Below are 144,179 nucleotides of genomic sequence, written 5' to 3'. Positions count from 1 at the left end.
GGATTGAGTTGTCAGTTGGTTTGAGTTTGTGCCTCTTTTCCCATAGGATTTGCGTTTGTTCTATTGGATCATATAAACAACTCACGGTTGTGGTCTTCTGATATGCATCATGGTCTTCCTGCAACGCTGCTACGACAGCGAGAAGGGGTGAAAACCTTCACCGGAGGTACTAAACGGACGGACGGTCCAAACTCCGAGACGATGCTCGATTCACGAAGTACCAATGATCCAATGCAAACGTCCAGCTATTCCACAAAACACCGACGTCGCAATTCCTATGAAGGATTACCTCTACCTCAACGTCAACGATCTAGATCACCAATTAAACGAGATAAAGGAAATACAGCTCATGCAACCCAACTAAAATCCAAACAACAGGATAACAGCTTATACAACTTCCTGCTCACCAATTACGACACCAAATTCAATACAGCAAAACATGTGTTCCAACAAACATCTAAGTATGTACCAAGGGCACAAATTGCACAAATACTGTTCACCCGTAATGGCATCATATTGAAATCACCAGATCCAGACTTTGCAAAACTAATTAGAAACAAAGCTTCTTTTGAAATCTATGGAGCCAAAGCAAACATCCAAACACTAAATGCTTCCATTCAAAAACAACCACCACCACCACCACATAAATCCCCACTACTATCAGTTGTCATCAGGGGTGTAGAACCTAGTCTAACAGACGAAGAGATTTTTGAGGAACTGGAATGCGAAGGTGTACAAATCCGCAAATGTATCCGTATTCGCAATAACAACGGACCCACATACATGGTGCGGGTCCTAACAGACTCACAAAATGCTGTAGACACCCTACTACACAGTGGAGCATACATATACAGACGCAGGTACAAAGTTGAACCATCCCGTTCTCAACAACCTCTTCCATTGCGGTGCGAAAAATGCCAAAAGTATAACAAGCACACTACTGCTGCATGTCCAAACCGAGATAAATGCGGATACTGTTCAGGACCCCATTCAACCAGAGAATGTCAAAACCAAACTGCTGCACCAAAATGTGTCACATGTACGGAAAACCATCCTACATACAGTTACAAATGCAAAGCCAAGCCAGATGCAATACCTGAACACCCTGATCTAACAGTTCCCCTGCGCACCAATGACACTGCTACAGAACCTGACAATTCACTACGACATCCTGTAACAGTGGAAGATCTAATACGTTTCTTCACACTGACTCTCCAAAATGTGCACCCATTTTTAAGAACGCACATATTAACCCAAGTAACGGCATCTGCAAAAACCATTTTCAACTTGCAACTCCATGCAACATACTCTGGTCCTCATGTGCATTTCCACATATCCCACTTGGAAACTGCGGTTTAAGGTTTTGAATATGGCAGTACGGAATATGTATAATTTTCTATTTTTAAATATCCGATCCGTTTCTAAACGAAAAGCTTTATTGCAACACCTGCTCTTGGAAGAATCTGTTCACTGCTTTGCGCTAAACGAAACCTATCTGGCTCCAAAAATGATCTGTCATATTCCACCATACAACATCTTACGCCACGATGGTCCACCGGGCTTAAGAGTAAACGGCGGCACAGCAATTGGAGTAGATAGAAAATTACCATATCGAACAGTTACCTTCCCACCACACTTCCACTTGCCAGAACATACTGCTAGTACCATCTACTTTCCATCCCGGGTCGTTACATTTGCTACCATCTATGTAAGACCAGGGGAGACTATTCCATACCAATTCTTTCAACATATCCAAACCCTTAGCAAACATTATATCATAGCAGCGGACATCAATTACCATAGTCGTAGCATGCAAGACAAAACAAACTTTTTACAATTTCTGGACCAAAAGACTACAGCGGAATTCCATGTACTGCCCAGAGCCACACGTCCCATAAGTAACACTACCCCTGACGTCGTTATAACATCAACATCTCTTAGTACCTGTTTGAACATATCGGTGCTGGATTCCATCGGCAGTGACCATGACCCAGTGAAAATCACCTTAAATCTTGGTAACCGCAATACGGGCAGTACAATACAACCTCGAAAAATCTGGTGTTACAACAAAGCAAACTGGGAGGCATATAGTGCAAAGCTACAGCAGGCATTTTCTGACCCACTTCCACCACCAAACAATTCAGAGGAACTCGATACGGCGGTGGAACATCTTACGGCACAGATTACCAGTGCAGCAACCACTAACATACCTACGACCACTCTCAATAGTTACAAACCAAAGCTACCTCCGCAATATCTTCACCTAATCACAGCATCACGACGAGCATACAGGGACTACCTCCAGACCAGAAATCCTGAATCCCTTAACTTACACCGTCAATGGCTGCGTACAGTTCAAAACTATATAAAAGCTTATAAACAACGTCGATGGATTGAAACGTGCAACCAATTGAGTGACGAAAGCCATCCCACAAAATACTGGAAACGTTTCAAGGTGCTCACTGGACAATCCAGTAGTACTCCTTATCCGATAACAATCAAGGACGCAGCTCTAAACACAGACACTGAAAAAGCTTATGCCTTCGCAAATGTCTTGCAAGACACTTTCACTCCAACACCACAACTAGCTCCAAATCTCCGCCTCCAGACCAAAATTGACAGAGTCACCAACCCCAATAACAGGCAACTGCAACCCAGTAATACGCACACTATTGATCCTACAAATGCTCTAACTGTTCCTATCACAACAGATGATATTATCAATACTGTGCGTAGGAAGAGAAACACTGCTCCCGGATTGGACAATATCACATACGTATTGATTAAACAGGCCCCGCTTGCATTGCTGTCCTTTCTGGCCATTATCTACAATTTTATCCTCCGCACAGGACACTACCCGACAGACTGGAAGATTTCAAAGGTTCTAATGTTCCCAAAGCCAAACAAAGATAGTACCAACCCAACAAACTATCGACCTATTGACACGTTCTAAGCACAATTATTTAGACGCGTCGTATTATTATACTATTAATATTAACTTAATAATACTCAGCGGTGAACGATGAGACTCGGTGAAGTACACAGACTCCTCTCAGGTACAGGGGTAGTGTTAAGCAAAGACAATATTCACAGCACAGAGAAATAAAATCACATTATTGCAGTATATATAAACTGAAAGGTTTTATTCTTTATTCATTGCAATTATAATGCAAATATACTTGATATGAAAGCGAGGATTTCGCTTTGTCGATGAATTGACTCAACTAAAACGCATAAACTCAATGCGTGGCTATCGGCAAGCCTATGATTGCATAGACCTAGCTTGCGCCCCGAACTACCACACCAAGAGATATGCAATGATAACTGAGCCAATATTTGCTCTTTAGCCTTTTATTTCCAAATCAATCTTTAGGCTAGCTTTATTATTTAACGTAGAATGGTTGCAGTATTGTGCATATCATCAATGCATGGCTATCGGCGTACCTATGTTCACATAGGCCTAGCTTGCGCCCCGAACTACCATACCAGGATGTATGCACAACGCCGAGGAGTTCTTTTTAAGTTAAAAAGCTTCGACGATCCGTGGCGAAAGTGTGATGATTCTTACGCGATATCCTCGCTTTTATACTATTTTTGAGAACACAGATTAAAGTACAGATGAATCACTCACTATTTACAAAAGGATACTACAACAAAACTGACATCTATACATGTTTAGAAATAAAAATTAGTATAGTGAACTCTCGCAAACATGACGATACATTAAATTACCCATAATGTAGCATAAAATACAATAAACATTAAACAAAAGATATACATTACTAATAAGGCGCAATATTACGTAGAATAACAAGGAGGTTACGCTTTCTTTCACAAAATAAATATATTAGTGACACATTTTCTACTGATGACGTCACACAAAAATATGGATCATATCATCTGCCCCTTCCTTTCGAAAACTAAGTTTCAGGAAGGAAGTTATCTACCTGGAGGAAACTTAGTTTTAAAGTACAAACTCTTTCTTTTTATCCTCCGAAAAACGCACCAGTTTTAGGTTATCCAAGTTAACCTTACCATATAATTCTTTAGTCCTTGGAATTAGCAATGTCACAACATTATTTTCCACTTTGTCCACTAGATAAGGTCCTATCCACAACATAAATAACTTTTGAATGGTCCTATCTAGTGAGGAGCTTAAGGAATGGTTTTTAACCATCACGAAGTCTCCAACTGTCACTGTCTTGGCGTTTCCCTTCTGTTTTAAATCCTTCGACAGCTTCTTCTTCTCCCTGACTTGGGCTAAGAATAATTTGGACTTCCAATCCGGTTGGGCTTCTTCCCGTTCGGGCCAATTGAAATGGGTTAGGATCTCTCTGGGTATGGGATGGTTGAAAAATAGTTCAGCAGGTGAATATCCAGTAGTCTCAGAAATGGAATAATTAATCAGCAAAACGACTGCAGGCGTATGTTACCATCAGGCTTACCAACAATTAAGGTGCTCATACAAGATGAATATCAAGGCACAGTAACATCTCATCGTAGATCGAATCTGTTCTTTTAAGTTTAATGTATTCAATAAGGTTCAAGTTGCAACGAGGAATGATTCTAGTTTAGTCCTTATTAACAGAAATGAATCGTTCCCCTTATACAATTTTATTTGGTTTTGCTGCAACGTGGAAATTAGTTCAACTTTGATATTGAGATTGTGAATATAGACATTGATGAGTATTTAGTTTTTGGAAATGTCGCAAGTTGCGCTGTGCAAATTACGTAATGCTTAACAAGTGAGCATCGATTGGAAAGGTATATAAGTAAATGCGGAGCTTAGTTTGCACGCATTCCATCAGCGTCGGCTCTACGATATGAACATCTAATGACACTTGGGAATAAAGATACCTGTATTTCGCCAAGCACAATTTTTACTTCGAAATTTATAATGTTATGGGACGACAGGTTAGGATCGGCCGAAATCCTTTGAGGTTAATGACGCCTGCCTATTGGACATGTATTTGTCACTGTTGACCCATATACTCTCATTCTTACGGATAAATGATAGAATTTCAGATCTCCGAACTTTATTTTGGCCTTCTTCAAAATTTATTCAACGTAGACTTATTTGGGCAAGGAAGCAAAACTAGACATGTAATGCAATATGTCTCGTTTTTCAATGGAAATGTCATCATTGGCGTGTATCTTGTTGCAAGCTCTGCCTATTAACGTTTCTCGATCCCAAGTACTCAGTGGAGCCCGTAGATTCTAATCTGCTTAAAATCCTGCCCGTATTAACATCGACACTCGTGACACATTTTGGTCGCAATACTGTAGGAAGGGGCACGTACGAAAGTTTTTGTCTGCTACTGAATGGTAGGCCGTAAGCTTCGTCTACGGTTGCAAAAACGACAGGGTTCTCTTCCCTGGTACGGCTTCCTCCTAGCGACGCACATACACACGTAACTATTCCCTGCACATATACATATTTGGATGTTTCCCGTGGAGACATGCAGCAAATTAGAATCCTGGATTCATCGAATCGAATACTAACGAACAGGGGATTCTGTATTTCTTTTAAATTTAAGGATATTCATGGACTGTAAATTGTAACTTGAGTGTAATGTAAGCTTTCGTATGTATTGGAAATAAACCATCTCCTGGATAAAAATGAATGAAAAGAAAGGTCAAAGTAACCTCCCAGAAGATGCAGTTGCCAATCTTAAAATTTGAGAATAGTCGTTCATTTATTTCATGATTCACCAACAACACCCTTAAGTTCTCAATGCTTTATTCACCAAGCCCGTACCTGAGAGGGGTCAGAGTATCCCATTTAGCCGTCTGAGTTTTAGCCGAGGTGAAATTAGAACATAAGGTATTTGGAAGATTGAGGCAGGCTAGGATTACCATAACTTGCAGCTCTCTGTGTGTGTGTTACTGAAAGGTTATCTATAGTGGAGAGTGAAATAACACACAGTTATAGTTATATGAACATACATATATATATGTTACGCAGATGAATTGCGTCTTACATTAAGCTAAGGTCAACCCTCATGCGTGAATAAGCGCGCGTAACGGCCATAGTAAGTCTCGCAGGTAGGTAAGACGAGCAGAGCCGCGCTCGCTGTGAAAGAGGTTGAGTTGACAGTAGCGTCGTGACGTTCGTCGCGTCCAGTTTAGCAGCTGCCGTGCGACCGATCAGTGGTTGTACGTTTTTCTTCGCCTGTGCCTCATTTGTCCACAGTATATTTGGATATACAACTTTACGTCCGACTGGAAGTCACGTCGTCCTTTGGCAAGTAGTGGCACAGCTGCCATTGCGTGCGTCCGTGACAATTGGCGCCCAACGTGGGGCTAGATTGGGAAAAAGATTGGTGAAGGCTCGATTGAGAAAAAGATTGGTGAAGGCTCGATTGAGAAAAAGATTGGTGAAGGCTCGATTGAGAAAAAGATTGGTGAAAGCTAGATTGAGACGGAAGGAAGATAAACATTTTAATTGAATCCAGAGATGCAATCCTTTAAGGTAAAACACTCAACGTCCTTTGGATGTTCATCAGTTGTGTCAGAGGGGCAATTATATAACAAGGATCCACTAAAGCTAATGTCTTACGTCCGACCGGAAGTAATTCCAGAAGAAGGGAAGAAAAGGATGGAGTATCAGCGTAAGCTACATGAAATAAATTCAAGAAAATACGTCGAGTGGCAGAGAGAATTCGAAAAGACAGAACAAGATATGTACAGAGAAATACAAACAGAGAAACTAATTTCAGAAGTTGTGTCCGAGCAGATCCAACCTTTGGAGGATTCGCTGCGTGAACACGTGACAAAAGAAATTGCCGACTTGAAGAAATATCTGAAAGAAGAGATGTCTTTGCAGTTTTCCCTGTTGAGGAAGTCGTTAACCGCAGAACTCTCTGGGACAAACGTAAAAGAAGTTGAGGAAATTGCTGGCATTAAAGACTTCAAGAATCCTAGAGGAATTCAAGATGGTGGTCGAGATCCGTTGCTCTCTACGATGATGCAAGGCGCCGTGCATGTGCAGAGAGATGTAATGGATGTGGCGGTACAAACTGAAGAAGAAATCGAGATGTGTAACCTTTGCGGTTGTCGCAAAGAATCCCGAATGGACTTAATTATAAAGACTATGAAAATGCAAGTGCCTGTAGAAGAAAAACCGGAATGTTCCCGAACAATATGTGAAGATGATGGTTTAAGTGAGATTAGTCTGGACGATGAAATGTTGGTGGATCTAACCATATCGCCAAGACTTTATGTCGAACTTAGTGCCCTTGGTGAAGAGTCAGTTTGGAGTGAAATGGAAGAAATCAGTGAGGTAGACTCGAAAGGAAATTTTCCTTTAGTGTGTGAAATCGATCAAGGTTCTAATCAGAATCTTAAGGAGAAGATTTCCGAGCAAATCGCTGGAAAACAACTGAAGTTTGAAGAACTTGTTAGCCGTATGGTTGCAGAACTTAAGTATGTGGGCAGCCGTAGCAAATTAAAGAAAAGGCTGATGAAACATGTTTGTGTCAATAAGGGCATTGTTTGCATGAAAGTTCCTTGAAATTTAAAGGAAATATTATGACTAACACTCCAGGTGTTTGGTGTATATAATATGTTTGTAATACCCATAGATATTTAATGGTTTTAGTAGATGACTGTAAATGTAAATATTCCTTTGTATTATTATCGTATTATTTAGTATTTTTGTGATAAGAGGGTAATTCGTATAGTGCATATTCTCTGTAAATCGTTCTTCTCCTTCATTTATATATGTATATATGTATTTCGTCCAAGAAACGATTTTCAAAGTGGGGGCCATATGATATGAACCTCACGGCTCATATCCATGTGCCGTTAATTATTCTGGGTTATTTTATATTAGTTAGTTCTTATTATTTGATATTTAATATTTCATATTTCATAATTTTTGATAAATAGAAAGATTATTACTAGACTTATATAATCCACTAATATTTTCTTTATTGTAACAATAAGTGTAAACGCGGCCTAATGTAATAATCTATATGTTAATTTTCTGACCGAATCTTTAATATTGGATATGTAAATCTGTGTTCTTTCACGGCAGAAAAATGTTTATGATTTAGATTGACATAGATTTCGTTTAACAACAATGGGAAGATCGAATCTGTTCTTTTAAGTTTAATGTATTCAATAAGGTTCAAGTTGCAACGAGGAATGATTCTAGTTTAGTCCTTATTAACAGAGATGAATCGTTCCCCTTATACAATTTTATTTGGTTTTGCTGCAACGTGGAAATTAGTTCAACTTTGATATTGAGATTGTGAATATAGACATTGATGAGTATTTAGTTTTTGGAAATGTCGCAAGTTGCGCTGTGCAAATTACGTAATGCTTAACAAGTGAGCATCGATTGGAAAGGTATATAAGTAAATGCGGAGCTTAGTTTGCACGCATTCCATCAGCGTCGGCTCTACGATATGAACATCTAATGACACTTGGGAATAAAGATACCTGTATTTCGCCAAGCACAATTTTTACTTCGAAATTTATAATGTTATGGGACGACAGGTTAGGATCGGCCGAAATCCTTTGAGGTTAATGACGCCTGCCTATTGGACATGTATTTGTCACTGTTGACCCATATACTCTCATTCTTACGGATAAATGATAGAATTTCAGATCTCCGAACTTTATTTTGGCCTTCTTCAAAATTTATTCAACGTAGACTTATTTGGGCAAGGAAGCAAAACTAGACATGTAATGCAATATGTCTCGTTTTTCAATGGAAATGTCATCATTGGCGTGTATCTTGTTGCAAGCTCTGCCTATTAACGTTTCTCGATCCCAAGTACTCAGTGGAGCCCGTAGATTCTAATCTGCTTAAAATCCTGCCCGTATTAACATCGACACTCGTGACATTTCAGAAGTTGTGTCCGAGCAGATCCAACCTTTGGAGGATTCGCTGCGTGAACACGTGACAAAAGAAATTGCCGACTTGAAGAAATATCTGAAAGAAGAGATGTCTTTGCAGTTTTCCCTGTTGGGGAAGTCGTTAACCGCAGAACTCTCTGGGACAAACTTAAAAGAAGTTGAGGAAATTGCTGGCATTAAAGACTTCAAGAATCCTATAGGAATTCAAGATGGTGGTCGAGATCCGTTGCTCTCTACGATGATGCAAGGCGCCGTGCATGTGCAGAGAGATGTAATGGATGTGGCGGTACAAACTGAAGAAGAAATCGAGATGTGTAACCTTTGCGGTTGTCGCAAAGAATCCCGAATGAACTTAATTATAAAGGCTATGAAAATGCAAGTGCCTGTAGAAGAAAAACCGGAATGTTCCCGAACAATATGTGAAGATGATGGTTTAAGTGAGATTAGTCTGGACGATGAAATGTTGGTGGATCTAACCATATCGCCAAGACTTTATGACGAACTTAGTGCCCTTGGTGAAGAGTCAGTTTGGAGTGAAATGGAAGAAATCAGTGAGGTAGACTCGAAAGGAAATTTTCCTTTAGTGTGTGAAATCGATCAAGGTTCTAATCAGAATCTTAAGGAGAAGATTTCCGAGCAAATCGCTGGAAAACAACTGAAGTTTGAAGAATTTGTTAGCCGTATGGTTGCAGAACTTAAGTATGTGGGCAGCCGTAGCAAATTAAAGAAAAGGCTGATGAAACATGTTTGTGTCAATAAGGGCATTGTTTACATGAAATTTCCTTGAAATTTAAAGGGGATGTTATGACTAACACTCCAGGTATTTGGTGTATATAATATGTTTGTACTACCCATAGATATTTAATGGTTTTAGTGAATGACTGTACCTGTAAATATTAATTTGTATTATTATTACGTATTATTTAGTATTTTTGTGAAAAAAGGGTAATTCGTATAGTGCATATTCTCCGTAAATCGTTCTTCTCCTTCATTTATATATATATATATTTCGTCCAAGACACGATTTTCAAAGTGGGGGCCATATGATATGAACCTCACGGCTCATATCCATGTGCCGTTAATTACTCTTGGTTATTTTATATTAGTTGGTTCTTATTACTTGATTGTTAATATTCCGTATTTGTAATCTTTTATATTTCATATTTTTTGATAAATAGAAAGATTATTACTAGACTTATATAATCCACTAATATTTCCTTTATTGTAACAATAAGTGTAAACGCGGCCTAATGTAATAATCTATATGTTAATTTTCTGACCGAATCTTTCAGATTGGATATGTAAATCTGTGTTCTTTCACGGCAGAAAAATCTTTATGATTTAGATTGACATATATTTCGTTTAGCAACAATGGGAAGATCGAATCTGTTCTTTTAAGTTTAATGTATTCAATAAGGTTCAAGTTGCAACGGGGAATGATTAGAGTTTAGTCCTTATTAACAGAGATGAATCGTTCCCCTTATACAATTTTATTTGGTTTTGCTGCAACGTGGAAATTAGTTCAACTTTGATATTGAGATTGTGAATATAGACATTGATGAGTATTTAGTTTTTGGAAATGTCGCAAGTCGCGCTGTGCAAATTACGTAATGCTTAACAAGTAAGCATCGATTGGAAAGGTATATAAGTAAATGCGGAGCTTAGTTTGCACGCATTCCATCAGCGTCGGCTCTACGATATAAACATCTAATGACACTTGGGAATAAATATACCTGTATTTCGCCAAGCACAATTTATACTTCGAAATTTATAATGTTATGGGACGACAGGTTAGGATCGGCCGAAATCCTTTGAGGTTAATGACGCCTGCCTATTGGACATGTATTTGTCACTGTTGACCCATATATTCTCATTCTTACGGAAAAATGATAGAATTTCAGATCTCCGAACTTTATTTTGGCCTTCTTCAAAATTTATTCAACGTAGATTTATTTGGGTAAGGAAGCAAAACTAGACATGTAATGCAATATGTCTCGTTTTTCAATGGAAATGTCATCATTGGAGTGTATCTTGTTGCAAGCTCTGCCTATTAACGTTTCTCGATCCCAAGTACTCAGTGGAGCCCGTAGATTCTATTCTGTTTAAAAATCCTGCCCGTATTAACATCGACACTCGTGACACATTTTGGTCGCAATACCGTAGGAAGGGGCATGTACGAAAGTTTTTGTCTGCTACTGAATGGTAGGCCGTAAGCTTCGTCTACGGTTGCAAAAACGACAGGGTTCTCTTCCCTGGTACGGCTTCCTCCTAGCGACGCACATGCACACGTAACTATTCCCTGCACATACACATATTTGGATTTTTCCCGTGGAGACATGCAGCAAATTAGAATTCTGGATTCATCGAATCTAATATTAACGAACAGGGGATTCTGTATTTCTTTTAAATTTAAGGATATTCATGGACTGTAAATTGTAACTTGAGTGTAATGTAAGCTTTCGTATGTATTGGAAATAAACCATCTCCTGGATAAAAATGAATGAAAAGAAAGGTCAAAGTAACCTCCCAGAAGATGCAGTTGCCAATCTTAAAATTTGAGAATAGTCGTTCATTTATTTCATGATTCACCAACAACACCCTTAAGTTCTCAATGCTTTATTCACCAAGCCCGTACCTGAGAGGGGTCAGAGTATCCCATTTAGCCGTCTGAGTTTTAGCCGAGGTGAAATTAGAACATAAGGTATTTGGAAGATTGAGGCAGGCTAGGATTACCATAACTTGCAGCTCTGTGCCATGCATGCTGTATTTGGTCCTGAAACCGAAGAGTATCTAACTCAATATATGGATGACTTGCTGATTTTCGACAAAGAACTCTCCAAGCATCTCGAACATCTGGACGAAGTGTTGCAGCGACTCCAAGAAGTGGGGATGACTGTAAAGCTGCGAAAATGTGAATTTGTCAAAAAGGAAATTACCTACTTGGGTCACATTGTTTCTGGAGATGCTATCAAAATCCAACCAGACATAAATTCCGCCATTAAGTTATTTCCTAAACCTAAAACTAGAAAGGATGTTCGGAAATTTCTTGGCCTCGCCAACTGGAGGCGGAAGTTCATTGAAAATTTTGCAGCTAAATCTGAACCGCTCACCAAGCTGTTAGGTAAAAATCAACGTTGGATTTGGCGAGACGAGGAAGAACAAAGTTTCCAGCTACTGAAGAATGAACTTGTAAGAGATGCTGAATTAGCACAGCCTGATTTTGAACAGGAATTCTGTATCCAATGCGATGCTTCTGGGAAAGGATTGAGTAGTATTCTTTTCCAAATGGATGGTGAAGAGAGGAAGGTCATTCAGTATGCAAGCCGAAAACTGAAGGAGAACGAACGCCATTACTCCATCCATGAGTTAGAATGTTTGGCCATAATCTTTGGAGTTGAGAAGTATGCTGTTTATTTGAAAGGTAGGCCCTTCACTATCTACAGTGATCATAAAGGGTTGGTATGGTTACAAGACGCCCGTAACTGGAACAGTCGTTTGACTCGCTGGTCTCTAAAACTCCAACAGTACCAGTATAAAATAGTATACGTCTCTGGTCGCCAAAACGATCTGGCAGATATTTTATCTCGGTATCCTGCTGATGATATACCCCAGATTCAACCTGAACATAGCCAGCAGACATTCAGAATAAACTACCTGTGGGCCGAAAGAGGAGAAATAGATGACGTCGACAAGTGGAGAGAGGTACAATCTGAAGATGAATTCTGCAAAAATTTACTCAAATCAACTGAAGTCTGAGAACGAGGAAACTAGGGCTCGATTCTCTGAAGAAATCCGGCAGATTAACTCGAGATTCACTGGAGAGTGCAATAGGATTATTGAAAAACAGCTGACGATTCATCGTGCTGCTTACCGATATCATCCTTTAGCAAAGCACATTGTCTGATCGAGCCAACACGTTGAGCTGTAAATATTCCTTTGTATTATTATCGTATTATAGAGATCGGTCTCGGCCAACATCTGTTCTATTGTCAGCTGTCTTTCGATAATTATCACACTTTCGCCACGGATAGAGATTGGAGTAAATTTTTGCAGAATTCATCTTCAACGGGAACATTAAGTCCTGAACTCGAAGTGAGATTTTTATTTGCGCTACGCAAATGCTTCTTGTCCATATCGAAACAAAATAACTCTGTGCTTTTCAATAAATATGAAAGTTCAGTGCTCTTGCACAATTAATCTCAACTTTAAACAATTGTCTTGCCCTTGTACACTACAAAATCGAGCCAACACGTTGAGCTGCCACTTGACGTATTTTCTTGTATTTCTTTCATGTAGCTTACGCTGATACTCCTCCCTTTTCTTCCCTTCTTGTGGATTTACTTCCGGTCGGACGTAAGACATTCGATTTGATGGATCCTTGTTATATAATTGCGCCTCCGACACAACTGATGAACATCCAAAGGACGTTGAGTGTTTTATCTTAAAGGACTGCATCTCTGGATTCAATTGAAATGTTTATCTTCCTTCTGTCTCAATCTAGCTATCACCAATCTTTTCTCCATCGAGCCTTCACCAACCTTTTCTCAATAGGGAATCACCAATCTTTTCTCAATCGAGCCCCACGTTTAGGGTGCCACTTGACACGTTCTAATGCACAATTATTTAGACGCGTCGTATTATTTTACTATTAATATTAACTTAATAATACTCAGCGGTGAACGATGAGACTCGGTGAAGTACACAGACTCCTCTCAGGTACAGGGGTAGTGTTAAGCAAAGACAATATTCACAGCACAGAGAAATAAAATCACATTATTGCAGTATATATAAACTGAAAGGTTTTATTCTTTATTCATTGCAATTATAATGCAAATATACTTGATATGAAAGCGAGGATTTCGCTTTGTCGATGAATTGACTCAACTAAAACGCATAAACTCAATGCGTGGCTATCGGCAAGCCTATGATTGCATAGACCTAGCTTGCGCCCCGAACTACCACACCAAGAGATATGCAATGATAACTGAGCCAATATTTGCTCTTTAGCCTTTTATTTCCAAATCAATCTTTAGGCTAGCTTTATTATTTAACGTAGAATGGTTGCAGTATTGTGCATATCATCAATGCATGGCTATCGGCGTACCTATGTTCACATAGGCCTAGCTTGCGCCCCGAACTACCATACCAGGATGTATGCACAACACCGAGGAGTTCTTTTTAAGTTAAAAAGCTTCGACGATCCGTGGCGAAAGTGTGATGATTCTTACGCGATATCCTCGCTTTTATACTATTTTTGAGAACACAGATTAAAGTACAGATGAATCACTCACTATTTACAAAAGGATACTACAACAAAACTGACATCTATACATGTTTAGAAATAAAAATTAGTATAGTGAACTCTCGCAAACATGACGATACATTAAATTACCCATAATGTAGCATAAAATACAATAAACATTAAACAAAAGATATACATTACTAATAAGGCGCAATATTACGTAGAACAACAAGGAGGTTACGCTTTCTTTCACAAAATAAATATATTAGTGACACATTTTCTACTGATGACGTCACACAAAAATATGGATCATATCATCTGCCCCTTCCTTTCGAAAACTAAGTTTCAGGAAGGAAGTTATCTACCTGGAGGAAACTTAGTTTTAAAGTACAAACTCTTTCTTTTTATCCTCCGAAAAACGCACCAGTTTTAGGTTATCCAAGTTAACCTTATCATATAATTCTTTAGTTCTTGGAATTAGCAATGTCACAACATTATTTTCCACTTTGTCCACTAGATAAGGTCCTATCCACAACATAAATAACTTTTGAATGGTCCTATCTAGTGAGGAGCTTAAGGAATGGTTTTTAACCATCACGAAGTCTCCAACTGTCACTGTCTTGGCGTTTCCCTTCTGTTTTAAATCCTTCGACAGCTTCTTCTTCTCCCTGACTTGGGCTAAGAATAATTTGGACTTCCAATCCGGTTGGGCTTCTTCCCGTTCGGGCCAATTGAAATGGGTTAGGATCTCTCTGGGTATGGGATGGTTGAAAAATAGTTCAGCAGGTGAATATCCAGTAGTCTCAGAAATGGAATAATTAATCAGCAAAACGACTGCAGGCGTATGTTACCATCAGGCTTACCAACAATTAAGGTGCTCATACAAGATGAATATCAAGGCACAGTAACATCTCATCGTCTCCACTTTTTCAGTTCTTCTTTCAGAAGGTTTCTTTAGGCTATAGGTATGGGATATGGAGATCGATACACAGGTTCTGCGGTGGTGAGTTCAATCTCACACTGGAAGTTTTTAATAGTACCTGGTCTCTCGGAAAATACATCTCTATGCTTCAATAAGACTTCTTTCAATTGGCTTCTACCCCTTTCGCATAAAATCTCATTCGCATTGACCTTCTGCAGAATGTCGTCAGGACTGGCCGTCCACTGATCGACATGGGAATCTTCACGGACTTTTCTTACATACGTCCCTGTCGAAGATCCATTATTCACGAGGTCCTGCTCTACCGGAACTCCGTCTACGGTGAGGGATAACTTCTCGCGCTGTAGGTCAATTCCTGCTTCATATTTCCTGAGGAATGGGTAGCCCAAAATAAAGTCAGCTTCGAGACCTCTCAAGACAAACATGTCCTCCAATAAATTTCTTCCAGCAATCTCCAGATATACTTGTCTACATCCCACAACTCTAGTTTTGTTTCTCCCAGTGAAATCAGTCAGCCTAACATCTGGACATGTTTGTAACTGCAATGACGGCAGCTTCTCTTTAATCTTCTTCCAAATGGCGTAGCTCATGAGATTACATTCGCTGCCAGTGTCCAGAACACAAATAAACTCGACGCCTGTTACAGTTGCCTTAATTAATGGAGCCCTGGGTAAATTTTCCTTTCTAACTGCCTGTTGTAGTGCTCTATCAAAACTTTGTTCTCCTTCGTTGAGAGTCAGCACAACAAAAAGATGATTGTCTTCACTATTTATAACGCTGTCATCTGTTCCCAGAGAAGTTCAAGATTTTAGCCCAACTGTGATCGGGAACGAAGAATTCACGTTGGGCGACTGGCTAAATCCGACTGCATACCATTCGGATTAGCACTAGTCGATGGTGCCCAACAAAAGTCTCTTGTCATGTCGACGCTTTGACGTTGCTCGTTCGTCAAACGTGAAGCAGAAGGTTCAAACGGAGGCGCCGTCGCTCTGAAGTTACTGGGTTCAGAGGCGTTACGTGAAGAGTCACGGGAATGATCTTCTGGATCAGATCTGGAACGACGCGGCCCACGTGCGTAGTTGTTCCTGCCATCCCTTCTCGGAGGATTACGCCGCCTGTTGTAATTGGAATATCCATTCCTCTGGTTCTGCATAACTTGTCTGACTCTGGGTTGTTGGTTTCCAATTCTATTTTGTCTGGGAGCATTTCCCTGGCCTGCACCTTCCCTATTCCACACAGGTTTCCAACTGTCCTGTTCCTCAAGCACCTCGAACCTTTTCAGAAAGTCGGCTAGCTGCCGTACAGTTTGAGGAGAATTAGCTAGACTCAGACTGCGAACTCTATATGGAAGCTGGGAGATGATTAAATTCACAATCTCAGGTTCTATGTAATGGGCAGACAGATTGCGGTAGGCTGAGTAAATAGACCAGGCATATTCCTCCATGCTCATACCGGACTGCTTTAAGTATCGGCGAGATCTCACTGCTGTCAGCTGCCTCTCTTTGGCCTCTTCTGAAGCATATTGTTTGCGAAAACGACGGCAGAAATCAGAATAGGACTTGAACTCTAACTGGTTTGCTCGAAACCAATGCTCAGCCTGGCCCTTGAAAAGCCGAGGAATAATTTCCAATCGGTATTCGTATGGAATCTGCATTAAATCAAAATTGATATTAAGTTCTTTCAAGTATTGCTCAGCATTCTGGGCTTCCAGGTCTCCCTTGAACTTCGACAAGGAATTAAGGTCTGCCATCCTTGGAGTTCCAGTCATTGCTGATCGCTGAGTTGTTGGCGGCGACTCATCTGGCCCGCTCCTTGAATTTCCATGCCTTCGTGTTCGCTTCCTGATTTTTGCTTCATACTGAGAGTCAGAGGTGGTGCTGGAAGAGGAGGAACTGCGATCTTTCTTCCTTTCTAGACGTTTCCTCTTTGTCCTTTCTTCATAAAGACTGTGCCGGGCCCTGCGAGATTCACGCTCTCTGTAACTTCTGTCATCGCCCGAAAGACTAAAGGTAGGTGGAACAGCAGACGCCACTTCATTAGCTCTTGAATCAGCAGTAACTCGTGGGCGACAGACTTGTTTGTCTTCTCTAGTTCTCTCTCCACCGGCTCTGTCCATCGCTTCATTTAGTTCAATGTTCATGGTTGGCAACGCTGCACTCTCAGCAACTGCAGATGGATGACCAGCTGTTCGAGATCCAGTTTCTGTTTCCGTTTGGCGGGTAACGTGCATGGTCTCTAACTGATTCCTAAGTTGTTCTACTTGAGTTTTTATTTCCTCAACGTCCTTGCTTCTTTGAGACACAATTACTGAAATCTGACTAATATTTTCTTGGACCTCAGCCCGGAACTGTATTTTGTCAGTCTCGGCCTCGGCCAACATCTGTTCTATTGTCAGCTGTCTTTCGATAATCCTATTGCACTCTCCAGTGAATCTCGAGTTAATATCCTCCACATCTGTGCGAACATTTTCCGTGGCTTTATTTACATCGGCTGCCAAGCTGCGCCGGAAGTCATCAAAGTCTATCTCTCTAGCCTGCCGGATTTCTTCAGAGAATCGAGCCCTAGTTTCCTCGTTCTCAGACTTCAGTTGTTGAATCTCACAGGCCATCTCGCCTATTTCAGCTCTTAATACTTTTATAGATTCATCGTGCTGCTTACCGATATCATCCTTTAGCAACGCACATTGTCTGAGGATATCTTCCTTTAATATGTCAGATTGTCTACAGATATCAGCCTTCAGTGCTTCAGACTGTTTACACATATCAGCCTGCAATGTTTCAGACTGTTTGCAGATATCGGCTTTCAAGCTGGTAATGGAATCAGCTTGCTGTTTAATATCAGCTTTCAGTGCTTCAGACTGTTTGCAGATATCAGCTTTCAGTGCTTCAGACTGTTTACTCATATCAGCCTGCAATGTTTCAGACTGTTTACTAATATCATTGCTAATATCAGCCTGTAATTTTCCCATACTTTTGACTTGTTGTTTGCTAATTCCTTCAATCATTGCTTTTAATGCTTTGAACATATTTAATGGATCAGATGAACTATCCGTAGACAATAATTCACAATCTTTACAAACCAAATCGGTAGACTCGTGGCTTTCAGTTCGAATATCTAGGCCACAACATTCAAAATGTAGAAGCTTTGTACATTTCTTGCACACAAATGTGGTTTTATCTTTATCAATGTCCCGACAACAATCGGGAACATTAAGTCCTGAACTCGAAGTGAGATTTTTATTTGCGCTACGCAAATGCTTCTTGTCCATATCGAAACAAAATAACTGTGCTTTTCAATAAATATGAAAGTTCAGTGCTCTTGCACAATTAATCTCAACTTTAAACAATTGTCTTGCCCTTGTACACTACAAAATCGAGCCCCACGTTGGGCGCTACTTGATACGGACGACGTGACAATCCCAAAGATCGCAATTACAGGATCGCCAATGACAGTGCCAATTGCCAAGGACGACGTGACTTCCGGTCGGACGTAAAGTTTGTATATCCAAATATACTGTAGACAAATGAGGCACAGGCGAAGAAAAACGTACAACCACTGATCGGTCGCACGGCAGCTGCTAAACTGGACGCGACGAACGTTTCGACGCTACTGTCAACTCAACCTCTTTCACAGCGAGCGCGGCTCTGCTCGTCTTACCTACCTGCGAGACTTACTACGGCCGTTACGCGCGCTTATTCACGCATGAGGGTTGACCTTAGCTTAGTTTGCACGCATTCCATCAGCGTCGGCTCTACGATATAAACATCTAATGACACTTGGGAATAAATATACCTGTATTTCGCCAAGCACAATTTATACTTCGAAATTTATAATGTTATGGGACGACAGGTTAGGATCGGCCGAAATCCTTCGAGGTTAATGACGCCTGCCTATTGGACATGTATGTGTCACTGATGACCCATATATTCTCATTCTTACGGATAAATGATAGAATTTCAGATCTTCGAACTTTATTTTGGCTTTCTTCAAAATTTATTCAACGTAGATGTATTTGGGCAAGGAAGCAAGACTAGACATGTAATGCAATATGTCTCGTTTTTCAATGGAAATGTCATCATTGGCGTGTATCTTGATGCAAGCTCTGCCTATTAACGTTTCTCGATCCCAAGTACTCAGTGGAGCCCGTAGATTCTATTCTGCTTAAAATCCTGCCCGTATTAACATCGATACTCGTGACACATTTTGGTCGCAATACTGTAGGAAGGGGCACGTACGAAAGTTTTTGTCTGCTACTGAATGGTAGGCCGTAAGCTTCGTCTACGGTTGCAAAAACGACAGGGTTCTCTTCCCTGGTACGGCTTCCTCCTAGCGACGCACATACACACGTAACTATTCCCTATACACATACATATTTGGATTTTCCCCGTGGAGACATGCAACAAATTAGAATTCTGGATTCATCGAATCGAATATTAACGAACAGGGGATTCTGTATTTCTTTTAAATCTAAGGATATTCATGGACTGTAAATTGTAACTTGAGTGTAATGTAAGCTTTCGTATGTATTGGAAATAAACCATCTCCTGGATAAAAATGAATGAAAAGAAAGGTCAAAGTAACCTCCCAGAAGATGCAGTTGCCAATCTTAAAATTTGAGAATAGTCGTTCATTTATTTCATGATTCACCAACAACACCCTTAAGTTCTCAATGCTTTACTCACCAAGCCCGTACCTGAGAGGGGTCAGAGTATCCCATTTAGCCGTCTGAGTTTTAGCCGAGGTGAAATTAGAACATAAGGTATTTGGAAGATTGAGGCAGGCTAGGATTACCATAACTTGCAGCTCTCTGTGTGTGTGTTACTGAAAGGTTATCTATAGTGGAGAGTGAAATAACACACAATTATAGTTATATGAACATACATATATATATATATGTTACGCAGATGAATTGCGTCTTACATTAAGCTAAGGTCAACCCTCATGCGTGAATAAGCGCGCGTAACGGCCATAGTAAGTCTCGCAGGTAGGTAAGACGAGCAGAGCCGCGCTCGCTGTGAAAGAGGTTGAGTTGACAGTAGCGTCGAGACGTTCGTCGCGTCCAGTTTAGCAGCTGCCGTGCGAACCGATCAGTGGTTGTACGTTTTTCTTCGCCTGTGCCTCATTTGTCCACAGTATATTTGGATATACAACTTTACGTCCGACTGGAAGTCACGTCGTCCCTTGGCAAGTAGTGGCACAGCTGCCATTGCGTGCGTCCGTGTCACTATTCAGCTCACATCAACCTTTAGCAAAATATTCGAACGCATCATTGTTCGACACATACACATGCACTTACAAGCACACAGTTTACTTCCGTCGCACCAAGCAGGCTTTAGACCTCAACACAGTGTCCTTGATAATTTATTAAAACTAACGACTCGCATCACAAATCACTTCAACACATCCAAACCATCCTGTCTAGTACTATTCGACCTGGAGAAAGCTTTTGACAAAGTATGGCATACTGGGCTCATCTACAAGCTCCATAAATTCCACCTACCGCTTTCCTATGTCAGATTAGTACACAGCTTCCTAACAAATAGGGTCGCTTATGTCACTGTAAATGGAGCAATGTCATACCCCATTTTCCCTTACTCTAGCGTTCCACAGGGTGCTGCTTTATCACCATTACTCTACATATTATACGTTGCCGATATGCCAAAACCCCCACAAGTTTCTACCTACCAATTCGCTGACGACACCGCATTTCTCGCCTGTTGTTCAACCATCCACGCTATAAACAAAATTCTCCAACCAGCTATAAACTCCTTCCAAAGATGGTGTGACACATGGCGTCTCACAATTAATGCTCTCAAAACACAAGCATTGGTGTTTCTACAGACAGGCTGTCGCTCGAAGATCCTAAGGAACCCAACATTATTAAACATCAAAATACGGGGAACTCCAATTCTGCCTGCCACCACTGCAAAATACCTGGGAGTCATATTTGACTCCAAGCTAACCTGGAAACCTCAATTGCTCAACATCGTCCAAAAAGCTACAAATCGTCTGAGCTTGCTCAAACGGCTAATTGGAACATCCTGGGGACTCAACTCCCAGGTTGTCCTACATACCTACAAGGCTTTCCTTCGACCAGCAATTATTTACGGCCACACTGCATGGATATCAGCCCCAGACTCGTTCTATCACAAACTACAAGTTCTGGAAAGACATGCTCTTCGTTTGGCCTTCAGAGTAGTCCTACCAAGTCCTACACGACTACTGTACGAGCGAATAACCTTTCCCGAAATCACAACCCACATCGAAGCCATCCGTCACAAATATATAACTGGTCGAATGAACTCGCACCATCCACAACTTCTTAGCACAATGTACGAAGATGCTCTACACGACTGCCTTCCCACATACCACTGCACACCATTACAGCATCTCTTAACCATGTACACCTTCCTGATAGATCCACAGCATCCTGACTACCAGCTGTATAATATCCATCATCCTCCGGAACTACGGCACGTGATATATCCAACACATGCCGCACCATAGCAAATTATTACTTTCCTAACTGAAGTAATTTTCCCACTACTGAATAAATAAGATCTAATTGAACTACCCTCAGAATAAGTAAATATGTACCACTTCATTACTGAAAACACTTAGACCATCACCTTGCAAGGGAAAACATTTATGGAAACAATTCACTTACCAAAGAGAAGGTGTACCCTTCTAAATGGAAAACGAGGACAAAAAAAAAACAAAAAAAAAAAAAAAACTGCAAACACATCTCTCTCTCTGGATTGGTTGGTCCCCCTTGACGCATTCACTGTGGGTTTGGTTTCAGCACGTTTGGAACAGACGGCTGTAGGAAATCAAATCCTATACAGTGGTTTGGTGCGCTCGAGGTGCCTTTGGCAGTACGCCTTGCTGCGAAGGGACAGACAACCGTTACTGCTAGCTTTGGAACAAACTGTGTTCACAAATCACGTTTGCAATCACTGGTGGGAACTTTGCTTATTTTGAAGCAAACTGTGCTCAATTCTCGTTTGCAGCACTTTGTACTTTGCTTATTTTTTAAGCAAACTGTGCTACAATCCTCGTTTGCAGCACTTTACTTACTTTGTTCTTTACTTATTTTGCACTCTGTTTATTTTGAAGCAAATTGTTTACAATTCTCGTTTGCAGCACTTTGTTCTTTACTTATTTTGCACTTAGTTTATTTTGAAGCAAACTGTGCTACAATCCTCGTTTGCAGCACATTATAATCAGCTTATTTTGAAGCAAACAGTGTTTGCAATTCCCGTTTGCAACACTTGTAACTCTGTTTCTCATTGTTGTTTCCACCTTGTTGATTTTAAGATAAGTATTGGTAGGTCTCCTCCCTTTGTTCACCATGCATAAAGGGCTCCCCCAACAAGTTGGGGGTGCACACGCTCGAGACAGGAACATACAAAAACAAGACCGAGGAAATCCAAGAAGCACCTCAGCTGATTCAAAGACAGCTAGGGATCGCTCTCGATCCCCTCTCCAACAACAAAAGAAGCAAAAATACCACGAACAAACATGCAATCCAAAGTTAAATCCCAGAGATACCACACAAATTGATGGCCGAACTGAAGAAAATTCCACTGTCTACAACTTCCTACTACAAAATTATGACCCCCAAGTACAGAACTCCTAAGTTGCTCCTTCAACAGTTACAAAAATACCTCCCCCGAGCACAAGTAGAACAAATTATATTCACCAGAAATGGCATCATTATAAAATCCAGAGATCCGCAATTTCTATCCACCTTGAGAAACAAAGTTTCGTTCGAAATTTTTGGACCACAGGCTGCTCTATCCCAACTGACACCCAAAACTGCCAAACAATCACCACCCCCAAACAAACCACCTCACATGTCAGTCGTTATTAAAGGCGTAGATACAGAACTCGCTGACCAAGAAGTATTAGAAGAACTACGTTTGGAAGGGCATGAAGTTATAAAATGCGTTCGAATCCAAAACAACAACGGACCAACTTACCTGATGCGAGTAATAACAGATTGTTCCAGCACAATCGATCGCTTACTTCATGAAGGGGCTTATATATATCGCCAACGACACAGGGTTGAACCATCGCATTCAAGGGCACCTCTTCCGTTACGATGTGAACGCTGCCAGAAATACAACGTCCACACTACGGCAAATTGCCCCGAAACACCTATCTGTGGCTATTGTTCTGGCCAACACACGACTAAAGAGTGCACAAATCTGAATGCACCACCCAAATGTAACACGTGCAAACAGGCTCATCCCTCATATAGTTACCGTTGTGCTGCACGCCCAAACCCCGAAGCCTCACGCCCTGACCTAACTGTACCATTAAGAACTATGGACTCTACAACTCCACCACAGAACTCTCTGAAACAACCAGTGACTGTTGAAGATCTACTTAGATTTCAAACATTAACCCTACAAAATATCCACCCATTTCTACGCCAACATATATTACAACAGATAGTACAAACAGCTAAGACTCTTTTTCGTGTCCACCTGTTCGCTACATATTCTGGTCCACATGTACATTTTCAAATTGTACCACTGGAAACTGAAGTTTAGAAACCTAACTGTTATTTATATAATTATGGCGGGCTATATACAATATAATTTCCTATTTATGAACATCCGTTCTCTACCGAAACATAAAGCTATATTCCAGGAACTTCTCCTGGAAGAAGACATTCATTTCTTTGCACTGAATGAAACCCGTATCCCCAAAGCCACACCCCTTTACATACCCAGGTATTCCTTGCTACATACACCTGGTCCTACAACGGCGCAACGATTATGTGGTGGAGTAGCCCTAGGGATCAAGCCAAAATTTCCCTATAGAACAAATATATTACCACCTCAATTTCCATACCAAGAATATTCTATTGCCACACTTTATCTCAAAAGTATAAATGTGACATTGGCTACTGTATATATACGACCCACTAGCCCTCTACCTACGGACTTCTTTCTTTATATCGCTTCTACATACCGTCACTACTTCCTACTAGCTGATATTAATATACATAGTCGAACAAATGCAGAACGAACAGCTTTCCACACTACCATCGATAACAATACTACAGGTATATTTCAAGATTTACCATCTGCAACTCGTCCAGAGAGTAACACAACCCCCGACGTAGTTTTTGTGTCACCTTCCTTAGCTGACAAAATTAACATAGAAGTCCTTGCACCGATAGGAAGTGATCATACACCAATTAAAATAACTCTACCAGTGCACCACTATACTCAACACAAACAGGTTCCTCCAAAGCGGATCTACGATTATAACAGAGCAAATTGGGAAGGTTATCGAGAAGATCTCTCCACTGTCTTTCAAAATCTCACCCCTCCAACGAACTCTGACGAATTAGATAAGGCTGTAGAAAACATCACGTCAGAAGTCAAACAAGCAGCAAGCACACATATACCACAGATAACTGTGAACAGTTTTAAACCTAAACTACCACCTAAATACCTTCATCTAGTAACTGCATCACGTCTTGCCTATCGGGAATACGTACAAACAAGGAATCCTGAATGTCTGCGAGTTCACCGTCAATGGATAAGAACTGTCCATAACTACATAAAGGCACACAAACAACGTCAGTGGATCGACACTTGCAATCACCTTGATGCTGAAAGCCATCCTAGCACATTCTGGAAACGATTTCATATGCTTACAGGAAAACATACAAGTACTACGTATCCTCTTCTCTCACAACAACAAGCTCTTACAAATGATTACGAAAAGGCAAATGAATTTGCACAGATTCTCCAAGACACATTTACTCCTCCGCTTCCGCTTGCTCCTAATAGCAGATTAGAATCTCAAATAACAAGGAAGGTACATCCTGAAAATAGACAACTGCAACCCAGTTCTCATCATACTATCAACGCAAATCACCCTCTTACTACTTTAATTACCACAGATGATATAACAAACGCAGTCCGCAACAAAAGAAACACTGCCCCAGGGTTTGATTCCATCACATATGTCTTGATAAAGAAAGCTCCACTAGCAATGTTGTCATTTCTCGCCTTGATATACAACTTAATCCTTCGCACTGGATATTACCCTGTCGAATGGAAAGTGTCGAAGGTACTCATGTTTCCGAAACCTGATAAAGATCGTACAGACCCAAAATGCTATAGACCTATACAACTAACATCAAAGTAAAGTAAAGTTCTCCCCTGTGCATAGCACCACGCCATGAAGGCGTATAGGGGGTGTGGGGGTAACGCCCCACACTTTCTTGATCCGGTCGTGAGTGGGGGTGATGTGATCAGCATCACGCCCCTGACCGCCTTTACCCCCCAGGGTTTCCCCCAGGTACCCATGTTATTCGACGCTGGGTGGGCGCCGGGGCCGCTTCCATCGTTAGATTAGTCCGCCGATTACACTCTCACTTATTGTCAAATAATTTTCTCCCGATACACCAAGCCGGATTTAGGCCACACTTTAGCGTCTTGGATAACCTACTAAGACTCTCAAATCGAATCTACAACCAGTACAATACATCTAAACCCTCTTGTTTAATACTATTCGATCTTGAAAAGGCATTCGATAAAGTGTGGCACACCGGCCTCATATATAAACTGCATAAGTTTCGCCTTCCTTTCTGTTACATTCGATTAATTTTCAACTTTCTTACCAACCGAATGGCATATGTTACAATAAATAACAATCTGTCTCACCCTATCTTCTTGAACGCCGGAGTACCGCAAGGATCGGTATTATCTCCATTGCTCTACTTACTTTATGTCGCAGATATGCCAACATTCTCTCAGGTGTCAACATACCAATACGCTGATGATACAGCTCTACTGGCTTGTGGTTCTACAATTCAAGCAATAAATCGCATTATGCAACCAGCTATTAATGTATTTCAACGATGGTGCGACACTTGGAGACTCACCATCAATAGCGCAAAAACTCAAGCCATAATATTTCTTCCTACCGGATGTCGTTCACGGGTACAAAGAAATCCAAGTATGTTAGATCTTAAGATCCGTGGCACACGCATAATTCCTACCAACAGCGTCAAATATCTGGTGAAATTTGAGCGACATGTCGTTGTATGCTAGCTTTCAGATCAGGCAGAGACCGGACATGTCCCTGATAGACACGATCTTTTAAATATCCCCACAGCCAGAAGTCACATGGATTAAGGTCGGGGGATCTGGAAGGCCAATCATCTGGAAACTGCCTAGAGATGATGCGGTCATTAGTGAAGGTTTCTCGCAGCAAATCTTTCACATGGCGAGCGACATGTGGTGTTGCCCCATCTTGCATGAAAATGGTGGTGTGTTCACAGTTCCGTTCTTGCAAAGCTGGAATCACGTGTTGCACAAGGAGGTCCCTATAACGTGCAGATGTCACTGTACACCTACCTAACAGGCCCTCGAGGTGTCATCTCCTCAAAGAAAAACGGACCAAGAATGAAGGAACTAGTGAACCCACACCAAGCAGTCACGTAAACTGAGTGCAATGGTTGTTCCTGCACAACATGTGGACGAGTGGAATCCCATATGCGACAGTTCTGAGTATTCACTGTACCGACCAGAGTAAAATGCGCCTCGTCAGTCCACAGAATATTCCCCGGCCACATGTCATCCACTTCCATGCGTGCCAAAAACCGATGGGCAAACTCACGGCGTTGTGGAATATCTTGGGGTTTCAATTGGTGCACAATTTGAATCTTGTAGGGATACCAGTGTAAAATGCACCGCAATACCTTGCGAACTGTTGACCAGGGGAGTGACAATTCACGTGCCACAGCTCTAGCACTGGTTGCAGAAGTTGAGGCATGTGCTGCACGGTCAGCTACAGCTACAGCAACTTCGTCCACAACTTCCACGGGGATGGGCCGCCTTCCTCTCCCTGGTGCAACACCCAATTCACCTGTTTCCTCGAATTTCTTCATCATCTTCTTCAGCCCATTAATTGACATGGGCCCTCTTCTCAGCCCTTTCTGTTGGCGATATTTCCGCAGTGCAGCGTTACTATTGCTCCCATTCTGGTAAAACAACTTCACTAGCAGTGCACGGTCTTTCTTCGCAATAGCCATTGCTTTTTACACGGGAAAAATCAAACTTTTAATGTTCGGCGAACATTCACATCACTAAAGGAAAAAAAAAAGCAACAAGCGTCACCAACAACAACCAGGGAGCTCACACAATGGTTAGGCAATGTCAACGACTTTGACGTCAGAGTTACGGAAAATTCCACGTTTTGACTGCTTACAGCGCCATTTTTTACCCTGGTGGCGAGAATTGGAACTTTTTTTTTTTTTTTTGCATAATTCGCGAGCGCAGATGTCCGATTCACCGATTTAGTCAGGACAGTGCATTACTTTCAATCCCTGTCCCGACTTTTTCGAACTGCAATCGTGATGCAAAAATGTCTCTTTATTATTTTTTTTTTTTTTTGTTAACTCACAATTAGACATGTTCTTTATTGTATGAATAATTCTAAGTACGCAACATAGAATTATCATGACTTTTTAATGGCGCTCCCACTATTTGAACTATTTTGTAATATCTGTCTGTCTGTCTCTCTCTCTGGTCTACGTCAATGACAGAAATGCAAGCAATATTCTTATTTATTTTTAACCCAATTAAAGGAAAGTGTAAGCATTTAAAAGAAATAAGAAAGAGCATAACTGTTGCTCTTCCTTAGAAATTGTTGTTCTTCGAGGAAGAAAAATTAGTAGGATTTAGTCCAGCACCTTAACACAGTGTCCAACGAGTCTCTCTTGACTAACACTGTCAAATGTGAAGTGATTTTATGAATAAAATTTTCCGCCTGTTTACGTACAGGAACGTTGCACAGATTTGGTAGTTCGCACACGGTGTAATTATTTCGTGTTATCTTACGCAACAGCAAATACATTTCATAAGACTGTTCTGGACACAAGACTTGCATCAGTAAACAAGCATTTTGTCTGTTACAGTATCACAAGAAAAGAACATCGTCCTGTAATGTTCAAGCCTCTAGATATTTTCCATTAATAATGTTTAATCACAATAATAAGTTAGAAGAAATAACTCGCATTTTCACAACTACCAATATTCTCATTTTTAATCACTTCGAAAATTATTTCTCGAAGATATCGGTTATACTACAAGAAAGCAAATCAAAATTAAAGTAAAAGTTCAACTACACGTATACTAAACGACATTTACAATATTGGAGGGACAGAATGCTTAAAGAAAATTGTTGTTTAATTCGAAGGTAAAGGCGTGGAGTAATGGTTCTTCTACCTGGTTTAAGGAGCTAAAGCTTGTAGGGTAGTGGCTACCGTTCAGGATTGTCAATCTGATGGTCGTAGGTTCAAACCCTTCCGGTGGCAGAAAATTTTCGTAAGTTTTAGACATATCCCATTGTGTTCATTGTCCACGCCGTGTGAAACGGAATGATTCAGTTTGGAATTAACGATGGGGGAGGGGAAATATTGAATTACAAAATCTCCATTTCAACGAACCGAGAAGTGGAGAAAAATTGAATAATTCTTATAAATATTAAAAATTACATTCATTTTTTTAGTGGTGTAATCGCAGGTAAAATCAAAGATCTTACATGGAAGATTTTAATTTGCTCTGAACTCAGCCAAAAGGCATTTCGCACCGATCTAATATATTCTCCAGTACATTTCAAAATATTATTGAATGTTTCATGTCGATAATTTGACCAATGCATCCATTCTTGACGCTCAGACGATATTTTCTGCAACTACCTCTTCTCTCCAGTTCCTTCTTCTTCTTCTATCCCCTCTTTCCGTTCTGCTTTTATCTCATATCGCCTTCCCTACTTTTCTCGCATCTTATCTCCATCCCACTCTTCTCCACTCCTCTTGTCTCCTTTCCTGTCGTAGATTTCCGACTCCACTGCACTATTCTTTCTTTTTTCGTTCTTCTCTTTTTCTCTCCTTTACTCTACTCTCCACTTAAGTCTTCTCGTCTCCTCCTCTCCTCTTCGTTCTTTTTCCTCATCTCTCCTCGAATCTTTTTCCATTCTCCTCACTACATCTCCTCTCCTCGTCTATCCTATCTTTCTTCTCTCCTCTACTTTTCCTCTTCTCCTTTCGCTTTCTCTTCTCTTTTGTAACCTTTTGTTTCCTCTCACCTCTTTTCCTTACTGTAGACTCATCAGCGATGAAATACTAGAAAACCTATTTTTTTCTTTCAGAAAGAATTTTGTCATTTGCGATATAATAGTGATATTTTTAATAATTTTATACAATAATACTTGTTTATATTTCTTTCGCGTATTTTATAAATATCTATTGTGCATGTGGCAACCCTGAAATGGAGCCTAACTCTGCACGCAACCCACCAACGGCTTGTGTAAATTGGGTTGCCTAGTTTAAAATGTCGTTGTCCTAAAACTTTTGAGACACACTGTACGTAGTTTTTACAATAAAATGAGGAAACTGACGTGCAAACCCGAGTGTTCTAAACGTATTGAAATTTTAAGATCTGTGAACAAATATTATGATGAAAATAACTAACTCAAGAAAGTGTATGTCTATCGTTCTTGTAACAATAATATATTGATGGCGAGACCCTTATACACTGACAATTATCAATGTTGTTAACGTACTGAGCCATTGATTGCTGGCACTATTGCTTTGTCATTGTAGTGGAAAATGGATCGCTCGTCTTTGCACTGCAAGTTGTGTTTTAGACAGTAAATAATGACATTTTGATATCCACAGGATTTGTTCCAGGGGTGACGCAAATGAGACATTTTGTTTTCCAGCGGTGCAACAGACGAGGCATGTTTCTCCCCAAAATAGCGATGCAACTTAAAGAAACATATCTGTTAGCAGGAATATATTCATATGTGTCAGTTATTTATCTGCATATTTGAATTATTTAGATACTAATGAAATATATTACGCAGATATCTATAATCTACAATATAAAGATATTTATAATCTAGATTATCCGAATTTCCATGTAATAGACTGTCTTTGTGAACCTCCTGCAAAAGTAAGCATTATTGTCTATTTTTTTTACGCTGTTGCCACTTTCAAAATTTACCTCAAAATGCTGAAAAAAAATGTAGATGTAGCGAAACTTTTGCTACAACCACAGGAATTTTGTAGCTTCGCTACAGCTACAAATTTTGTAGCTAGCTACTTCTGACCACTGGCTGTTCATCATTTAAACTCAACATTACTAGTAGAGAAAAATTGTGAGCTATCACCCCTCCACTTTGGTTCACCACGAGCCGCCACTGTATAGCATCGTGCCATGAATGCACATTTAGGGGATGTGAGGGTAGGGGCCCATACATTCTAGATTTATGCTATTTTGCAGATACTAGACCAGCGACTAAAAAAGCTTCTCGTTCTACACTAAACTAAGGAACAATATGCTTAGGTTTAAAATGGAATAATCTTGTTTCAGTTCAATGAACTGTCAACAGTGCCTCAGTCGAACTGAAATTACTTCAATTCCACTCCAAATTAAAATTTAACCGAAACACTCATGATAATTTCCCAAGAAACTTGCCTCTTCAGATTCAGAACTGAAATGACCAGTACATCAATCACTTTTTTTCAGTACCAGTTTCAATCCCTACAGCCACACCTCTAGAATGTCTACAAAGGCACTGTTGAAAAATGTTTTTTGTAAACCACTATGGATGGTATTTCAAATTGTGAAGAATTATATAAAATATATATTTAGAATTCCTAGAACATTCCTTGCTTTTCTTGATTAGATAGGTTAGGTTTTCACAAAATTATTACAGGTATTTTCCATTACAAATATTGAGTCAAAAGCAAAACATTCAAAGATTCACTTCAGTGTTCTACAATTCTAAAGATGTGCAATTTTTAATGAATTTGGAATATCAAATGTTTTTCTCACCTGCTTCAGTTGAATTTTTCAACCCTCTTTGCTGAGGTGGCCAAAGTTTCAATGGTGGACTCTCCAATAAGCCTTCCAACTACTTTTGCTCTTTCCATTTGTCGCCCTCTACTTCCTTTTTACCTTATTGTTAATTTTAGATTTCTCTTTGGAGAATTAAAAAAGAAAAAAAGAGGAAGTGACAATTATTACCTTTGTAACGACTCAAGATCTATACCGCATTGGTCTGAATATGAGCCCCACATTTTATCCAAATTTCAATTGCGAAAAATTAGGATGAGTCATACTAGAGACCTTATGACATTTCCTCAAATCATATGCTGATCTCTCATTTGAAATAACAATAATGCAACAATAGCATTGTAGAAAATGGCTGCATTGTAGATACCATGTTATCCAACAATAGCATTGTTGTTTCTAACTGGGCATTGTAAAAACTGTCTGCATTCTTGATAACGTACTCTTTGATTTTATTAAGATTGTGTTCGGTCTTCTCTAAGCTTATAAAGGTATTCATTTCTACTGAAGTGTATCTACAGGTTTGTCGCCAATATGAACGATCGTGTGGAGAAGAAAGCATTATCAAGCCTGGGAATAAGGCGTAGTTATGATGCAAATTTCAAACGTGCAGTTGTTCATTATACTAAAGCCACAAGCAAAAGAGGGGCCGGAAGGAAATATGGACTTTTACGAATCTAATGTGCGACGTTGGGTTGCTGCTGAGCGGAAACTGAAAAATGCACTTTCAACGAGATCTTCTTTCAGGAGACCAATTTTCTTTTCTTCCCTCTGCTTATATTCGGGCCAATACGGTATTTATTGTTAGTTTTACTAATTTGCTGATCTGAGCATAAAGCTCCACAAAGTCTACACTTTCCACAATTTGGAATATCAACATGCATAAATTGAGGGAAAGAACAATTATCCAAAAACCATTAAAAAAATCCAAATTCTTAAGAATTACACCAGTCTTGTTGAGGATGGGATTAAAAATGGAAGAAACTCCCTTGCTAGCATGAGGGCAAGAAAGTGCTCATGATCATTATGTAAGGAAGCTGGAGATGTATCCTGAATTCAGGACTCTGGTAATTAGCATGCGAGATTGCCCAAAACGATGCATTCAACCTTCAATTCATAATTGAACTGAATAATATTACTCAATTGATTGTTAAATCTTAAAGATTAAACAATTTTTCCACACTTCACGCATGGAAGAAAAAAATAAAAACTCAATATTACCTTATCTAATTTTATTGATAGTACTATAGTAACATTCTACTGGCCAATAACATTCAAAACCTTTTTTTGTCTTATGATACAAAATGAATACAAAATTTTCTTTCTGCATCTAACAGGCTCTCATACAACTTAAGACCAGAAAAGCTCATATCAGCTAATCTTCGGCTATCTTAAGCAATGCTGAACTCTCAGATAACTACACAATCATACCCTCAGCATCAGTAAACGACAGACTAAGAGAGGGTGCTACCCCTACAAGTGAAATAGTTTTCAATAGAGAAAAATCTCAGAGAATTAAACCTACTTTACTTTGAACATCAATGCTACTATTTTTTTTCATTAAAAACTTTCATACACTCATATGTACATGCATGCACACCATATTCTCTTCACCAATACAACTGGCATTTTGCTTCTTTACAAATCTCAGTTGGATAACCATTCCTTGCGCTACGAATCAAGTACTTAAATATATGGCAAATTTCATTCTGCTTAATAAGTCTTTACATGCGTAACAAATTGCAAGAAGCACCAGACGTCAAAAAATTCATTGATAAATCTTTTCCTAGGGTCGACTTCTGCTAGCTACATTCCTATCCTTGCCTAACTGATTCATATGACTAGTTACTGGAACTGTATCATGAAAAAAAAGCAACAGATCTATAAAGGTTTAAATCACAGTAACTGTCCACACTATCTTCACAATCACACAATAACTACACTACATTTTTTTTTGTCCATACACTAATCAGGGCGAGATTGTTTTCGTTGCATTCAGGGCTAAAACTGTATTTTTTTCCTATTTTCAGTTAAAAACACTAATTTGAGTAATTGTGAAAATTTCATTCCCTGATTTATTTTCACATTGAGCTGCCAGTACACTTTTCCAAGGAAGAAAAATGTCATGACAATTACAGCATACACAACCATTAAATGCCTTAAGCACATATCGCACCCACCACATTCAAAAAAAATTGCGATCATCTTATTAAACATGGCAATTGGGTGATCGTATAAATTCAGCACATAGTAATTGAAACTACAAAATAATACATTTTCCATTATCAATTATACAGTTTTAAGTTCTTCCAAATTATTTTTTTTTTGTTGATGCGAAAGAGTGAATATCAAATATGTATATGAATATATAAATGTACAATGATCCAAAAAAAGGTCACTATAAACAAAGCATAAACTTATTTAACAATATTAAAACCCTACAAGTACATTTTTAGGAAAATATTTTGTGAAAAAAACTTATCCAAAATTCTTTATCTAACATATCACTACCTATAAGTTTATAGAAAAAGTTTGGGTCCCATATCGTACTAAATTCTAAATTACTTTCATTTTACAAAAAATTCGATTTTTCACTAACAATAGGTTACCAGATATATCAATAAAAAACTTATGAAAACATGGATGGTAACCTTAAAATCAGGAATATTAAACTCTCCCCCCATTCTTTCACAAATACTGGAATGAGTATTTTTTCACATCAAGGTCTGTGCCATTTCTGCTGTTTTTATAACTGATTCTTCTTAAACAGTAAGCACATTTAGAGATCCCACAATAGGTAAATTTTCAGAAAACAGTTACTTCACTGTCTTCAAAAACTGCACTAGCAGTGGTGCAAAAACTTTTTTCCTTTAAATGGTAGTGAACATACTGTTTCCGGCAGTTCTTCACTCAACACAATTAAATTTCCCTCTTCTATGCTGCTATGTCACCTACTCTTCAACAACTTCTTTCTTTTCCGGTTCATTTGATGATTCTTCTTTTGGCTGGAAAGAAAAACATTTATTGTTTTGAATAAAGTTGGAGTTGGGTTTATTACCAGTAGATAAATGCAACTTGTTCCATGGGTACCATTCAGAACATTGTCATATTTCCCTACTTGTTCCAATTTTTAAAAAAAAACTGCTAATAACTTCTAATAAGTATAATTTATATAATAATAGTTTTATTTGGTTTTAATTACAAGGCTAATCTAACTAATGTTTGGGTACAATTACTATCTTACTATCCAAGATCTTATATTACTATTCTGAAATGAAGTACTCCTTTACCCACAAAACTGATTACAGCAAGTTCTTGAGATGATGGTGGCAGTGGCCATCAAATTTAACCTTTTGGAGCCCAAGGCCATTTTCACATATGACCCCCTTGAGCCAGAGCCGATTTTAAGCAAAATGCAGAGTTTCAATTAAATGAGTATTGATCTGAGGCTAATTGCCCTAGAGAAATTAGTGATATACCATTGTACACGGAATGAACCAGAGATTCAGACTATATAAAATTTATGCAAATTCGGTGTATATGTGGTGGGGGGAGGGGAGAACACTCAAAATTCCGAAATTTCGGAAAAAATGGGGATTTCATTACTGAGACTTTTTTCCACAATATTGAAAATAAAATGTTCATGCCACTTTCAAAACTTAATATGTTCCTAAAATTCTGTATGCACAGAGTGAAAATTGCCAATGAAGAGTTGGACAATGGGTGAATGATGAATGAAAAACGAAATATATATTAACTTAGTGAAAAATTACTACTTGCAAATGTGTGTATTAAGGAGTAAACATCTACAATCAAGTTCAAAGATACGTGTACTCAAATTCTCCAACACATGCATCCTATATTTAGTGCACTGTGAGGTTCTAAAATCTAATGAAACCTCTCTAAACACCCATTTCTAAGACCACCCAGAATTTCTCCAGTGAGCATGACTGCTCCAGTCAGTAAGCTGCTGGTCACAAGGAACAGGAAACATCGTAGGACTATATGAGATACGCAAGACCTTGGGAGGTGGCCACACCTGTCTTCAAGATTTTTTTAAAAAAAATTAGTGCTCCAACAAAAATACGAACTTAGAACTGTTGACAAAAATAATTTATTCCTTATAATATCCGATAAGGAAAATAAATTTGTATTAATGGATAAAAGAACATACAGGGAGAAGTTGGAAGAATGCTTTACTAATAGTGACTTTGAAGTAATTGAACGAAACCACATTAGTAAAATAAGAAACTAAACTAGGAAAGGGATTGAAACAAGTCTAATCCTATCAAGATCAGATAAGAAGAAATTTATCGAAGAATGTAAAAAGGGTGAAATTCCTATCGCTTTTGGTATCCCAAAAATGCATAAGGAAGGGACCCCAATGAGACCCATTATACCCATGTACACACACACACCTAGGGTATAGATTAACAAAAACTTTAGTATTGAGATTAAGGGAAATCTGAGGGAAGACTGAATACAGTGTTGAGAACTCTTGGGAAGTGAGGAAAGGATTAGACGAAATAAATATAAATGAGCAGGATGAAATTCGTAGCTTTCATGTCATTAACTTATACCCCAGTGTTCCCCAAGATAAAGCTGCGGACTCTTCAACATTGGGTTATGGATAATGGGATTGATGTTGTTACGGCCTAGTAGTTCATTAGATGGTTCAACTTGTTTGGGGATACAATTGTTTTAGTTTCAAAGGGGAAATATAAAGACAGAAAGAAGGATTAGCTATGAATAACCCTGCATCAGGAATAGTTTCCAGTATATTCTTACATTTCATAGAGGGGGATGCAGTCATGCATGGAATCCCTGCCTTCCCGAAACACTTTCACCCATCATGCCACTGTACGATACGGCAACGCTGTATCACCACACACTTCACGCAGTCAGTCCCTGCCAACATTCCTTTGCACTTCGACCACATGACAATTCAATTTTGATGTAAGCACATTGTTCTTCTTGCCTAAACATATTGTTAGGGTGCTTTCACTCATCCTCTGCTTCAGAGCACTGCTGCTTTTGACTGAATAACATACAACCATTCTCACTCACTACACTTCCTCGTCTGACATTCCCCTTATCAGCCACGAAACGCTTGTGGTGCTGTGACTCACTCCCTTCACGTGACAGCAGTGTTGGCACTACTTTGTATCCATCCTTTGTACATACTCTATGTGATCAAAAGTATCCGGACACATCATGAAACAGGCCCGTACCCAAGGGGGGGCACAGGGGCCATAGCCCCCCTCGAGCTATGAAATTTTTTAATTTGAACGTATAGAAACCTATGAAAATAATGATTATTTTTCAAATTTTGCAAGAATTTCGATTTTGTTCTTGCACAAATGAATGGGCTCCAGAATTCTGCAGTCTGCAATATTTGGCAATTTTAGTTTTATAACCATTGATGCAAGGCTATCAGATATCTTAATTTAGTCAGGAAACTCCATTCCTTTCAATCCATGTCCAGACTTTTTTCGTCTTGGCTCCGACACTACGTGCTATAAAGGAACCTCTTGCGCCACTGCAGACATTGTACTGGTTATGTAGGACTTTCTGTAGAATACCGTGCAAATTTTAAAAATTGTCTGAATTTTTTTATGAGTCAAAAAGAGTTGTTCGACACTAGAAATAGGAACCCCTTGATTATTGAATTGTTTCTTCTATTACAGTGTCACAAATTTTTCACATTAATTTGCATAAATGGGAATTTTGTATGCTTTTTACATTATGGAACAAAGGTTCCTCAATGACTGCAACCAACCATATAAGGGGGGGGGGGGGGGGGGCACATTTAGCTCTCCACCAGTACCGCAAGATCTGATCCCTTTTCACCGCCACTGAGCAGAAGCATAAAACCAATCATTCTTCAGCATCAGGGTTTTTCTGCAACTGATATCGATTCTGCCAACAATGGAATGGCTTACGATGGCTCATATGTAAATAGGAGAATCCACTTCGCAGCAGAATCTTTGCTAGATTTTGGGAGCAACAGATTGCTTGAAGTACTTTCAACAGATATTGTTATTTTCCCAAAATACTCAAGAAAATAAGTACAATATTATTTAAGAGATTCAGTCAATCTGAATTTATTTTACTACATATTTTAATAATAAACAACTTTCACAGTGTATAGAGGACATCAAGATGAAAAAATTCGATGTTGCAAGAGCTGCAAATTGCATTTTCTATCCCACATGTATGCAACTCCATTTCATAGCTTCTTTGTTACCACTGGCATTTATTTTTATTGTCAAATAAGATTCCAAAAGTGAAACAATATTTTGCCAGCAGAGACGCTGCTAGGGTGAAGTCAATTATCTTAGTCGTTCCCTTCAGATAATTAATTTACAGGGTTTGCACTGACCTGAAAGGCCTGGACAACTGAAGGAGTCAGGAAAACCAGGTTGGAGTGAGAAAGTAATTGGAAACAAAGGAATTTTTTTAAAAGCGTTCAAAACGTGGAAACCTCAGGTGAATTACATGATTTTTGCTTGCTTACCAGAATTTGTAAGAAAACACATTTCATTTTTAACTTCCCCACAATGTTCCTTTTTTGTTAATATTCCATCTTTTTATTTTCCATTTATTTTTCAAAAATGTTCAACCATTTGATTAACTTGCAAAGTTGAAGTAAAACTAATTTATTAGCATGTTAAATCATTATACAATAGTCTGAAAAGTTATGTAAAATGTCTGGAAAAATCAGGAACTTTGATTTTGCAAAATGGTGGACACTCATCTATCACCGCAGACATATGTTGCTTCTCGTAGGCTATTTTTATTATTTAATATTTAAAAAAATCACAAGTTAGAAAATGCCATTCCTCAAGGAATCCTTAGCTTTGAAATGAGCAAATTTCTCTACACACCCTCTCCCATATATATGTTTACAACATTAATACACATGCTGTGTCCCAGAGAAAATTTATAAAATCTGCCTTTGGGTCTTGCACCCCCTGAAAAAAATCCTGGGTACCGGCCTGTCACAAAATGTGTGTTTATCATAGAGGGTGACACGGTACTGTCATCTACCGCATGGACCACATGGTCAGCGATCTCAGTCTGCAGACAGTGAGAGACAACAGTATGAGACGGTTGAGGAATTCTCGGACTTTCAAGGTGGTCAGGTGGCTGGGTGCCACTTGTGTACGAAGTCTGTGCACGAGATTTCCACCCTCCTAAACATCCCTAGGTCCATTGTTTTCAATGTTATAGTGAAGTGGAAATTTGAAGCGACTTGAAGAACCCGAAAGTGTGCAGGCCGACCTCCAGAGAGTGTCTAGTGTTGAAGAGGGTCATACAGCGTAATTGTCAATCATCGGCACTGTTCGGCAACTTTGTTTCCATGGCCAAGCAGCTGCCCATAAGCCAAACATCAGACAGGCAAATGCCAAACTGCACCTCTCGTGGTGCAAGGAGCATCGAAACTGAACCACAGAACAGTGGAAAACCGTTGTGTGGAGTGATGAATCATGGTACACAATGTAGCGATCCAATGGTAGGGTGTGGCGAATGCCTGTGTAATGACACCTACCAGCATGTATAGTGCCGACAATGAAATTCAGGAGTGGCGGTCATATTTCTCCTGGAGCAGGCTGGGCCCTCTTGTTGCTTTATGAGGCAATGTCACGGCACAAGCTTATGTTGACATTTTAACCGCTTTCATGCTGTCTACAGTCGAAGACCAGTTCGGGGATGACCATTGTGTCTTTCAATATGCACCCGTCCATACTCCATGGCTTGTGGGGAAGTGGTTTGACTACAACATCCCACTAATCGAAGTTCTGATTTGAATCCCATAGAATATCTCTGCAATGTTTTGGAACGCCAACTTCGTGATAGACCACACAGACTCACATACCGATACTCTTCTCATTTCGGCACTCCACGAGGAATGGGCATTTCCCATGAAACTTTCCACCACCTGATTGAAAGTATGCCTGCGAGAGTGAAAGCTGTCATAGGCTAAGGGTGGGCCAACACCGTATTAACTGCCAGTGTTCCGTATAGAGGGCGGCCCAAACTTGTACTTCATTTTCAGGTGGGTGTCTGGATACTCTGATCACTGAGTACATGACCTATTTCAATAAACACTTTGGAAACACAGTAACTCCAAGCAAGGCAGTCTAAGACTGAAATGAATTCTCAGAAATAGATTAAATATAATACTAGTGTAAAGTATTGTTAAAATACATTTATGCACAATAAAAGTTTGAAGCCAGGAAATCAGACTTCCTGTCAAATCACTTTTCACATAAAATTAATGTCTTTAGAGGCATTAAATAATATTTATTCACTAGTTCGATGCCTTTCCTTCTCCTTGAAATGCACTTTGGTTGTGAATGTGAATTCCTTGCATGTATTTTCCCAGCGAAGTTCTTCAGTTTTATTGCATTTTACTGCTCTCGATACTTTCTTCAAAACTGATGCACTGCTTTTCAGAGTGCATAGAATAGAAGAAAAAGCAACCTCATTCTCTTCAATCGAACTGAAATTATTTTAAAAGCAATTTATCTTCTAATCGACGACAATTTTCTCAACGCTAATCATCTTAAAACAATCTTCAAAGATATTGTCACTACTTATGGAATCTAACATGAATGAAACAAATGTTTAATTTTATCATTCCTATCTTCACCAGATTTTTCACGAACGTTGTTTTGTGAACATTCATAACAAACCACTGTTAACCAGTAAGAATGAAGGTATGGTAAAAATTATCTAGGTGATTTTGAAATATATATTTTTAAATCTTTTCCAATGAGTGCCTGAGGCCACACTTCTCAGTACCTTTCCAGTAAACCCATTCAAATATCGGGACCTTAAATCAGCTGTGAGGCTTTGTTAGTTCCGCTCACATGGCCATAGAAATACACTGAAGAAATGTCACCAAACGTGCGCTCCTACATTTAATTTTGGTATTTAAAATGATTTTTTTTTTTTTTTGATTATATAAACTGTGTAATACAAAATAAAGATGTTCAAAATTGATAAAATGAGTTTAATCAATAGCAGCATTGTTATTCAATTCCTTATAATTATAATTCGAACTTATGAAGTAATTTTGCTTCTCTAATATTTACCCAGCATGCGTACTTGCACCCTAGCGGAGAGTGAGCATCCTGCCAGGTTAATTACTCTCGCACCAGAACTTTAGTTGCATTAAACTGAGGGGGTGTCTAAGTTCATATTTTGGAGGTTGTAAGGGTCCATTCAGAGCAGAAATGACTATAAATTGGGTTTTTGGGGAAAATTTTAGGGTGTTGATGAAATTTGGGAGGAGGTTTTTTGGGTGAGTGCATAAATCACTGTTATACTGCACTGCTGCTATATGTATTGAACATTACCTGATAGCAAAATCACAGTGCCCACACACATGTTCACATTTGGTGCAGGGCTGCCAGATGACCTATTAACAGTGGAGCACGCAATCTCAAAGTAGCTAAATTAGCTAAAAGTAGCAAACCTTTTCTTCAGTGTCGGTTTCACAATACTTTATAGTTTTCCTTGCTTTAGAAATTGTTGCGGAAATAGTGGCAAAAGCTATGTTAACTCAAGTTAACTTTTGAATATTCAAGTCAAACATAAAAGCATTATATTTTATTTTAATTCAAGTGTGTGCTTTTTCTGTGCATGAGTGAGAAGGTGAGAGAGTACCTAACAAAATTATATTGTCCGGTCAGTGAAAACAAAATTGCTACAACAACAAGTTTTAAAAATAACTACGAAATATAAAAAACTATAAATATAATATAAAATTCAATTTTTATCAAACACCATTTTTGGGGACCAAAAGAAAAAGAAAACAATCTATTTAGAGAAATTTCTCTGGCAGTCCATTTAGTTCTTTAGAGGCATGCTCATGTTTTATCCCCTTATCGAAAAGTAAAAAATTATATTTTTGTTGACTTTTTTGGCATTCTAAATCACTGTGCAATGGCGTGAAAACTAAATCCAGGACAGAATCAACAGCTCCAGAGCCAGAGATCCTGGTTGAGATTCATTCTTTAAAATTTCTACTCTAAGATCATACATTTATAGTTTCTTAAAATGGACTTACCTGCTTTGTTCTCTCATCTTCAGCTCCACACTCTTCCTTCACCTGGAAGAAGAAATTCTAATGAGATTACATCTAGTAAAGAACACAATATTCCACACAAATTACCTATCCTGTAAACGTTGAATTTTAGCCAAGAATTTATAACAAGTATAACCTTTCCTCCCTTAGTTCTACAAAACCATTATATAGTGAATTCTCACATCGCTCATAGTTCATTTGTTCCACAATGTAGTTAATTTTACACCTTTCTTGTAGCTGGGGTGGAAACTAGTCAAAAGGATCTAATTCCAATTTACATTACCCAGGCTAGACTCCAGGAGCCCATATCCAGCTTTGATGCATTTTTGTATAGAACACAAAACTATAGTTTTTAAGATTAAAATGTTTACGTTTTTTAAAATATTTAATGTCAAAATAAAAATTTAGAAAATATAATAACTGGAGGTTAAACTTGTCTTTATTGTACTTTGTTTTTGTGGATAAAATTAATTATTTTCACTCCATTTCTCAAGTTTTCCATTGCTTCTGTGTGCATTTTTCTTAATCTCTTCTTGCATTGCTCTTTCAACTCCTAGAAGAAGTTTTACCATGTTGACTCCCATTATGTTATGGCTTGGTCCAAGTTCACTTGCGTTGCCTTATCATTTCCGATGTTGACAGCACCAAGTATGTCCAAGACATAGTTCACTTTATTATTGTTTGAAATGTGCAAGTTTGCTAGCATTTATTATCTTTCATGCAATTGCTTTGGATATGCAGTCTTACACTAAAATTATCTTCTATCCAAGGGAACCAGGTGATATGTATCCAAAAATAAAAACACATTGAACTATCTTAAATTCATCCAGTTTCCCACATTATCAAGGCAAACTCTAGTTTCTCCCACCCCATCAAAGTGGCTACACACAATGAAATTGGCAAGTGTGGAAAGCTTAGGGACAATCTCTTCTGCAAGGTGATTTTCATGCCAAAGTTATACACTAGCTATGCTCTGCCTGCAAGCAAGTAAATTTTCTATTTCAGTTATTTTCCAACGCTTTTCTACCATTTGGGTCAATCACAATGATAGGGATTCATGATGAGCAGATAAAATTGATGATGGGGCAAACAATGAAACAGTCTATGCCTTGCTAGTGTCTTGAACCTGAGACTACCTGCTTCGAAGTGCATTACACTTACCATTTCATCACAAAGTCCAGCAAGGTACACACAGTCTCCTTTGAAAAATTAGAGAGATCTACACAGCCTGGAGTGTGACAAAAGCAAGAATTTTTCCAATACCTTGCTTGAAAATTGAGAGTATTTTTATTCTCCGCAAGAAATACACGAATCAAAACAAATTATGACATTTTCAACAACAATGTAGGTTAATAATCTGCTTTGAGATACTCTGATGTGAATACAAATCCATAACTTAGAACTCATGATTGCCCCCCACCCAAAAAAAAAACTCATGCATTTCAACAATTAAAACAAATTTGCACCTCACTCTCTTAATATTTCTACCTGCCTAAAAAGGTTTGTAGCTTGCAACTTCCATGCAAATGTGAAAGTTGTTCTGGAGAAGAATGTCAGGTTTAACCATATTGGAATGTTTTCTTTTGGGGCTACATCAAAACACCCTACATTGTAGTGTTGCTATAATCGCACTAACTACACCGTGATTCCTTTGAGGGCCAAGGTTTGCTAATTGTTCTTATGATGCTGGGCTAATAAAAAAAATTGAGAACTGGTGGGGAATCAGATAGGACTGCTTGGTCTAAAGGCAAGAACTAACCATTCAACTAAGCTAATTTTGATTATCATATCATAAAAGGTTTACTTACGCTTGATTCAGCAGCCTGTGAAGATGCCACTTCGGTAGCGTCGTTCTGTTCAGGTTTTTCAACTGTATTCTCTTCTGCAACTTCTGAAGATTCTCCATTTTGTGCGACAGGCTCAACCTCCTGGACTTTGACAACTGGCACTTCCACCTCGCTCTTACTCACTTCCTCCTTCTCTACAGACGGCTCCTGGGGCTCTGGGACCACTTCTCCGTTCACCTGGTGCTCTATGGTGCTATCGGCCGGTGCACTCTGTTCCTTAACCTGCTCTGAAGCCTCTGGTGGTGGACTTGATGGCAAAGGTGGAGGCAGGGAAGTTTCTGCAGCAGCACTCGTCTCTTCCATCATCTGTTCCTCTGGGGGAGAGCTTGGAGAGGAGTTGATTTCGGCCGTGGTCTCTGCTTGTTCTGGGAGAGGACTTGGGGACTTTGTCTCGTCTGTCTGCTCCCCTGATGGTTCCGCTTCTTCTATGGACTTCTCTACGACCGGAGACACTTCGGGCTCTACTTTTGCTTCTACTGGGATGGAGGAAGAGGGGGATGGCACCTTTTCTTCTACTGCACCGTTGACTCCAGGTTCAGTCTTTTCTGAAGATTCTTCTGTTTTTTCTTCAGACTGAAATAAAGTAGTTTAAAAAAACAATATAAGCCTAACTTGCAAATACAGACACTTTATTTACACATGCATAAGCTGTAACCCCATTTTTAAATATTTTTTTTTGCCACCCAGAAAAAAAATAATCTTGGAATTTCAATCCACGACAAAAGCAGAAACAGACGTATCGAGAAGTATGGCACTGTTGCAAATTTCTATGTCCCCACTCACCAAGATAATGGTGTAGTGTGGCACAAACGGTTTGAAGCAGTGGTTAGAATTTCTTTCTCAGTCATTGATTTGACTTGTTTCTGGTGAGTGATAGATTGCTCTGTAATTGAGAGTTACACCTTGAAATGCTGTGGTGAATTATGCACAATAAAATGACATCAAAAAGTGTCATTAGTATGCACATGAAGACATTGCTTACACTGTTACAATATTCAAAACATGTAGTGTTCTTGAATAATATATTGCTTTAAAATTAAGTTAGTTTATCTGCAGTATAAGGTAGGTATACACCACTGTTTCATTGAATCTCTGATAAAAAAAAAGAAGCATTACAGCAAATTTTGTTTTATTACTTTATAACTTTATATATAAAACAATAATTATTGTAAATTATAATGAAAAATAAATGGTCATTATTAAAAAAAAAATTATCTTGCAATCCATGCAACATGCTCCGAGTAATAGTTCATCTGCAATAATTTAAAGAAGAGTTGCAAAAAAAGCTGGCTTTTTTGAATGGACTTTTTTTTCTGATAAAAAGCTGACTTTTTTTTAAAAAAAAAAAATACTGGAAATTTTGCCTTTTTACCAATTACAGCTAACCTATTTCACTTGAAGTTACTGTTATGAGTTTACAGGTTTATAGTTGTAGTGACATTTTACAACTAGCTAAAAAAATGTACATGATGTAGTAGCCAAAAGACAGATATTGGCCAATGCCAGTGGACACATATTGCATAGTGGTTAAGATACAATTTAAACCCTAGCTAACCGGGGAGGGATATCTATTTTTTAGATCTTTCAACAGTTTTAAAATAATAAATTACATAGTTTCATAGGATGTTCCCAATATTTATTACTTATGTTCATAAAAACAAATGTAATGTAATTAGGAGACATAATGCACTTGGTGGGCATATCAGGTAGCATTCTTGAATGTGTCTTATTTGAGACACTCATGCCAGTGACAGTGTACAATTGGTTGGTAATGATAGTAATTATTATATTTAATGAACAATACACTTCTACAACTAAAAACCATCAATAAAAAATTATTAAGGATTTTGTGAGTTTTAGTGAATGATAAAATATTTGTGAGATACATGCAATAATTTGTCATGATGTTTATTAATTATAATAATTACAAAAATTACTAACTGCTTATGTAATCAGCAAAGGAAGCAGTGATACAATATTAAAATGGTTTCTTGAATCTTAGTGATAAAAAAAAGAGGGTGGGCCTGCGAGCCTTAACACTATTTCTTATAGTTTAGTTGTTTTTTTTTGCTTCATTTGTGGTCAGTCTTATTTACTTCTGCTTCAGTTTTAGTGCCAGTTTTTCAATCGCCGGGCCACAAATGGTCCATTGCACCCAAGTGATGACTACTAATTTAAATCTGATTTTATATTTGACAGCAAGTCTATACATAATTGAACTATGATTATGCCATACTTGATATATTAATATTAATTGAGGATGCATATTAATTTCCATATAAACTTTAAAGATGAGAAATGTATTTATGAGTGAAATCTTTGGATTCAGGGCATAGACTTGTAAGAAATAAATTTACTGGGCTGTAGTCTCACAAAGGTTGAGAACCACTGCAACAAGCAGCCACAATACATCACTAGTTGGTCCTTGACCAGGTTAAGCGGTCATTTAACCAAATTTTAATTTAGAGAGATTTGATACTAGATTTTCAAAAGGTAGAGCAGTATTTTCTTTTTTGCTTCATGTAAGTGTTCGAATAACAAATTCAAACATTGGAAATCATATACTATTAGGTTCCATAAAAAACACATACAAAACAACTCTAGTTATGTACATACTACAAAGACATATTTAATAAGCCTACGGAATTTGAAGATAACACTCTGAAAGAACCACCCATTCAAAACAAGCCAGCTTTCTTGAAAACACTGTTTATGTCAAGCTCCAATTTCATATTGTAAATTGTATTTTATATTTACAAATGAGTATTTTATAATAGGGAGATAAACAAAAACCATGGAACAGGAAAAATACTGCCAACTCTTGTATTTTCATTGATTTGAGGCTTTTTGTGAAAAAAAGCCCAACCAAAAAAAAATACAGAAAAACACACCGGTTTTTTCCAAGAAATCCAGTTTTTTTTCCTACCACTTGCAACTCTATGTAAAAGTAAAAACATTTTCAGCCAAGTAACTAACTCTTATAATTAGTCTTCTGTAGAGACAAAACTAGGCAAGGTCAAAGGTGGTCCTGCAACTTAATGGCAGAGTAATGGCATGGTCTACAGAGATCTAGATTTGAATTCTGGTCAAGCATGCATTTTTGCCTAATTTCTAGATTTCAAACTACAATGCAACGCACCTCAGCTTTCTTAGATGCATCTCCTGATTCCTCGCATGCTTCGCTACTGCTCTTTGCCTCTTCTGCATTTTCCTGCTGCTCTTCCTGCAAACAGATATATAAGTTACACTGCTGCAGTATACCCTAATTAAAACATATACAAAACTTTTTTTTGAATCCAAGACACCAACGATAAACCATCAAGGACAGAACATTATTAATGAAACTGGCAAATACTCCATTCTATATTACACTAATGTCGTGGTATATTTATACATATATACTAAAAATTTAAGATGCCGGTGCACCTAAATTTTCAACATCCAAACACCCCTCCCCCCAAAAAATGTACACCTTAGGTTCTAAGAAATACAGTATATACAAACAGTAGCAACCTCTTGTGTGCCAGGGGTAGGCTGTGTCTGCAACAGACCACAGAAAATGGGGAATAGCAAAACTCCAACTGGCGTTACAGCATAAGTAGATTTCTACAGTTAACCAATATCCCAACAGATGTCAGTCTTTGGCATATTTTCCTCACAAATGGAATGTATCTACACATGCAATTTAACTTTTGTAACTTGGAAAGCTTTAGGACCACTTTAGACGAAAGCATTTTCCTTAACATTTATGCCATGACCAAAATGCTACAGTGTTAAAAGTGAAAAATGTTATGACATTTCAGATGCCATGGAATATATCATGGCATTTCTCAAGGATAGAATCTGTTCTATTTCCGTAGCATTAGCAATCAGAAGTGACCTCTAGGCCACAAGTGTAGATGTAATTGTGTCCGAGTGAGATTTAAACAACGTATCACTTCACATTTCTAAAAGCTAATAACTATTCAACCAAGAGGAATAATTAGGGACATTGAATTTTCGCGATGCGCGAAATCGCGAAATGTGAAAAAAAGATTCAATTTTGAACATTCTGGACGTAACTACACCCCCAATGATGAAATATGCATGAGTTTTATTCGCGAAGTAATGCGAAGTGTGTGCTTTTCCTCGAAATGAACGCTTTTTCGCGAAATAACCGTGAAATATCGTCAAATTAAGTAGAAAACACGCAAAAACCGGCAATCGAAGTTGCGCGTGCAAACTGTCGATTTGTAACGATACGTTTGCCTAAAGTTTCCTACCACTTGCAGCTGAAGAACGTTTTATCTTCGATCACATCAGGAAGACGCTGCAAATTGGGATTTCCCATGCACATAATCTCAGTTCGAAAACTTCGTTCCCTGTCAAGCTGCATTCCTTTCTTCCCCGAATGTCTACTCAACTTCCAGTTTCATTGAACTTGCTAGCTGTAGCAGCGATAAGATTAATCTGTTCCCGCGCATCAAGAGAAACAATGGTGTCATTTGAGTTCAGTCATGAATGAATTTTGTTTATCATCATGTGATTTTCAACATGTGTTTGTGTATGTGCAGTAGTGATTATTTTATTTGTTGGGCAGCAAGGATATCCTTTAAATACATACAATGAATAAATCACTTGAGATATGCAATTTAGAAATGAAGTGATTTTGTGTTGAGGTTTTCTTTTTGGTTGGGCAGCTAAGTACTTGTGCATGTGTACAGTATATAAAAATGAAGTAGTTTATCAATTTATAGCTCTTTTGTATGTTGTTTCCTCTCATAATGAAAAAGTGTGTCCAATTTTTTTTTTTTCACCGCTGGTATATACCGCTGATCTAACATTTTATTTACCACTCTCCTCAGTTTTTATTTACCATAAATTTGTGTCCCTAGGAATAATGTTTCCTATTAAAATGTATTCTGTACAAACAGCGCTTACTGTACATGTATGGAAGAATATTCTAGTTGTTTCAATTGTAAACCCTGAACTCACCATAGATTGTGTAACTTCATATGCCTTTTGTGCTGTATACAGGGTGTATCATAAGTAATAGTGCAAACTGACAGTTGAAAGTACACAATAATAGAAGCAAAAAGTCTCAGTAAACATGGGTCTGAAAACTAGCAGTTTTAGAGATAATTGCGAATGTGTGGCTACAAGCCACCACTGACGTCATTGTTTGCAAATTAGTCCTTTTGGTCTTTTAGGGAATGAGGATATATGGGGCATCAAGTCTTACTTTCCCAACAGCCTTTGGCAAAGAGGGCCATGAAGCAGTGGAAAATATACATGCTAATAGGTGAGCAATGTACTATTAATACAAGGTACGGTAAAGTTTCCCGTGCCATGAACGTACATTTAGGAGATGTGGGGGGAAGGGGCCCACACATTCTCGAGTTCTGCCATTTTGGAGGTGATATGATCAGCACCATGCTCCAGCTGCCTTTACCCCCCCCTCCCAGGTACCAATTGATTTGAGGCTGGGTGAAACCCACCCTGGGAATCGAACCAAGGTCTTCCGCATGGCAGTCGGATGCCCTACCAAATAGACCACAGCGGCTCTACAGATTAGATAATCCAATAACCTTTAGCATTGCATGGTGAATTTGCTTCCTTACCAAGACACATGTAAAAAAAGGTAAAGTGCTCCCCTGTGCTTAGCACCATGCCATGAAGGCATATAGGGGGTGTGGGGGTAACGCCCCACACTTTCTTGATCCGGTCGTGAGTGGGGGTGATGTGATCAGCATCATGCCCCTGACCACCTTTACCCCCATGTTTCCCCCAGGTAACCATATCAATCGACGCTGGGTGGGCGCCAGGGCCGCTTCCAATGTTAGAAAAGTTCCCGGATTTGAACCGGCCGGGGATCGAACCCGGGACCTTGAGCATGGTAGTGAGACGCGTTACCGACTGAGCCACCGCAGCCACACCAAGAGACATGTACAAATTCATTTTCAATTAGTAGGGACGTGAAGTTCATTTTTAACGATAACATTGGAAACCAAAATAAAGCTTTTAAAATTTATTTGGGTAGGTTAAGGAGGCAAGTTTTCAGTGTTTCGGAATCCCGAATTAACGCGAATATGTAATTTTTCAGAATAACACCAAATTTTGAACTTCAATGCCAAAACTTTGCAAAATATGCAATATCAACGACAAATAACACTTCTTATGTTCAAAAAGAACTACCTGAAGCTCTATGTCATTTCTAATCAAGTTGGTGAAAGTTCGATTCAAGAGTTTTGTCATGCTTCATTTATTGCAGTTTAGCATAGAAATGACAGTGTTTTGACCTCGTTCTGAAATCGAATTTGCTACTGGATAGGAAAATTTTCACCTATTGTGTTGCCAGCAAGGTGGTTTGGGGTGTAGGTGCATGTATGTACACAATTTGAAGTGTAAGAGGGATTTTTTGGCATTGTTAGGGAAATTTCAGTCAGTGAGAACCCCTGAGGCTGCATGGTTTGTGCATAGTCTTGCATTTACTTTTCCTCCTGTGGTGTACTTAGTAGCAAAATCCAGCAGTAAATGCATTTGTTTGCTTCTGAAAGACCTTATGCTTCAGATAGAACTGCATTATTTCGTAATCACTGAATTGCAAAATAACACTCAACATGGTAGCAGAAGGATTTCTTGATTAAGCGCAATGGAAGTGAGAAGCACATTGAGAAGAAAAGTTCATTTGTTTCAATTGTTGTTTTACGTTCACTTTATGCACAAAGGCTAATTGGGAATAGACTACATTTTAAAGTGGGATTCGAACCACTGTGGTGCTTCCACCAGATATCGAACCTGGGACCACTAGATTTCAAGGCAGTGATGTTACCACTATGCCATCGGGGTGACCCAAGAAAACTAAATCGAGTGAAACAACCTGACAACTTTGTTGTTGAAGGCTTCGAGAAGCCTAAAAGAAGGAAACAAGACAATGCACTTTTGAACTGTGGAAGCCTTCATTTGAGTGCATCATTTCATTGGAGTGAATGGAGAAAACTGCTATCTTTCTATTAGTTCATTCAAATGAAAAGGTCCATTTTATTTTTTATGAAAAAACGTTTTATGTGAGACAGTAATTTCATGTGTTTTGTATACCCACAGGTATATGTGACGTTTTAGTAATGAGGCATCTGCGCATGCGCAAGTGTGTCCAGGTAGCACGTGTCTGTTATCTAATCACCTTCACTTTCTTCCCCCCAGTTGGAAGACTGTGCTGAACAATGGAGCTGCCATTAAGGGACGTGTCCAAGGAAGAACAGCGGGGTGTCATTCGGTTTCTTCATGCCGAATGAGTACATTCAGCGGACATTCATAGGAGATTGAAAGTTGTGTATGAATACTGTGTATCAAACAAAACAGTGAGAAAATGGTGTAGGCATTTGTGTGATGAACGAAACACATTGAAGGACGATGCTCGGCCGGGACAGTTGAAAAATCACATTCCTGATTGGACAGTGGCTGATATTGACAACCTTATTTAAGAAGACAGACGAATATCCCTAGCAGCCATTAGCGAACAAGTGAACGTGTCATTGGGTAGTGTGCATGACATTGTGAGGCACAGACTGGGTTACAGGAAAGTGTGCGCACAATGGGTGCCAAAGTGTTTGTCAGAGGAACAAAAAATGTGCAGAATGGGAATGTCATTGGCTCATTTGATGCGATACAGGAATGAAGGTGAGGATTTTATCAGCAAAATCATTGCTAGAGATGAATCCATCTGCCCATATTACCAGCCAGAATCAAGGAGGGACAGTATGGAATGGAAGCATACAGGATCACCAAAACCAAAGAAAAGCAAGTCACAACCTATAAGTCGGCAAACTTATGAAGACCGTATTTTTCGATGACCAAGGGCTACTGCTAGTGAATATCCTTCCAGAGGGACACACAATTAACGCAAAAACGTACTGTGAAAAACTGCATCGTCTACGAACATCAATCAAGAATAAGCATCTAGGAAAACTCAGCAAAGACATAATTTTACTCCAGGACAATGCTCGTCCCCATACAGCCAGACAGACACAGGATCTGTTGCAATCATTCCATTGGGAAGTGCTAGACCACCTTGCATACAGTCCTGACTTGAGTCCATGTGATTTTCACATTTTCGGACCTATGAAGAAACACCTCAGAGGACGATGCTTTGCCTCTAGTCCTGAGCTGCAGGAAGCTGTCAGAGAATGGTTTCATTCCCAGAACAAGGACTTCTTCTACCAAGGAATTCATAACCTTGTTTCAAAGTGGGACCAGTGTCTTACCTCATACGATGAATATGTGTAGCCAACTACTGTAATAAAGTTTCTGCAAAGAAATAGACCTTTTCATTTGAATGCACCTAATATTTATAAGTGCATTTTGTACAGAAAGTGTTGTGAGTGAATACTGTGAACATTTACTACACACATCTGTGCATGGAAAATCACCAATGTCATTGAAAACTTAAAAGTGAATTCAAGAAAATTTTTGAAAATGTTATTCTGTGAGAGTGAAAAGTTTGAAATATGATTGTGTTCAAAGATTTGGGTAATATACTTCAATAAACATCTCATTTTGTGGCCGATGAGATTAAATATTTTTCCAAATGCACAGAATTTGGTCATTTCTCACAAAGGTAAGCTTTTAAGTTTATTCTATTGTCTTTAGAACTAAAATTTGCATCGATTTTCCATAACTAAAGGAATGTGCAAATATTATGCATAGAAGAAACAGTAAAAATGCATCAGTAACACTGATTTTCAATTAATTACACCGAATTTTGCTTTAACCCACGAAAAAAAAAAAGAAATGCAGTAAAACAATAACACTGAAATTTAGGGGAAAATAAAACAAACTTCACGTCCCTACCAATTAGTAATTTTAATCCTTCAGAATAATAATGGAAAAATTACAAGTAATACTGAATGTAATCATGTATGTAACATGTACCGTGAAACAAAGTCCCTTAAGGATAGTAATGAGCAGGGAACAGATTTATATGTACTAAAAATGTGCCAAATATGTAAATATATATTTATTTATTTTTACAAAAATATTGAGTTAAATATGGACTTAAATTATAAAAAAATATCTTTATAATAATATAAGACACTACATGAGCTACATAAAATACAATACACTTACACTGACTTAAAACAATATTTGTTTTCATTTTCAGTTTCCAAAACAATAACAAAATTTTGTTGTAAGTGTTTGAATGTGAATTTCCTTCTGTTTTCTCTTAAGATGGATTATATTGACTAACACTGTGTTCAAGATCATAAGTAGTAATGGGAGTGTATATCAAATTTATCAGTTATTTGCAAGAAATTCACCAAACTCTTTCGGTCACACGGGGACATGTAGTTATTGCGCGAATATGAAGTATACAGGGTGCTCCAAAATTCCCCTTACAAACTCCTAGGGCTAGTAGAGGGGACTGAGTAGACAATTTGGAATAGGAACCCATGTCTGGAAATGTACCGTTTCTGTGCTACAAGCATGACAATGTGTCTGATGCGCCTGTGTTGGTATGCAACCAGAAGATCACCTGATTTCACGTGACTTCTACCCTACTGCAGTATCCTGCCTGGAGCCCCATGACTCCATCACATACTCTTTTTGCCAGCATTACATGCCTCCGAGAACTAGGTACCTTCACCGCCAACAGGAAGGACTGGTGCTCCACAGAGACACCGCATGCCCGAATTGGAAGAGGTTGTACTGCACCACGTTGAACAGGACCCCTCAACAAGTACGCGAACAATTGCACGTGCAATGTGAGTTTCTCGCAGCATCGTGTGGGAGGTTCTGCATGAGCAGCAACTACATCCTTACCACCACCAAAGGGTACAGGCTTTGAGACCAGCCTATTTTCTACCACGTGTTAACTTCTGCACGTAGTTTCTGCGCCGCTTCATCGACGAGCCCCAGTTTCCACGTAGAGTTCTGTTCACAGATGAATGTAAATTCACTATGGAGTGTGCTATCAATTCTTGAAACAGCCATGTCTGGGCAGACGAAAAACCCTCATGCGACGCATGTCCCAGGATTCCAGCACAGATTGCTATCAATGTGTGGGCAGGTATTCTGGATGGTCATGTGATCGGGCCGTACCTTCTTGCAGCCATGCTAACTGGTGCCACGTACTTGATCTTCCTACAGTAAGTATTGGCCCTGTTCTTGGATGCTGTGCCATTGAACGCCCATCAGGAACTGTGGTTTCAGCACAATGGCGCACCGCCTCACTTTACACATGATGTTCGGAGACATGTTAACTGAAGATTCGGGCAAAGAAGGATAAGTCGAGGTGGTCCAACCACGTGGCCCCACGATTGCTGGATTTAACACCATTGGACTATTTCTTGTGGGGTCGTATGAAGAGTATGGTGTGAGAGACTCCTGTAGAGATAGAGAAAAAACTACTGGCACGAGTTATGGTCACTGCACAAGAAGGGACACCAGGTTTGATGGAGCAAGTGTACCGGAACACGATTCGTCGGTACGATGTGTGCAATGACGTTGATGGTAGTCACATCGTGCTACTGTTGTAGCTGAGCAGTGCCGTATGAGACACATCCAGTGCAGAAGACCCAAACAAATGTTGCGTTCCACTGTTGACACAAGTGTTATTGTGATCAATGAATAGTAAGTTTCTTTTTCGTTCCCTTGGCATTGTTACCAAATAAATTTGTATTATGTACTGAGTCACACGTCGTTCAATTCTGTACCTTACGTAACACCTCATTTGACATGGTTGTAATAAATGATTACACTTTAGGTCATCACGTGTGATCTTCTGACATCATGTACTGCCTACCCGGTTGCATACCAACACAGGCACCTCCGACACATTGTCATGGTTGTAGCACAGAAACATATGGGTTCCTATTCCAAATATTGTCTACTCGGTCCCCTCTACTAGCCCTAGGAGTTTGTAATGAAAAAAAGGGGGGAACCCCCAAAGCAGCCTTCCTCCACCCGCATACATTCGAGGGTATGTGCTTAGGTCCTGGTACCTTAAATATAAACCAGGACGTGTTTTGCTCCAAATTTACCGGTTCCCCTTTTTTCTTTTATGTGTACTTTATTTATGATATTACATGTATCATAAGGGGAATTTCCGAGCAGCCTGTACGTTGAGAACTGTTCAGAAATATGGAAATATGTAAAATATGAGCCAAAACCTAATATATGTAAAAATATGGAAATAAAAACTTAATTTTTCGAGTCTACATACCATGATGCACAAAGATAATACAAAATATAACCGATTTCAGCTTCATACATAAATATGTATTTACATATAAATCAGTTCCCCGATAATGACTATAAAAGCAGGGGGGGATAATTCCGAGAAAAAGCTGGGGGAAAAAATACATTGTTAGTGAAGGATTTCCAACTCACCTCTTTGATTTCATCCTTTGCAACTTCAACTTGGTCACCTTGCTCCTGCAAAACAAGAAAATGCACTTCAGTACATTTACAAACAGTCTTAACATAGCACCAAATTCATAAATACTATCAGCACAGAGTCCAGCAATCATTGTACACAACCCTGTCCCTCGATATTTTGGTGCCCTAAGTAGGATTGTGGTTTGTCGCTTCCCTCACCAATCCAGCACTACCAAGCATATTTTGTATGTTTTTCTTCGATATTTTCTTATGCCATAGTTTATGATATTTACAACCTACAAATTTTGACATGAGGAAACAAAGGAAAAAACATTAAAAAATAATATAGGTTATATTTAAAGATGTGTAAAAGTCTGCAAATGGCAACAATTTCATGAAACTTAATAACAGCAGCACGGCGGCGTACCCAGGATTTTATTTTTTTAGAAAGATATCACACAAAAAAACATTTCGGGGCAAGTTGAGAATGTCAGAAAGCAAGCTAAGCAAGCATCTGGCAAAATATAACTAATTTCGTATCAACCTCCTAGATCGATAAGGATTATGATGGAGATATTTTCATGACATGGATGAACAGGGAACATCATGTGCAGAGTTGAATGGTAACATTTTCATGTGGGGAACTCCCAAAGGAAGTTTCTAAAGCATTGTTTCTCAAAAGCTAGGCCGAAGTCTGGTACCATACCGAGAGGTTCTCCTGAAGTTTGACTTTCAGCCCAAGCTGGCAACCACCTGGAAAGATGATTACCTTCCCTTCAGGGTTCAGCAGCAATAAGAGGAAATGTTTCTCACCAGTCAGCAATAAGAGGAAATGTTTCTCACCAGTGCTGGTGAGAAATCAAAGCCGCTGAGAGGGGACTGTCACCCGTGCATCCTTCAAATTTTAATTTTAATGGTTGCGTCTTTCTCGAGTTGGAAGTTCCTTTGAGTTGATATATCAAACTGGGGGAGGGGGATGTTAGACATTTGGACATTGACCAACAGGCACCTTGGGCAATTTTTGCACGGTAATTTTCATTAACAAATATATTGAAGTGGAAATATTCTGATTAATTGGATTTTTTTTGGTGTCTGAAATTAAATATGCCAATGAAAATAAGCACTTGCCAAATAAATTTAATTATATTTGCCAGAAGAAACAAAGATTCCATTAGATCCGGTTGTTCCCAACTATTTTAAAACAAAATTTAATTTTTGTAAAGCTTAGACATAATCGAAGACATACTCTTAGGATTATGCCATTATTTATTAATACCGGTATTAAATTTCAAGGATACATATTATAACGTATTTACGAGTAAAATTGTTGGAATCGAGACAAACGTTTAGAAAACAAATTTGCCAGTCCACAGGCTCACAAAGATTGAGAACCACTGATCTAAATCAACAATGGGAACAAACCTTGTGTGTTTTCCATTTCTCCTTACCTCTACCAAATGCAAATTTCTTCTCGCCCATTCTTACTTAAAAAAAAAAAAAAAAAAGTGAAACCTTTGAATGGCGCGCTCTATGCATGGCACCGTAAGCTTCAGCCGTCCTATGGGCTTAATTGTACACATTCCCTCGAATCCCACAAGATTATCAGAAACTTGAAAGAAGGGAATCTAAATATACTAGCTTTCTGCAAGTAGAATAGTTGCACTGGGTTTGGCATAGAATGCTACGAACCAGGAATCCTAGATTCGAATCCTGGGTGAATAATAGAACTGAAGTTCCTCTTTATGTTTTGGCACTCGACCTACAGTTTAAAGTGGAATCCAAACAACTATACTCTGTCCAGGCTACCTCTGGAGGAAGGCCGCACATAGCGGCAGTCGCTTCCCCTCCACGCAATCCCATTCCCTCTCACGTGTTCATTGGTAGAGCAGTCTCGCGTCACTACTTGCGCAAAGACTTGTTTTCGTTCGCTTGCTCCACAGATAGCCGGGACAAAGTATACGTAATGTCACCCTCCGGGAACCGAATCCGAAAGAAGATTCATTGTGTTAGTTTCTTCATCTATTTAATCAAATTACCATTTGTCTTCATCGTTGCGAACGGAAGTCCGGACTTGCATCGCTGATATTTTTAATCTCAGCCGCTAGATTGTGTGCCTTTTCAGATTTCGCTGCGCTGTTCCTTTTGAAGTATTTCCGGTCCCTGTGGGTGTTCAATTGTGCTGAATGGAAATTTTCATTGGTTTGGTGTAGATCAGTCAGGGATCGTCAAACCGTCGATCCCGAACTAATGGTAGGTCGCGGAGAGATTTGCAGTAGCTCGTGATTGGTTTGCTACACACTGCAGGTGCTGTTAGCGACCTTGGGGCGAACTTCAACAACGTCGCATCTTCATGCTGATTGCAACAGCACCACATGGTGGAGTCAATACTTCGAGAAGCAAAAACAAACTTCTAATACCCTAGAATCATTCTGTCCCTCGCGCAACTAAACCTTGACATTGACGGTAACTCGTGTACCAGTAAGTAACGAACTTAAGTGTACTTGTCAGCAAAACTGAAAAAGTAGCAAAACTTAAAGTTTTATAAACACTTTGCAAACAGAAGTTTAACGTGACAATTTTTATTCTTATGTCTTAAGTGTCTTGTGAACCAAGGAAACATACAATTATTCAATCCACCTGGCCACCCCTGGTTATCAGCACCCGCCTTTTCAACATTGTGATCTGAGAGTTTTAATCAGGCATTCCTCCGTCCCGAGAATCTTTTTCAGTCTTGTTTACTTCGTGTCAATGACTAACATTTCCCAAGCTCTTATCAGCTCAACCGTTGGCTCCCCTGCATCCGGCAAAACACACAAGACAAGGCAACCAACTGCACCATTTAATTCTTGTTTGAGATAGAGACAAAGAAATTGGCTGACCTTTGCTCCTTGCATTTGCATTTCCAACAAGAAGCAAAATCAACCACAATTGAAAAATAGAAAGGGCGGGACTGAAAATCCACTCGTTTTCATTCTCACAATTATCCTGAATATGTAATTACACGATTGCTCGGCTCTACCGTCAAACTAGTTCTACACGGAGATTTAGACTTATTTATACTTGACCACGATGTACTGTACAATACACGAATATTGTTCGGCAAATAGTCGTTTAACTATATTAATTTATTTCCTCTTGCATCCTAGACGTTTTCAAGGAATATATCTTTGTGTGCTGGTGCAGAGGTTCTGTTTCAATTCTTCAGGCTCTCACTGTAGGTGTAAGTCTCGAAAAGGGGGCGGGCTGCATTTTATTATATAGTGGAACCTTGATAACTCGAACCTAGACATTTCGAATTCCTTGATAAGTCGATTTTTTTTGTGATCCCCTTGAATTGTCCATAACAATCAATACTAATTTTACAACAACTCTAATAAAATTTTCCCCCGCTTTTTTTTTTTTTGATAAGACGAATTTTTATACAGTTTATGGGATGCCATTCGAGCTCAATAACTCGAAGTTTTAGTCACACGGACCTCAATAAGTCGAAGTGTAGGGTGCCTACGTACAATGTCAGGTGATCAACAATCTTGTCGGCATACGTAGTACCGACGTTCAGAAGGGTCAGTAAACTTTAGACCTCTATAACTCGAAGTCTGCGATTTTGGCCCTCAATAACTAAATCCTTGATACATCGATTTTTTTTTCTTTTTATCCCGAAGTTCGAGTTATCAAGGTTACCACTGTACTTTACTATTTTACTTGTTCTCTTTCTTTCATAGTAATGTCCGGAGTGGGTTTTATTATTGTATTTTATATTTAGTAAACAAAATACTACCGTGGAAAATGTGTATATACAGGGTGTCCAAATATGTATGCATCCGTAAGCACTAAGTAATTGTTTCGAATTAATTGAATTGAAATAATGGCCGAGACTAGTAAATTTTTGAGGACAGGACATTTCTCCTAAAGTGATAGTGAAAGTGCAAAAATGTAAGAAGTACAAAATCAGCTTAGAATAACTATCACAGCAATGAATTAGATAAGTTTGAAGTAGGTGGGCCCGTCTAAGATGTTCAGATACGGTGTTCCAGGAAACCCAACGACGTTCACAACAGAAATTAAGCAACGGAAAAATTACGCAGTCCAAAATAAACTCTTCGATGAGCGACTCATGCGAGAGAAATTGAGAATTCATCGACTTTTGAATCAATCATACCATGTGTGAAAAATTTGGGGATTAGGAGTTTCTATCCATAAGGAAACCTCCCCGTGATGAGCCTGTCTTGATGAATATCTCCTGACCAGAAAGAAGGATTGAGTGAAGGTATTAAAAACAGATTGTCTTATGTGACACCAAAAGTAGGCATAGTGTGTAGTTTTGGAGGAAACCCTACATATATAGAATGTTGGGTATAAATTACTTAGAAACATACATATACAGCGTTATTTAAAAAGAATGGCACAAAGTAAGGTTAATTTATTTTTAAGTGAAAAGAGACAAAAGCAATTCTGGTGGGAAAGAAGAAAGGAAGGTTGTAAATTTATAGCCTGTTGTTGTAGTTTACGTAAAATCCGCTAGAGGCGCTACTTGTTAATAGATAAAATGGCAACAACGTAGGTAGAGCATGCATACCTGGCCTACATGATCCCCAGATTTTACTCCATGCTTGTTTTTATGAGTTATGGGAGTTTGTGAAAGACACTGTACGTTCCTCCATTACCACAGGACCTGGATAATTTATAGCAGCGCATCTCTCGTGCAGTGGAGCTGATAACCGAGGATATGTTGGAACGCGTCTGGCAAGAATTGGATTATCGTTTTGACATCTGCCGTGTTACCCAGGGTGCTCATATCCAACATTTGTAAATTTACAACCTTCCTTTCTTCTTTCCCACCAGAATTGCTTTTGTATCTCTTCACTTAAAAATAAATTAACTTTACTTTTGTACCATTCCTTTTGAATAACCCTATATAAAAATGAATTTTGTCTTTATGCATTGCATCAGGATAAACTTTCGACTATGAGTGGAGGGAGACACCTCGAAAGAGGATTATACTGGCTGCGGGTCCAGACGCCAGGTAATTTGTATTTTCCTTTAACGTCGTTTTTCTCCCAATTTTGGTTAATCGCAAAGATGAGGATGAACGATCATTATATGAAATTGATGCAAGGACATTCAAAACAATTATGCACAGCCCGGAACTAGAACCTGGAAAATTTCGTGGCCAGACCGAAGTTTACCACTTGGCACGCTCGCCCACCGAGCCGACTGAAAAATTACTTTAAAAAGGGCCAACAAATATACAGGGCTAGCATAAATCATTCATTCGTTTTGAAAAGGCTATATTTTCAAAAGTATTACACGTACACTTGAAAGATATATAAAAAGAACCACAAACTCACCAAGTTTGTATTTTGTATTCCAGGTGGCAGCACGAGGTTAGGACCTGTCGAAAATTGAGGGAAAGCAAGAAAAGAATTTTTGTGTGCTTGAATATGACAGATGTTAGTCTGTTATAGCTGTGCAACGCGCTTTCAGAAGAGAGTATGGAAAAGAACCGCCATGTAAACAAAGCATTTTGCGGTGGTATCGGCAATTCAAGGACACGGGTTGCTTGTGTAAAGGGAAAAGGACCGGTCGACCAAAAGTGCCAGAAGAAACAGTGGAGAGAGGGAGGGATAGTTTCGTGCGTAGTCCAAAAAAATCAACGGCCCGAGCAAGCCGTGAACTTGGAATACCACAAAAAACTGTGTGGAAGATTTTGCATCAACGGTTGCATTTCAAACCGTACCGTGTGCAGCTCCTGCAACAATTAAAGCCGGAGGATTACGCCCGTCGACTAGAATTTTGCGTCAACATGCAGGAAGCATTGGAGGACGAGGATTTCGCCGCCAAGTTGATATTCAGCGATGAAACACCGTTCCACTTATCCGGGAACGTGAATCGTCATAATGTGCGATTCTGGGGCACGGAAAATCCACGTGCAGTCGTGACAGTTGAAAGATTCGCCAAAGGTGAAGGTTTTCTGTGCAGTGTCACAAACAAAGATGTATGGGCCGTTTTTCTTCGCTGAGCAAACTGTGACCGGTAAATGTTACCTGGATATGTTGCAGTTGTGGTTGTTCCCGCAACTCAGTGCTGACTTCAGGGATTTTGTCTTCCAAGACGGGGCAACCCCTCATTGGAACATACCAGTTCGTGACTACCTAAACGAACTTCCGCATCGCTGGATTGGGCGTATTTGTGAGGATGACCTAGCTTTGTTCCCCTGGCCGCCCAGATCTCCTGATTTAACGCCCTGCGACTTCTTCCTGTGGTGGTACGTTAAGGACCTTGTTTACGTACCCCCCCTACCGCAATCCTTAGTCGAGCTCAAAGAGCGCATCAGTGCTGCATTGCAGACCATTGACAGACTATGCTACAAAATGTATGGAATGAGCTCGGAATATCGTCTGGACGTGTGTCGTGTAACCAAAGGGACACATATCGAAAATTTGTAGAGGGTGTATAAACTTGGTGAGTTTGTGGTTCTTTTCATATATCTTTCATGTGTACGTGTAATACTTTTGAAAATATAGCCTTTTCAAAACTAATGAATCATTTATGCTAGCCCTGTATATTTGAAATTTAACGAACTCTTAAGTGCATGCCCGGTCCACGAGTAAATATTTTTTTAACGTTTTAGTTCGTCACACACGGTTGTTTAGAAATATCGGCATGAGTAATCTAAGCCTTGCTGAAACAGTAATCCCAAGGAGGCCAGAGCTTGTGCCTGCTAATGAACTTCGACCACGCATCACGACCTCCAGCAACAGACCAAAAATTAGGAACTTCGTTTAGGCCATCTAGATGCTTCGGGTCGTGCACTCTGCAGGATAATAAATTCGTCTTGGGGAGAAAAAAAAAAGCTTCACACAAGGCCGCTCTGTGGAATAAAGCATTTTTCGTGGACGTCATATAGCATCAGGGGACCGCGTCTCTGCCACCAAGGTCACCCGACAACAGCTGCATATTCAAATCACATGTGCAGAAAATTCCAAGAGACGCGGCCGGGAGGAACAAAGGCTGACAGCATCACGTGGTTTCTGAACCAGTCCAGGAAAACAATGAAAGAAATAACCTGATTATACTTTCGAGTGTAATTTTATACTCATGTTGCATTGTTTATAACTAGGACATAAAAATCAAAACATGCAAAATTGAAATTGCACTTTATTGTGTATTGAAATTTCCATACATATGCTTAGCAAATAATACACCGCAACAATATATATTCCTAATCAATAAATTGTCTTCTCGTGCAGGTTACTTCGTGGAGTCCACTGTTTAGATAGACGTAAATAGACGAGAAAAAAAAAGTGGTACTTGAAATTATATCCACATAATTCAAAATATCAGTGGGATGTTTCCACATACTTCTGGTTGGCTCACTATGAGACCTGGGCAATGTGCAGTGGCTACTTTCTGCAAATATTCTGCACCTCTTGTCAGGCAACAAGCTTTGAATATTGAATTGTCATTTCAGGAGCATATTCTTACCAAAAAAGTAAAGAAATAAATGAAAAAAAAAAGGTCCTGAAAATCTTACCTCGATTTTCAACTAAGAAACTATCGAACTTTTAAGCGATTGTGACAACATCAAGGAGAAATTTATGTAAAAATTCCCGTCGAAACAAATACTTTCATCCCTTCAATAATCTGAAAGTAACTTTCTCAGTCAGACCCATCCTAAATAACATTGAATGCTTACACATATGATACTATACAGGGTGAGGCAAAGTCCGGCACCACCCTTTTAATTTGAAAACTACTTGACGGAGGGCGATGAAATTTCGGATATGGGTAATTGGGGTGCAATTGCTCTCGCGGTTGCCTAGATATTCTCAATAGTTTTGTGGCTACGTAAGTTTACTATCTGTACGTAGTTGTGTGTATATATAACAGTCCACTTAAACATGAAGCCTTGTATTACAAAATTTATGCAAGATAATGGTGAGGGAATAAAATTAATCAATATTCTTGGGAGAGCTTTGTATTTCCAGAACACCTCTCTGGGGAGAGAGGGGTGGGGGTGGAAGTGCAGGTATAGAGGGGAAGGAATTCCACAAACAGTCCACGACAAGGAAACATTCGAACCTAGCATCCACGGCGTTACATCCATCAGCTTCGTTGAGCAATTGTACTTACGGCATGTTATTTAGTCTAACGTATGCTTTTATTTGAACTCCTCAATACACACATCCGTACTGCGACTAACACGGAGTGTCCTTGTAGAGCAAGGAAGCTGCCGTGCGAGGGTTAGTTTAGCGCCTTATCAAACGAAAACTCCTGCCGATAGCAAACGACCTTGAAAAGGTGTTGGACACCTGGTGTTTGAACTTTCTAGTTGATGGAAAATTTCCAAATGGCGGTAATGTAACCAGGAACTGACACACGCATGCCACTATCCATTCGCCCAACAGAACGGCAGAGGCACAACCTTGAAAATATCATGTTGGCCGAGTTCAAGAGGGAGGGGGGAGTCCCAGGATTTCCACATTTTGAATGTGTGTTGTGTTATGATTAAAGGCCGGATGTGTATGTAACCAAAACATGCGAAGTATGAACATAAATACGTACTTTTTTTACTGGAACGTAAAAATCAAGCACATTACAAATTTAGTGGTATTTATTGTTTTCTTCGATAGTTTCCTTCATCGCAATCTTTTTTTACGTCCGAGTGAATTTCTGGAAAACTTCATCAGCGCCATTGCCTGAACTGTTGTTGACTTTGTCACTATTCTCAGATTCGGCAGGGATTATTTGCGAAATATGGTAGTAGAGAAGAACAAGTACATATGAAGCCTGATTTTTTGCAGTGCGATTTTCATGGCTTGAAGATTAAGTGAAAGTAAGCCGACGGGCCTGCCATAATCAGATGAAAGTTGCTGCTGTTTTTTTTTTTTTTTACCATACTTTGAATGTTTGTCCCACAAACTAGATAAAAAACAGAAAATCTGCAATTTTTTTGGTACAAAATGTTTTGTAAACTGATAATATCTCCAAATAGGTAAAAAATGTGTTAACATGAAATTCATGCATATCATTCCTAACGCCACAATTTGCCGACGTTTGTCATTTTTGCCTGGCTACAAAGGAGGATGGGGGAAATTTGTAAAGTACAGGTAAAAGTTTCCTATGCATATAGCATCATGCTATTAAGGCACATTTAGGGGATGTGGGGGTAGGTCCCCCACACATTCTCGATCTCGGCCATTTTGGAGGTGATGTGATCAGCAGCACGCTCCGGCTGACTTTACACCCTCCCCCCAGGGTTGCCCACAAATTTGAGGCTGGGCGAGTCCTGGAGCCACTTTATGCGGGGTCAAGGCCGACCTTACATCACTCACTCCGGGAATCGGACCCGGGTCTCAGACGCCCTACCGACTAGACCACCGCGACTCCGGGAAATATGTAATTACATATATCAAAATCCAGGCCCTGGTAATATAAAAATCCTGGAACCAAATTGTTAGTTTTCCTGTTCATACTCCCACAAAAAAACTTTTACACTGGAACATTGGCCACGTCTTGTACGCTCGCATGCGTGATCTTCGGCCACGTTGTGGGCGTAATCATGTTATAGATAGGGTAAAATGTCTGCATGTTTTATTGGATGAAGCCAAACAAGTGTATAAGTTCGCTAATTTGAAAAGTTTAGAAAGTAACGTTTTATCTGTATGGGCTCTAATAAGGTACAAATATTCAAAATATTATTGTCTATTTTCCTAATAATAAACTGAGTAAGTAATAACAGTTAAGATAATTATTTGGATGTTTTGCATAAACGAATTCAACAGCGACACTAAATTGGAAATGCAATCTTTCTGTCATTCTCCTCAAATTCTTACCTTGCCTCTGTAATAAATTCTGACGCTCGTATTTTGAAATACGAAATGTCTAGTATAATTCACTTACAGTAGTTTTTGGGGTGAAAAACTTTCTTTAAGTTCCCTAGAAACGTCCGTTTCCATGGTGAACAAGCACGGCAAACTCTCTAAATAAGTGTTTGCTATTATACCTCTAAACATTTAGTTAAAACAACCACGATGTAGATAATTTCGCATTGAGGTGTTGTAGATCTGTGAGAAATATAATGTATTTCGATAATTAAGAATTGAAGGAAACAATGTGTACTGAAAAAAATGCCCGTGGCAACGGTTGCTAAGGACGTGAAAAGGGCATTTTCACCCTTAAGGAAGGGCAAAGTGAGCGATTTCTTAATTTTCTCGGCCTTTTGGGACGATTTCATGGGGGGTCGTAATCGGGCATTTTTCGCCTCCGGGGCTTCTTCCTTCATGGAGAACATTTATGTCAGTGAGTCAGTGGTGGGATTGGGGCTTTATATATATATTGGATGAAACATGACATTGATTAATCGAGACTGGACCTACAGTTTAAGTGGAATCCACACCACTTACCTCCACCAGGGATAAAACCCTGATGGCAAGGCGACAACGTTATCACTATTATGTGGCCACTATTGTCGCGAATACACAGTTCTTAGAAACACGATAGTAAACTTACACGCTTTCCTGGATCTTTTTTTATGTGAGAACGTCAGATGTTGATTTCAAGTAATTGTCATTTCCTGGTCAAAGCAATTGATATTACACTATTGTATTTTGGGTGTTTTGCTACGAATAGGGCGGAATTTATTCAGTCAAATGCTGGCAAGTGAAAAAATATCTCACCCGGCTTTTCAAGCTTTTAGGTGTATTTTCAAAATACCCTGACTTATCGCTCAAGGGCTGATTTACATGATTTTCATAGGATTTTCAGGTCAATGGGAACCCTGTCTGTGGTAGTTCCCTCTTGATTAGTGATTAAACCTAAAAACTGATTCAAATTACTTTAATATTGTTGCTACTGAATCAAGCTTCAAATTTAGCACTACTAAATATTCTACTTTGGTCGACAAATGCTACTAGAAATTCACTTTCTAACCCTGCTACAAACTCCACACTTCGCAGAAACAAATTAAAATTTCAAATACCATCTATTTACACACCACTGCGCAGAGAAACTTAGTATTGCCGAGGATTACAAGTACATGTGCGAGTCCCCCTTACACGCATTATTGACAATTAACGGGGAGAAATCGCCCCCAGGAATTAAAAAACCCGGAGAGCGCCCAACTACCCTTATTTCATTGCTGTACTCCGTATGCCTAATGCATTATCCAGGAAATCAATGCTCTCTCTCTCCCCCACCAGAGAATCGATACCTGTCCAGACGGTTGCCACGGCAACGGACTCCAGCATCCCGGCGCATCGCGGCCGGGAAATTACTTCCATTTCTCCCGGTTTCATTCACAACTCCCGATCGCGGATTCGATGGAATTGCGGAAGGAAGGACGGACACACGTGGCTTTGAAGGGTGGGTCTCATGATTATATAATGTGAATTATTCCAGATGACTGGCACTAGGTCTATGACCTAATTTCTTTATCTTGTAATCCCCTTTAGAATTACTTTAGATACTAAAATTAAGCTTCAATGTTTCATGGCAATACAGGGTTCACTACTCATTTCGCAAAACCAAATCCCGACTTTTCCAGATATTTAATTTTCTAGTTTATTTAATAAAAATATATTTACACGATACATCTACAATCAAGAAACTTGTTACAGAAAAATGTGAAATTTGTATCAATGCGATCCTGGCAAGCACAAAAATCATCGAATTTACCCAACTTTTCCAACAGGTACTGTCCTCCCCGCAGCGTTTTCTTACTTTTCACGCAAGCGGCTCCACCACTTCAGTCCCGTTGCATACTGGCCATGAGGTTCAGTTGTGCATGAGGGAAGCGCCCACCACGCGGAGAGCTTGTTGCTTTTGCTCATGTCTGGATGGTCGTCTTAAAAGGCCCTCAAATTTAAAACTCCACGTGGTACATCCTAGGAAGTAGATTCTTGCACGGAAACGAGACTGCGGCTAGAGAGACAGTCTGTATAATCCTGTAGGGTTGTATTGTGTATTGTCTTGTTCACCCACGTACGTACTGAATGCCCCTTTGCAGCTTTCGCTTTTATCAATGGTTTTAGATCTGCGATAGGCTTCACTTTATTCAGAATTACGTCATCTCCAAATATTTAATTTAATCCACAGTGTTAAATTCCGTTTTTGTTAAGAACCTTAGATTCCCATATTAGGAGTAGGGTGCAAATAGCTCAGTGCTGACTGACGCATACAATCTTCAATGTATCAACGCCATTAATACATTTCCCCTTCTTGGGAACCGCCCTTACTTGAGACTTATAAAAACTAACTACTGAATGGCATAGTAGTACTGATTTAGTGCTGAACGGAAAAAATCAGGAAGTAACTGAAACCAAGGGAAAACATAACGGATCAAAATTATTGCAAACCATCAGTTTTCTGCGATGATTCAGCAAAAGGGCTTCCGCGTAGCGAAGTGGTTAGTGCACTAACGATTGGTGCGAACGGTCCCGGATTCGATTTCCGGTGGTCAGGGAGCCTTTCGAGCCTGCTACTTCTTTTCAAGTAGTTCCCAACTGTTCTCACGATGTTGGGCAACATCGAAATTCTGGAGCTCCCACTTTTGACTGGACTCAGGATCGCTCACACACGCTCTACCCATTCGACCAAGAAGTAGGTAGCTCTCCGCGTTATGCTCAAGTCAAGCTAATCAGCACTGGACCCTCAATTCAAACTGGGGTCCGGACCTATACGCAGTGGAATCGAACCCGGGGCCCCTTGATAATGCCGACAGCGTTACGCATTACGGTTATTGGGGAAGCCAAGGCAAGATTCATGGAAAACTCCTCGAACCACGCACAGTAAACCTAAACTGGAAGAGGAAGACTACAAACTTCCGTAAATGATAACATGAGGCGGAAACTAATTCCGGTGACGGCATTGAACTTTCATCCTTTTGGGCAGCAGCGGGGAGGAAGTATGTTGGGGTCGGTCTCCCGGAAGAAACGTCACGAGAACGCCTAGTTCACATCACACACAAAAAATAACTACACCGTGAACAAAAAGTCTGTACATCTCTGACAAATACACGTTTTTTAGTACGTAGTATGCAATGTATTTTAGTGTATTGTAAAAACGTAGGTTAACTGCATTGGGTAAATAAAGTTTAAAAAAACACCAAGAACCATGCAAGTTACTTTAAAATTTCCCAACAAAAACGGACGAAAAATTATATCTACCGGAGTTCCCGTACTGAGCCGTAGCTAAGGGGGCATTCGCCCTAGGCTCTAAGGAAACGAGGGCGCCGAAAACGGAAAAAGGTATGCAAGTGTAAACGTTGCGGATCCCTATTAAATTAATGTCATTGCCAGTTTGCAAAGACATGTTTTCTTGATCGCTTCCCTCTCATTCTGGTACAGTACAGAGGCGTGGCAATATCTACGCACACTCGCTCGCGAAAAACCAGTTTCTGCAAATTAACGGTAAAATATAAATTCTTACGACAAAACAGCATAGCCACAGCTCTGCCCACGAATGGTTCTTTTAATTGTTATCAGTAGAGCCCGGATTTTAGGCAAAATGCCTATTCATTTCCGACGCTGGTAGATAAAAATTGAACACAAAAGTACACCTATCCGAAGGTTCTTAACATTCTGAACAATACTTTAGGTTCCCTTTTTTGCCTATTTCACCTTACGCTGCCTTTTTCACATTTTTGTCATTCCGACAAGGCATTTTTGAAAATTCTATTTCTCTTCTATTTGATTTCGTTCTTCAATAACCCTTGTTATTCAAATTATTATTTTTAAATACATTTTTAAAGATTTAAGAAGAATTTAAGTCCGTCTCTTCAATTTTCACTGCCTCTTTCTGAAACTTGACTGCCTTTCTCTTAATTTTTTGTTGCCTTTTTGTCTGCCATTTAATACTTTTCAGTGCCTGAACATACGGGCTCTTTATCAGACATCATGTAGCCCCCCTCTTCAAGCTAATAGCAACAAGGGTGCAGTTGCAACAAAACACCCAAACCCAGCCCAGCTTTATAACCTACGGTTTCGAAATGAGCAAGCATCACAAAACGCGCTCTGTCCCTGAGACACCAAACCTCACATTTTTCGTCGTTTCGGCTTCTTCCAACAATGAAATTGTTTAGTTAATATTTCTAGGAGCGACCCCTCATAAATAGTGCTCATTGTAACCAAGTATTGCGCAACAAGCCGGCACAGGAAGTCAACTGAAGGATCTTACTGCGTCTCCTCCTATGCTCGAACCATGTTTACGTTTATCTCGTGTTTCAGAGCATACCAGAGCGTACGCGCCGAAGGAGGGGAGCATGGATTTTACTGCGTCACTAAGGCCACATGCAGGTAGGAAGCCAACACGTGCAGATTTAGGAATGCTGATATGTCGAAATCGCTACAGGACAGGGCATTCCAATTCGATGAACAGAAATTGCCTCGAACATTGTTGTGTTGACTCACTCAGAGTTCTTAGCCCTACTATTTGTATTTTTCTTACCAGCAACGCAGTGGTACATAGTAACACAATGCAGAAGTGGAAAACTAATCAAGGGCCATAATTACTGACTTAATTTTCTATTTTGGCACTAACAGAGCAGGAAAAAAAACATTAAAAATTTGTAAAGCATGAGCAAGCAAGAACTTAATAATGTAATGAAAAATCAAACTCAAAATCTCTCATTCAAAATTTATTACATCATTATTCATTACTATCGTTGCGCTACTACGCCAGAGGTTCCGAGTTCGAATCCCGCCTGGGAATGGGTGTTCTTTATGAATGTCCATCAATTTCATATCACTCATCCTCGCGATTAGCTAAAATGGAAGAAAAGCGACGTAAAATAAACACATTACAATCGGCAAAGTAATTTCGTAATGTAGTGTACAGAATTGTATTATATAATCTCACATTGGTTTTTCAAAAGGAAAAAAAATGATAAGTAAGACTGTAGAACAGATAATTTAAGTGTATACCAAAAAATTGCTCCAAGATACTTTACCATCATACTTCTCTATATTTAAAGAAAAAACAACTTTACGAGAAGCCATAAGGACAAAAGACCTGTAGGGTTAGCCCAATTGAAAAAAACTATGCTGCGTTCAACACTTTCACCGTCCGGGGAAAAACCTACGGTGTCCATGTCAAAACAGGCACTAACAGTCCAAGAATATATGCAAGTGTTCGTAACTTTGTTACATGGAGGAAGATAACTAAAATGGCAAGCTACAAATTATGGAAACCGATTGAAATTGTGTTTCAGAAATAAAGACCACGGTACGTCAAGATGTAGGAAGGCTACCGGTAACTATGGTCAAGAAAAATTGATCTTGCACAGCCTACGTTCTCACTTTCTTTGGAGAAGGACAAAAAACCTATTCCGAACATTTTTAAAGGATCTTTCGCAGGAACTTCTCAAACCATCTATAACGATTTAACATACAAATAAAAAAAAGTGTGCCTGCATGTTTATCAAATGATTCGATATAGTGAACACTTAAAAAATTAGGAAAACCATTTTCATACAAAATATGAATGACCAAAGATAAAATGTGTTACGAAACTAATTCTGGAAGAAAACAATTCCCAACTTTCAGATTTTACAAGATTTCACGACCTTTTCACTCCTAGGTTCATTTCTCTACTTTTCCTGATTTTTCCACTTCCAGGTCAGTATATGAAAGGTTTGTGTCGCCACCGTATTAAACCTCCTAATCTATATAATAGCGCCAGAGATTTGACTCTTGGAGAAGAAACTCCATTCTACACAAATTATCCACGGAAATCTACCTTCGGATCCCTCGACTAAACGACGGTGAACTATAACAGGAAGAACTTCCTCCTACTCAAATTCCTCACCAGCCGATAAGAAATTTCATAACTCAGTTTCAGGAATGCGCCCTGTGACAAAGGGGGAAATATATTTCAAAGCTGAGTTATCGTAATCCTTGAGAAATCAGTTACAAGTGGCGAAAGAACGCTGGCGTTTCCTGTTATTAAATGTTAAACCGGCAGTGTATCGTTAACATGCGACTATTTCCCAGCGGTGATTAAGGTCATGATTTTAAAAAATCCGGAAGGGTAATGTGACCAAGTAATTACGTAACAGAGGCCACATTCTTCATACACCTTTTCTCCTCGTAAGGTGTCTGCTCCTTGCAAAAGGACAGTGTGCTATATATTATTTATTCGAGATTATTAGAGCTCTTATTATGACCTACATGCGTTTTGTTCCCTGAACAGATTCGCGCGGTTTCATGATCCTAGATCACTGAACACTCATTAAGAGAAGAATTCCCGGACTTTTCCAGGCAATTTGAAACAAATCTCCGAACCATTCTGTGGTGCTTTTACCATGTAGGAGATTCAAAATTTAGTCAAACATTGTTCAAAATTAATGAACAAAACTGACACTTTTGTACAAAATATCTTCCATTAAGCTGGTTCAAGTATTAAATATATATATATATATATATATATATATATATATATATATATATATATATATATATATATATATATATATATGAATCTTCAAAATTCTGGTTCTGCAAGCTATCCAGGTCTGTTAGTACCCTGGCCCAGATACGCCTTCTGAAAATAAGTGAGATGTTTTCTGTAGGGGGCAGTACGATTAATATACCCCTAAATACCACTCAAAAATAAATATTCGAAGTAATAGAGCATTTCATTGTGTAATTTTTCTTTTCTGGGGGTGCAGTATATGACGACCCGAGAGCGTCCATTCTTGCACCCCCCCTCCCCGGCGCAGTCACTGCACTGGCATGCAAATAACATACCCGCACATATTTTATGTAGTGAAATCGCTGAGGTTGTCCTTTTCTTCAAATTATGCATTTTTCACAAACACTGCGCGCTGCTTGTCGTATTTGAAGCATTTGCATTAAAAATAAGATTTGCGAGTATCGTTAAGTGATTTCCACGTTCCAGAAGTGGTGCCTGCCTATATTGGTAACAGCTTGTCCCTAGCGTTCTAAATAAGTTATCTTTTCCAACAGGAAAGAAATGTCAGTGGAATAATGGAAACCATGATTCTGTAAAACGCGGTAGCATAGACAGGATAAAAATTACAGTTTTCGAGGGCTTATAATCATGGGTGTTGTGAAAAAAAAAAGTTATTTTGATAGAGGAAGTAAAATGCAGTTAGTATTCCAGCAGAATAAACAAAGGAAGAAATAAGTTGGCTCTAAGGGAGAATTCACACCGAAGAAACACGCAACACGCGACATGCAACACGAAACACGTGTCGCTTGGAAGCCAACACTCGGTAATCAATGCAACCTTTCGAACCGAAGAGACACGGCAAGATGCACGTGTCGCGTGTCGCTTACGTGACTCTCAGACTGTGCAGTTTTCTCAATCCGTGCATCGTGTTGCTTCAGTTTGTTCGCGGATGCGCAGCGAATGCTTCATTCCAACGAGCTGTATTTAGAATCTAGAAGAGAGCCCAACCGGCATTATGTTTGAACCCTTAATTTGTTGATATAATAAAGTATCGATATATACAATGTTTTAAGATTTAAACACAACGTTCATTTCGCTTTATCAAGTTTTTTGATGTAGTTATCTATCGGCTGTAATTTGCCTTCAACATCGTGAAAAGGTGTCGTGTTTTGGCCATTTAACTGACTGCTTTTATTTGAAAGTCAGCTTATGGAGGCACTTTAGTCCAAAATATATTTGTCAACATGGTAAAGTACTCTAGTGCATTGTTTTTCAACCACCGGGCCTCGACCCGATACCGTGCCCTCGTGTCAACTATACTGAGCTGTGAAATGTTCTGCTGAAACTGGTTGACAACTATCATAATCCCAATATCATATTTGAGTTGCGAGTTTTCGTTTTTTAAGTCCATTTCATGCACAAATAGACTAATCAGAACTGGATCTGCCCGGTGCCTCCCCGGTTATCGAACCCGGGATCACGTAATTACAAGGAGACGACGTTACCACTTTGTCTTCCATATTTTTATATTTGTCAACAATCCTACATAAAATCTTCAATACTGTAAAGATTTACGAGGAAAATTCTTCGGCTAAGGGCATCGACTTAAAAAAAATACCGTAACATGGTTTCACGAAGGTTGAGAACCATTTCTCTAGTGTTTAGGTATTCGCTTTATTCAGGCTGAAAAGTCTAGCGCATTCAGTTTGAGGTCAGTGCATGTTATTTCTCAGTTTTCTCGTGCACAACATGCATCTCCCAAGTTTCAATAACTTGCACAAATTTTACAACGCAGTTTAGATGTAAAAATTATATCGCTACTATCATGCAAACTGAGCAAAGAAACCAGTGTCGCTTGCCGCGTGCATCTTGTCTCTTCGGTGTGAAACACTCGTGTCGCGTGTTTCTTCGGTGTGAATTCTCCCTAACACTTGAGTGCAAAAATGCAGGCACAAGGGCACGAGTTTTCAAATTTCGAAGTCGGAAAAGGCAAATACTCAGTAGCTTTTCCAACAATACTCTGTCAGCCTTTTTCAGTTTGTAACAATATTGTGATTCCTCCCATCTGATCAGTTACATGAAAATGCTGCCCGAGTTGGTAACACTGGCAACACTGAGTGGTAGTGCATCAAGGAGGATAAGGTAAGTGTCACGAGTTGTTGATTCTTAGGGGGTGGGAAGCGAGAGAATTTAGCCATCGCCCGCCTATTTAAAGTAACAGCTGAGTAGAGCGGCGATGAAGGACACACATTTCCTCTCTAACCCTGGTCGAATCAGTTTCGTCGTAAAAAGGGAACTATTTAAGCTTGAGAAATGTGGTAAGACAGTCTCGTGTGCATCACTTTTGCATTAATTTTAAGCAGGCCTGAGCATGGGAAAGCGAGGAAACTTGACATGAGCTCCCGTTGCACACACACACTCTCCCAAACCACCGACGCGTGGAATTTTCGTGAGAATACAAACGCAGCGGCGGAGGCCAAGGCCACACGGGGAGAGGCTAGATCAAGGGCATTCGGTGAAGATTCGAGGCGTCCGACCTTCAGGGCGCGACCTTGGGTGGGGAGCTGATCGGAGTGCAGGAAGGCTTCTGGAACACTGGTATTGCACGTCAATGAGTGGCCTGCTTCTCGCCAGGCGGGATCAGATTACAGTGCGGCACGCATCTACTATGCTTGATTACACGCAACAGACTGGCTCTACCACATTTTCAGGCTCATGGTGCCTGCCTTGAGAAATGGCTATTTTTTTCTTTAAGAATTTACGCAGTTGTAGTAACTTCGGTCAAAAGTAACTGCTTTAGTTACTAATTTTCAAAAGTAATCACAGTAGTGTTAACTATAGTTCTTGAGGGCGACTACAAACCAAAACAAACTCGCAAACCACGTCATTCATTAGGGCAATTCGTGCACATGAACCCGTCTAAAAGGGCAACTGTATTCACCTAATGTTACACTTAGAATTCCAAATATAGGACTACCCCAGTTTAAAAAGGTTCACACATAGCATTAAGTGGGAATACAACAACGCATGCACTAAGGCTCGCAAGGTGAGAACCTAGAAATTCACAAAATGTCCTAAAAATATGAAAATGACCTAACAACTGACATAACATTACTTTAGATATTCATATGCAACATTGATTTTTTTCTTAAATCAAGCCTGAATCCCAGTTGCCTCACACGATACTTGTTACACAGTACTTGTCTACAGTGGCGTAGCGTTATAGTACGCCCGAACGCCCGGCGTTCCCAGATTTAAAATTTGAAAAATGCGTAAATGCTGTGAATATAAAGTAAAACTTGACTAATTCCATATATGTTTGACCTTCATGGCATTATAATAGCTATTTTTCGCGATCCGCTTGCAATGCTCCACTCTCAACACTCGTTCTAGCATCTTTTTTCAATGCCTTTCCTGGCCGGACGCCGAGCAGGTTCGGCGTAAAAGACTATATTCCTTGCTGCCTTTCTGGAGGGAAAGCTTCGATGTCTACAGCACGCGCGTAAATTCTCTCTCATACGCCAGCGTACGGAGCAGCAGAGGTCTACCGTGATTGGTTCATGTGACCCTTCCTGCCTTCTGAAACCGACACAGCGGTAGAATTCCTACCTGGTTCTTCGAGCTCATGCAACTCGTGCTATGTGATGCTACAATACGCAATATTGAGTGACGTAACTTGACCTATCTCAAATATACCGCTTCTTAATGAGCACTGTATTGTATAATTTATCACAAGAACAGCGATGTGCATTAGAAACTAAAAGATCAACACAGTTTTTGTCAAATAAGTTGGTAAAGTCCTCGTGGTAGAAATTCAGCCTGTGGCTGCTCTACCGCTTAACCCGCAAAACTATTTTTTTTTATTGTTATTATTTTTTCGTTATTATCTAACTGCTTAATATTCTGTCAATGGAAATGTTTACCATTCATTTGAAAACTCTTAACATCGAATTGTCTCTGGACAAAATTATTTTAAAATGTTTATCAGCATTCTCAAGATGTAATAAACAGTGGTCTGAATTACTAATCGGCACTGTTACGTCAGTAGAGTGTATTTAGATCATACACCCACCTCCGTATCAGAGTGCTTTGCACAGTGCGCGAAGACGACAGAGGTCCCTGGTACGAATCCCGGCGTGAGCACGGGTGTTCTTTGTCAGTGTCCCTTCATCAATATTATCACTCATATTCATATTCGCAATTAACCAAAAGTGGTAGAAAAGCGAAGTAAAATAAACCAAATCAATCAGTAGTTGGATCATCCACAACAATGACGTCTACTGTTGTGCAGAGGAGTTTGTGATTCAAGCAGGTTAATGACTTGTGTCATGCAGAAAGGTATAAAAAAAATATAAAAACACCAGAGTTCAAAACATTTGTGGCATAGTGAGGCATCTCATTTTCTAGCTAAAACATGCATGGATGATGTTTTATTGAAAACCCAGCTGACTTGAGGCAAATAAACAATACCTGTGGCGACTAATACCATAAGCAAGAAAGGGTCGACCCTTCCTTCGGACTTGGCGTTCCCACCCGAAATGTCCAGTCTACGCCACTACTTGTCTATAGTCTTTTATTCCCATAATGGCGGCCGCGTGAGATGTAAACAACGTATCACTTCACACTTTTTAGCTTTTCCAATTGTAAACACCGTGCACTCACCACAGACTGTAACTAGACGTGCCTTTCGTGATGTATTATACATTGTAATTGGAACAGCTAACCGAAATGATCCATGAAATGCTTTGGTGTAAAACCGTAAAGTACCATCTGTTAGAAGATTTCTGGAAGCATTTACGTAGCATTTATGCTAGGGAAAATGTTAATGGAAATGCTTTCGTCTAAAGCCGGCTGGCTTAAAGGTGGACGGAGCAATTTGAAGAATGTTGTAGGAGAATTACTGCTTTGTGCTTAAAGTATGAACTAGAGATTGGGTCGGAAAAAAAAAAGTGTATTCAATACGTACCGAACAAGCTTTTTAACTCTGGTTTGCATTATTCATACACGAGATTCGCAGGATTCATTCACAAAAAAAAGTCAAACATTTATTAATACACTTGTAATAATAAGGATTTTCATTTTCAGCTAATCATATTTGTCACGTACACATCTCATCGATTTGCATAAATATCTAAACATTAATGAACTTAACACGAATGCACTGCACGTCATCTCTTTATACTTTTTTTTTTTATCGAGAAACTATAACCTAAACTAAACAGCCAGCACTCTGAAACCAGACAAAAAAAAACGCTCCTTTGTAAACCCGCAGATTATCTTCACATGGCCAAACCGCCAAACTTGGCTCTGATTGGCTGTACCACAGAATCCAGTCGAGGAAAGCTATTAGCAATTAGAACATGTCCTATTCCTCCAAACCAGTCAAGCAGTCACCCATCACATCCGGGCAGGTAGCCAGTTCAGCGCCAACTAACTGGATATCTAGTTCAGTGTGATTCGGCCTTAACGTGAGAGTCGCGTACTTGTCAAGATTTAGGGAGAAGCTACAGCCACGAGCCTATATGCGAAGTCGCGGGAGGAAATAGCTTTGAAAACTGTCACAAAAAATTGAAAGGAGATAATTGAAACGCGACAAATATATAACAACCGTCGCACATAACTTGGCATAACAGTTATAACAAATTATCGGTTAGCCACGGACACCCACATAGCTAGCTACACATGGTGATTCATCAGTGATAAGATTGATTTTGTTTATTTTACCTCACTTTCCTGCCACTTTTGGCAAATTGCGAAGATGAGGAAAGGTGATATGATGAAGGGACACCCACAAGGAACACCCATGCCGGGACTCGAACCCGGGACCCCTGACGTGGTAGCGCTACGAAGGCCGGTCCAGAAGTAATTGTACGGACTAAGAAGCAAAAATAGTCTCGGTCGACATGGGTCCGCACATGAGTCACTTGCCAGACAATGGTACTTGTTGATACCCAGTGTTGCCAAGTTGGCCCTTTTGGGGCCAGAACTGGCCCTTTTGAGTACGTACCCAGCCCCAAAATTCAGCAAAAGCCCCAAGGGGCTTTTTAGCCCTACAGAGAGAAATCTTGCTACAAATCTAGCCCTTTCAGTAATGAAATGTTTTTTGGTATTTTGAGTAAAGTAAACTGCAAAGAATAATTCACTTAACCGACCCTACTCTGCACCTGCAAGCTCGTCCTGCGAACCCTCTTCTGGAGCAGGTAGCAAGTTCACATTGTCACTTTATCCCCTTGTTTCTGGTTTTGGTATGCTGTGTAGCCCGAGGCGAATTACGGATAGCGTCGATTCCAGAAAATGCGAATCTTTGTTGAGTTGTATTGCATCTGGTCCTTGAAAGTTTACAGAAATGCGGTGCGGAATCGACGAATTGTTCGTAACAGTGAGGCTCGACCAGAGACTAGTTCGTGTGTGCGACCTTTGTGTGTGTGTGTATGCGTGTGCATATATATGAAGGAGGAATATGCCGAAAATGTGTAATGCTTTTGTGTAATCTATTGCACCACAATTTACGGGGGAAATAAATTATTTAAGATAAGAAAATTTAATTTAGTTGAGCGTATGCCCCTCATCTTGACAGTTGATTAGTTGTGGTTCTTGAGTTTCAGAAATTTTGTACCAAAACACCCAAGATTTGTAAATCTAGCCCCTTGGATGTGAATTTTAGCTCCATTTTGGGTGCGATTTAGCCCGTTTTTCTCTCGTGCTGTTGGCAACACTGTTGATACCCATACCGAAAGTGCGCGGTTTTGCTTGCACACTTGTCCTCCAGGTGCAGAGTTTTGGATCTTTTATAACACGTAACATTGGCGAGAGTTTTTGGAATACTCTGGACATATGAGTTATGTTTTAATAACCACCAAAGAAAAATACAATCAAATGGAGGGTGTACAACAAGAGAAACTTCTTTCAAGTGAAAGCTGCACTGACACGAAATCAATGAGGAAAACTGCGCATGCCACGGACGATAGTTACTTGTTTCTTCGCTAGCACTAGTACTGCAGCACCTAGTGGGAAAGCGTGCGAGGAGAACAGCACATTGGTATAGCAAACTCGTCAGTGGCGGAATATGCACTTTCACGAAATTTTCTCGAAAACTTCATTTGCGCACCCATGTTGACAGGACTTACTTTTGCAGTATGGTTCACCCATACAGTTTGTACCATTGCTTCTGAATCACTGTATGAATCCAGCCATGCTCAAGCCGAACTGAAAGAAATCCGCTCCAGAATTTTGGGGAAACAACAAAACTACTAGGCAACATGGCCGTCACGGAGCAAAAAATGCAATTGAAAAAGGCTTTTAACACAAGAGTGCTAATCACGTATATCTAGTGTGCGGATCACGTATATATACGGAGTTGAATTCAAAATTTATTTCAATGGTCATTTGCCGTACATTTACGGAGTTAGCAATCCTGAGTAATGTTTGGACATCGTACTTCCTCATACTGGCACTAGATGGTGGGCAAAACTGTTCCGTTCGCGTCGTTGTCTGATAGAGATATGTTTGCTTCCCTTTTTTTTTACAGTGCCGGCGATTAGGGGGGGCAGTTGCCCCTCAATTTTCGCCACTTTTGCCCCGCACTACGCTCAATCTTATCTACAAAGGGATAAGCTTTGCCTCTTTGCCCCCCCCCCCCAAATCGCCGCCACTGCATGTCATATCTTGTCAACTTTTTATTTTTAGTACATTTCATATCATTTATGATTAAACGTCCAAAGTAGCCATTTGGTTATAATGTAACATATCATATCAAAATAAAGAGGAAGAATCAAACTTTTGAACAGGGTATGATACACAATTTACATTTTTAGTTTTTGAGATATGATTTTTTAAAAAGTAGTGAAAATGGTCAGCATTCTTGGAACGGAAAGCGACTTAAGAGGTCCGCACTAACAAAAAATGACAATAGGCGAAAAAGGAAGAAAATGCAAAAAAACCACTTCAGTTTCCACCTGAAGGGAAACTGACTACTAGCATGTATATCATCGTCCTTCAGGTCATTGAAGAAAAACTGATTTTCGCTTTCGTTAACTCCCGATCGCTTACAAGAAAGTAGCATACGTGACGCTGACAACAAAGTCGTCTTGCACTGCGCATACCAAGAACAATTTGTTTACTCGAACCATGTCCTTATATCACAATACGTGCACGTGACATCAAGATTAGCATAGGCATGCGCCCTACTTAAATAAGACGCAAGCATGCAGTCTATTTTGCGGCAACTGAATGCTATTATCTGGTCATATTTAAAGAGGGTTCAACACCCCACCCCCGAAACTGCTTGCGAGATGAATTAATGCAAGCTCAGAAGCCAAAATCAACAACTCATTTTGAAATACTTATTCAAAGCTTTACAAACATACAATTCTGTGAACACACTTCGGGACAATAAAGCCAGAATTTTAAAACGTTTGGATTTCCTTAAACTTGTGCGAAACAGAATTTCAACCATGCAATCACAATCCTCCAGCGACCACTCCACTTACAGTTCTGGCCTTCTTTCTGGTTCAGACTGATATTCCCTTATGACTGGCCCAAAATTTCCTGGTTCTATTTTTTTTATGCGGCAGGCCACAATGTTTTTTTTTCCCCTAGAATCTAAAGAATCAGCCTAACTGCAGAGGAACCTTGGCAAATAATTAAGATGTCCTCGTCACCATGAACAATGAAAGTGCTTCAAGCTTGAAGCATACGGCTTAAATGCATCTTGTTGAAAACGAACCACCAGGCAGCACTAATGGCAAGTGTTCTCATGCTCGACAAAGCAGGAAAACATGGTCAGTTATTAATAAACGCTAAACCAGCATGTAATGCATGTTTTGGAATTACGTTGGCAGTTAGTGCGCGCTGCGACAGAATTATCTCACCGTAATGTCGGCAGCTTTGCAGGTCTTGTTTTCTTTCATGCTTCGATGAAAATCCTTGTATGTCACGCCAGTGACTTTAATTTTCAATTACTTACTTCTTAATAAACAGGTGAAAGTGTCAAAACACTGAATGAAGCAGGGTGAAACCAGTGGCGCAACCAACCTTGGAAAGAAATGATTTCTGGGGGGGGGGGGGCAATTACCGCCCACAACTTCAAATTTTATGCAAATAAAAATACTTTTCAAAAAAATGTCTTGCTCGCAATGGCTACTTCTCTTAGTTTTATCAAGTTCAGAACCGTAGATAGGTAGCAGCGGGAGTCGGCCCTGGGCGCCGAATGATCTAAATGAAAATAAGTTGTAAGATTGATTGATTTGTGGTTGTAAGTCCACTTTACGCACAGAAACGCTAATCGGGACTGGACCTACGATTTAAATTTGGATCCGAACCACTGTGCCTCCACCGGGTTTAGAATCCGTGACCCCTTGATCACACGGCGACGATGTTACCACTACACCATCGGGAAGGCACAAAAGTTGTAAGAGAGAATACATTGGCGTCCCGTGAAATTATTTGCGCCGTATTAAATCAATATTGATCTCAGCCTGTAAAAAAATTGGATCCAAAAAATGTTTTGCTCGCTTCGCTTGCATTTTCTCATTGTTCTCTGTAATGCATTCTAAATTACCATACAGAGAAATAAGACTTGTCTTCATTGATTTTGTTTTAAATGCATTAACAATTGTTTCGAGGAAAGGGAGCGTGCACATGAGACAATTTATGTATTGATAGATTGATTTCCTTTATTATAGTTCGCGTCTTGTGCAACGTTTGGCTAATTTGCAAAGATGGGGATGAGTGATTAAATTGATTAATGGACAATGAAACATCCATGCTCAGGCCAGGATCCGAACCCGGGACCCCTAGCGTCGTAGCGCGATGTGCTAACTACTCCACCATGAGGGCCGGCTGACAATATATGTAATTTTTGGTGTTGGACGTTGAGATGGATGAATAGGTTGTGTAGTATATTTAAATAATATATGTTGTATATAATTGTATATAATATGTATCAAAGAAACTTTGAATAAGTACACAATTTAGTGTCCACGTCGCTCCATGTTGCACATATGTGAAACACATCGTGCATGAAAGTTATACAGATGGGGGACAAAATAATACGAACACCTGTGAAATTAGAGAAAATCTTTATTAATATGGGGTTGGACCACCCTGTGACTGAAGTACACTTTGTATGCAATGTGGGATGGATGCATAGAGGTCATGCCCAATATTTAAGGGAATATGGAGCCATTCTTCCTCCAGAGCAGTCTCCAATTCCGAAAGTGTGGCTGGAGGCGGACTTCGAGCACGCAGTTTGGACTCCGAATATCGCCACAAATGTTTTATAATGTTCAAGTCAGGAGACTGTGGGGCCATTCAAGATGTCCTACGTCATCGTCATGTTCTTCGAACCATGTTTGGACAGACCCAGTAGTGTGGATAGGAGCGTTGTCGTCTTGAAAAAGCGGCCGCTCCCCAGGAAATAAAATCTGGACAAAAGGATGGAGATGATCCCCCATAATGCTCCGATAATGATTGGCATTGATCTTCCCATGCAGAAAAACAAGTGGGCCCACACCGTGCCAAGATATCGCACCCCATACCATAATGGACCCACCTCCATGCTTCACAGTCGGCAAGAAGAGGTCAGGATGAAACGCATCTCGTGGCGTTCTCCACACATAAACGCGGCCGGAGGTCTGAAATAACGTGAATGTTGATTCATCAGACCAGATGACTGGTTGCCACTACCGTGGGGACCAAATTCTGTGAGCTCTGCACCATTGGCGTCGCTTGACAGCATTACGTGATGTCACCAACGGCTTACGAATTGCCACTCTGCCATGAATGTTTGCAGCATGGAGTTCCCTTTTGACAGTTTTGGTTGAAATGGGGTCCTGGAGATGCTTGTTCATTTCAGATGTTATCTCAGATAACGATTGCTTGTGCTTTCGGGCCACTATGCGCTTCAACACCCTCCTATCTCGAGCAGCAAGCTTTGTCTTTCGTCCACTGTTGTGCTTTGAAGACACCATCTCACCTGGTGTTGTGTACGCTGTCATAACGGCTGATACAGTGTTCCTTGCACAATCCACAGGGTTTGCGGTTTCCATCACCGTGGCTCCAGCTGAACGTGCTCCAACAATCATGCCTCTTTGTAGCTCTGTCAGGTCTGACATTGCAGCGTCTCTTGAGAGCGTACGATAGACGCATGCACCACCAATGACTGCAGTTGACAAACTAATACCTTCCCCTTCACGGCCACTAGGTGGCAGACATCAGTGCCAGGTGGTGCTGCTGTACTGCCGGTGTGAAATGTGGCATACTTTTTCACAGGTGTTCGTATTATTTTGTCCCCCATCTGTACATGTTAATGTAAAAAAGAATTATATTTGGAATGCATTTATCAAGCACTTTGTCTCTCAAAAATAGTTTGCGTGCTTGTCTTCCATTAGTAATGTGAAATTGAATGTGTTGAAAAAATAATTCAAATAGTTTGTTCGAACACAAATGCTTTAGCACCAACTTCTACCCCCTTTCTGCATAATTTACGAGGGTAATAACGTCTTTGATACTACTACTAATAATAATGTTGGTCCCGGGTTCGAATCCCAACTTTGGCATGGATGTTTGCGAGAGTTCATTCATCAATTTGATCATATCATCACTCATCCCCATATTCGCAAATTAACTAAAAGTGGCACAAAAAGCGAAGTAAAATAAATCAATAATAACAATGTTATAATAACTTATTAGCTTTATGATTATTAATATAATAAATATTATTACCATTATTATTATTAAAATAATAAATATTAGCATTATTATTGTTGTTGGTACATTTATCCTGGTACTTGCCCCCCCCCAGATAAAAATTCGTGGTTGCGGCTCTCTGTGAAACCACTCCAATGTAACAAACATGCATATATATATTAGGCTATATACACATATATACACACAGACTTGGTTACGAGTTTCAACAGTAATTGAACAAAATGATTACTTGCTAAAGATAAAAAGTTAATCTTCATACAACATTTATTCTGAGCAAATGTTTCGTGTGATGCAATTTTCAGTTCGAATTTTCTTATCTCGACATGAAAATGTCTAGATGGTCGTCAGTAAAACAAAGAACAACCTGTGTTAAGTTAAAACTAATTTGATTTTGCTATTCAAGTCACGTGTCCTCGCACATTTTAAACTTTAGCAAGCTACTGCGAGGACCACGAATTCGTCAATTTTCTATCCATACCTCTGATATTTCTTGAGTATCCGTTTGTGGAAAATTTTGCGAAAATTACAATCAAGTCACGTACTATAGAAAAAAGTATTTTCTTCGTTCATTCGACATATTCCAATACATCAGCACGGTTAAGTTTCAGAAAAAAACGAACACCGATACAATTCCCAACTACACACACAGAGGGCTTTTATTTCAGAGGATGAAAGTTACGGTATTCTCCATAGAAATGTTAATGTTTTAAGTCCACTATAAGCACAAAAGGCTAATCGGGACTATACCTACAGTCTAAGTGGGATCTGAACCACCGTGTAATGTGCCTCCAACGGGTACCGAACCAGAGACATCTTTATTACAAGGGAACGACGTTACCATTTGGCCGTCGGTTACGCCACTCTTCATAAGTGTAACAAACCATATTGGTGAAATGTTGATCACATGAGCTATTAAAAATTACTGCGGAATATTCATCAATGATCGAACGGTCAATTTCACAAATTGCCCACAACCAGATTTTGTTTTGAGGAAATGTGGGGGTTTAAAATAATTGGTATATCTGAGGGTACCCACCAGAACAGCCTCAGTACAAAACCATCTTGCGTAAGGTTATAGGATGTATAACGACAGCGAAGGAAAACTTTGCATGCACGGACCTTTGAATTTGTACGTTCCTACATATTTATGTAGATTTCTAACATTAGCGCGAACTATTACTGGTTCTTATTCGCACTTAAGGAAAGAGGTGCCTGTACGATGTGGGATTGAGAATGCTAGAAAAGATTCGTACACACAATTATATATGACAGTTACAAGCCTGTTGAAACACCCGACATTTTCTCCTCTGTACACCCCTGGAGAATGGATGTTCCTAACTATAGAAGTTATTTCTAGGAACTTAAATTCTGTCGAAAAGGCCTAATAACGTGACCGATAAGTCGAAATTCAAATATCTCTCAAACAAAATTTGATACTCCCATAACGTTAACAATCTTACTGCCAAAGTATTGCTGGAATGCGAAGATTGAAAGTATGCGACACACCAGCATAGTTTCGTTATGATACGAGTTGGCCAGATGGAAGAATGCGAGTGAAAGCTCCTGGACGCCAGCCAGACATCTGCTAAGTAATCTGACCTGTGACGTCCAAAGTATTGAAGCACAGCACAATAACATGTTTCGGGGATTCGCAAAATTGAATGCGAGCAGCAGTGCCTGTCACTGATCACGTGACGAGTCATGCCACGCTGGGCTAAGTGCTGCCCATTGTCTATTTCTGGACCCCTCGTTCCGAGCATTAGTGTCGAATTCTAATACATCGTCATGACATTTCGCAGTGTTGTGACCAGAACCTCCGATTTGGTCTAAATTCCTTTTCAAAATAGAGAGAGACGTGAAATAATGGTAAAATGCTGTCTACTAAAGAAGCAGAAACGCGTATTACGATTTTAAAGTAGAATAATTGTAACACTACTTACGAAAATAATAGATTGAGTAATCAGATTAAATTCAACGACTTAGTGTCAGGAAGTTATTTATTTACACCCAGGCCATGATCTATCTTTTCTTTGCGATTTTCACTCTTGTACAGTGGGATCCATGAGTATTACCGTGCAAATTGTCCATCATGTTCGTGCACTTTATTTGACCCAAATAACAGCTTCAAGAATTAAAAGAAAATTCAAAACAAGTTGTTGACAACTTCTGCACCTGCATACATAAAAATCCATCGCTTAAAACCACACAGGATGTAGCAGAAAAAATAAATAGTCGTGGACAATTTGCACGGTAATACTCATGGATCCCACTGTACAGTGTGTCTACAGTTTTCGGCTACACCAGGCAAATTGTCCACCGCCACATGGTATTCACTATTTCACACCAAAGCAGGTTCGTGGGTACAGTGGGATCCATGAGTATTATCGTGCAAATTGTCCATCACCATGTTCGTGCACTTAGACCCAACAAGAGCTTCAAGAATTAAAAGAAAACTCAAAACAAGATGTTGATAACTTCTGCACCAGCATACATACAAATCCATCGCGTAAAAACACAGGATGTAAGAAAAATATTAATGAAAGTAGTCATGGGCAATTTCCACAATGAAAGTAGTCATGGGCAATTTGCACGGTAATACTCATGGATCCCACTGTACAAATGGGTATTACATAGATGAACGCATAAATGTTGATAGGCATATTGTCCATCCCAAATTCCCTTAGTTTTTCTTACAACTTGCTTGCTTTTAAGGAATGAAATTTTCCTCAAGCTGGTGTATAGGTTGTCAAATGCTACTTTGTGGTTTTGTTTCAATCCTTAAACCTCGAATCTCGTAAAAAGCACAATGAATGAACACTGTCATTGACAATTTGCGTGGTAATCCCACTACCTAGTGGCGCCAACAACGAACTAAAAGCAATCACTTCGTGAAGTTAGCAAGGTAAGACACTAAAACCAAACACAAAAAAACCTTCGTGATGGTGACAGCGGGTTTAAGAGATTAGTCTGAATATAAAAGTGTTATTTACTACGATAAAACGAATGAATGCTTAAAATTTCGATGGTAGTATATGAGTAATACGCAAACAGCGCAAGAATTAAAGCTCTTGCTTTTAGGTATGCTCACATTTGCTGCTGGATCCTCGTGTACAGGCAAAAAGTAGGCAAGTTTGCATTCTTTTGAGGGGAGAAATGCACGTTACTATTACTATTATTAACAATAACTTCAATAACACCTTAATAATATTCTTGATAATAGGATTCACAACAGCGACGTGTTGATGAATGATGGTTGATCACTGAAATTACGAAATTCGCTTATGAACAAGTGTACATTTGAAAATCTAATTGAAATATTTCCATTATAAATGTGATTATTATATTATGAATGGGAATAAAATCATTCGTTGCCAAGGATACTTGCTTCTTAGTTTGTGAAGTGGGAAAATAAAGTAATTCTGTTTCTGAAGAAAACAAGCTTGCTTGGTATGCACACGTTCATGTGGCACCTTCGCGCTTTAAAAATACTTTGTTGCTCTATCTGGAATGCACTTCACGCTTAGCTAATCTGCAATGCAACGTAGTAAATGAATCAACCGACCTTGGGAAATCCTGTCATTGTTATAGGAAATCGTAAAATCTGGATTCCTTAGGAACAGTGAATCACGCCACGGCTTACGTTAGTTCCAGGCTGCTTTTCAGCAGTGTTGCCAACCAACTAGTACCCACAGACTCGTCGAATGTTTTATACATCGTGAACCATTCTCTTGTTGGACGAGGTTCGACGAAAAATTGTTTCAGTTATTGCTTCTATCGGACGTAAATGCTTGAACACTGATGCACTACTAGGGATTGTAAAGACTGGCGAAGTTTAAAGTCCACTTTATGCAGATAGACTAATCGGAACTTCCCAGTTTAAAGCGGGATCCACATGGTATTGAACCCCGGACACCTTGATTACAAGGCGACCACGTTACAAACACGCTATCAGGGAGAGACTAAGTGTGATCGAGAATGATACGGTCTAAAATCTTTACGAGTCTTGTCACAGCAAGTTAACTTTAGGTAGGCCGTGTCGTGTAAGGTCCAAACATCTATTTTAAATTTGTTTTAGTATCTTCTTCGTTTTGTGTCTCGTTTCGTCGAGGCTCAAGACTTCCTTGTTCAGAAGAGTCTGGCGTAGTAGCTAACACTGTCGTCCCGTGTTACATTTCCACTTTAAACTGTAGGTTAAATTTATGGGAATATAAATATGAAGAAAACCTGTGTCAGCATTTACATTTGAAGAAAGAGAAAAACCTACCGTTCGTTCGAAGCACTATGACAATTTACGAAGTCTGGTCGCCTGAAAAATTAAATTTGTGAAATCTTTAAAATGGGATTTTATAAAATAAGTTTTCATTTACTTCTAAAAGTCCCAACGTAAAAACAGATCAAAATCTATCCCAAAGTCAATACGTTGTGTCAGTATGGTGACCAATACCCATTTTTAGGATAATATCGCTACGGCTGGAAACACTACTTTGAAATTTAATGTAAGTGCCAACTCAGTACATAACTCTCCGATTCTTCTTGCTGACGCGTACTTACGTGTCACAACGACTAATCAGCTCAAAATGGTACGTTGGGACATTTTACCGCACTTGGCATCCATCGAGTCATAGCTATTACTAGAAAGTTGCAAATCACGCTTTGGCACCTGCCTCCAAATTTCTAGTGCAGAAATAAATAAATTGTTCAATCTTCATGTTTGTAACAACTATCGATGGTACAGACACCACACCTAGAGGAAGGGCACAACTTTTCATGCTATAGCATATGAGCACACTTGCTGGTCCACATCCCCAAATTTCTCTAACAAGGCCTATATTATGTCTAAAATATCATCTTACCAAACGTCCTGGTTTATAACCCAGACGGGAAATTTGAAACCTCTTGAGCACAATTTGATTTTATCATTGTCACGATCTGATGAGAAATCGTACGGTCATAGTTTTATGTGTAACAATAAGACTAGAATACTTCCGTTATATTTAACATTGAATGAAGTAATATTGTAATGCATAATTATATTTTATTCTCGCAATATAAATTTAAAATTGTTTAGTGTTTATATCCTGTATTGCTTTGATATTTTGCCCCCCGATGTAGATTTTCCCTTTATACTATTAACGTCTAGGCCTACTGATATATGTGCGTAAGTTGTGGTTTTGCAGCTACAGCGTTAAAAAGATTGAATGGTAAACACCAAAGCAAAGTGTTAATGAAGTGTCTTGGTTTTCCATCTGGAGAATCTGGTCAGTTTAACTAACGTAGTATAGTAAGCCTAAGAACCACGAAGGCGGTTCGAAGAATGATTGTGTATCTTAGTACAATAGTCAAACAACGTTCGTCAGTTTTTGGCCCGGTCCCCTTTTGTGAATTCTCAGACAAATGCTATTAGCCACTGCTATCCAACCGCTTTCATAAATAGTGGGAACCGAAGTTTAGGATACTCGATTGACATTGCGGAAGGGTAGTCTAAGTATCATCCCTAGTATAAAAATAGTAGTCAGAATTTCGGGGTGTTCAAAGATGACAGGAATACGTCGTATATGCGGTAAGTTCACTTATACCCCAATCGCTGCTAACTGCACAAGGCCCTGAAAAATTCCAATTTGTTGATACTTCGTGAACGTCAAAGTGATCCAAACTAAAGCTTCCGAATACAGCTAGAAAAGCAACACGTTCGCACGTTTCAGTACATCACAAACTATAGCAATTGATATTTAACAATACGGATATTCGGCACCATGCGTTGGGGAAACTACGTTCTCCTCGCACAGTGTGATGGGATTCCGAGTAGTTGGGGGGGGGGGCGAGGGGGGTGGTATGCTTACAACCACAATTATAGGTGCCAAATCACAAATACTCTGAGAAATTTAGTTTGTTTATGGGTAAAATACGAGAGGGGGGACGAAGTGTCAATCATCTAAAGTAACATTTTTTTAATTACCATAAAGAGTAAATGACCATTCACAAATTCGGCATCTAAAATTACGCTATCAAACCCTACAGCCGTTTACAACTAACGAACTATCATAAGAGCAGATGAATACAACTCGACGTTGCGGTAAAAAAGGCAACCCTCGTCATTCCAATGTAATGTTCATGTGATCACCCGAAGAAAATAAACCACAACTTTCAACGAACTTAATCTCCATTCACTGTTAAGTTCATGTAAACAATCACAATATAATTAAGCCTTGTTTCCATATTGAAACCAATCAGTTGCTGACCAAGGCAGTTTATTAAGGTAAAAACACTTAACACGTAACGTTTCGACCCTGTATCAGGGTCTTCCTCAGACGAAGAACTAAACTAAAATGATGAAATAAACTACACACAGAAAGATTTAAACAATCACGTGAAATCTGAGAATAGTTCCTTTCCTGTTAGTTCTGGTGTTACTGTACTCATGAGCTGTAGCTGTTCAGCTCATAATATAATGTCCGACAATCGGTTACAGCCGGATTTCGCAGACTTTTCCGGTTTTATCAGTGGTATCTGATGATAAGCTGTTGACAAGCTGTGGCAATGTACAGGATTGCGCACAAAAATGAGGCTATGTTGTCCGATGTAAAATGTTCTCAAGCAGTTCTCACTTCTGTTGTGTTTGTGTGTGGACTTACACGTGTTTCTGCTGGAAGGGTAGCATTAGATAGGCATAGGGGATGAACATTATTGGTGACCTAGAATGTAATGGTCGGTGTATCTCCGTATTTATACCAAAGGTAACGAGCTTCGATTGACATAAGTGTTTGTTGTGCAGCCATTAACCTAACCTAACTTTTGAGTAAATTAGTATGAAAATTGTATCTTGTCTTGCTACATTTGAGTCTTGCGCACAGACTTTAGAGCTATCAATTTGGCAACGTTGGAACAAAATCTGTGCGCAATTAAGTTGCGGCGCGACAATCTAGCAGCTAGTGCGTTGAGTGGTATGGTTTTACTACATGCCCTATATTCCTATGCTCAAGATTCCTATATAACTGCTACTGGAATAACCAATAGGAATTCTCAATACACGCGTTTTTGCGATGACTTACTCTGCGGCTAAAGAAAATTGTGCCAGCGGGACAAAGCTTCCACCGTTTTTTGTTTTTTTTTTAATTTTCTTGCATATTTAAAGAAATTAACATTGTGCTGTCTTGTGGATGTATAATCATTCCTAAGGAATCTGAGGCCTGCAAATCGCTCAAACAAGTACGACAACTGATTGAAAGGACTTTCCAACAGCGTAGTGTATTCAAGTGGTCCCAGGTCAATCCCTGATGTCATCCTATTTTATGTAGCCAACACTATATTAAACCATCTTTCCCATCACTAATAGTTCATATTCTTATACGGAAATTAGGCCAAAAGGGTGGAGATTTGTGAAGGCAATTAAAAGACGACATTTTACCACTTGTTCCCTTTAAGTGTTTCCCGAACATTAAAGCTGCCTGACGATATTGTTTGTGGGGGCTCAAATTCCTAAATGCGTACAAAAAAATTCAATATAGGTCGGGAAAATTAAAGAGTGCGACGTACGCTTAAGAACTTTGCTGCTTCCAGTTTGGTCAACACAGTTTCCAGGAAATGAAATCCCGCATTCCAGTTTAATTGCAGCACTAAGTCATCGACCGCCGTGTTTTGGAAAAGCTAGAGACACGGCTCTTCCATTTGGCTTCCCTACTGTGTTCCCGTACACGCCGACAGCCGGGCCCTCCAAAATGTCCCGATACCGAGTGCCCGGCGAGATTTTACCGTTAATGCACTCTTGCATCAGTGCACCGCCTAACGGACTCCCCTTAACATCTTCTAAAAGCTTTCTTCAAGACCCGTTCGTTCTGATCTGTGCATTCCCGTTTTGCCTAATCTAATCTGGAAAGGAAATATTTCAAAGACCATTTCTTATCTCACGGCCTCTTCTGTTGCGCAGCCTAGTCCGGCAATAAATTAAGGGAGAGCTCTCAATATTGGTTACGACATGAAGAAAATTGCGATACGACGCCAGGTTTCCGGGTTTGAATCCCGGCAAATATTCCTTCGTACGGAGCAATTCGGGTAAAATTTCATGCGACGGAAAAAAATAGTGTGAAATGTTACAATTTTTGGGAAATGTGAAGACAAGAATCTCAATTCTTTTGGCACGCTATTCAGGCTCACGAAAGTCATGTACAGACGGGATCAAATGAAATGTACTTCCCTTTTCCTACCAACTCAGAAGCGAGTTGGAAACTCTTCATTGCTCCTGTGTAGATAAGAAAGTGGGGGAGGGCAATAGCAGACAAGGCCAGCACGCAAACTTGTTTCCAGCAAGCTTTCTGTTGGAATCTTGGCAGTTTATGGAAGGATTTTGTGTTCCTACCCCCCCCCCCTCTCCTTGTGTTTGTGTGTGTATGCGTGTGTGTGTGCTCGCGCCAACACCTGTTTCATTTTAAGTTTGACGTATTTTATTGCATTGACTAATTGCTGTTGTGACTGGGTATGAACCAGGTTAGCAATGGAGACATAATGAAGGATCAAAAATACAAAAAAATCATGGCATGAGTAGTTAGTAGTAGTAAAGGTAAGGTAAAGTTCGTCGTCCGTATAGAACCGTGCCATGAAGGCACATTTAGGGGATGATGTGGCAGTAGGGCGCCGCATATTCTCGAGTTCGGCCATTTTGGAGGTCAATGATCAGCATCACGCTCCAGCCGTTTTTACTCACCAGGGATGTAGTTGAAACGAGAAAATAAAAATGTTTTACATTTCGCGTATGTGACAGTATTCTTTGGATATTGTCTTGGAAGTGTCTGTTAACATCCTAACCCGCAATTTTGTTTAAGGATAAAACTGGCTGAAGGCCGCGAGTGTTCCTGAGAAGTAATGAGCATATCACATAATGCGCAATAGTTTGGCTCGCATTTTTCGAAAATAATAATAATAATAATAATAAAAACAAAATATACAAATCAATTCTATGAATGCTTATGTCATTGTGACCATGGAGTGCATTTTGCACACTAACGAGGTTCTGGCGTCTAGACATAAGGTCAGTATAATGGTCTGTGGGGGTTTGGACTGTGTCCTATACATCTACGTTTGTAGTTGTCCTTTCACAACTTTCATCTTTAGATACCTTTCATTGCCCAAAAGTGGAAGAAAAGCGAAATAAAATAAATAAATAAATCTGTTATTGTGTCCCTGCGGTTTTCAATTTATCACCATGACCGAAAATTAATGTTTCACTGATGTAATGCATCACTATAATCATGTGAATTATTTTCCGTCATCATCGTGTGCTTAATCGTTCCTTAAAGCATATACTCTAACGCTCTTGTCCTTAGTGTAATTGATCTTATTGTGTTGAAGTTTTGATGTAGGCAAAAGAATGGTTCAGAATAAATCTCAATTGATTGTTCGAAATTTAAAATATAATAATTCCCAGGTGACGCATATTAACTGTTCTTAGTTCGATGTCAAAGAACGATTTTTCCTATACATTAAAAAGGATTCCGGCCTCCGTGGTAGAGTGGTTAGCACAGCTTGCTTAATGACCGGCCTTGGCATTGTGTTCATTCGGTGTCTCATTGTGAGTGTCGCTTCATTAATTTCATCATTTCATCTACCACCCTCATCGTCGCGTTTAGCCAAAAGTGGCACCAGAAGCGAATTAAAATAAAGCAAATCAATCAATCAATAGAACATAGGGTCTCCGGTTTCATAGAGCAGTATACAAAGCACTCTGTCATGGAGGCCCTCAAAATTGAAATAATAATTGCAACAGAAAACCTGATATTAGAGTATTTTAAGAGTTTAGGCATATTAAAGATTCACGTCAACCAACAACAATTTCACCTGTATTGTGTGATATATGGTTCTGCCCTAACAATTGACTGATTGATTTGCTTTAATTTCACTTCGCTTTTTGTGCCACTTTTGGCTAATTTGCGAAGATGGGGAAGTGATGATATAATGAAATTGATGAATGGACACTCGGAAACATCCATGCTCAGGCCGGGATTCAAACCCGGGACACCTGGTCTTGTGTATTGGACCGGTGGCCATCCACCGTCGTGAGGAAATTGGGGAGCTACAAATGAGTAGCGTGACGCGGTCACGGAAACCTACAACGACTGAAGGCTTGTCTTGCTGACCACACGTCACCCCATAATTCCCACCTCGGCAGGTGGAAGTGAGGTCGGCAGTCGGTAGGTAGGACCTGGTCCTCACAGACTGTTGCGCCACGGGTTGTTTTTATTATTATAATCTTCAAATAAAGCTTTATCGTTATATATTACCGTATTTCATCCCATAATCGTCGCACCCTGTTTTTCAATCCAAAAAGAGAGAGAGGCGGGGGGGGGGGGGTGGTAGGAACACAAAATCCTTCCACAAACTGCCAAGACTCCAACAGAAAGCTTGCTGGAAAGAAGTTTGCGTGCTGGCCTTGTCTGCTACTGCCCTCCCCCACTTTCTTATCTATACAGGAGCAATGAAGAGTTTCCAACTCGCTTCTGAGTTGGTAGGAAAAGGGAAGTACATTTCATTTGATCCCGTCTGTACGTACCAATATAGAACACGCAGCTTCGCAGAACTTGCCAACTGGGCGGCCAAAGGTTCGGACCATGGGTGCCCACAGGATTATGGTGCAGGAGCAGGTTGCGCCATCGAGATTTTGGGGACGGGGATTTTTTTCCCTTCAATTAATATAAAATTCGACATTTATATCTTTTTCCAAAATATATGTAAAGATTTTTTTTACACCTTAAATGCACCATATTTAATCCATTAGATGAAGAAAAGAAAGTGTTTAAGGGTATTATCGAAGGTGGTGGTGGTGGTGGGGAGATATCCAACTTTTACATATTAGACCTTAACTGACATGTGGGTTCTGGGGGCGGATTCTGAATTAAATTTTGGGGGACAGTATCCAACTCTAGGTCTTAAATTATGGTGGGTAATTTAGTTAGAGGGGGATGAGCATTAAATTGAGGTGATTCCAAATCTTGTGTATTGCTATTGTCTTAAGACTGTTGCGGAAATTCTGGTGTGGAGACTGAGAATTAATTTTTTGGCGGAGGCAATATCCACTCTTCAATATCAACAGTAAGTCTAACATTGATTATTAATTTTAAAGGGAGAGATAGGAAGCTCTTCAAAAATGGTAAAATGTTAGATTGTCAAGGGATTTCTGTGATGGAGACCGAGTTCTCGAACATTAAATTTTGGAGACTGTATTTAGCGATATGGTATCCACGCGTTTTCGATCCCGAACATGCCCAAGGAGAAGTTGGAAAAGATGAAGAATGTATTGACATCCTATTAAATTAATATTCTTGAAAGTCTGCAAAGAAAGTGATGCAAAAATTTTCTTGTTTGCTTCGCTCGCAATGGTGTGTTGCTAGGATGCGTGTTTGGTGAATGAAGTTTTTATATTATAGCTGCATTACAAGATAAGCTATATTCTTGATTATGATTAACGATTTTAGGGGTGGTCTTGAGCGATGGGGCCCCCTTGTTTAGGGAGGGGAAGATCAAGTATAGTGTTCAGTAAAGCTAAGAAAAAGTTATTTTCTTTAGACACATTGTCCTAATTAAATACTTTGTGCGGAGTACGATATGGTTTGAGGGCGCGAATGATATGATTTGGGGGAGGGGGTACGCATGACATGAATTTGGATGCGCCATTGGCCTTGGATGGATGGGCACCCCTGGTTCGGACAGTCATTAAACATGATTGAACACTGGCGGATTTAGCGGGGGGGTGCGCGGTGGCACGTGCCCATTCCAAAATGAGTAAACAGCATGAAATCCAATATTGTTATATTGCATTGAGCCAAGAATATCGGTAGCATTAAACAATCATTCCACAACTCCATTCCTGAAATCATTTCCAGTGAAAAAATTAAACCAACACAAATAAGATTGGACATTGAAATGTGGAGCCAGAAACGCTTCTTGATTACAGGACAACGCTAATATTTATTGATCATATGAAAAATGCGCTCAGTGAAAATTTCGCTCAAATGAAATGTTGTGAAATCTGCGCTCAGCTTCCTGGAGGAAAGAAGCGCACCTGCGTATGACTCACCGCTAAAAGCAATGCACCTCTTTGCCACCAACTATTTATTTCATTTCAGGTGTGACTTTTGTGTGGTGCACTATGGGAATTTTTACAACTACTAAAGGCAATACTTCAGGTGAAAGAATTACTATTCTGAGCGCAGAAAAAGGAAGAGAGCTTCCAGATTTATGACAACTTTATCATGGATGGAACATTTAAAAGTTCAAGCAAACAGTTCTGCCAAATTTACACAATCCACGCTGATTTTGGGAGCAGCAAGAGAGTAAACATACATCCGATCGTGTTTGCATTGTTGTCATACAAAAAGAAGGATACTTATAATCGATACATTAGATGGTGTCTCAGAGATATCATTCTTACAAAATGCTGCAGTAAACTCTATACACCGATGATATATGACAAAGATTTCTAGCAAGAAAATAATGACCAAATTTTTATAAACCGATTTTAAACATGCCTAAATAGTTGAAAGATATTTCAATTATTTAGCCAGTCCACAGGCTGGAAAAAGTGGGAATCAAATATTAAATAAATATAATACATGAATATTTGATTTCTTTTAGAGTGGGGGAGGGTCATTAATGGTTCTTGGAAGTGTGAGCGTATATTTCGCTGAGCGGAACTTTCACGACATCCTAATATTGCAATCGGGTGAGCCCTTGAGGAACAAAGCTGAGATTGCAAGTACTTTACATTGATGGAGATTTGATTTTCGACAATAAGGGACCTGCATATTTTGTTAAGCCTGGTCCATACGTTTTATTGCCAAGTCTTGAATGAGGAGGTAAATTTGACAAAACACGCAGCTATACTGTTCATGCTTTCTCTCTGTCTTTCCAAAAACACCATGGAGTCATTCCATGCGAAATCAACACAGCCTTGACCTGACCATCTCCGATTTTCCTGAAATTTGGGGAATTTAAACTATGCATGGAACTTAGTAACTATGAAAATTTTTAGTTTCGTGCGTCTTGTAATTGTTAAATTATTCAAGGTCAAAGTTAGCATAAATTGCCCTTTTTGAGCCCGCCTAGCTATACTAAATGTGCTGTAACTCCGCCCCTATTTCGCCTAGGAAGCTCAAATAAAGCTTATGGTACAGGGAATTGAACAAGCTTTCCAGTGATATATAACAAGCCTACCTTTGGATAAAAATATAATTTTGTCACGTGACCTTGACTTTTGACCTTGAATATCTCAAAACATGTCATCACCAAAAATTGTGAAAAAAATATATTTGGTCCCTCATTCCATACTATAAAACATATCAAAAAATCATTCTGGGACTGCAATGGGATCAGAAGATACAAAATAATATGTGTAACTATGTGACTGATAAAAGCCCGATTACATGAACTATGAAGAGTCAAATGTCCCTTAACACCCACTACAAAATGTGAAGGAGTTATCCTGGGTATAATTGGTCAAGACGGAAATAGGTTAGGCACAGGGAGATCCCTAGCCGTGTGTGTCAAGCGCAGGTAAGGCATATTGTTGACCGCCATATTGAATTCAACGCAAGAATTTCAAAGGAAAGGTGGTGATGTGATATATCAAATGAGGCTAGAATTTCACGAGAAATGAGGTGACGAAGGTTTATCCAACATATATTTAACCAGCAAAAAGTTATACACATATCTTTCACTTACGATATATGCACATTATAATGTTGTCAATGTTCCTGTGAGCACACTCGTTGACGTCTCTCACACTCGCATAGAACATTTGGTAATGTAGCAGGTGCAACAACATCGCAAGCAGCAACTATGCCTTCTCTCAGATGGTCAATATCAGGGACTTTTAGTGCATGCACCATTCTCTTCAAATGTTTCTGAAGGTAAAAGTCCTCCTAAGATGTCAGATCTGGGGAATGTGCAGGCCTTTTAATAGATCCCCGTCTGCCCATCAATCTACCTTGAAATTTACCATGAAGAAATTGCGAAAATGTCTACGTAGTGTGGTCACACACTGTCCTGTTTCAAAACTCTGGAAAAGTGCCATATCCTGTAAGCAAGGGTGAAAAAACCTGTTCACTTAACAAATCCAAGAAGCCCTCACCATTTAAGGTTCCGTTGTTGAATATGGACCAACCATTTCCGTTCGCCATACATTATACCACATAATTAGCTTACCAGCAACAACCATTCGACTGAGCAAATCACAGGTATTGCATATTATTTTTATTAACTTCATCGTGAACATAAAAATTTGCCTCGTCACTGAAGAATTTTTCATTCCAAAGGAAGTGTCACGTAATTGTTTGAGATACTTTTCCCAATATTCTTCACTATTCAACTATTTGGTGAATGCAGCTGATTAAAATCTTATGCAATGGTGCGTATACTTCTTTCTCTCCCAAGATGTCAGCGTGATCTCGATGAGTTCCTAACACGTTAAAAGCATTCCAATGCTTTGTTTTTAACACCTCGAAAAGGAGAAAATGGTTACAAGCATGCAGTAATAAATTTTTGCTGGTTAAATATATGTTGGATAAACCTTCGTCACTTAATTTCTCGTGAAATTCTAGCCTCATTTGATATATCACATCACCCCCTTTTCTTTGAAATTTTTGCGTTGAATTCAATATGGCGGTCAACAATATGCCTTACCTGCGCTTGACACACACGGCTAGGGATCTCCCTGTGCCTAACCTATTTCCTTCATGACCAATTATACCCAGGATAACTCCTTCACATTTTGTAGGGGGTGTTAAGGGACATTTGACTCTTCATAGTTCATGTAATCGGGCTTTTATCAGTCACATAGTTACACATATTATTTTGTATCTTCTGATCCCATTGTAGTCCCAGAATGATTTTTTGGTATGTTTTAGAGTATGGTATGAGGGACCAAATATATTTTTCTCACGATTTTTGGTGATGACATGTTTTGAGATATTCAAGGTCAAAAGTCAAGGTCACGTGACAAAATTATATTTTTATCCAAAGGTAGGCTTGTTATATACCACTGGAAAGCTTGTTCAATTCCCTGTACCATAAGCTTTATTTGAGCTTCCTAGGCGAAATAGGGGCGGAGTTACAGCACATTTAGTATAGCTAAGCGGGCTCAAAAAAGGCAATTTCTGCAAACTTTGACCTTGAATAATTTAACAATTACAAGACGCACGAGACTAAAAATTTTCATAGTTACTAAGTTCTATGCATAGTTTCAACTCCCAAAATTTCATGAAAATCGGAGATGGTCAGGTTAAAAATTGCACATATCTGTGTTGATTTGGCATGGAATGACTCCATGGATAAGTATAATTTCAGTGTAAGCGATGAAAAAAAAATGCACATGAATTACGGGATCTCGACAGTGGTTACTTGGGGTAAATTCTTACATGCCAAACTTGCTCCATGAATTACGACAGATGCATGAAGATTGGCAAAATTATTTATGGATATGGACACCTACACCAAATTGATGCTAGTAACCCCCAAAATATCGAAAAAACAAGATATTTCTCATCCTACATCAAGACCCGGCAAAATTACAGTTCCGCTGACCTTCCATCCGGCACGATAACCACCTTTATGGCAGTGACCCTCTGTTGACCCGCTTCCCTACGAAGGAACTCATGGTCAAACAACCATTACGCCCACTGCTTGGGCAAGATGTGACATTAAAATTCCCTCTCTCCAAAGCAGCCAGTAGGGTAACTGGATTTTGTCAAAATAACCGTTCTGAGCTGTGATTGCACACCGGTTCCTACGCAGTCTCAAGGATAAGCGAGGTTTGACCAATTGGATGTGTGTCTACATGCAACGACTTGTCTTTAGTTTTGCTTGACAAAGCTCCAGCTCAATAGTCTTTTGAGGGGTCGTCAATTCTCATTCAGTCAGTTCATGCAAGACTGACGACAGAACATTACGTGTGGAGTGCACCAGACTTTAGTTTTAGGCATCTCTGTGGGGATGATCACTAATTTTAGTTGCCATGGGGTAGAGAGGGGGATATCAACGAAATGAGGTGACCGCCATTTGCTTTTCATATAACTGGTTCATTGTTTTAGCGGTCTCAGGAAGAGGTGCTCATATTCGATATCAAGGGAGAACGACATTTTTCTTTTTTAAAAGCAGTGTCAAGGGAGGATTATGTCCAGCTTATAAAGACCAGGGGAAAATTAAGGAGAGATTTGAATTGATGGATCAATGACAACATAATTAACGAATGACCTGGAAACAGCACAAACATAGTCAGTCTGCAGACTTCTAAAGCACGCAGATTTTGGACACCAAAATTGGAGAAAAATTCTGTGAAAAAATATGTCTCGAACATGTAGACTCAAAATAAACAAGTTACATTCGAACAATGCTAGTGTAGTATTCCTGTTAACCAGGAAAAACAGTTACTTTGCCGAATGCTACAGCCTCCAACCACGTGCAAAAAAGACTTAAGAAAAACACTGAATGCACGCAACCTTGACCTCAGAATCTAGATGACTGCAGATAAGTTGCTGCTCCTGGCATCGCTTCCCACCGCTAATCACCCCATTCACAAGACAGTTTTAACTTGGAAGCTCTGAAGCGTAGAAACTTTCAGATAAACGCAAAACTGGAGGCACAATTCCTCCTGTACTTCATGGAGTGTCCTGGAGCGTTGGGCACACAAGAATCCCAGAACAGTAGTACAGTGAGCCTCAGGTGCACACTTCCAAATTTTTCAATATTGCCGTATATGTATATAACTATGTATTAGATTACATAAATGCAAGGATGTACCTACAATCGAATAGTAGTACTGAAAACAAAGCATGTAAAATTAACCTCATTTCTCCACTTCTATTGCAATACTTACATATCGGGGGGGGGGGGGGGGGGGAGTAGGCACTACGCTGTATTGAAAAATGTTCTTAAATTTGAAAACCACTAACATAAAATTAGTTTATTATTTATTATTAATTCATTGTTATTAATTTATTATTAATTCTAGATAATTAGAATGTGTGGCCACGGTGGCTCAGTGAGTAACGCATCTGACTACCATGCTCAAGGTCCCAGGTTCGATCCCTGGCCGCTTCAAATCCGGGAAATTTTCTAATGTTGAAAGCGGCCCCGGCGCCCACCCAGCGTCAAATGACATGGGTACCTGGGGGAAACCCTGGGGGGTAAAGGCAGTCAAGGGCATGATACTTATCACATCACACCTACTCATGACCAGATCAAGAAATCAAGAAAGTGTGGGGCGTTACCCCCACACCCCCTATATGCCTTCATGGCATTGTGCTAAGCACAGGGGAACACTATTTTTTTTTTTTAAATATACTTTGAAAAGTATACTAGCTCTCAAGAAAACAGAGTGCTAATTTGATTTTGCACTGGGAAATTTTTAATGGTTCTATTTTTTTCCTGTACCCTTGTGAAAGGACTACAATCGCTTAGCACCCTTAATAGAAAAATTCCTTTTAAATATATAATTGGGAAAACAAAGCATCTAGTTTAGGGGCAGTGCAATTTCATTCCATAAAAAAAAATGAATGTAGGAGAAATTGAAATGAAAGATGGACAATTTGCATACAATTATACAATAATGGCTTTAAAAATCAGTGAACTACTGCACTAGACAACCAAGGAAGGCAAATCATACCATTAATATGATTATTGGTCATCCGTCTGAAAATATAATATATTAATGTGCGACTTTCGGAGCTACAGTGACAAGACACCTGGATCAGAATGCCGGGTTGGGTGATACAAGTATGGATTTTTTCTTGCCTTGTCCCTCCATAAAGTGGCTCTGAGGTTGACCCAGACTCAAATGTGTACCTGGGGGGTAAAGGTGGTTGGAGCATGGTGCTGATCCTACCACCTTCAAAGATGGCACAGACTGAAAATGTGTGGGGTCCTTCCTCTACATCTTCCTATTTGTGCCTTCATGAGACATGGCAATGGGAACTTTATTTTAATGTGTGACTAGATTAATGTACAGAGCACACAAGTTAGACATCTGCCTTAACAGCTGTCATTAGAAAATGCATACATATCATCTTCAACACTTAGTCTAGTTTGCCTTGGGTTTTACTGTTTTTAAGTTGAGAAGCGTTGCTCACACAAATAGTAGACATAGTGTGGCTGGATGTATGTCATGCATAGACTTTATATAATAATATCAGTAACGAAGAAAACAAGAATATGACAACTGATTGCTTTCCTGTATTTTAATTTTTGAACCAACTGTTCTTGTATATTTCAATACATGTAGTTATTTATCTTGTTCCACTGAAAATTTAACTTTTACATAAAACCCAGCATATAAAATTAATATTTATGTGTGAGTACTAATACTATAGTAGACGTTTTCTGTCTATTTACTTTCTTTTTTGTTTCAAATCAGAGCCCTCACTTTATGCAAACCAGAGTTAATGATTATATGGTGACTTTGTAATTATATAATACTAATAATACCTTTGCCACGTAGTTATTTTATTTACTTAAACGATAAAAAAATTTCCTCATTATATAAAAACACATTCTTCTATTAAGGATGCTGAAGGATTGCAGCACACTTCACAAGGGTACAGTAAGTTTAGAAAGACTGATAGACTGAAAATATGAAGGCAGTCGTCAGTCACTACATTTGTAAGATGCGATTTTTTACCATGTATTATCTAGATTTAGTCTAAACATATGAAAGGAAGGTTAGCATGAACGAAGGAATGCCCTGTCATAAAAGGTTGCAGGCAAAGCATTATGAATGCCAAAAAATGGTATCCTGATAGGTTACATTAGTTGAGAAAATAAACATAAAAGTTTTGGAACAAACACATGTAAGTTCTTTGTTTAATTTTCTTGTTGAATGATGGTTATGTGAACATTCAAGGCAGTCTAAAGAAATTTTAGACTAATTTTCCATGATAAAAGTGATATTGTTTGAAGTATTTTTCACTTTGAAAATTACCAAAAATATTATTTTCCTGAAATTTAATTTTCAATGATTTACGGAATGACCTTGAAAATTAACACTAGAACAAAAATTCAGTACACTATAAATAATCCATTTACACAGCAATCTGAAAACCTCTTTAGGACAAGTTATAGAATACCACATTTTCCCCACCAAGATGAAAAGTTCAAATAAAAATATATCACTATTCTCAACTACTGTTAACTTACCTCTAAAAGGAATATTCACTACACTTAATTTTCATTAAAATTCAGTGCTACACTGAGATGCCATTATTTCTTTGGGGTCTCGCTCAATTTTTTTACCCTTGTTGGTAAGGCCATTTTGCTGAATGCATGCAAAAATATTTTTTTTACTGTAATCAACTGATTTTCTGGTTTCTGACAGTCACAAATAGTTTTTTTTTGTCTTTTTCTGGTGGCCCGACATGTGAGACATATTTGTGCTGCCCTATTACCATGCTCTTTCACATATTGCATAATTTGTGAAGTTAATTTAAATGTGACACTATACCACGTTTTTTAGAACCTGTCCCGTTTCCCACGCTAGTGTTGCATTGACAGTTTTGGTGGCAATGAGAAACAAGGAAAAAGTAGTCTGCTGGACAGAGGAGCAAATGGAAGCCAGAATAGAGGCGCTTACGTAGACGCTGTTGCCACGTTGCGGTCTAACTCACGTGTTTTGTTTGTGTCTTGTTGAAGAAGCTTGTTTTGTAAGCGTGGTGCTGATTAGTGTGTTTTAAAGTATCCAGGATGGAATTTATTCTGGTGATATTTGCTTGTGTCCTTTTTGTGTTTAGTGTCATCTTAGCTGGAACATTCAGGAAGGGGAATTCTGTATATTTGTGCACTTCCGAGTATTTTATTCACAGTCTGACTTCGGCTTTCCCCCGCACGAAGTTCACGTGGTAGGCAGCAGCAACGCCGTGTGGTTTCTGCTAGAAAAGCCAGCGATCAGCAAGTGCGGGAAGCGGGACAGGTTGTAACAAACGTGGTATAAGAATCTCTTTTGCACTCGCATCATTGCCTAGAAAGTTACACTGGCGCTAACTGCTTGATCAGTGAATGCTACTTAGAATTTCTTCTAGAGCATTCATGTGAATCTTCCATGTCGTTTGCTTTCACTTATCTAGATGTTATCAATAGCTTAATAGACTATTTCATCACGAAACTATTGAGAATATTTAGGCAACAGGGATAGCAAACCACATGAAGATTCATGTCAATGCTCTGGGAGGAATTCTAGGCATACGTAATTTTTCACATTTTGGAATATGACAGCAGTTTTTCAAGATGAGAGGAAAATTCAAAAACAGCTGTCCTGGCATCTGCCAAAGGTCCAGCCAAGCCTTAAAACTTGACGACCATACACGTTTACAAAATGCCTGCTACCGATAATTGAATACAGAACAAGTAAATTCAGGGAGCGAGAAGCAGCTTTCTCTTCACAGAATATACCTTTGAGAGGATTTAACCTTGTAGCCTCACATTGGGGTGGAAACTTCATTCCATTAGCTTCCACTTCAGTATGCATTGATGGACCTTCAGATCAGATTAGTTCAATCTTAAAACAGTATTTTTTCAAAGTGGAAAAAATTGCATCCATGGACCGAAAAACAGAAAAAACAGCCAAAATGTTTGTGAAGCAAAAATTCAAACTTACCTGACTTTTGCTCACATCACCATTCTTGGTGCTTTCTTCCTGGGGTTTCTTCTCCTTCCTAGAGAAACTTATCTTCCTCAGCGAGAACTTCTTCTTTGGCTTTTCCTTCTTCTCTTTCTTGCCCTTCTCTTCTTTCTTGTCTTCCTTTTCCTCTTCAGAGACATTATTGCTTTTTGTATCACAAGAATTTTCTATAATTGGTGTGCAATTAGCCTCCTTCTCTTCCTGCAAATACAAGAAGCAAACTATGAATTACAAGGAATATACTTTCAAACACAAAGTGAAGAAAGCACTAAATTATATTCTAGGGTAGCTAGGCTATATGCATCAAATAGTTCATTTGAAAAAGATGATTGTGTTTCAAGAGTTTGAAACAAGTGCTGCAAAGTACTGCAAGTACACCCCCTATCCAATTCTGGCCACCTAATATGTGGTTATAAGGGATAAACTTTGCCTTTCCTTGAAAGCAGTGTTCCCAGCATGGAATTTTCCCAGAAATGCGGAATCTACAAGCCAAAAAATTACGGAGAAGGGGAAACCTCTAAAAAGGTGCATCTTCCCCTCAACAATGCATTTAACTGACATAATTTGTCACCAAATTGAATAGAAGACCAGATTTTTTTTCAACAGTTCAGCAAATACATGGAGAAAAAAAGGATTTTAAAGTTGAAAATTGAATTATCATTGTTTCAAAATCCCAACAAGAAAGAGCCCCTCCTACATCAGCACATTTTTTCCCCATTCAAACACCATAGTGTGAGAAAGCTCAGGTTTTGAACCAAGCATACATCACAGCTTGCACTGCATTTTATATTATCCCACATTACTAAGGTGCAGATTTATAGACACAAACTTAAAATAGGCAGGCAAATAGTAACCAAAATAGATAACGACTAAGAATTCACTATTTTATTTTGTGCACACTAACTGACTTGCTTTATCAGGGTGACCACTCTAGGACCTTGATAAACTTCAAGTATAATTCCCACTTTTCAAAGAGGACTTTCGAAAAATTCAAGGGGACAAGCAGACGTTTTCTGTATTTCAGTCTTACGTATTACAGCCTCTCACCACCCACACACACACACACACACACATTAATAATATAAAGAGTGTGTAATTCCAATTTATCCAAAAATTCTAATTCAATTCAATGAAACTGATCTTTAATTTAAGGTGTAGAGTTTGAATTTGCCATGTCACATACTCAAGACTTGAAATACATCTACAAACACAAGTCACAATATATATTAATGTACGAAAAATTGTTAATTGTATAAGAATTTCAAACTCAAATTTACCTAATCAACTTCAAGATATCTTGATATAATCTTTTCCGACATTTTTTTTTGCAAAGAACACTAGCAAAGCAAATGGATTGAGAGAATTCTGTTTTATTTTTCACTCAGCTTTTTCCTTTCCCTCCTCGATTAAAATAGAAGCTTAACTGTGAAAAACTTGCCTCAGGGCATTAATAAATGTGTATAAATTCAATGGGATTTAGATTTATAAAAGTTGCAATTTTTCACGACTATGGAGAAAAATTCACGTAGAATTTGCATATAATTACACTGCACAACATGAAAATTTCCTCTTAGATGAAAATGTGTGTATCTAATGTATTTGTGCATGACAAACTAATCTGTAATTTGTTTCAGTGTATCACGTGTCATTTAGCCAAGAACACAAAGTTCCAAAGTTACATAAGAAAGGTATGGTACAATAGCCGAAAGTGTTTCTCCTGTGTTACAAAGAATGTGTGCTCTAAATTGTAGATTGGTATGACAGAATAAGATGCATGCAACAAGATTACACTAAATACTGTTGCTTCCTCCGAGGAGGACAGTCTGGACAGAGCTGGTCATTATGTCCATAAGCACTGGCCGCCACGACAGGCATACATTTCTGGCACCAAGAACATATCATGAGATCCAATTGAGAAGCCCCAAAATGTGGGATGCAGAAACAAGGAAGAGGCTTCACGCGACTTAGCCCACCATAGATGCATGGCATTCCTCGCCAGTCTCTAGTTAAGAAGTTCTCATTCGACTGCATATTGGACACAGCCGTCTAAGCCATGGTCACTTGCTGCAAGGGTTGGTCCCTCCAGTCTATCGTATTTGTAATGTCGTTTTAAGAATTCTACAAATTCTTGTTGAATGTGCCGATTTTGCTTTCCTCAGGCAGACTTAATCTTCCCAGGTGTTCGTCATCCCTGTTGGGAGACGACGACAGTGTTTTATCAAACGATTTTAGCTTTTTGAGAAGAGCTGGTCTGTGAGGAAGCTTTTAGTTAATTCGACTTTTTAATGTATTGTTTTTTGTCTTGTGCAGGTTCCTCTAAAAACTTGTGCTTTTTACACCCACTTATGTTTTAAGTAAGAATTTTAGGTAAGGGGATATTTACCTGCATATATTGAAGGGTGCAAAATGGCCACACGTGCCGAAGCAACCAAAATTTTTAATTCAATCAATCAAAAAGTATTTCTGCCCCATGATGAAAATCTTCGTCAAAGCACTAGACCGAGAAGGCAAAGTTCTCTGGACGAAATTCCCACGCTTAAGTGAGGCAAAGGTTAAGGAAGGTGTATTTATTGGCCCACAAATTAGAGCCATTCTTCATGATGGTGTGTTTGATTCTACACTTTGAGGCAGCATGGCAGGCATTCAAGTTTGAGTGTTCTAATTCCCTGGGTAAGCACAAAATCATGGAGCCATTCTTCGTGACATGGTGCACCGATTTCATGTCATGGGGTGTTTGTTGTCACATGTCCCTCAAATTACAATTTCTGGACTCTCACGTGGACTTTTCCCTGCAAAACCTGGGAGCAGTCAGTGATGAACACTGGGAAAAATTCCACCAGGACATTGCTGCTTTCGAAACACAGCTTCAGTGGAGGTTGGAACGGCAGTATGCTTGCTGCCTCTTGTTGGTCTATCATCAGGGAGACCACAGGAGATATATACAAGCGTAAATGCTCCACAATGTCATATTCGTAGGTATTGTTACTGTGTTTTCTTACTGTACAGTGTATTGTAATGTGCCTTCCACACCTACTTGTAGCAATGCATTAAGAGGATGTCCAATAAAATTGGTACGTGATAGAACCATATGGTTTTCATACTTCCATTCTGTGTCCTTTGTTTAGTCCAAATCACATGATTTCATCTAAAGGACAGAATATGTCTTCATGTGCAGTGTTATCAGAGCCAATAATTAATGCATTAATTCCTGGAATTCAAAGAATTCCCAGCAAGTAGCCACTCTTGATTTTTGCATTATTGTATTTTTTTTATTATTTTAGTGCAATGGTTGTTATTTTTCGCTAATCACGACAATGATTCTGATAGCTAGGTTGAACTGATTGACACTCCCGAAACAAGATATCCTCCTGAAGTGTATTGTGTAGTGTCAAGTAGCAAAGAAAGTGGGTATAAGCATTTTTAAGCATAAGCATATCCAAATAACATAAAATGCATTTAGAACATTATTAAAGCCTTTGATACATTGAATTCGTAGTAGAAAATATTTCTTATTTTGGAGAACAAATTGTCTTCGAGTCAACCTTTCAACTTTCATAATGCTGTGTAAAAATGATTCTGTATAAATAATTATCATTCCTCCTAGTTCGCATCAACTTAACGTGTAGCTTTCATTTTGTCCAATATAGCAGCCTCAGTGGCACTCGCATCTACCTACCAATGGTTATGGGCCCAACTCCCAACCAGGCCATGAATATCCTCCCCCATCTCACTATTAATTTCACCATCATCTACCCCACGGTCACAATTAGAGAAAAACTGCAGAAATTTGAAAGTAAGAAAAATAAATTATGAATTTTAATCCAAATTATTTCTTTCAAATTTAGAATATTTGAATTTTTCATTTTTAAATCCAATCCCCACTGCTTTCTACATCACACCTAGTCAACCTGCCACATGTATGAAAGAGCACTCTCCTATATATGCATGGACTGCTATACATACATGGGACTGCAATAATGTAGCCTTGTGACAGGGGTGAAAGATGGAAGCAAGTGAAGTATGAGGCTTAATTGGTCATGTTCAAGGAAAGGGAAACTTCCTGTCATCTGTGATTCTTAAGTAACAGTGCATTCTTACCATGGCAGAAAAGGTGACTCCATAAAAAGGAGTGCCTTCTCTCAAAATTTTTTACTTCTCAACGTAAGTAGTTTCCTCACTCCAACACTGCTACTTACTGCAACACTACACTGGGCGTGAAGTGCAGTGTGCAATGCATGGAGCATTTTCTGGACACTCAAATTGGCACATAAAAATAGGGAATAAGGAAACTAACACGTACAAGGTCTGTTCAAACAAAAACCAAACTCTCTGTGAAGTTTGCACATAAATTTGTTGGAAGAGGACAGACAGACAGTGCTGGTGTCTAGAGTGTCCTCAAAGTGGATGTCACCATAGCAACAGAGCGCTTAGTGTTCTGTCGTGGCACTACTTCTTGAGGCAGTTTTCAACATGGTGCCAATCAGAGTTCCTTTCTGCAAAGGGTGGTTCCTGCCTGCAAATGTTGCCACTTATAAATTTAAACTTTGAATCATCAGACTTCAGCTTGAGTGTCAACAGACATTGTAGGGAGGAAAGTTGCAGCGGAAATATTACCACCTCAAATACGAAGAACACTGTAAACATCCACAGGTATTTATTCGGGGGTGGTCCCTCTGATAAAACATCAATATTCTAAAAACTCTTTGAACGTATTGTGAAAAACATTGGAATACTCTATAAAACAACCTGCTCTGCAACACCATGTGAAAAGTGTGTGGGAAGTTAATATGCGCAAACCGCAGTCTCACTGTACATGAAGTTGCAGCATTCTTGAAAAGTGTGTGGGAAGTTAATATGTGCAAACCGCAGTCTCACTGTACATGAAGTTGCAGCATTCTATGTTAACATCATGCAACGATTACGAGAAAAGGTGCAGCGCATTAGGCCCCAGATGTGGCAGAACTAGTCCTGGATGTTTCATCACAATAATGCATGTGCTCACTTCTCATCTTTGTCCTGCAGTTTTTGGTAATGCACCAGTCACCTGTTGCCCCACAACCAGCCTACTTCCCTGATTTGGCATCAGCAGACAATAGAAGAGATCAAGGAGAATTTGCTACAAGAGCTACAGGCCATTAGAAATATGGAGTTCCAGCACGTGCAGAAAACTCATTCCAGGACTAGAGTAGTTTTCACGTTCAGAAGAGACAATGGCGCTTATGGAGAAACCGCACAGTGTTGCCAATACAGCGCTAGCTCATGTTGCCGGGAAATGATGACCTTCCTTCACAATGAAGGTGTTACATATTTTGTATATATAATGATAATTATATGTAGTTATTAACATTAATATTATACTGTGAACGTTACAGTTACCCATTTTACTATGATCCATTGCGCTCACTACACACCCGAGTGTAATGCACGAATATGACACTTCAGAAATCACTTAAAAAAGTAAAAATCACCAAGAGCTCACACAACTGAAAACACTTTTTCGGGAGAGGGAAAAAGTCTAAACAGACCAAAGCAGATCTCTCACTCAAGTAAGGGGACCCTGGCACATGGGTTACCCAAACAAACAAATGAGTTATGGCCCACGTGAACTGATAAGACCTGAATGACTCAAGCAAGGCATGTCATATTTCTATCTTGAAGCCCCATATTTTGTCACGTGTTGGAAAGCCTTTCAAAGGTTAATATGGTGTCTATGAATTTATGTGTACCTTGGAAACTGAAAGGTGATCTTCATTAATGTCCACAGTAATGTAAACGAAAACAATGTGTATTTGCCACAGCACTAATGTTGCTCACAACAGCAGCATTGGAAATAATTGTCAATTATTAAATTTAAGTAATTTCAATTCTATTATAACAAACTGCATGAAGTTCATATTTTTACTGAATGGAAATAAAATAACAACTGGAAAACTTGGTGGTGATTAGCCGGAACGCTGCACTGAGTCAGCTCAACACTGTCAGAAAACGTCTCCTTACTTCGCGCGTGGTTCGGGTTAAAAAGGAACTCCAAATGCATGGAAGTAATATTTTTGGGAACCTTTGAGTGGTTATAAAAAATAATTTCATTATTTTCTCCACAACTTTGTCGCTGGAAGTTTTTACTTGGAATTACAGAACAAAAAATTGCCAGCGACTACATTTTCTACTGCACGAATATAAAAAATCTCCACATACTTTATTTGAATATTTTTTAATGCAAATATGCTTTAAAGTATTGATAAATTCTGAGTACCACCGTCACCTATGACAATTAAAAAACAGTGTCAATTTTTTTCATAATGAAAGCTTCAATTTTACAGCATGTTTCAACGTTAGGAATGAAAACAATGTAAAAATTGTGTTTTCACAGAAAATTTGAGTTTTTAATTTATCTAAAATTATGTAAGCAAGTTACCAGTTTTTTGTGTTCACCATCGTATTCTCTACAAAATTTCCTGCAAAACTGCAGGTACCGATTTTACTTAAGCTAAATTTGTAAATCCAGAAATTTGACAACATCGCGCTCGTAATTTCCCATAAGAAAAGCATTGCCCATAAGAGCCCATTGTGTCTTCTGAACGTGAAAACGACTCTAGAAGAAACTCTGGGAGCAGTGTGTGCACAGTGGAGGGAAGTACTTTGAAGGAGACATGTCCAAATAGCTGGTGAATATTACCATTTTCTCAATTTTATAAAAGTTTGGTTAATTTTTAACAGCACTTGCACAAGGGACATTCTGTATGCTCTAATACAGACCCCCCACCACTTGCAGCAACCTAAGTTTAACATTCTTAGAAAGTATGACAACTACATGCAAAATTACATTACAGTTTAACATATCATAGGTTGTCAAACTAGAGAATCTGTAGGATGGTGGTGAAAATGGAAAATTGCAAAGATTGTACTTTGCAGGTACAAACACTTTAAAATTATAAAATCGAAAGAAACTAATGGGGACTTCGTACAAATTATAAGACAATCTGCTCCACGAGTTCAAATGTGGCAGTCTTTTGACAAGATGCCAATGCAGGTGACCAATGTGTGACATGGTGATGGCAGACGAGTCACAGTCAGGTATTTAGTAGAGTAGGCAGGGTTATCAATCATAACATATTAATGAAACATTTGTGTATGACTGAAGTTGCAACAAGACTGATCCCTCAAAACTTGACTTCTGATCAGAAGCAGAACAGCTAAATGTACAATGAAATTTTGAATCATGGGTCCACACCCCTGACCAAGAATTCATACAAAGCTCAATGTTGTGGAAACACACCTTTTCCCTCACCCCAAAGAAATTTATAGTGTTCAACCATTAGCCAGAGCCAGAAAGATGATGGCAACGGTAGCCTTGGATGGTAGGGGGTTACTGCTGTTAGATTACCTGCAAGAGGGAGCCAACGCTAGTGGCGAGAATTGGGCTGACATAATGCCAAAATTGCAAGCCACAAGGGGGAAATGTTGCCCTGTGAGGTCCTGATGCATCAGGACAACATTCCTTTCTACAGGTTGGGTTTTGCAATGGTTGCCATTCAAGCTGCTGAATTTAAATCTGTGGAGCACCCCTCACCCCCTACTCACCCAACCTTGCCACAAGTTACTTCCACCAGTTTCCAAAATTTAAGCAACATCTCCATGGACAGACTTTTCCGGATTACAATGCCATCATGAATGCTGTCGATGCATGGTTTAGCAGGAGGAAAATTTATTCCAACAGGGCCTAAAAGCTTTGGAGAGGTGATGGACAAAGTGCATTGAAAGGGTAGGGGATAAATAAACATTTTCATCTCTGACATTTTGTTTTGTTGAGTATCTGAGCATACTGAACACCCTTTGTACCTGAAATTGTTATAAGTGTTTCTTAAAGAATATATTAGGCTCAAAGTTCACCCCCCCCCCCCCCCAACTTCCCAAATAAGAACCCTGGGTATGCTGCTGCCCTATTTCGTGCTCACAGGTACATTCAATGATTTCACATGCAATGTGAATAATTATTAAATGTAATCATGACTAACAATTCAATAGGTTTAGGGCCAGTTTTTCAATGTCCTGTTAATCTTTCTGTTAACTAACTGCCAGTTGGAGATAACAGCCAGTCTTAACCAGCACCAGGTTTTTCAATGTGAAAGTAACTACCAGTTAACTAAACCATGGTTCGTTCTCCAAAACAGTGTGTTGGCAATTCTGAAGCACGGAAATTACAGGAAATCGACCTGCGGGCCATCTGTTAGTATAGTTTCAAACCGCGTCGACTGGCACACAGCCTGGCGTTTAAATGTAGAACTACAAGCATTGTGAAAGGATATGAACAATGGCTGCGCATCCATTTTGTATGCTTACGAAATAAATTAACTAAAGACAGCACTGCAAATTTGGTTTTCTTCTAATAAAGGCCAATTCCACGTGGGGGAAATCATGTTATGAGGCGCAAGCGCAGATACTTTCTTGTAGAAGAAACGTGAAGAACTCGAAAGTCGAGACATTAATAATAACGGTTTGTTGATATAAACACTATTATTATTATTAATATGTAAATATTGTACATTTGACTGCATGCTTTGAACCTCTCTATGCATGTTGTTGAGCAAAAAAACAACATGTTAATAGTAAGCATGCTTTCTAAACTTCTAAAAATAATTTTAAAATTTACTGTAATATTTATCCGAGAAGATCATTCAACAATAAAGTGTGAATTGAATGCAACACACGTAATAAATAATTGACATGAAAAAAAATACCCATGACCAGGACTCGAACTCTTATTACAAAACACAACACGCTCCGAAAGCTGGTGTCGCAAACAACTACACCAAATTACCGATTGGAGATTATCATGCCTAGTAGACCGGATATCCTGACCACAAATTCTCTAACACAACCTTGCCCGCGAATTCTAGCAACTATGCTGCTTAATTTCCATATTTGCATGGACGTTGGTAAGCTCTGCCAAACAAAACACGTATTTTTCTGTACCAATTTGAAAGTTTTATGAATCATATCTTGTTTAATCTGACATTGAAGTTGCGAGTGTGGAACTTTGATAGCTGCACGAGGCATCCATGTTGCTTCGTAACTTCCAATTAGGCTGGTAACTGCAAGAAGAGCTACCAGTAAAGATAATCACCACCAGAGTTCCAGTTACGAGCTAACTGTACATTGAAAAACCAAAATTTTCACTAACTTCCAGTTACGTGCTAACATGAACCTTAACTGGACATTGAAAAACTGGCCCTTAATGAATATAAGGCACAAATGCATATACAACACCAAGGACTGAAGAAATTCCCCTACCCCACTTGAAGAGGTCTGACCATAACAGACCCTTTTCCATGAAGGGCAGGGATTGTAAACTTGTGATGTCACTGTGGAAGCAAGATTTCCCTCTGCCTTGATAAATTCATTTGAAAATGACGAGGTGTCAATATTTTCCAATAGTTGCAACAAATTATTTGACTCATCATATGGTTTACTTTATTTCTGGGGCATGGCTTGGACGTAGGCACTTCTCTAGAAATATATTTCGGGAAGGGTTCTCTGACACTGGTCAATTATATCATTTGTAATAGCAAAATTGTCTTGATATTACAATATCTGCTAATAATACTATATGAAGGGTTCAGGTATAAAAAGTGGTTAAGTGAAATTTTGGTCAGGTTGAGTTCATTAAGAAAAAAGGTTATTAGAAGCTATAAAGTAAAAAGTAAAGTGCTCCCCTGTGCTTATCACCATGCCATGAAGGCATATAGGGGGTGTGGGGGTAACGCCCCACACTTTCTTGATCCGGTCGTGAGTAGGGGTGATGTGATCAGCATCACGCCCCTGACTGCCTTTACCCCCCAGGGTTTCCACCAGGTAACCATGTTATTCGATGCTGGGTGGGTGCCGGGGCCACTTCCAACGTTGGTCCTAGGTTTGATCCCCGGCCAGTTCAAATCCGGGAACTTTTCTAATGGCCGGGGATCGAACCCAGGACCTTTAGCATGGTAGTCACACGCGTTACCAACTGAGCCACCGCGGCCACTATACTGTAGATAAACTGTTTTCGTGTTGGGTTTACCAATTTCACAAGGCTTCACCGAGTCCAATAAAGCATGCATGTTCATCAATTTCATGCAATTATCACTCATAATTGCGATTAGCCAAAAGTGGCAGAAACGCGATAACATGACAAAGTAGACAGAAATAGATAAAGAATAGGTAATACTTGTAATAATTATGGATTATTGTGTGAATAGAGGCAGAGAACTGCGGTGATTTAGTCTGTAGGACATCTAACTGCTACGACACCAAGTTCGATTCCCCATGTGGTTGATCTAGATAGGAAGGGGTTGATGAAAGAAAAGTAGATTTTCTTTTTATTCGAGAGTACTGTCTGGTACTAAAAATAATGCAATTTTTCCTGAATTTTCTAGTTTTTTGGACATATTTTCAAAATTCTGACTTTTCCAGGCTCTTTGAGGTCAGCAGGAATATGGATGTTATGAGTTATAACTAGTTCTTCAAAGTATGTTTATCCAGATCTGAATAATCGTATATCCATATAATTTTATCTGGGCTTTGCAAAATTTAGCAACTTTCTAAAATATATTAGCATGTTCATTGATCAGGTTCATCAGCTCTGCAGGTTTGTGCAAAATAACGACTTCCCAGTGTAATCTGGTGAAACCTCTGATGAACGTTTGCAAGTTACAAAACATCTGCATCTGAAATGTCTCTTCATTGGGTGATGCATAGTCTGCACATAAGAATTCCACAATGCTGGGGCTCTCTGGCTTTCAATTGTCCTCGTGCTGGGTCAACAAAAGTTAGAGGGCTCTCACCAGATATTAAACTCAGATCTGTTAGTTAACACCAAAGGTAAAAACACTAAGAAGTCACAATAATTGCGTAAAGAGCCCATAGTGGCCCTCTGTGAAAGCCTAAATGCTACCAGAATTTTTAAGTATCTATGTGACTGAGTCTGTATAACAGAGATGTCAGTTTTTATTATTGCACACAAGTAAATACGCAAGTATATTGGTGAAACGCCATATTACACTTACACCAAATATAAAGCACCAAAATAAAGATGGAAGTCTTGTAACTATTACGGTATGTCACATGAAAATTTAGGGTGGCCTGGATATGGCCCACACCCTACTTTCAGCTGCCCTGTCTATCAAGATGTCTAGTTTATTTAGCATCACCTTTCTGCCACCTTTGGCTAATTGCAACAATGAGGATGAGTGATGATTACATGAAATTGATGAAGGAACACTCACAAAGAACACCAATGTCCAGGATGGAACTCAAACCTGGGAACTGTGGTGGCAACTAAGTTTCCACTGAGCCAGCTATGCAGATATCTATTGTAAAATTGCTATTCATTTTCCAGAATTCATATTGCAAACAACATATTGTCACAATCAAATTATCTCCCACTTGGATAATCTCTCTGATCTAATTAGCTATATCAGCAGTTCCCAAAGTGTGTGCCACGGTGCCCTGGGGTGCCGTGGCTAGATTACAGGGGCACCGTGAAATGTTCCAATATTTTCACTATAATGACACTTATACCAAATATGTGCTTATTTAGTACTTTTTACATGTAAAATGTTTCTGGATTTGAAATGTGATTATTTTTTAAAATAAGGCAAGCAACCTAACCACACTAACTAAACATTGCAAATGCTAGATAGGCCTACATTCTGACTTTGGCACCATGGGAAAATCTTGTAAACACTAAGGGTGCAGTGAAACGAAAAAGTTTGGGAACCCCTGATCTATAAGATCCAAATATCAAATGTGCACAAACTTGTTATCTGAATTTCATCACCCTGGTTATCACCCACCCAATTTTGAGTGTTTTAGCGATATATGAAATACTGGGAAAACTTGATTAGCGATATATGAAATACTGAGAAAACTTTAAACAAAATGAAAGTACCAGCATTTGGTCAAGATGAAAATGAGTAGAAGGTGAAGTCAAAAGTGATATGGGAGGCAGCTCAGAAGTTGTATCAGATTTCTCATAACATTCGGTTTCAGACTTGAGAGGACCACAAAAAGGATCTGTGTGTTAGAGAACCTATAACGGATGTGGAGATAATGTTCCAGGGATTCTTGATAGATGCTACACAGCATTCATAGAATTTCAAAAGAGCGGTTGTTTGGGGGGGAAAGAGCACTTTGTTCTCACTACAAAAATTATAGTCAATATAATGGAACTCCACTGGTATTTTAAATTGGCAGCTCAAACTCTAGTATCCATAATTTTTAATCCAACAATAAGATTGTGAAGATTCAAAACCTGACCCACAAAAGGGAGTTCCACCTATGTATATAATTCATCATTTTTGTGAGTAGCCAAAAGTGATAGGAAAGTGATGCAAAGAAAGAAAAAAAATTACAAATCACTCAAATTATGCCAATTCTGTTTGTTCACAGAACCACAAATTATGCCAATTCTGTTTGTTCACAGAACCAATGTGGCAGAAATTTCCCTTAGCCATAGACCAGATATTGTTAAACTCCTGGAGCCATGGAGCTACTGCCAACATTTGAAAATGCATGGCAAACTACCAAGGGTAGAATGAATTATTTAAGTCAATATCTAAAATTTTGTAATGAAGTTAATCTATTTAATAGGTGGATCAGTCAATAAAAAAATTACATCCTGCTAAACACACTTGCAAATTCTTTCACTGGAAAATTCAAAATCTTCACATCTTTACAAGTATGAGACATCCAGAAATCACTTTAGAGTGATTGCAGTCCCGTACAGTCAGGGAAGGCAATATGAGTATGTTGCCCTAAGCTACGGATTGTTGGTTCAAAGCATCCACTGAATATATGGCTAAGGTGCATTCTACAGTGGAATATGGTAGCTACTGAAACCGATCATTTAGGCAGATGGACATGACTGACAGCATGTATGTGGGTTGGAGATTTAATAGTGGCAACACTGCTGTGTATATGCCATGAAATGGAACTGGTGCTTCTCGCTTACACCACAAGTTAGTTTGATACCTAACCTATCTTCCAGTAAATGAACTCTTCCATCCAACACTGGGCCCATTCGCAGTGACGAGAGGAATAGAGTATTGTTGGAGTTGGTGAACTAAAGTTGTGCAGTCGCAACAATGTTTTTGAGGCAGGAACAGCAGAGTTTGATAGAGATTGAATGTGCCCACGGCCATACAGCATGACAGTATCATCAAGGTCTTCATGAGGTGTGCATTGAATCTGCGTTGCAAAAGAGGCCAACACTTTCTGCTGAATCCTCCCATCATCTTGCAGGACAATGTTCGGGTGCATGAAGTGCAACCTGTGGCTGATTTGTTAGCTCAATGGGGCTGGCAAGTGGCCTACCATACCCCAGACTGACAGCTTTGATTGCATCCCTAAGATGAAGGGCATTCACTTCTGAACTGTTTCAGAAATTCTACAGGCAATAAACCGCTCCATTCCAACCATCAGCAGAATAGGCACTGCTACAGGTATACTACGACTTCCACGTTGCTGGCAATGGTTGTACACAATGTTGGTGACTACATCGAAGGGTTGTAAAAGTTTCACAGAGGTATATCTCTTGTATCATTTGTTGAAATTATAATTTTTATTGGTATGCACGTGACATCAATGTAAAGTAAAGGTTTAGTTGTGCACAAGAGAATAATTCTGATGTATTGGATGATTGTTATTGCTTTTCCAAATACTGTCTTCTGCCTATGAGAGAGGGGATGGAGGGAGGGTGCATTAGTATGAAGTGGCAATATTGCGAAACAATTTATCTGCACATCCCAACACCCCCATCCCAAATTTTCACATAAGCCTGATTTATGGTAATTTTTGTGCAAAATTTATTTACACCCCCCCCCCCCCCCAAACAGACGTGTGTGGGTGATCACTGGCAACACCTGCAGTGCATAGTCAACCACCATATAATTGCAATCAAAGAGTTTGGCAAACTTTGCCATAGATAGATGTGTCAGCCTTAATACAATCAGATAGGTGTGCCTGGTTCAGCAAATTCTACCTTTAACAAGTAATTCTGCACTCTGTTCAGTTTAAACTTTCATATTTAGACACACACTGTACATAAATTCCAAGAATATCAAAAATAAGCTTACCTGAACATGGTCCCCTTGCATGCCACCATTGGCTGCCTTATCCTCATCAATATGCTCCAGCTTTCCATCTTCTCCAATTTCTGGAGTTTTCTTTGGCGTCGATGTGATGTCCACAGACCTTTTACTCTGCTTCACACCCATTGTTATCTGGAAAAAAATAGAAACCAGAAGTCTTTTAGCTGTTGCAAATTTAAGAATTACTACAAATTTTGTTGGGAAAAGGCACTGAAACAGAAGGTACTAATTTGGGAAGCAGAATGCCCCAAAATTTACTTTAAGAACTCTAGCTAACATGACATAAAATTTAACAGTGTACATGGTTACGGTATATAGTTTTAAAATTTCTGATGATTGGAAAGTTACTTTTAGATAAAATGTGCAAACTGGGAGGCAGAATTCTTCCATGCCCCCTTTATCAAACTAAATTTGATGAATCAGCAATAATTTCAATGGTTTTCAACTATTATGTTTACTTTTATGTCACAGCGTGCCAAAGTATGAAGCAAAATAGTTGACGACACCTCAGGTTGGGAAATCAACCAAGATCAGTTGGCAACTGATGCTCCTCATTAAACATCTATCCTTATTTCCATATTGAAACATATCTTGTAAGGTGATCAGCATGATGCTTCAAAAACCCTCAGATGTCACTTCAATGCCTGACGGTGCAAGGAACACACTGAATAGTACTGTGAAGTTCAGAGTTCCTGAATTTAAATCCAAGCAAAGGTTTTTTTTTTTTTTTTTAGTCAAGTTAAATCTTGTGAGGTACCGATTTAATTCGCCACAAAAATGTGAAGGAAATTTACCCTGAATATACCATCCATGTAGGTCTTTCTCTTGCATAAAAAAAATAATAAAGTTAAGATACGATGTTCAATTCCACACCAAGTTTACAATGATCAGACACACAGAGCCATCAAATAGCATGTTAAGATTCACATACCTTCTGTCAAAAAAGTACCGGGAATTTGTAAAAAATATTTTTTTCCGTACGTTTGTAGCTCTGAACTTAATTACTATGCCAAACATGAGCGCAGTCTCAACAAGTTTGTTTACAGCAGCAGGTTGAATCAGTCCACTTCAGTAGTGCATCACGAGTTTTACAATGAACGAGATTATTGAACAAAGAGTTTGCCTTAAATTTTGTGTTGCGAACTGGATTTCGTGTGCTGACTCGCTAAAAATGTTAGAAAAGACTTATGGTCAGTGCTTGAAATTTTTTCTTCAAAGCTCTGAAAATCAGGCACCAGGAAAACACCTACTATACCTGCCGCAAAATTAGTTTGGTATTGAGAGCTGAAGGAACACATGTCACGGTGTTGCCATATCATGCGGTACGGTACGCAGTGCAGCCGTCTGACGTTGTGTCGGAGGAAAACGTGTTACAGGGTGGCTACAAACAAGCAGAAATGAAATTCCCTGACTTTTCCAGGTTTTCCAGGACAAAATTTACATTTTTCCCTGACAATTACAAAGTTAACTAAATCGATTTTTTTGCAAATATAAATAATAAACTCACACAGATCCACGTATGGTTTTATTAAGTACCAATATTATCTTCTATGAAATTGACTTAATTTCTCTATTCTCTATGATTTGAATTCAAACTGCATAATAGTGAATTTGAAAAATTATTACAATTCACAAGCTAGGGAACGATTACGGAATTTTTCATATGCAGTAAGTTTAAAATAAAATACTTGATTATTTTTAAAGTTACGACTAAATGAGATAAGAGTGAAGAGTGATTGATTAAGAAATACAATTTGTAATTTATCAGTCTCCTTAGCTATACATTCTCCGTATTATATGTTGATATTTCCACTGAGGTTTGGAACCCTCTGCTTGCAAGAACCATGAGTGCGGACTCATTTTTCAATGCATAAAGCTACTTCTCTCTTCTCTGTAAAGCAAACAACTTAACTCTTGCATATAAGTGAAACAACTGAATCTAACAAAATAAAGTGTGTGAAACTGACAATATGCAGTTATACCATTAATACTGACGAAAAGGGTATGTAGGTATTAGAAATTGAACACAAGGAATTTATAGAATTGCATTGTATAGGTACCTGATTTAGCTAACCACACATTAAAACAGGAACACACTAATAATAAAAGCTTCTGAAAGTTCATATACGAGGGGCATCCTGAAAAAAGCTCCTCCAAAGGTGCCTATACGCAGCACTAGTGGTCGGAGAGCTACACATCTGGTACAGTTGCAATGCAGCCGTTTTAGGACAGTTCTAGGTTAAAGATTGCAGCTCTCATACAGTCTCCCACCGACTGCGATGTAACCTACATTGCACGCTCAGAATTTGGCACAGAGCCACCAGCAATCGTGTCAGGTGTGCAGACCGGACGTCGTGAATGATAGTATGGTCAGACGATGGTGCAGACAATTCACGGAAGGCCAATCGAATGTGCACAACCCCATACAGCTGAGTACACACGGGTACTTTGCATCACTTCAGGTGAGAGATATTGGACCACTCCCCGTACAGACCTGGCCTTGCATGTACCGACTTTCATCTCTTTGTTTAACTGAAGAGGTTTCTGGCAGGGCAAGGATTTGACAGCTACACTGCGGTAGAGATAGTTCCAGTCTTTTCTGTCAGACACATATACCATGGGCATACAAAATTTAGTGCCGTGCTAAGACAAATGCCAGAACGACGGTGGTGATTATGCCAAAAATTAGGTTAGGGCTCACTGTTACTAATGCAATAAGTTACAACTGATATTCTTGTTTTATTTATGCCTAATCGGTAAGGACCTTGATATTTTGTTATTTTTTAAAAAATTGGTGTATTTTCTTATTTTTTATTTTTTACTACACGGTGTTATTTGCCCCAAAATTCACGTTTTCATTTTAGCGCATTTTCTGGCAAATATCTGAAATTATACCTTCATGGTGTTTTTAAACTACTGTTTCAAAGTAAGTCAAATGGCTTACGCCTCTTCGTGAGAGTTTGATATCTTCAAAGTTATTTCGGGAAAGTTATTTTCCATACCCCTTTTTTAATTTTAAGGTAAGGATTTTAGATAATGGAATTTTCCCCGTATATATACTGAAGGGTGCATAATGACCATAAGTGGCGACGCACCCAAAAAATTAAAATTAATCAATCTCACGTGACAGATACCGATACATTATGGCACCAAAAATTGGCATTATGTTTCTTTCACTTGTTAAGTTGAAAAAATCGTGGGAAATACATGATTTAATGTGGCTGTCGGAATTATTCCATGTACGTATAACTCTATAGTTTACTCTTGAGTAAAATGTTGGAAACCTTGCATGTTCTACATACACAAACATGGCCTACAAAAGACAAGAATGTTGGATTTCATGGAATTTTTCGTTGTTTTAGGTCATTTCTTTAAAAAAAAAAATCGCTAAAAACGCCAACAATTCACATTTTATGCCAAATTCACATTATTTCGAACGGGCGAAAAATGTGTCCAGACATCATCACTAAACATAACTTCGCAGCAATTACCATTTTTCACAGTTTTCGCGTTTGCGAAAAATCAATGTCCCTACTAATTGGAAATTACTTTCTGGCCACCCCTCGTATAAATCAGTAGATGGCAAGTGAAAATTTAGCAGGGCTGGCAGAGAAAAGTCAATGCTTGAAGAAAGTGATTTGCTTTTATGATTGAATGATTCGAGTAAATATGATATTAAAATATTTACGTATCTATTATTAGTATTTTATTTCATAATATTGGACATTAACCTTACTCAGTGAGAGATTAATGACCATCTCTCATGAGTTTAAACAGACAGGAATTTACAGTGTTGCAGTAAATTTGATGTTGGGAGCATGCACTTGCCAATTTTTATAACTTTCACTAATGCAGATTTATGTTTCACTTTTTCGTGATAGTATTCAATATATATTCCATTTGGTTGGATTCTTCTTGATATCTAAGAATAGTGCAATGTCATTGTAAACGTATGTTAACTTGTGCAAAACCAGTAATACGTCAGGACGATGAAAGAAAACCTTCGTAAGCACTGCTACATTAAATAAGGTGAAGTGAGCCAGAAGAGTAATAAAATTCCAGTAGCATATTTGCAGTCTAAAGCTCTTCTTGTTTATGCATTCGATTTTTGGTGGATGTTGCAGTCCATGCAATTTCTGTCGCATGTTGTAGTGAGATACTTTGTCGGGTGGCGATATTCGACAAAAATCGTATGTATCAATGGAACCTATTTGTTTCCATGTTCCTTCAGTTTGCCCAACAAAATGCCTTACTACGACATCCGACAACTATCGGACGGCGCCACCTGCTCTTATCCCCTCCATCTGTTGACAAGTCCTCTTACTACTCCCATACGGACAAGAAAAAAAATATAATTCAATGCATTTTCCACGTAATATTTACTCCCCCGATGATACCATATGGTATCATCAGTGTAAGGTCGTACTCGCCCGATGATACCATATGGTATAATGGTGCTGATTACGAAATGAATGTGCTTTTTGGACCTTCAAACACTTAAGTTTGGGTGGAAACTCTGACACAGGTCTAGAGCAAGCCTGGGAAATTCATATTGATGACCAACCTCCCCCTTCTCTGCAACATATCCATGCCACATTTCCGAAGACTTTCACATTTTGGCTCATTATTCAACTTGTATGGCACCCAGGAACATGAAACATGTTTCATTCTCTTTCGACATGTCCATTCTTTGAAGAGAATACTAAGGTTTGCACCTTATCCCCAAAATAGCAGGGGAAGTAGGGGCAAACTCCAAATTTTTGTTTTTTCCATTGCAATTCGGAGGTCGTGCCCCCCAGCCCCCCTTCCTCGGTCCGGCGTTCTGAATTGTACACGGTTGCATGCTATGATGTTTTATCTGAAAAACAAAACTTATCTGAAGTAGATTTCTCCCATAGTGCCCGAATTATAACAATTTTCTTCCAAAAATGCAAGTTACATATTTTTCGTAAAAATAAAAAATCACATTTTGACTTATTATTCAACTTGTATGGCACCCAAGAACATGAAACATGTTTCATTCTCTTGAGAAATGTCCATTCTTTGAAGAGAATACTAAAGTTCGCGCCTTCTTCCCAAAATAGTGGGAGAAGACGGGGCAAACTTCAGATTTTTGTGTTTTTCTATTGAAATTCTAGGGTCGCGCCCCCCAAACACCCTTCCTCGATCCGGCGTTCTCAATTGTACACGGTTGCATGCTATGATGTTTTAGCTGCAAAACAAAACTTATCCGAAGTAGATTGCTCCCATAGGGCCAGAGTTATAATAATTTTCCTCCAAAAATGCAAATTACATATTTTTTGTAAAAAAAATTAATCACATTTTGGCTTATTATTCAACTTGTATGGCACCAAAGAACATGAAACATGTTTCATTCACTTGAGAAATGTCAATTCTTTGAAAATAATACTAAATTTCACGCCTTCTCCCCAAAATAGTGGGAGAAGAGGGGGCAAACTTCAGATTTTTTGTTTTTCTATTAAAATTCGGGAGTCGCGCCTCCCAAACCCCCTTCCTCGGTCCGGCGTTCTGAATTGTACACGGCTGTATGCGCTGATATTTTAGCTGCAAAACAAAACTTATCTGAAGTAGATTGCTCCCATAGTGCCCGAGTTATAACAATTTTCTGTTCCCGTGCAGAGTTCCATAACAATATCTTTAAATTAAATTTAAAAAAGGTTAATGAAGATGAAATTCCCTGACATTTCCCTGACTATTTTTGACACCTCAAATTCCCTGACTTTTCCCGGTTTTCCAGGTTTTCCAGGTCTGTCGCCACCCTGGTGTTATGAAAAGGAACAACAATGATGAAATGAGTTATTGTTTTTCGAGGAAAACTGAATAACAATGATGGATGCGTTATTGTTTTCTCTCTTCATTTCCATCTCCCTTACAACATGAACGAACTAACGAAACAAGCATTGTTTACAGGTTACCTTTTCAATCCATTCTGAAAATATTGAATATATACACTTTCAATAATCATTTCTTTACGAAGTCTCTATTAAAGTCTGCCCATCTTTCAATTATACCGCAACTGTATTGCATAAATTCCAGTTGGTGAGGCATCTGACATTTACGTGGGAGACCCACGGTGGTTTGGGGAACTCTTTCAAATATCCTTAGCAGGCCTCCCCGATGGCGTAGTGGTAACGTCGTCGCCTTGTAATCAAGGGGCCATGGTTCGATACCCGGTGGAGGCACATGGCACAGTAGTTCGGATCCCACCAACTGTAGGTCCAGTCCCGATTAGCCTTCCCGTGCATAAAGTGGACTTAAAACAACAAATGAATCAATCAATCAAATATCCCTAGCGGCTCTGGAGTCGACTCAGCCCAAATGAGTACCTATGGCAAACCTAGGGTAAAGGCGGTTGGTGAACCACATCACTGCATCACCTCCATAATATGGCCTAGGTCGAGGTCGAGAATGTGTGGAGCCCTACCTCCACATCCCCATATGCCTCCATACTTTACTTTATTTTGCGTCCATTAATTTTTTTGTATGAGAATCCCAGAGATTTTATGACACTCCATAAAGATGTTTTCCCACCTTGAAAAAGTCCCGAATCTTTCAACGAAACGTGCAAACTGGAGTAACTAATTTTCTTTCTCAAACACTAACATGTTGAACAACACAACCTTTATCATAGAGATTGTTATTAGGGCTGAGCCGATATCACCATTTGCCGATACAGATACTTCTTTAATTTCAGTAAAATAACAAAGGCTAGTTACTGAGTCACAAAACTCAACACATTGTGACATTTTAAGTGAACTTCTTTCCATCCCAGAGGATGCACAAAAAAAAAAGTTCTTGAAATGTTGCAAGCATTGATAAAGTATTGCAGATACACCGAAAGAATCTGTATTATTATTATAAGTGACCCTGCCACAGAAAGTGGTAGTGTAAATGAAAGTATGTAGTGCTTATAGCATACAGCTTTCACAAGGAATGCAAAATAAATACAAATATAAACAACATTCTTATCATTTGGATTAACCTGGATAGGGAGGAAAAAGACTGAAAAATATACACAAATACATATATTTAACGCTCATCTGGCAGCTCTGTGCATGTCCTGCTGTCCATTTGCAATAAAAACAAGTCACTGCAGTGTCAGCATCTAGCAGTAGCCACACAGACTGGTAAGAGCACAAGAAGAAATTCCACAACCCTCCCTCCCACAGCAAGCGACATTCATCCCTTTCCCAGGAGCTTAGGAATGAGCCTAGCATTATAATAATGTTGGTTTTGAAAACGTCACGTTCTTAACCAACAAGTTTGCAAGCAAGAATTGGCAATGAATGGTTTCTATTATTTCCACATAGCATTGACCACCAGGTAGTTACATGCCTTGAATGTCACTTTTGGGCACAGCGCTTTCACTTTAGTCCTGCCCTTGAGCTTGTCATCTGCTTCCCAGGAGGATGCATCATTTTCAGAAATGTACATGGCATTCTTGTGCGGGACCCCAACCTGTCACAAGGAAGGGTGAACGAACCTTTGAAAAGGACAAATCTTGACAAATGAGTTGTTTCTCTTGGCCACTCTAGCCACTAAAAATCTTCGGTATCATCGCCGACCCCCATTGAGGAGTGGTTAGCACATCGTGCTACGATGCCAGGGGTCCCAGGTATGAATCCCGAGCCTGGGCATGGATGATTGTGAGTGTACATTCATCAGTTTCATCATATCACCACTTATTCCCATCTTTGCAAATTAGCCAAAAGTGGCACAAAAAGCAAAGTAAAGCAAAATCAATCTTTGGTATCTGAGACAAAAAATTGAGCCGATACTTACAGATACATCAGCCGATATCGGTATTGGCTCAGCCCTAATTGTTATTTTTCCTACTCCCTTAATTTTTTTCTGACATGGTGTTCAATTGTTCATCCAGCATGCTATGGATTAAACTTCAGTGAACAAAAGCCTGTCCTACATGTTATCCTCTACAGTTGAGAACTTTTCAGGTTCATGCTTTTCAAACTAGCTGTGAATTTAAAAAAAAAAGCAGCTCAAAAACTAATTGTTGCAGAGATATTAACTTTTACCCTCAGAATGACAGGACATCTAGCAGAGGTGAAACTTATACATTGTACCTCCCAATAATGAAAAAATTTACACAAAATCCATATTCAGCATGCCCTGTAGTTGCCCCAATAGACCAAAGTGGAACGAAATAATGTTATGTAGCAGTGGTATTCCTACAGCCATGCAAAGTTGTATTGAAAATAAGCAGACACTTCTTGGGGGAAAAAATAATCATGTATAAGAAAAGCAGTGTTCCCACCTTACAGAAAATCACTATAAAATACAACTGAGAACATGTAATGCCCATCCCCAATTTTAATAAAAAAACAACAAAATGTGCAAAATCTCAAATCCTAATTTTGTAACACTGAAAATTGCATTTCCCACTGGACCCCTAATTGCTGCACATTGTGAAAAAGTTGTGAAGACATGACTGAATTATCTGTACTTTTCAAGAAATGACATGCTAATTGCTGCTACTACTGATGGTTTCAATCAAAACCAGTTGCCCGAAAGTGTATGATTTTGGTGGTGTTGCTTGAAAGTAGCTGTCTTCAAAACATTATGGACCATCACCACCATTCGTAGGCTAATAAGCAGCAGAGCATGAATGGGGGGGGGAAATCACTTGCTTTAAGAAATACCTGTGGGAAATGTGCTTCCTCCCTCCCCCCTCCAAAACCACCTCATGTTTTTTTTTTCTGCCATGTCACACTGCATTGCTACTCACAAATCATATGAGAGGCAACCAGGAATCAACCAGTTTGCTATTTTTTTAAACTAGGCAAAACTCATATTTAGGAACCTGGTGGTAGCTTCAATTTTCAACACGAGAGCATGAACTATCTGAAGAGCTCTGGAGTAAAACATGGTGACATTTTTTGTACAGAGTTACAAAGTAAAAAGAGCCAACTTTCAACTTAGCATGTAATTGCCACGTCAAGCAATTTCTGTTGGACTCTGAGCCCTTCTAAAATTTGTAAACACAAAAACAACTTATCTACAGCATAGCTTTTAATAACTCAATAATGACTAATGTTACCCTTGCCCTTCGCCCTTCATTTCATTTTTCCTAGACTGTTTGATAATCAGGGAATTGTAATTGAATTTCTCTTGCCAAAAATCTAATGTGGCAACATAGCTCTTGAGCGCAACCAGAGACTAGTCAACTGTACAATGGGATCTGCTACCCGACAAACATTTGTGAAAGATTTTCGTTATCAAATATAACCTGCAACAAACTATAAAACATTAAAATAGAGAATCAAATGGAAAATTGTTAAATTTTGAGAATCCTGCACTGTACCATGGTTCACTCTCACATCTGAACATACAGATTTACAAATTATAAGAGAAATCTAATTTACGTGTATACCTACCACCTTGCAAAATACTGTGGGATGTGCAAAATTTCGTGAAATTTTATTACAAAGGTTCACATTTATAAAGGGAAATAATTTTGTTTTAGAAACTTGGAATAATTAATTTCCATTTAGAATTTTTCGAACCTCTTCATCTGTTTAGCTGGCTAAATTTTTGCCACATTCGTAAGTTTCAAGATATACAGCTGAAATTCTGAGATTTACCTCGCTTCACTTGGCAAATGTACAAACTTTACACTCAATTCAGGCTTGTCATAATGCAAAGAGGATATCACAGATTGTTCTTTCCCTGTGATGCTCAGACATGTCTCTGCTGATTCCAGAACTAAAAACGGAAATATAATTACCACAGGTTTCTTTTCTCCATTTGCATGATATATTCAAAATGCTTTGTATTATATACAATGATGTTTGGTTCATCATTTGTATTCAACCTTCCTAAAATAAAACTCAAAAGTTTTGATAGACTTGTCCATTGTTCCTTCCCACCCCAGAATCTCTCCCAAGTTCTTCCACGCTTAAGTAAAATAAATCAAATATTACATCATCTACCTTCTGAAAACCAGTCGTGAATGCAACTTGAACCTAGAACCATTGAGATAGACTACCACTACACAGATCTCACTTTGGTTTTACAAAATTTTTATGCTTAGCTGTTCAACATCATTACACTATTTTTTTGTTATCGCTGAGGCTTTGCATCACAATATACATGTGCTGCTATCGAGCTTTGGCTCTTTGCCTGCCTATTTCTGTTGGACAGAGGTTCAATAGGTTTCATGTGGGGACCACTCTAGATTACATCTATACTCTTTGGATATAAATGTATTTTCATGTAGTGACAAAAGCATCCTACTATTCCCTGTGGTAATAAAAAGAACTTAAATATCTTTTTCTGAAGTTTGGTGTGCCAGGAAACATTCAAAAGGAAAGTAATGGCAAGCACATTGCGCATTTAAATTTCTGCATGTGTTTTTTGTTTCATTATGATGCCACCTAAAAATTCATTCTGATGAAAAAAGGGAGTCTTCTCCAAATTTTATGACCTTAGTGTGAGCCTTTGTGTGTATGGGTTCAGTGTAATGGGGACTCTCCTTGTCAATTCTAGCGAAGACACTGATTCACATAATGGTTAGAATAAAGTGCTACTTATCCCTCAACCCTTTAGTAAATATATGCCTGCTGCGACCACAGCAAAACCTCAATCCCCCTCTCTACTTCCCCAGTTGCAAATTCACAAAAGAAAAGCCATTTTCTTCACCCATTTCATTTGACAAACTTCATCAGGATGTAGAGGATGTTAGAAGAAATATTTGTCCGCAATCATGGGGAATTGTAAAATCCTTGCCAATCAATTTCTTAAGAAAGTGATTTGAATAACAGAAGTGACTATTCCATTGAACACAGAACTATTTTAAGTCATCAGTAAAGAAGCACTAATACTATCAATATACATTGGATGATGGATTCCTATTTCTACCTAAAATAGCATTAAACAGAACTGGTAAGAATGAATAACTACAATAATATTCTGTTCAATACTTTGACATGTTAGATCACCCATGGAATTAATTAAACCAGCAGGATGCATGCTTTCTACCATAATAAAAATTGGGTAAATATTACCCACAAGCAAAATTACTTAAGCCCAAATTATAATTATTTTAAGGCATGTTACTTTATGCACTTTTGATGATACTATTTGGATTTGACAAACTTTTTCAGCAGTGGCAGCATTCTAGCCATTAAATTTGCAAGTCCAGTATCTAGATTGTTTTGATTTTGCAAATTTGTTTCTTCTAAGTAGGAGCATATTATATTAGAGAAATTAAAACATATGTCAACTGAGACAATATACAATAATTCCATAATGTTAACACGAAAAAAAGCAGGAATTGCCTTAAAAAGTAGCAAAATTTCCACAATCGCAATCTAATGCCATGAAAAGAGCAGGAATTACCTTAAAAGTCGCAAACTTTCCACAATAGCCATCTAATGCCATGAAAACTTATTTCAATAAAATCTAAAATGCTGAAAGAATGTATTCTTCTGAATGAAAGGTTGCCAACTACATTTATAAATCTATAGTCGGTTAGTTATGGGACTGGTGTACGTAGGAAAACTTAATATTTAATTTGATTTAACAACTATTATCTAGTTTCCCGCACACGGTGTCTGTCAATTTTCCCGGAGAATGACACTAGTTCCTTCAACACGCAAATACGATTCTTTCAATTTATTTTCGCACAATTCATAACGCCACAAATCTGCTGATATCTTGCAACAATAAGATAATTATTTGGTATGAACTCAACATCGTAAATCCATGTACGTGATAGCCGCAATTCATATTTTGGAATTAACAAGTTATTTTTGCTGGTTGGACTACCGTTAGCACATGGCCATCTTGATCGCTGGCAATGTGACAAAAAAAAGTAGGATGCTGTCCCCAAAAGATTTAATATATTGACCACCCGAAGCGAAAGCCTTGTCCCAAATTAAAGACATTGTGACATATGAAATAAAATTTAAGTTTATTCTTATGAAATGTTCTCCCAACAATCTGCACGTAATTTGCCGAAGTTTTAATATTGTAAACGTGCACTTTTTGCAAGACACTGGTTTTTCGAAAATACGTAAATGTTTTTTTATTAACATTCTTCTGTCGAAAGCTTCCCTCCTATGTGTAACCAGCCGCATATTTCCCTCCTCTTACTATCAAACACCACACAATGGCTGTCACTCCAGCCACGCCCGCAGCCCAGACATCTCGCCTGAGTCACACGCATGGTTGCCAATTGTCACAATTTTAAACCGTGTTTGCACTAATCGCAGGCCCTTTACAGTAAAATTTACTAATTAACGTAAGTACGCGTGGGGAAATGGGAAATCCCCTAACTATCCTACAAGTGCAACAAAAAAATTGAAAAAAATAAAAACATCTTAAAACATTCAATGATTTTTTTTTTACATATTAACAGTTTTTCGGAATAACAGCATATATATTTTCAAAGATCTCGCTGCGAACAACTTGCACGAATAGCGATAATTATTTTCTCTGTGCACAGACTTATTAATATAATTAGTATCAACAATTAACCCCTTAAATATCTGAAATCTGACAACCCATGTCGCATTTTCTTTGTGCTGTTGCTTAAAAAGTGGAAGACAACTCTGTTCAAACAAATTACAGACCTCAGACAATATGACAGTTCCAAACACTGCTAACGTAACTTTTTTCCCCGCAATGATTTAGACAAATTTCATCCGCCAAAAAAATAAGAACAATTCCTCTGGGCTTGCCAATAGCATGACAATTTCACCAGTCACAAAGCTATTATAATTTTGGATCCTCCCACTTTTCACACACCGGTTCTTGAACCCCTGGACCGTGAAAAGCGAGCATTTGTTTATGAATATATCTTCCAAAGCGTTCGGTAAATACAATGCAAAATAATACGGCAAGAACCGGTATACTAACATATTGACTTCGCGCAGTGCAATTTAATCCATGCACACGTTCTTTTCCACCCACACCATAGTTTCAATTTTAGATATATCTTTAGTGGACACATTTTATTTTTCAATTCATAGTTTGGAATAACCAATTAGTCAGGGCATTTCGAACTGGCAACGTTGCATGCTGGCCAACACCCTAGACAGCTGCACTACACATTCCAGATGGCAGATCGAACGTGTCACTACGATGTTCTCCCCCTGAGCACGTTTCACTACCAACTTAAAATACTAGTCTTGTATGAACACCGGTTTCGTTTGTGCCAAACATTCCTACATATCATGCCTACCCTAGTTATCTGAACATATTCCAGAGAACAGTTTAATGATTCAGCAATGCTCGTGGCACCGCTACAGCCAAACAAAGCAAATTCGCATTAGCATTACCGAATACTTTGACCACACAATTTTTCATATTAACCCGGAGCGAGTAGTTACAAATTGGTGTACATTAAATTAGTCAAAAAGCCATTTATTCAAATAAACGTGCACACAAATAAATTTCGTTGATCGGAAACTGGTTATGCACACTTCCAAGACAAAGGAAACTAGGAAATATTTATTTGTTTCCTTCACACGAATGCTGTAAAATTATTTCCCGGCATTCTGGATCCGGAAGCGTGCACAGAATTGAATTTCTAATTTTCACTTATAAATGTAATTCTGACTTAAAAGTTGTACTTACCTATAACACTTTAGAATTAATTTAACAGTCTTCTTCAACGAAATCACTAACACACGCTTTTCCTGCCAGGAAATATGGCAAACAACTTTTACACAAGAAAACGACCAAATCTCCCTCCACACATCAGACACACCCTCGATAGTTTCACGTGATACAAAACAATTACTGGCCCGCTTCAAATTTGAATTTACAGTTGTACGTTCGTGCGACTTCCTCGAATACGAAATGCGAAATGGCCTATCAGTGGATCACAAGAAATGTTGCAGACAAACGTTCTCCCTGCACCGGCACGTTCCTGTTTTGGACCCCACACAACCTTCGACTGAATCTACAGCAACGAGAATGGTCGTGCTATGTGCGTCTGACGAGTAATGTCATCGTTGGACAGTGCCCGCACGCAGCAACGGTTGCGCATTTGGCAGGGCTACCACTCGCCGGAACCGAAGATTTAAAATGAACATTTATCAACTAAAGAACTGATAATGCAGGTTAACATGTTTGTACAATTGAAACATATTGAGACCTCGGAATTTGTAATTCGTGTAACGGAAACGTATATTTACTTGAGTAATATTCCGAACGTTAGGAAACATCACAAATTGCCAAGTAAGAAAGAATACTGAAATCAACGCATTAAAAAATTTTCTATAATTTTTTTTTTGGCGTAACCAGTGACAACTCAAATCAAATAAGGAAGCTGAGTGGTTAGGATATCGCACTATGACATGAGGGGTCTCGGGTTCGAATCACGGCCTAGGCATAGGTGTTCTTTGTGTGTTGCTTTATCAATTTAATCATATCACTCATTCTCATTTTCGCGATTAGCCAAAAGTAGCTGAAAAGCGAAGAAAAATAAACGCAATCAAATAAGAAGAAAAGTATTGACATAAGTAATAAATTTGATAGCAGTTTAAGTATTTGACATAATAATGCAAAGCAAATAACGGTGTATATATGTAGGAAACTTACAAAGTAACAAAGATATTGTAGTTGCCTAGCCTACAGCGTGGTAATTGAAAAAAAAACCTTACATCAAAAGGTTTGACCTTCCTTTCCCGGTGAGTGTACATTTCATTTTCAGTATTTCACCGTAGGGTAAGTTCGACTAGTGTATTTGCTATTTTGCGTTTGCATGCACTTGCCAGCAGCGCCAAATACAGGAAGGCGCCACTCACCGTAATTTCATAAGAATTTTTTTTAATGGTAAATAAAAATGAATCTTCTATTATTATTTTTCTGGAGTAACCACCACTTTATTATCAATAGTGTCAAGTTTGGGGCACTAAGAACAATGTTAACACATTTCTTTGTTTCAATCAACGATTAGTGGCTGCAAATTTTCAGATCTGAAATTACTTTTTTGGAAAAAAAAATATTTCCACCGAATTTGCTGTTCTCTTTTATGTGAAATGTTGTTATGATCAATGCAAATTACTGTAGAAAATTCTATTCATGTCTATTATCAAGCAGGCTCTGATTTGGAAATGAATACAAGGGCCGCAGGCCTAGTGTTGCCCACGGCACGAGACGGGACAGACTTTTAAAAATTCGAGACGAGACGAGATTGATCATGTGTCCCGAGACAAACGAATATTTTCGAGACGAGACAGCATTTCACAGCATTTCCACGAGACGAGACAGGCCAAAGTCTCGTCTCGTGGGCAACACTACGCAGGGCACGTGCCCAGGCTCAAACTTTGGCCCCCAATGGCGTATTCATGATTTTGGTAAGGGATATGTATGCATTCCTTTTATTCTCAGCAATGGCGCCCGCAGGGAGGGACCGGGGGCGCTTGCCCCCCTGAGATTTCTGGGAAAAGTTAATGAAATTCGAATGGTGAAATTGTAGCGATATTTCATAACAAAAAATATTATTATTTTGAAGTGGGTTAAATTTAAGCTTTCAGTCTATTTTACACATATTATCTAACTATAAAAAAACAGCTTTTTGTCCCACATGAATTAATATATTAAATAACCAGCTAAGAAGAGAAACTGACAGGGCAAAAGAACAATGGATGAAACAAAAATGTGAAGAAATTGAAGAACTGGAAAAAAGAGGAAGGTATGACTTGATGTATCGTGAAGTAAACTGCTTGGGCTTCCAAAAGAAGAAATGGAAAACAATGTGGATGATAGAAGACGAGGAAGGATGTGAAATCACAGACAAAAAAGGAATATCGAATGTGTGGGGAAAGTACGTTGAAGAGCTCTACCAGAAAGAGAATCGCCCAGACAGTCTGAATGTAGAAAATGAAGACGACGTGCCTGATGATGAGAAAGGATACTATATCCTGAATGAAGAATTTGAGCAAGCACTCAAAGAAATGAGGAATGGGAAAGCAACGGGCACTGATGAAATTCCTGTTGAACTTATCAAATGCCTGGGAGATGGAAAAAGAGAAATACTGCACTTATGCAATGAAATCTATGAGAAAGGGGATTGGCCACAAGATTTCACGGAGACTGTTTTGGTACCTCTGCAGAAGAAAAGCAATGCCAGAAAATGTTCTGAGTACAGGACAATCAGTTTGATATCTCACTCGGCAAAAATTCTTCTAAGAATTCTGAACAGACGCCTATACTCGAAGGTCAGTGGCGAGTTAGAGGAAGAACAGTTTGGTTTCAGGAAAGGAAGAGGTACAAGGGATGCAATTGGTTTACTGAGGACCATTGGGGAAAGATATTTAGAGAAAGGAAAGGAGGTGTTTGTAGTATTTGTAGACCTGGAGAAAGCCTTTGATAGAGTGAATTGGGTTAAACTTTTAGAAATTCTGAAGAAAATTGGTGTAGATTGGAAAGAGAGAAGACTTCTAAGCAACTTATACATGAATCAACGAGTTAAAGTGAGAACAGGAGACGAAATGACAGAAGGCTGTGAAATTGGAAGAGGAGTACGACAAGGATGCTGCCTATAGCCTACTTTGTTTAATATTTATTTAGAAGAAATAGTGAAAACTTGTTTCCAGGGCACAGGAGGTGTCAAATTAGGAGGAAGAAGAATAAACTGCATAAGATTTGCTGATGACATGGCATTATTCGCTGAGGATGAAATAACCATAAATAGTATGTTAGAAGAGTTAAACAGCAGCTGTGAGCAGTATGGGATGAAGATTAATGTAAAGAAGACAAAGGCAATGGTTATAGGACGGAAACCAAGGAATATTAATGTGAGAGCAAACAGTGAAAGAATCCAGCAAGTGGATAGCTTCAAGTACCTCGGATGCACTATAAGCAGTGACATGAGCTGCAACCAAGAAGTGAAAATGAGAATCGCAATAGCAAAAGAAGCTTTCAATAGAAGAAAAAATGTTTTTTGTGGACCCATGGACATAGGTCTAAGGAAGAGATTAGTGAAATGTTTTGTGTGGAGTGTAGCACTATATGGTGCAGAAACCTGGACGTTGAGAAGAAATTAAGAGAAACGACTCGAAGCTTTTGAAATGTGGACATGGCGAAAAATGGAGCGTGTAAAATGGACGGACAAGGTAAGAAACGAAGCCGTACTGAAAAGAGTTGGTGAAAAAAGATCTATACTGGAGACCATCAAGAAGAGGAAAAGAAACTGGTTAGGACACTGTCTAAGAAGAAACTGCCTGCTAAGAGATGCCTTGGAGGGAATGGTTGAAGGAAGAAAGAGATATCAGCTTATGGATGATATTAAATTAACTGGGTCGTATGCTATTACGAAGCGTAAGGCAGAGAACAGGGAAAGCTGGAGATTGCAGTGAAAAACCTGCCAATTAGGCAGAAAACAATGAATGAATATCCAGTTTTGCAAATTCCATGTAAATACACAGAATATGGATATTACAAATGTATGTAATTTTTTTAAAAAAACATAAGTAGTAGTAGTGGTAATAATAATAACAATAATATTAATAAGCACACAAATATAGCAATAATAATAATAATAATAATAAAAGTTTCTATAACTGCCGTCCCTGAGAAAAAATCCTGCAGGCGCCCTTGGTTCTCAGCCCTATATGTTGCATCTTTTACTGCATTTGACGTTTTTTTTTTCGGAAATGCTGGACAAGGGGAGGGAAGTATGACTGATGAGTCGATGACATTTGAAAGCAAGAAACAATACTCACTTTATGACGCTTTAAGATATAATAATGATAATATTTGTTACAATTGTAACTATTATTTAAAGATGGATAAAATTATCCCTAGCGAGATGAAAGCATACCTCTATCGCCAGGGGTATCTGATTCCTGACATCACCCATCGCCCTCCCCGGTTGATTTGCACCCTTGTCACAGATCCATCCGTTGTAGAGTCAACGAATGTTTATGCACCACAATTTTGATGCACTCGTTTTAACATTTTGTAAAATTATTTTCACTTTCACCGAGAAGAATTGAAGACTAATTACACGGAGAAATATATAATTCTCCTTCAAAACAACCGAACAATACAGATCGAACTGTACCTTGGACAGAAATTTTGTGCAAAGAAGCAAATTGTGGCACTATTAAGTGAGGTGAGTGTACGTTTGATAAGAATAACTGGATACAAGGCATAGGCGTGCGCAAGGGGGGCAATTACCCCCCTAATCACAGACTTTCGCAGATTTTTTCCACGAAGGGACAAGCAAGGTATTTTTCCATGGGGCATATTACCCCCATAATAGTGCTGCCCCCTCAAAGAACACCACTTGAATTTTAAATTATCGCATTCCAGTGTCCCCCCCCCCATCACATAATAATTCATGTAAATTGCTATGACTGAAATCAAATTATACGTGTGAAATATCTAATTTTAGGTTGACATTCGTTTTCGAAGGGGGAGGTATGGCCACCCTTGCCCCCTTTCCAGACATCCATGCCCCTGCATTATTATACTTTCACCTAGAAACTTAGTATAGAGGAATCTTATCGCTGTTATTAAATTATATTGCACGATAGTCAAGCCGATGAAAGCTCAAAGCAAGTGTGGGGGGAAGTGGGTGCAGTGGCGCAACCACAAGGGGGCAGAGGGGCATTGCATTTTCCCAATCTTGGACGGAAATCAATTCAAGGGGGCGAACATTGAAGTACGTAAAAGAAACCAAGACTAGCAGAATCTAATAGTAGCCCGCAAGGTACGGCTCTGAACTTGACAAGACTGTAAGAAGAGAAGGTATAGCAGGCCGGGAATCTATGTTTAACCTAATACGAAATGTATTTTTATTTGTATAAAATTCGATATCGAGGGGTGGGGAAATTCCCCTTTGTGCCCCCTGCAGGTTATCTTGACCGTCTGCAAGAAATAATGCAAGAGCGTGAAAACTAATTCCATCTCGAGTACCCTTCTTTGATTTCTTCAAGACGGCCAGGAGCACCTGAAGAGGTCACTTAGACTTCAAGTTTTATACAAATAAAAATACATTTCTTAAAATATGTTCTTGCTCGCTTCGCTCGCATTATCTGTCAAGTTCATAGCCGTAGCTATGGGGTGCCGGGAGTTGCCCCTTGGCGCCGGAGGGTGTGAATGAGAAAAAATGTAGAATAGAATGCCATGGCATCCCATGAATTTTTTGCGCCCTATTAAATCAATACTGTTTTCAATTTGCAAAAATTTGGATCGGAAAATTTTCTCGCTCGCAATTTATTTTCTGTAATCCATTGTAAATTACAGAGAGAAGTAAGAACAACTAAGTACTTCAGACAGTTGTTGCTTTTATTATCCGAAAAGGAGCGCGCACGTTTCAGAGACAGTTTATATCATTTTTGCTGTTGGTTTGTTATGGGGCGGAGGAATTGATTATGTAATGTATTTAAATAATATGTTACATACATACACGCATATACCCACCAATGTAATACAACTAAAACAGTGAGATAAAATGAGGTTTTCCTTTCCCGACTGACCTTTCAAGGCTTTAGCCCCCCCCCTAATCAGGGGGTCTGCGCACGCCTATGATACAAGGGTATGAAATGTCAAATCAACTGATTTCCCCACTACCAATTAATTTAATTATCAATTACTTTGCACAGGAACGCGAGGTCAGGCTTATGAAATTTGAGCCACTCCCTGTGGAAGTATCGGTCATGGTTTATCGTGGCACTCCTTTATTTCCTGTGAACATATTTGCGTTAGATTTCGTGGAAGAATTGAAGACTAAAATTGGTAAACGCTGTAAGTGCCACAATAATTCAAACATCGTTTTCCACGTTAAACTGTGAAATGTGCCATGCTTTATAATGTGGTAAACGTGAAATGTGGCTGGTTGCTCTCTAAGTAGTTCAAAGGGCGTGTAAAGAGGCACTAGTGTGAACGTTCTTACGGGCTGATGTGCTGGACGATGTGATTTCCCAACACTGGACGATGTGATTTCCCAACAGTTTCGCTTTTGGCACTTACAACGTTTACCACTTTTAGTCCTCAATTCATTAACCCATTACGTTATCATTAAAATACACACGCCCCTTTTAAAATGTTGACTTTTAATCAGAGTAGTCGTATTACACTTATTGAATGCAACCAGCAGAGGGCAGTCACTTCTTTATCAGGTATTATTAGACTCTATTAATACCAACCTTTGATAAAAAGAAATCTTCATTTTGGAAAAATTGTCAGCAGAAAACAATATTGAAATGACAAGTTGCAATGTGCGCACATGTAACTAAGCATAGGCGAATGTAGATTTTTTCTGTATAATATTCACATTAAATTGCTACATGATTTTGCACATACTTACTATGTTATGAAGCAGTAGCTTCAATTAATTTTTGTCTAACCAAGTCCACCTCTCTTTCAAACAAATAGCCACGCTTATGCAATCTGAAATAAGGTTTCTGGGGCTACTCAAAGGGAACAAGTGCCTCACCAATGGCGCAGTGGTAGCGTCGTCGCCTTGTAATCAAGGGGTCCCGGGTTCGATACCCGGGGGAGGCACACAGTGGTTCGGATCCCACTTTAAACTGTAGGTCCAGTCCCGATTAGCCTTACTGTGCACGAAGTGGACTTAAAACACCAAATCAAATCAAAGGGAACAAATAAGGGGTTTGGCGCCACCCTAAGGGGTTGTCACCGGGAAGTCGTGCGTCACAGAGTTCGTTCTAGGCTCAATTTGTGGTCAGATAAACTAATTTGGATTAGACCTTAAAAGTGGAAACTGAACTACTACACAACGTGCAGTCGTGGAAAAAAAGATACTTCCCCCATAGAGCCTTAATGTCCGTAATCTTATGAGGAAAGTATTTATTTCCACTACTGTACATACAATCGACAGGTAAGATAACAGTAAAGGTACGTTTTCCTAGAACTGTCGCCCGACGTCGTGCCTAATGGCCTTGGCACATTTCCTATTGTTTCAGTCGCGAAGCGAATTGTTGACTGTTATTCACTGCAATCACTCAGAGCAGATCGCTTCATAGTCATGGATTTGCTTCCATTTTTTTTACTGATAGATACTTGGTCCAATATTTATTTATTAAACAAATGATACCACAGAACATAGTTCCATTGAGGCATACATACATTTTGTGCATTACATAAATTGTTTTACTAATTACTATATACTACACTCCTTTCTCCACTGACCCAGTAGGGCTCTTTTGAATGATTGAAGTGACAGACTGTTTATATCTACCACTTCATTATAATTTTTACCCATTTTCCACATCGAAGATATCTTTTCATAGATTGTTGTAGATTTTGGCACATGAACAACTCGGGGTTCGGTCTGGTTCTCATATTAGGTACACGATATTGTAATGCATATACTAACCCCATAGAGTCTATTTTGTTATTAACAGTTTTATATAGCGTGCTCATCAAATTTAGAATAAACCTTTCTTCAATTTTTTCAATGTTAAACTACGATACAAGCTCAGAGTACGGAGTAAATTTGTTCTTTATGTAACTCAAGAATTTGGACTGAATCACCTCTATTTCCCTCATATGTATTTTAGTAGATCTTCCCAAAATCGTTTTATGAACCCTAGTTTCTTGTACGTTTGGCTAACGATGTGATGAATATGTTCTTTAAAGCATAGATTAGCGTCGTATATGACACCAAGATCTGTGAATTTAGTTAAACTAGTTATTTGTTTTCCTCCCATATGATACGAGAAGTTTCTTACTGTTTGAGCGTTTGTTATGGATATTACCTGACATTTATCAAGATTAAATGAAAGTATATTATTTTCGCTCCGTTGTAGTAATCTATTTACGTCTGCCTGCAAGTCAAGGCTATCTTCGTCAGAGAAAATTGTTCTAAATATTTTTACATCGTCAGCAAATGGGAGGCAACGCGATTTCGTAATTATTTTCGGGAGGTAATTAATAAAGAGTAAGAGAAGGAGTGAGCCCAAATTGAAGACCTACGGCACCCCAGAAGGCATAGGGTATTCCCGAGATATGTATCCTCTATAATTGACAAATTGCTTTCGGTCCATTAGTTAAGATTTTAGCAGCATAATTACGTTTTTAGAAATAGTAAAATACGATAGCTTCTGAAGTAAAATGTCATGATTTACCGAATAGAATGCCTTGGCCATCTACCTGTCTCCTTTCGTCTAATTCGGCAAGGTATGTTATTGTCGACCTCCGTGATTAGGCACGTATCTAGAAATATGTTTGGGGGGGGGGTCCGAACCAAGTGTCTCAGGAATAATAATAATAATAATAATAATGTTTAAATTAAAATAATTATATTAAATCAAATTAATACTAATTACAATACATAAATTAATATTATATTATTATTACACGAATAGGTTAAAGACTGTATAAGAATATAGATATAACAGCGCATATTCATTACGTAGCTTACCTGTAGTTAAGATCGGAATAATTTACATAAAAACAAGTGCCCTGGCAATGAATTAATGTCAAATAGATGAATAATTGAATATTTATCGAATTACAAAAATGATGTTACATGTAGTTGGAGAAAAGTAAGTTTCTGATCAATATCTTACGCATATTATTTTGAGTAGTAGTGTAAATAAATCTTCTTTGTAATGCCATTCAAAGCCGTATGATCCCAATATAATCATTGCTTTCTAAAAAGTTCAGAGGAAATTAATAACCATCGATTATGCAACAAATGCTAATATTTTCATTACTTAATTTTAGTACTTAGTAAGTCTTTCGGGGGGTCCGGACCCCTGAACCCCCTAAATACGTCCTTCCTATCCTTCAAAGCCGTATGATCCCAATATAATCCTTGTCTTCCAATAAGTTCAGAGTAAATTATACAACAAATGCTAAACGAGTATATTTTCATTATTTAATTTTCGTACCTAATAAGTCTTTCGGGTAGGGGGGTTCCAGATCCCTGAAATAAGTCCTCGTGTCCTTCAAAGCCGTATGATTCCAATATAATCCTTGTTTTACAATAAGTTTAGAGGAAATTATACAGGGTGACTGGTAATTAGATGTATTCCCTGAAAGGGGTTAAAGTAGAGACAATTTGCAATAAATTTGACCATATGATACCCCGTCCGAAAATTAGTAGTTTTCGAGATAATCGAATTTCATTTGTTTTTTTAAAAAATGACAATTTTCCACATAAATAGATGAATTGAGAAAAAACTGCTCATTGTATGGAACTTATTTCAGCGTTTTCTGATAGCTAACAAATAAGTGGTTCGTTGAAAATTAAGTTTTTCCCAAATAACAATCACATGTAAGTACCGGGTGGGTCTAAACTTACAAGTGATGATAAAAAAATGCACTCTTAGTTTACTTGGCAACGTATTAATAACAAAAATGGTATGACACGAACCGTACAAATTACTTAAATTACTTCCTTGTTACATCTGCTATCCAACAAGGTACAAATGTTGCTAACATTCACATTTGTGTACAAGAAATAATACTTCATTCATCTTCATGTGAATGGAATCAATGCACAATTCAATTAAAGAACATTACACGTCTTGCTCAAAGTGGGCACGTCCGTTACGAATGCAGGCACGCAGGTTTTTACGGACATTTGGTCTCTTAACTCGTGATGTTATGGTGTCCTTGATGTGTTGACCAGCTGTTAAGATCCTGTCCCTGAGCTTTTCTTGCGAGTTTACCTGTGTCTTGTCATGTGACTCCAAATGTAAAAGTCGCAAGGCTTCAAATCGGGCGATCGAGCCGGCCAGGGAATCGAGCCGCCTCGGTCAATCCATTTCTTTGGGTAATATTCATCCAGCCACAGTCGCACGCCCAAGCAGAAGTATGGATGGGCGTAATCAACAATCATTTGATCGGGCAATTGTTCCTGCCCCAAATCTTAAAAGGCATCACTTATGAACATCTCTTGAGGAAAGGGATGGCAATGTTGTTGGAGGATGTGCCTCTAGCTACAAGACGTGACATAATTTATAAGCATGATGACTGCCCAGCTCGGTCCCCCGATCGATTTGTGGCCTTGCGACTTTTACATTTGGAGCCACATGACAAGACACCGGTAAACTCGCAAGAAGAGCTCAGGGACAGGATCTTAACAGCTGGTCAACGCATCAAGGACACCATAACATCACGAGTTAAGAGACCAAATGTCCGTAAAAACCTGCGTGCCTGCATTCGTAACGGACGTGCCCACTTTGAGCAAGACGTGTAATGTTCTTTAATTGTATTGTGCATTGATTCCATACACATGAAGATGAATGAAGTATTATTTCTTGTACACAAATGTGAATGTTAGCAACATTTGTACCTTGTTGGATAGCAGATGTAACAAGGAAGTAATTTAAGTAATTTGTACGCTTCGTGTCATACCATTTTTGTTATTAATACGTTGCCAAGTAAACTAAGAGTGCATTTTTTTATCATCACTTGTAAGTTTAGACCCACCCGGTACTTACATGTGATTGTTATTTGGGAAAAACTTAATTTTCAACGAACCACTTATTTGTTAGCTATCAGAAAACGCTGGCCTAAAGCAATCAATGCTCTTTGTTCTAGTGATTTTCCATTTTGATGGGAAGTTGTTATGTTCCAAAATTTTATTGAATATTATACTCAACGGTTTTATTAGCGGTTCAGCGCACTCCTTAACAATATAGGGAGGAATGTTGTCCATCCCCGCTACTTTTTTGGGTTTTAACTTTTTAATTGCTTCCTCGATCTCGTTCATTTCGATACGCGATATATCGAGTTGGGAAAGCACTCCGGTTTCGCTACAGTGAAGCATCTTTGTACACTGATAGAAAATAGGTAGCAAATGCATTTACAATATCGTGCCCATTGTGTAAGATTTCATTGTTGTATTACTACCCGAATCCCTCTTTTTATTTCTAAAATAAGTCCATACATTATTTACATCTATTCTTATGATTTCATCCGTTTCACGAATGTACACTTTGTACGCTGCTGCTACCCCTTTCTTTATCTCTTCCCTAAGATTCTTGTATTTTCCTTCATGATACTCTGCGTTGCAATTACCGTTTTTCCACTTCTTGTACATATAATTTTGACTTATTTATTTATTTATTTATTCAAATTTCAGATACAGCACTTGTAAGGCCATTTTACACTGAAAATTCTAATAAATCAACAAGAACAAGTCAAGATGGTTTTAGGTAAAAACAAATAGGGATACATATAAACAGATAAGACATAAACAAGGAAACAAACAAAAGATTTACATATTCGTTCTTAGAGAAGATCGGAAAATACTTTCAGGGGCAAAAATGTCGATGTTTGTGAGTAGTTTATTATAGAACTGTGGCAGCCTGTATAAGGGAAAGCCTAGCGGTAAAGTTGTGGAACAATTCAGTGTTTCGGGTCGATCGAGAGGGAACTCTGAAGTTGAATTCTGTAAGTAGAAATTCAGATCTTAATTTTCCATTGATGATTTTATAGAAGAATATCATATCGGCCATATCGCGTCGGGTCTGCAGTAACTGGATGTTCAAAGTAGTCAGGATGTCAGGTGAACAATGGCGGTAAACATGGCCGTAGGCAGGAAAAGATTTCGGGGGGGGGGGGTTCACTCATAATTGTTCCCATGCGCATCGCAAGAAATTTGAATAATAGAAATAATAACAATAATAATTATTAATTAATAATAATTAAAATTTCATTATAAATAACTAATTGATACAAACGTATTATTATTATTATTATTATTATTATTATTATTATTATTGCTGTCCTTATATCCTTGAGGAGACTTTTCTACTCTATCCATCAGAAGTGTGAATATGCAGCACAAATGTTTTTATTATTATTTTTACGTTTCATGCAGTGTGTACTGAGATGCACAGTTATTATATTTTGTTATTAAGTTTTAGGTACCTCAAGAAAAAGCTTTAAAAGTAAGAGAAATTTTAGTCATAAAGTTTATGTTGTTTGACCATTCACATGAAACTTAATTTTTGGATTTTTGAAAACTGTGGAACCAGTTATTCTTTGGATTAAATGGTAAAACATAACATGGTGCCTGTATTGTAACCTCAATTTTTCGATCTAACGTCATTTTTCTTTGGTTATTCTGTTCGAGTACTAACTGGACATTATTTTCGTTATTAACAATAAAACTAACAAACGTTCTGCTATTTTGTAACTTGCAATAAACGATGTCAATTCGGGGTGAGGGGGTTTTATGGACCAGTTCGATCCCACTTTCCGACGCTCATATTGTTCCTATATTTACCAAACAACATTATATACAACCACTACACACTATACAAGTATGTCCTTTATAGGACCGCATATAGGTTAAATGTATGTACTATATCGACCGCTGGGTGAAGAGTAGTGAATGTAATGCGCTACGAAGCTGGATATCCTAGGTTTGAACTCTTATAAAGGGGTTTTTAAACCCTTATCGAACAGGGAATTTAAAAGTTGGAACGGGAATTTTGGGACAATCAGAAGGGAACTTTCAGTCTGATATAGGAACAGCACTGGAAAGAGGACAACAGAAGTGAAAATGAAGGGGTCGCGGGTGGGGTGCGATTCTGAGAATTAAACCCGTTTCGCTCAAATTGAAGAATTCAAAATATTTGAAAATTCTAGCTCGATCATTTCAGAATTGTCTCGCTGTTGTATTTTTGTGAAACTGCAAATAATTTTTTTGAAAATGTGTCAAATTTTGGTTTCTAAGCTTCCATTAATCCAATATGCCAGAAATTTCGTGGGGGGGTTGAACCCCCCCCAAAAAAAAACTCTAAATACGGCCATGGCGGTAAACAAGCTGAGGACAGAATCCATGCTAGAGAGATTTGTATTGGATGCCATGGCCCAGACTGGAGAGCAGTATTCGAGAATCGGAGAAATGAATGACTTGAAAAATAGGCTAAGAGAAGCTGGAGTATCAATTTCAGTGAATCTGTAGAGGAGGCCTAAGAGGCGCGTTGCTGCGATATTTTCCTAATAATGTCACCATTGAACCACACAGGATTAGATACCTTGATGCGTTTCAGTGGTACACAGTCATTCAAAATATTATAAAAAGTATCATAAAACGTATTAGTCAGTGTATCGACATCCT

General features: G+C 38.9%; 1 protein-coding gene across 1 annotated transcript; it reads right to left on the bottom strand.

The window, feature by feature from the left end:
- Positions 1-32,157: 32,157 nt before the first annotated feature.
- LOC145985102 (uncharacterized) lies at positions 32,158-131,133 on the bottom strand. The gene is made up of 8 exons (XM_083118705.1): positions 130,751-131,133; positions 117,119-117,265; positions 102,984-103,208; positions 54,251-54,295; positions 46,023-46,106; positions 42,845-43,456; positions 41,019-41,060; positions 32,158-33,945 (listed from the first exon to the last, which is right to left on the bottom strand). Exons 2-8 carry the CDS (start codon positions 117,257-117,259, stop codon positions 33,892-33,894), a joined length of 1,203 nt encoding a protein of 400 aa, XP_082974831.1. The 5' UTR covers positions 117,260-117,265; positions 130,751-131,133; the 3' UTR covers positions 32,158-33,891.
- Between the last annotated feature and the right edge of the window lie 13,046 nt (positions 131,134-144,179).

This window comes from Lepisma saccharinum, chromosome 3 (genome assembly GCF_977018435.1).
Source record: "Lepisma saccharinum chromosome 3, izLepSacc3.1, whole genome shotgun sequence".
Lineage (NCBI taxonomy): Eukaryota > Metazoa > Arthropoda > Insecta > Zygentoma > Lepismatidae > Lepisma > Lepisma saccharinum.
This window is presented reverse-complemented; position numbering and strand designations above follow the sequence as displayed.

Bases quoted from the DNA above. Each gene is read 5' to 3' on its own strand.
- LOC145985102 (XM_083118705.1), bottom strand. From the start codon at position 117,259: ATGGGTGTGAAGCAGAGTAAAAGGTCTGTGGACATCACATCGACGCCA. The intron at 54,296-102,983 runs GTAAGTTTGAAT...CTTGTTTTGCAG, and splicing joins GTGATGTGAGCAAAAGTCAG to GAGCAAGGTGACCAAGTTGA. The intron at 46,107-54,250 runs GTGAGTTGGAAA...ATCTGTTTGCAG, and splicing joins CAAAGGATGAAATCAAAGAG to GAAGAGCAGCAGGAAAATGC.